Source organism: Equus caballus, chromosome 10, assembly GCF_041296265.1.
Source record: "Equus caballus isolate H_3958 breed thoroughbred chromosome 10, TB-T2T, whole genome shotgun sequence".
Taxonomy (NCBI): Eukaryota; Metazoa; Chordata; class Mammalia; order Perissodactyla; family Equidae; genus Equus; species Equus caballus.
Window position 1 is genome coordinate 74,349,588 of NC_091693.1, and position 101,754 is coordinate 74,451,341.

The 101,754-nt window shown below is 40.9% G+C and overlaps 2 protein-coding genes and 2 long non-coding RNA genes across 9 annotated transcripts in view; 2 read left to right on the forward strand and 2 right to left on the reverse strand.

Moving 5' to 3' along the window:
- LOC138916012 (uncharacterized) overlaps positions 1-2,462 on the reverse strand; it is a 23,764-nt gene extending 21,302 nt beyond the window's left edge. Inside the window, exon 1 of the long non-coding RNA XR_011422631.1 lies at positions 2,326-2,462. This is a non-coding gene — a long non-coding RNA (uncharacterized lncRNA). The remainder of the gene's footprint in view (positions 1-2,325) is intronic.
- A 3,335-nt stretch (positions 2,463-5,797) lies between these two features.
- Positions 5,798-21,392, forward strand: LOC111775356 (uncharacterized). Its single transcript, XR_002810979.2, has 5 exons — positions 5,798-5,916; positions 6,355-6,466; positions 7,387-9,074; positions 15,849-16,007; positions 21,128-21,392. It is a non-coding gene; the product is annotated as an uncharacterized lncRNA (long non-coding RNA).
- Positions 10,181-95,568, reverse strand: MCM9 (minichromosome maintenance 9 homologous recombination repair factor). Of its 6 annotated transcripts, none has more exons than XR_011422629.1 (13): positions 95,212-95,467; positions 92,255-92,573; positions 85,743-86,059; positions 78,520-78,601; positions 73,233-73,447; positions 69,345-69,470; positions 67,549-67,668; positions 39,452-39,626; positions 21,115-21,317; positions 20,299-20,502; positions 19,159-19,241; positions 18,321-18,466; positions 10,181-13,820 (listed from the first exon to the last, which is right to left on the reverse strand). XR_011422629.1 is itself a non-coding variant. In XM_023650980.2 (13 exons), the coding sequence occupies exons 2-13, from the start codon at positions 92,556-92,558 to the stop codon at positions 12,347-12,349; spliced, it is 3,435 nt and encodes a 1,144-aa protein (XP_023506748.2). In that variant the 5' UTR covers positions 92,559-92,573; positions 95,212-95,568; the 3' UTR covers positions 10,181-12,346. The 6 variants fall into 6 exon arrangements, 4 of the variants coding, with proteins under 4 accessions (XP_023506748.2, XP_070081568.1, XP_070081570.1 ...); XM_023650980.2 differs by having other exon boundaries at positions 73,247-73,447; positions 95,212-95,568; XM_070225467.1 differs by lacking the exon at positions 10,181-13,820 and adding an exon at positions 15,790-15,893 and having other exon boundaries at positions 73,247-73,447.
- On the forward strand, positions 50,612-64,810 carry ASF1A (anti-silencing function 1A histone chaperone). Its single transcript, XM_023650982.2, has 4 exons — positions 50,612-51,193; positions 57,220-57,335; positions 61,744-61,920; positions 63,084-64,810. The coding sequence occupies exons 1-4, from the start codon at positions 51,085-51,087 to the stop codon at positions 63,294-63,296; spliced, it is 615 nt and encodes a 204-aa protein (XP_023506750.1). The 5' UTR covers positions 50,612-51,084; the 3' UTR covers positions 63,297-64,810.
- Positions 95,569-101,754: the final 6,186 nt, after the last annotated feature.

The window sequence follows — 101,754 nt, forward strand, 5'->3', positions numbered from 1 at the left end:
GTTAGTGCCATGGTGGTAATCACATTGCAATACATAAATGTATCAAATCAACGCATTGTACACTTTAAACTTACACAATGTTACAAGTCAATTATATCTCAATTGAAAAAATAATGCAGGCTATTGCTTGTGTGAGATTCTGGGAATATTTTTAAACTTCCGATTAACAAAATCTCTCTGAGGACCTTGCAGAATTGGAATCTGACTGCTTGCCCCCTACCTCTGAAAGGAATCACATTATTAAGTGTATATTCTTTCAGATTATAGGTTTCTACAAAGCAGACTCTGACCTCATGACTCAGAGGGTTTCAAAGCCCTGTTGCAGCCTAGCTGTTCAGGCAGGCATTTTCAAAGTCTTTGGGAGATGGAGCAGTTTCTCATAATGATCAGATGGCATACCTCCTGGACGCCCCAGCCAGTCTCCTGGCTCACTCCTCAGCTGGCCAAATGAGAATGATTTTGGCAGAAATGTTTTCATCATGAGAGCTGAAGGCAGGCAAGCCTCCAGCTTTTGCTGGTCAATTTACGCATCTCAGCCCTTTTGGTTCCTGCATCAGAGTCACGTCATGCCCCCTAGTGGTGTGAGTGGCAGAAAGGCCCGGCTGACCTAGATTCCTTTCCGTGGCGACTATTCACTTGTTAGAGCACTCGTGGTCAAGGCAAGTAAACGCACGAAACAAACAAACAAAAACCCCTTCAGGAGGGTCATCTAGGGTCCAGCGACTGAAAACTTTTTAATGAGGAAAAGTTCTCCATGAAAAAAATATTTGCACCTATTTGGTGGGAAATAAAAAGGGAAGATTGGTGGGGCCGCCCCATACCATCCCCAGAGGTGGCATTCTCAGTGGGTTCATATGGATGGTACCTGCAGCCCCACACGACATGAATGTCCTGCAGGGCAACTGCATTTTCTCAGGTGCTGAACGGAGGCCAAGGCATCGAGGAGTCCCCCGCTTCGGACCACGGAGCGGCTGCTGAGGGCTGCCGGGCGAGGAAAGGAGGCCGGCCCTCAGGCACTGCTGCCCTGGCTTCGTGACCATCTGGAGAGAGCTGCCTCACACTTTTCTTCCGGAAGCACACGATGACCCAATGGGAGATGAGCCAAGACCCTTAGGACTTTGGCCTTGCCCTCACACAGTCACATTTCTTTTGGGAGAACTCTCCTGATAGAGTGGATGGAGCACTGGCTTTGAAATCATACTGTTCCTCCTCCACTGGAAGCCATTTGTTAGCTTTGTGACTTTGAAAAATTAGCTTAGCCCCTCCGATCATGTTTTCATCTGTAAACAAGGTTAATGATACATTTCTCACAGAATTGCTGTGAGAAATAAGTATCTATCTGTCTCATATATCTATCTCATATATATATATATATATCTCCAATATGAGTAAACACAAACATGTATAAGGCATCTAATAATGATGCCTAACACAGAGTAGGTGCTCGATACCGGTCATCCCCCATGTCTTCACAGTCATCGCCCTCCTCAGATCTCTGAGCTGGGTGGGTGGCAGTCTGCACACAACCTGAGGCAGGACCCCAGCACCACCCCCGCAGTCTTCATACATGGCTCTTGCTCCAGAGACAAGCAGGCTCAGTTCACCTGCTTCTGAGGTTTCTCAGGTCTAACTTTTTACTTGGAAGGTTTGTGTTTTGTTTTGAAATGATACTGAGACCTGATGCTTGGGATTCCTCCTGGACTCGAGCCTTGGCAGGATGCAAACAATGTCATCTTTCTAGAGTGAATGGGAGTTGCCTTTAACCACTGAGATTCTTATCTGGCCCAGAGACTCCCAAACTCTCTTTACTGGTTTAAAAAAAAAGTTACAATTGGTTGTGGGTGCAAAAAGGGTAGGGTGTGGTGACAACAGGCCTGCAGTAAGGAGGGGGCTTACTCGTGTCAGTGCTTGGCAGCTCTGGCCACATCCTCTTCCAGCATCATGTGCAAAGATGCTGCCAGCTAGCCCACACCCAGAAGGTGCTCCCTCCATGTACTGCCCTCAACCTTCGAGCTCCCAGCAGGATTCTCCCGTCTCACTGAGACAGACAGCTGGAGAGGGGGAGGGGAGCAGCCTGCTGACCATTACACTCCCCACTCTGCATCAAGGTCTTCTGTTCCGTCTTTGGTCTGCAATTCTAAATCCATTGATACCGGGTTGGGCGGCAGGGTAATTCTTTAGGATCAGCAGAGCAGTTCTAAAAGCTGTTTCTCATAATTATACAAGCTGACAACTAATAGCTGTGGTTAGTACAATGACACACACCACATAAATACCTTAAATTTGATGATGAAATCAATTAAGAAAATATTTTTAAACACACACCTCAAAACTGCCCTTTGTAATAAAATACATCCTGTTTTCGTCAGGTGCGTTCGCTAATCTGCATGGCTCCCTCCAAGTCTGCTGGCCCCAAGGTGAAGGCAGCCTCTTGTGTACAGTCAGCGTTAGTGGAGGAACACTAAACAGAAAAAGAAACGAGAGGGAGAAATGGGCAAATGTAGATAAATGGTCATTCTGCCCTCAAATGTCTTAAATGTCTCATTCAACAAATATTTATTGAGCATCTACTAGGTGCCAGGCACTCTTCTAAGTCTTGGGGGTACACTGCTGAGTAACACAGACAAACAGCCTGCCCTCGTGGAGCTTACAGTCTGGTGAGGGAAGACAGATGGTGCCCTGCTGGACCTGAGGCCATACTGGAGACCGAGGCAAAAGGAGGAATCAGTAACACTGATCCTACCTTTGTTTAAAAATTTGATATTTTGCCCATTATTGATTTTCTTTTTGCCCTTTGATTTTTAAAAATATTGCAACAAAATATTTATCTTGATTATTTACGTTTTTGGTGTCCTCTCAAATTTTGTGCTCAAGGCAAATCTCACTCCCCTCCTCCTAGTCCCAGCCATGAGAAGGATGCTGATAGATGCATGGTAGGGTCTGAAGTGTACCCCCCATATTTCCCTTCAAATGCATGTGCCCGTCTTCCCCACTGCTGAGAGTGCTCACAGCTCACAGCTCACAGCGGCATCTCCACTCCCAGAGATTGCCCTTGGCTGCCCAGAGCCCTAGCCCAAGGTCATGCCTTCTCCCCAGAGACAGCCGACATCCAATGATTGATCAATGTGGAGAGAGAAGATTCCAGAACAGCAGAGGCCAGATGACAATGCTTATCTGTCAGAAGCAAGGTGGGAGCAAATACTGCACTGAGCAGCAAGGTCAGAGCAGCAGGAGGGAGACTGAGGCACAGGGAGCTATGGAAGCGGCTGGAGTCCCTGGATGTAAGATCAATTTATACCAGTGGCTCTTGAAGTGTGGTCCCCTGACCAGCAGCATAAGCAGCACCCGGAAAATTGTTAGAAACACCCATTCTCAGGCCCCAGCCCAGACTTCCTCAACCAGAAACTCTAGGGGTGGGGCCCAGCAATCTGTGTTTGAACAAGGCCTCCAGGCGACTCTGATGCACTAATCTGTACTGTCAAAAGGAAGGATGATGAGGAGGCTAAGGGCAGCTGTGCCATTAAAAAGTCGGAATTCTTTGACCACTTCTGGACCTGAACCAAATTTCGGACTCAGAGCTCACTGACTGAAGGAAAGGCCAGATCCTCAGGAAGGAGTACCCTGCAACACCTTGGCAAGTCTCCATGACAATGATTTCCCCAATCCTTCCCCAAAGGGACTGACAGATACTTACCTGGGGAAAAGAAATAGCCCAATATTTTGAGATGTTGGACATAACATCTGAGTTAACAATGATACCCAGCAGGACACAAAACATGGTCCCTCTGGTAGAGTGGGTGTGTATGGGCTCCTGGCCCAAGTCCACTTCACCGTGGGTCTAGTTGGTCCAGGGACCAGCCCAGTGGTTATGTCCCCGGTCCTTGAATGCATAACTGAAATAGTCGATACTTGCAAGTTGGCAGAGTACCCATATGCTCACATTGGTTCCTTGGCCTGTGAATTAAAGCTATCATGTTGGGAAGGACAAGTGTGAGCCTCTGAAGCTGCCCCTACACCCCTCCTCTGGGCAAACTACACACATCCCGGGGCAAATAGCAGAAATTAATGCTACCCTTAAAGACCTAAAGGAAGGAGAGTGGTGATCCCCATCAAACCTCCATTTAATTCATCAGCCTGGCCCCCACAAAAACTGGACAGATCCTGGAAGATGTCAGCAGAGTGCTCCAAGCCCCATCAACTAGCAGAGGTAACTGCTGCTGTTGTGCCAGATGTGGTATTAGCCACAGCCCCCACCACAGCAGCTGATCTGGAGGCAGCAACTGATACTTACGGTTTCTCTCTTCTACTACTCATTCTATATTTCCCTCATTCTTAGTTAGTTCCGGTGACAGACAATAAAATAAAGGAGTAAATTTTATAGTACGTTGGATGATGAAAATGCTAGGGAAAAATTGGGTAAGGGGAAAAATGTTCTGCTATTTCGAATAGGTTAGGGTAGGCTTCTCTGACAGGCGACATTTGAGCAAAATCTTGAAGAAGGTGAGGGAGTGATCACCTTCAGAAGAAGAACACTTCATATGGATGGAACAGCAAGTGAAAAGGCCCTGAGGCGGGATCATGTCTGGAGACTTACAGGAACAGCCAGGTTGGTGTGCAATGTCAAAGAAGTAGCAGGTGGCCAGATGTGTAGGGCCTTAGGCAGCATTATTATAAGGACTTTGGCTTGTACCCAGAACGAGGTAAGGAGCCACTGGAGGGTTTGAGGTAAGAAGTAACATGATCTGACTTTATTTATTAACAGGATCACTCCGATTCCTGTGCTGAGAATAGCCCACAGAGAGGCAAGGAGGGCAACAAGGCAAGAGAGAACAATGGCTTGGCCCAGTGTGAGGGCACAAATGTGGTGAGCAGTGGCCAGATTCTGGGTATATGTTAAGTGGACATTCCACAGGATTTGCTAACAGATAGGATGTGGGATAGAAGAGAAAGTAAACTGTCAAGGCTAACTCTGAAGTTTTTGGCCTAAACAATTGGAAGGATGGAGTCTCCATTCAATTACCAAGATGGATGAATCTGGGAAAGGAGCAAGTTTGGGGGGAAAAGTCAGGAGTATAATTTGGAATACAGTGAGGGTTGAGATATCCTTTAGACACGCAAGGAGAGATATTGAACAGGAGTTGAATATTACAGTCTGGACTTCAGGAAAGGAATCATAGACTAATTGATGGGTTTTGAGAGTCCTAAGACTCAAAGAGAGTAACAGGGAGAGGGTGGGAATAGAAATGAACCCTTGGTCACTCGAACACTAAAGGTCCAGGGGAGGAGGAGAAACTAGGCAAGGAGCAGAAAAGCTGAGGAGGCCCTAAGAGGCAAGGAAGGAAAACCACAGGCAGCTGATCTCCTGGAGGTGAAGTCTGAAGGATTTCAGGGAGGGGAGAGTAGTCGACTGTCAAATCAAGTAAGGTAAGGACTGAGGACGAGCATGGAAGGTCATTGGTGACCTTGATAAGAGAACTTTAACACAGTGCCAAGGGCCAAAGCTGACCTGAAGTGGCCAGGAGAGGGGACAGGAATGGAGACTGGGGAATACACAACTCTTTAAAAAATTTTGCCAGAACAGAGAAATGGAGAGGGAGGTTGGGTAGAGAGCTGTTTTGTTATTGTTTTGTTTTGTCGTTGTTCTTTTAAGATGGGATAAATACCAGGCTGTCTGTAGGCTGGTGGAAAGGGTACAGTGGAGAGGGGTCAATGGATAAAGCAGCGAGGGGAGAACTGCTGGAGCCGGCAGGAGGGGATGGGATCCAGCACACAGAGGACGGCTTTTCTTCGATAGCAGCACAGATGGTCCATCTGCGGTATTGGCGAGAAGGCAGGACCCGCGGTGCAGGTCCTGGCAGAGCCTCACGTATGGTGGGAAGTGGACCAGGAGCTTGGCAAAGTGGGGAGTTTCTGGAGGTAATACTTTTCTCTCATTTTGTGAAGTAATATATTAAGGTAACTTCGGTCAAGTTATTTAGTTATCTCTAAGCTGCGGTTACCTAAATTTGTAAAATGAGGATAATACCACTATAGTATAGATTGTGGGGAGGATTAAATGAATTAACACTAGAAAATGCGTAAAGAATAATTAGCACATAGTAAGCAATCTAAGTAGATAACTTCTACCTTTTATTGATAGATATTACTTTTAATGGAGCACTAAAAAGTGAGGGAAGGATTTGGGAAGTATTTGTCCCAGAACCTAATCTTTTTTTTTGAGGAAGATTAGCCCTGAGCTAACAGCTGCTGCCAATCCTCCTCTTTTTGCTGAGTTAGACTGGCCCTGAGCTAACATCTGCGCCCATCTTCCTCTACTTTATATGTGGGATGCCTACCACACCATGGCTGGACCAGCGGTGCGTAGGTCCACACCCAGGATCAAAGTGAACCCCAGGCCGCCAAAGCAGAACGTGCGAATTAACCGCTGAGCCACTGGGCCGGCCCCCCTAAACTTCTTTCAAATAAGGTATGTTAAAGATTTTTAAAAACTCACTTAAATGTTTGAGCTTTTTCTTTATTTGTAAAATGGGGTATCACCTGAATTATGAACATTACTAGTTACGAAAATCATTGTCATGTATCAAATACATTTTGAAAACTAAGTACTAATATTATGATGATTGATATGTTGTAATTAAAATTTGGGCTTAATACGTGCTCAAAACCAATTTAGAAAAATCTCAATTGCCATGAACTTAACTTGGCTCAAAGTTTCTTTGAAACTCAGCTTACCGTTTTTGGAGAAAACTGTTATAATGTCCATATATCTAATTATAATGAAATTAACATTTCATTGCTTTTGTAACTGTCAGAACCCATATGATGATATTGGGAAGAAAACTGACTGGACAGTGTCTGGCAGGTACTTTCCCATTCAAGGATGGGTCATGTGAACAGATACTTGAATTTTCCACCTTTACTAGTTCTTCGGGGCAAGGATGCAGACGAGGAGCCTCTCCAGGGATTTACTGTGCCCCAGTCACTAGCGTCGCTCCCCATTCACTTTAGGTCCCCTCAAAGGCAGCAAACCAAGGTCTCTGATATGCTAGATTCAGCGAGGCAGCTTTGGGTTCCCCTTCTTAAAAAGCAGTTTAATTTCCCAACAATGATAAAGGTAAGATCACTAAAGATCAATCTTGCATTGCTCTTCAGTTCAAAATTATTCTGGACTATCATTTCTCGGTAATCCTAAAAAGGATTAAAGTAGGCCTAAGACACTTTGTATTGCCTCTCCTCACAGTGGGTCTAGTTCCTGCTTTGTTGGCAATTATAACATTGAAAATCTGGAGCAGGTTAAGATGTACCTTAACTGCAGAGATCATTCCCTATGGTATATTTCAGAATAATATCCTTTCTACTTTCTATCTACTTTGTCTTTCATCAAAGCATTTCTAAAAGCTATGATGGAGTTATGATGAGCAGTTGACACACAGGACAATGGGAGCTTGGCAACCACTCACACAACAAACAGCTCGCTCTGCGGCCTGCAGCTTAAGCTGTGCTTTCACCCTGCCAAAAGGGGCTTGCAATCTCTGAAAAACACCTCGTTGCTGTCAGGCTGGAATTCAATCTCAGTGCCTTTCGAGGCACGCTCTCTCAAGTTGGTAACCGTAACAGAAACAACAAAGGTGGTAGAATTATGGAACCTGTAACCAAGACCCTCTCAAGATCCAAGAGTGGCGGACTGGCCAATCACCGGCTCCCACCTCACACCCTCGGAGACTCTGTCTCCACCCACAGCTCTGGCTGTTGAGTTTGTACCACGTGGCCACTCACCCCACACACACCTCCTCTTGAACCAAGGTGAACACAGCCTGAAGCAGGAAGACGAAGAGGGGTGTATCACCAGGAAAGATCAGAGAAAGGCACTGCTGGAGCCGGGTCCCAAAGCAGAGCAAAGCTACAACGTACCTGGAGCAGAGAAGCCCTGAGTGAGCACAGACAGCGGGGCTGTGGAGGGGACAGTAAAACCGGATCACACTCACTGAGAGGCAGGGCCAGGGGCCTTGAGGACCCAGGAGAGGCTGAGAGAACTTTCCGGTTCCAGGGCCATGTAGCCTGGTGAGACTTTGCTTCCCGTCTTTAGTGAGACTCCCCGCCATATCCTTACAGCAAATCTACTTTTATTTCAGCTAGCCTCCGAGGCTTCCTTTCTTCTAACTCACCACCACCTGAGTCCGAAACCCTCATCCTCGGCTGCTATGGAAGAGATCACTGAGGACAGTGAGGTCACACTGCCGGCTGTGATCAGTCAGTTCTAGGACCCAGTTTGCCTGAGTCCCTATTTTGCTGTGCTACCTGCTCTCCTTTGTGTATCAGCGGGCCCTGAAAAAGTTAGATCGGAATATTAAGCAATATTTCAACACTGGCTTGGTTTATTATGAAAGCCTTAAGTTAAACCAAGTCTATCCCCACAGAAAGATGCACCCAGTACGAATGCTTGCTTTCTGGAGGTTCGACTTGGCCAAGGCTTAACATTCCAAAAAGAAGAGTGGCCGAAAAAACCATTTACATTTACAAGATAAATAACTTAGACCCCGCTTCTCGGTGAGATCAGGCCCAGCGTGTGCACCCGTTTCCCTTCTTGGACTCCGTCTTGCACCGGAGTGTTTACATAGACACATCAACAATTTAATTAAGCCAAATTTAACATTTCTGTCAAGTTGACTTTTACAAATATTACCTTTAGACATATCCTAAGCCTTTAAGAGGGAAGACAGTGGAAGTGATAAGAAAACAGAAGAATGTGTCATAGGGGGCAGTTCCACAGCTTCCTGTGTACGTCCTCTGCGTGACGGTGAAGGGGACGTGTGTGGGTGATGACTCCCCATATACCTGGGGGGCTCTGCCACCTGCAAGACGGGACGCAACAAAACCCCTCTTGTGAGCCAGGAGCCTTTTTAATCTTTCCTGAATGTTAACAATACGGAAAGCAGACACAGAAGATGTTTTGAACACTGAGGAACGTGCACTGGCCTGGCCTTCGGCGCTGTGAGCCTTAGATTTGAAGCTAGGCTGTTTGATCAGCTGCATCTGGGAGGTTAACCTGGTGCCAGATGACCTAGACCGTCAGGGTAGGTAGGTTCTGAACTCCCAAATGTTGTGGTTTGGCTAAAAGTGAGCTCTAGGGGTCTTCCTTGGGGTTGACCTGAGATTTTCTCTAGACTTGGTCTTCCAGTAATTCCACCAGCTGGGCAGCTTTAGCAGTTGGAGAAGGCACAGAAATGAAGTACAGTATACACATAAAGAATATGTAGGTTTGTTAAAATTTGTCAACCAAGAATAGATCTCTATTATTAAAGTTTTGGTAAACCTTCAGAAAAAGTTTAAAGTTTGGTTGAATTAAGCCAAAGAGTTAAAGATATCAGAATAATATGTTTGTTTTTTCCCTATTTCTAAGAAACACTAAAAATTACAACAATAAAATCTCTATTATAAATTTTAGGATACCACATATACACTGAAGAGTATATCTTTCACAGTGTCAGAAAACCCAACTCTTTTACATAGTTAGAACAGAATTAAAATTCTGGTTTGGTTCTCTCACAAACAAAATTAGGTATAGCATTTATTGTGTTTAAATAGTTTTACATTATTAAAATGTTTTCAAGGAGTCCAGTGGCCTGACATAAAAATGTTCTGACATGTTGCTTCACAATGAAATGTATTTATTACACTTTCATTTATTGACCAGAGTGTGATTTCTGAGACTGTACCTATTTCCCCCGTCTGTGCTTCCCTGGTACACACATTACAGACCAAATGGGGAAAGTCTTCGTCATCGTGAAAGCACACACTGTAAGAAAAGTAGGACACAGTAGGATAAATGTGACCTCAGGACAGTAAACATTTCCCAGCCCTGAAACTATGACAAGGGACCCAACGGCAGTGGTAGTGCTCCTGCCCAGTACTGACCCCCAGCATCCCTGAGACCCCGAGTTCAGTCTGGAATACCAGTGGCCTCTAAAGGAAGTTGAGTGCCTTAGGGGTAGCAGATTCTATGAGTGGGGCAGGAAGAAAAAATCATAATGGGTCTGAAAGATGCAGTTGTTTTCAGATAGTATGGATGCTTTTAGGAACGTCAGAGTCCTAAAAGTACATGGGTGTCAACATCAAGGCACTTCCTACTGACCAAGTTGTGACATTGTGAGCATCAAACATAAGCACAGCAAAGTAGTCATAACTCAAAAGTGGGCGGTGATAGAAGTTTAATTTTTTTAATAAGTAGGGGACCATTCATATTGAGTATTTTATTTCTTGTAATAATTATGTCTGTTTATAATATTTACATATATAGTTATTTCTATCTGGGTAAGCACTAAATAATATACACATGGAACTTGTAACTTGACCAAATGATCCTGGCAGAAGAAATTACTAAAATAAAAAATACGGTGGATTTATTAGCACAAATACTAGGATGTATGATGAGTACAATAATAAGCAGGTAGAAGGTAGCATAGGTGGTCATACACAGTAACCAAGGAAGAGAGACAACTCAACACCGCAATTTTAAAATATGAATTACTCAGTGTCCTGAAGAGACAAGTTAACTACATAAACTAAATTCCTCGTTACTAAGAAATGAAAGCTCTAGAATCAAGATTCCCAAAAAGGAATATAACCATTTTAAATGATAAAAACAACAGATCAAAATGCCCTAATGACAAGCGAGTAGGTTAGGTACCGTCAGCCATGCAAAGGTTAATATATCATTACGGCAAAAGATACCAAGTTTCAAAGACAAAAATTTATAAGAAAGGGACTTAGAAGTTTACCATAAAAAAAAACAGTCAGCTCAACACTGTGGCTCAGGTTTGAATGACCACAGTCTACACAATCAGATCATGTCCAGACCAAGAATCAACTGGTCAATGACCCAGATCCTTTCCTTTCCTCAGTTCTAGTAAGAACACTGAAACCCAGGAAAATAGCAACACTGAAAGATTAGGAATATATCACCTTAAGAATCATGCTACACTGGGAAGTTACTAAGTACAGAAATAATCAAATTACCCTATGTAAACCATACTCTTGATGTTTTAGAATGGGTTTAAGGGAATGTGCAGGAATAAATTTTATAATCCTTGCTTACGTATATCTTTTATCAGTTGTGTAAGATGTTTGAAGATTTCAAGACTCGCCCATACTAAATTTGTATCATAGTTTAAAATTTTTCAGAAAATTTAACTGGAAAATTCAATTTTGGAATTGATGTTTAAATGCTCAAGAAAAATTGTTTTTTTCTATATGAATTTAATGAAGTGATCATTAAACAGAGTACATATAGTTTTGAGTATTCTTCATGTCTAAAGGTCCCTCAATGAAAGAATCTATTAATTATTATTTTACACATTCACATTTTAGAAGAAAAAGTGTAATTATGGACTCCTAACAGCCCCTGCTAGAATCCAAAGGAAGAAGTGATTTTAAGAGGACTTAAGAAAGGCAAAGCTTGAGTCATCTATTCCTCCCAGACACAGTCCTCTGCTTGGTTTTAAAGACAAATGAATCATAACTTAGTAGGAATCACGTTTCCATACTAACCACATGGGTAGATGCCACGACACATGATTGAGACTACTGCACACTCTTCTTCCAACCACAGGACTGAGGTTGAAGTTGAAGGTTGAAGGTATGTGGCCAAAAGATAAAAAGAATTGGAAGCACAAAATGTTGGCTCAAGAAAGAAAGGACAACTCAAAAGGTCAATACTTCAGGAAGCTAGTACTTGACCAGCTGCCAGATCTTTAGGAATACCATGAAACTGTGAGGATGCCTCTCAAAGAAAAAAACTTTAGTCACATTTCATCTGACACGAGAATAAACACAAAAAAATTTTAGAAAAATCACATAATTTTTGGCAAATCATGATAAATGTTCACCATACTCAGCACATCTTGGGTGAAAAAAAAAATGCAGGAAAAAAAAAAAAGGAAAAGAGTTCACCTGCCTTGTTAGCTTTATGAGCGCCACCTTCCTGGCATCTGTCCCCGACTGAATGAAAGAAGGGATGTAGGGAAGACCTTCCCCCTTAAAAAAGAAACCAAGCCAAAACAAAACAAACAGAAACATCTTTGGGAATATAAGGACTCCGTTTGCCAAATTAAGCACAACGTCAATTAATTCGATTCAAGTGCTGGTATCACACTGACCTACATTGATTATACAACTTTTCAAGTCACGAAGATAAACTTGACATTATAAAACCTGTTGGAGGAGCTGGTACTCAGAATGGCACTCAATGTGGCCAAGGGTTCTGTGCACATACAAACACCACGATGATGCCCTGAAGGCGCTGTGTTGAGTTGGGGAGGGTAAAATTTGACCAGAAAGCTTTTCATGATTATGGCTTTTTTCTCATTTCTTCATCCCAATCAAAATCTAACGTGTCATCATCTAGTTCTGGTAAAGTGAAGAGAGAGTTTTTGGGAAGACACAATCTCGCCGTGGACCCCTCCAGCTGAAATGTTTTCCTTCTCCTGCCGAGCAGTGGAGCTGTGCTGGTAGGAGGGGGGCTTGGGCCTCGCCCCCCGCAGGTCCCCCTTTCAGGAGGAGGAGGGGACTTGGATTTGGATTCAGAGGGGGAAGTGAAGGAGAAGTCTGCCAATCTGGCGAGTGTGCAAGCATGAACCTTGCTGCTCCTATCACTGCACGAAACCTCCTCCTTTTTGTCTCTTTCACAAGTAGGATGAAAACGCCCCGTCTCATTCCCAAGCTCTAATTCAGGCTGAGTAACTCTCTTCTCCGGGGCAGGGTCCCTCTTCTCTCCTGACCCGTCTCTCTCTGGAGGCTGCCGTGCCACCTCCTTTGTCTTACCCTGCAGCCGATCCGAGCTTCTGCTTCCTGAGGTAGAGGCCAACTTTTCTGGACCCTTCACAGGCAGAGCCGCTCCTTTTCTGGTTTCGTGGTGGGGACTTTTAGGACTCTGAGGTGCTATTTTAGTTGTGCCAGGAGACACTCGGCTGTGGTCTTCAGGGGAGTGGGTCAGTCTGGACTTCCGTTTGAAAGTAAATTTTGCCAGTTTGGCCACTGGGGGACCCGGACTCTCAACACTTTCAAGTTCAGGCTCTTCGGCCTGAGCAACGGCCTTCTGTCTCCTTCTTTTGGGAGTTTCCCGCCTTCCTTCTGGGCAGCGTACAGCAAGCGGCTGCGGGTGAGAAGGGCTTGCGGGCTGTGAAGGCGCCCTGGCGGGATTTCTGCAGGAAGCCTGGGCCCTCTCCTGGCGCAGCCTGTGCAGTTTTCTGGGGACGTGATGAGTCAGTACTGAGTCTGCTTCCTCAGCAGATGCTGCTGCTTCAGAAACCATCGCTGCCTTTTTTGCCTTTTTACCCTCACCGTTGTCTGGCCTCAATGGAGCTTCTGTCTCCCTTGGTGCTGGAAGCTGTTCAGTTTCCAGTTTGCTCCCTTGGCCTGGCTCACTCTTTTCCTTACCCTGAGATTTACTGTTGGAGATTTTCAAAGCCATTTTTCCCCCAGTTGTTTTGGGACGAGGAGACACAGGAACAGTGTTTTGAGGTTCAATCTGATGAGTTGCCATGGAGTCAAACCAGTCCAAACTGTCGTCTCTGCTATTTTTGTGCTCAGCTGAATGTTTTCTACTTGCTGATCTATTGGGCCCCAGATGGGATGAGGGATCGAGAAGTGGGCTTCCCCAGGGACTGCCTCCCGCAGAGGGGGCGTGCGTGCCACAATGTATTTCCTGCTGTGTGGATGTTCTGAACTCGGGTTCTTCCCCTGGATCATTTCCCGAGGATCCTGGAGCAGTCTCTCCCTCCACTGCCAGTGGCTGGGATTGGCACGCACTCTGACTCTGTAACCTGCAGCAGAAACACAGAAGGAAAACACGTATTGAAGGGAAGAGCACTCGCTCCTTTCTTTAGTCTCTGAGATACCACCTAAAGGTTTATGTCCAACATAAGCCCAAGGTAACACCAAACACAGTTTCCCAGAGCAGCAGGGAGAAATTATCCTGTCATCAGTATAGGATTTAAGTGCTCTGATAATCACTCTCATTTAGCCCAATACTGTAGTAAAATAAAGAAAATGAGGCAGCAGGTTTGTTACATTTTTAGAGCTCTCTGAAAGTCTATTTAATTCATTTAAGATTGTTTGAAGGTCAGTGGAAGATGCTCAGTCTTCTTTCTCATATTAAACGTTCAGCTACAACACAGCCCAGTAGCTGTCTGCACTGTAGCTGACTGCTGATCGAGAAAGTGGCTCTGGTTGTCTGGTAGCCAGTGTGCAGACCAGAACCAAAGTGAAAAACTAGAAACTGTGATCTCTCACCTCTTTCCCTAACCGAGGCACCGAATTTTAGCGCATCTAAAAAGTCACCTTCCTCAGGAGTAGCAGACTGATTCCTCTGTACAGCAGCTCCCGCTGCCCCCTCCGCCATTCACGGGCGTGGCAGACCTATCGCGGGCAATTGTGACATCTTTCATGCAAAGCCCAGCCATGTTGCAACCTGTGTTCTGGGCAGACGCTCTTCATCAAAACCGATACCGAGTTGAAACCCACTGATCCTCCCAGATTGAAGGATCTGATCAGTGATATTCATTTCAAATCTTGGGCATATTGGCAAGTGAAATAATGCCAGAGGACCCGTTTCTACAGGGACTGTAGTTTCTCAGAAGGAGCTCCTCTAGAAAGCCCTTCCTAACAACCTAGAAACGCCTTTTCAATAGAAGGGCAACACGACCCTGCTTCCATCTATGCACTAATACGACCTGCACTAAATCTGAAAAGAACTGCACCAAAAAGCACATGAGTAAATCAGTCTAAAAATCATGTGAAATCATAGAAAAAAGGAATACAAGAAAATACATTAAATTTACATGAATTTTAAATGTAAACATTTAAATACATTAAAATGTTAATGGTAAATCTCTCTGGGAAATAAGATTGTATGTGATTTTTGTTTTCTTAATTCATTACTTTTATTTTTCAAAATACTCTATAAAGAATATGTATTACCTCATAATCAGGGAAAACAAAAAATTACTGTAAAAATATTGGGTTATATTCATTCACAGTGCACTTGGAAACATCAGCACAGTAAAATCCATGTTCAGTGTAGTCATAAGCAAACAAAAAACCCAAATACCTTTCAACATTACTACTATCAAGTATGTTTTCAGCATCAAGTTGAGGTCAGAGATACTCATAACTGTTAAAGCTCCTTAACAATGTGCTAAAAGATGGGGAATTTTAAGGGGTAGAATAAATTTAGTCCTAGTATTTTAGTCTAACTCTGACTTTGGGAATTAAATTGTCCCCTACATAAAATATCTAGTATTGGGGGGCTGGCCCACTGGCATAGTGGTTAAGTTTGTGTGCTCTGCTTCAGTGGCCCGGGGTTCACTGGTTCAGATCCTGGGCACAGACCTACACACGGCTCATCAACCTATGCTGTGGCAGCATCCCACATACAAAGTAGAGGAAGACTGGCACAGATGTTAGCGCTCAGCGACAATCTTCCTCAAGCAAAAAGAGGAAAATTGGCAACAGATGTTGGCTCAGGGCCAATCTTCCTCACCCCCCCCCCAAAAAAAGAGAAAGAAAGAAAAAAGAGAGTCTAGTTTTACTAGACCTTCCTAAAAGACAGCATCTTTGCACTCTGTTTCGAGGTGGGTAGACTAGCCACCACTTGAGGCAGGCTGTCACTAGTAAAGCACTTTCCAGAATAAAAGTGTGATAAAAATACAAATGGTTTTATTATTAATGTGTGATCTCCTTCAGGAATAGAGAACTCTTTCCTAAGGGGATAAACCCACAGGCTGCTGGGGTTTTCTCACTTGATGAGATTAGCTTTTCGTGCTGTTGAGGTAATTCACTTTCACTTGCAGGGCACTGGGTTTTGCTGCTTCGAGGATCAACACCAGAACATGGCCCTGCATGACAAAGAAATACCAGAAGAAAGGAATATTTTAAGGCACATCCTATCTTTTAGATCATTACCTACCTTTTTTCTCTTCTTTGCCTCCTGGAGGGTCACTTTGAATCCGGTAAGTCCTATTGCTGTTTCTCTATCACATAACACTGATCTTGAGCCTCACATTCCTTCCCCCTTCCTGATCCAGCATGTCAGTTTCTGGTAGTCAAAATGACCAGTTTCTGGTCAAAGTGAGCAGCCTCTCCAAAAGCCAAGCCTAGCCCAGGGCAGGTGTGAAAAGGACCAGCCACATCAAACACAAAAGAACCAAAGGAACAGCTCTGATCTTAACACCATGTGCTGGATCATTAAAAAGCCAGGAGACCAAAAGAAAAGGGGGTTGGTTTTACACCAAGTGCAAGTTTACTGCAGGCTGGCACCTGGGTATCAGCAGGACAGAGGCAGTCTCCACGCCTCCCCAGGGAGTGCTGAGGTTTTACAAATTCAAAAGAGGATGCTGCTGGAGGAAGAGAGTGAGCAAACAAGAGAGAAACACAGGAAAAGAATACTCAGGGCTTTATTTAATACAGTCACTATCCCGGTGTGGTCCCCAAATCCTCCTGCAGCTGCTCCACTTCCACGGGCACTTGGCTCACCAGACCCCAGCTCCGAGAGCAACACCAACAACCAGGTTCAGGTCAATCATTAAGCCACTCGCACTGATCATGAAGACACCCAACGGATACACTTGCCGTTCCTCATTCCTGTTTCACAGGGACAGACTCAAAGCTTAGCCTTTTAGAAGCTCATGTAGTTAGGGAGCACGAAACACTAAAGTTCAGGGAAAAATTCTTTAGGTAATACACGTGCCACGGTCCTTCCCGTGTGTCCACATTTTAACAAGTCATTAGAAAGTTGAGTTGTGGACACTGCTTTTGTCATTCCTGAGTTGTTACCCTGGAGGATGAAAAACAAATTTCCCTCTTTGACATAAAATACATCGTTCTCACCGGGGATTTTTTTTAGTCTGTTAAATATGTAAATTTTTAAAAGTCATGAACTCGGGCATGTAGAGAAGGAAGATCAGGATGCTGACGGGAGGCTCAGAGCTGCTGCTAAGGAGCCAGCAGGGCCTTACCCAGGGGAAAGCAAGGCCTGGTTACCTCTAACCAACCCCTAACTCCTCAGCTTACTAGCCTAGGCTGGCCAGAAAGCAGCCTGGGCCTGTCTTCTGCCTGTGATTTTCTGTCACCAGGGTCATATATAGACTACCGATCAATATTTATCAAGCTTGGAAGAAAGCTTTAAAAACAAGAAGAATAAAATTAAAATATTAATAAACACAACAATTCTTTATGTACACTCCCTTGTACATATCCTCTCCTGGTGAGGAAAAATGATAAAGCCAAGTTATCAAAATGTTTTGTGTCCAGGTCTGGCCTGGGGTAGGTCACTCTCCTGGTGTCCAACTTCCTCTTTCGTAGCAGCCGTCCCAGCCACCTCTCTGAATAGCACTGCCCTGCTTCTCACACCGAGCCAAAGAAAGAGAAGAGGAAGAAGTGGTGGTAGTAGACAGAATAAAGCCCATTCACTCCGGTTTCTTGATGCCACGGAAACCGTGCATCTTGGGTGTGAACTGGGGTGGCTGACCTTGGTGCTTCTTATGTAATCGGGACCCAGTGATACCAACTTACTAGATAGTGAATTTATATACAGCTTACTATATAGAGAGAAGGACCAGTCAGTCCGACTTCTCCACGAGGCTCACCAAACCAGCAAGCCAAGGAAACGCAGCTGTGGAAAGCAGTCTCCAGAGATGGCAGCCATCAATTCCCCTATCCTGGTAGGTCTATGCCACTCCTCCCGTCAACAGGTGGTGTCTAGTTCCCTTTATGTTGCATGTGGGCTGGCCCTCTTACTTGCTCTGACCTCCAAAATGTGGCAGAAGTGATGCTGCACTAGTTCAGGCCCAGCCTGTAAGGGCCCTGGCAGCCTCTACTTTTGCTCTGTTGGAGCCCTAAGCTACCATGTCAAAGCTGTGACTACCCTACAGAGAGAGGGCCCAGCCAACCCCCAGCCATTTAAGCCACTCCAGCTAAGGCACTACACATGTGACAGAAGCCATCTTGGATGCTTCAATCCCATATGAGCTCCCAGCTAAACGCTGGTGTATGAGCGGCCCCAGCTGACGCCATGTGGAGCAGAGACAAGTATCCCCACAGAGCCCCCCTGAATTTCTCCCAGAAGAGCGAGCACTAAAATGGTGGTCGTGTTTTTTTTTAAGCTGTCGAGCTCTGGGGTAGTTGATTACACGGCAAGAGATAACTGAAACAATCCCCTACAGAGAGTACAGACAGATTTTCCATTTCAGTTACACTTTCTGTGTTTCACTAAATGCCAAGGAAGGATTTTCCATTATATGCCTTTCTTGGTTTTCTTTTCTCACCTTTCGAGTCTTCTTAGCTCTTCACTCAAGAGGCTGTGCAGCTCCAGCTTTTCCAGAATAAGTTCACACTGCCTCTGGTACTGCTCCAGGGGGTTTTCAGGAAAGGAAGTGTGGAGTGCATTCACACCTCCCAGCAGCGCACCTCCCTGAAGGGGTGAGAAAATGGAGAATACCAGACCCGCCTGCAGAGAGGAAGGACACACTGGGGACCCCTGACCCGGATGGCTAAGACTAGCCCTCTACCCCTCTTGGGTATCGGAATCACCTGGGAGCCTTTTTCAAATTTCAATAGTCCTCTCCCCCAATTCTTGGTGGCAAGCATTGCTCTAGGAAGCCATGTTGTCACTAGTGGGACCATGAGCATCCTTCAGGTGTGTTGAGGAGAAAATGGATTGAGACCCACTACTTCACACCAATGGGCAAAATCAATGCTACTAACGTAGAGAATGTTTCCATGATGATTTTTTCCCTTTTTAAAAATGGTCTCCTTGGGGCCGGCCCCATGGCCGAGTGGTTAAGTTCGCGCACTCCGCTGCAGGTGGCCCAGTGTTTCGTTGGTTCGAATCCTGGGCACGGACATGGCACTGCTCACCGAGCCACATTGAGGCAGCATCCCAAATGCCACAACTAGAAGGACCCACAACTAAGAATATACAACTATGTACTGGGGGGGCTTTGGGGAGAAAAAGGAGAAAAAAAAAAAAGGTTTCCTTTAGATATTTCCAGGAATTATTAGCTCTAGAATATGATCATTTTTATTACTTCCGATATGCTATAAATCATCTTTTTTTCGATGCTTATAAGTAGGGTTCAAATATGAGGTTCAGAATATCCTTACCTGCATCGAGGACTCCATTACTGACACCACTGTAATAGCATCTTCCAGAGTCACAGTGTCACGAAACATTAGGCGAGCATGAGCTAAGAAAGTAAGACACATTTGAAATTTTGAAGATAGGAGTTTTTTAATGAGTATTTGAGGTGATAAATGTAATACCTGATCCTGTCCAAACTGTATTTTATAAATGAGCTACTAATAACAAACTAATTTTACTAGAACAAGCACAGAAGTCGAAGTTCAACTGCCTTTAGGGTTGTTTCTCTAATAATTGGCCTAATCCTTTTGCATAGCCCACGGCAATTCTGTGTACATAGTTTTATATGAAAAAAGTACTCTGAACCACTGAAAAGAAAGGGGCTATATAAACGTATATTTAATATTCAACAGCTTTTAATCCTCATTTTCTAGTCTATTATAGAAATACACAAAACTAAAACTCATTTCTCATCTCTGGCACTTCTCTTTATCTGTGAGCTTTTCAAAACTACCAAACTTGCAAACCTGAATTTTCAGTATTTCCTGTCCTAATATTAGCTATAAATCCTTGAAAAATTGAAGTGCATTTGTTTTAAAGAACTCTTTATTAAGCATATGTCATGATATGATACAGTCAGTTCATATGAATTTTTTTTTTAGAATTATTTAAACAAGGGCTAAATGTAAAAGCCAATGTTAAAAAAAAAAACTCTTGAGAGGCACGTGAATTCTGTGTCTCTACGTAAGTCTCATGCCTTGGGGATGGGATAGGGCATGGCATTATTTCGGTGTTGTTACCTTAGCAGCAGGTTGCTATACAGGGAACAATTCCAAACAGGGAAGCATCCCACCCAAAATGCTGATAGACTGCCCTTGAGAAACAGAACATCACTAAGACTTCCAAAATGAATGTTTTAAGTTATAGGAGGTCTTGAGATATCACGAAGATTCCTCTTTCTTAATGACACTACATTTCACTTGACACCCATAATCCGTCCCCAGAAGATGGGGTTTCGTAGCTCAGAGCCTTTACTTTTCAAGCGACTGCGAGCACCTTAGGGTAGGGATTATCCTTCTCATCTCTGAATTCACGGTGCCAGGCCCTAGGCCCTGCACTTATTGGGCCCCCAATGAAAATATTATTTGTTGGATGAAATGAACCTTCTGCTAATCGGATCAAGCTTTCTAGCAGGCGGATGGTTGTCCGGGCAGCGTTCCGGGAATCACTCTGCCTCTGCATCTGGTAGTACCGGAGAAGAACTTGATTACCCACGTCAGACAGCGTGGGCTGCAGGTTCCTGATGAGGCAGAAGTAGGTTTTCATTTTTTCCATGCTCCAGAGTTTCTCTGATTTGCTTGGGTAACCTGTAGAAATCAGGTGTGGGGTCAGTAATTTCTAAGAACAGGTAAACATTTCATTTTAAGGGTTTTGATAAAGCTCTTGTACTAATTTTTAAAAAGGTAACCTTCAGGTTTTGTGGTCATTGAAAGCGTAGCATATAGTTTGAGAATAAGCAGTCTTAGGATCTAAACTTAATAAAGGTAAGCTTCCTATAGGGCTTAGAATTATTCAGAAAAATTCTGGTCTGCCCTATTGTAATAAAATAGTACTTGGGCAAACCTAATTCAATTGAAAGAGAAGCACACATTTAGAGATTTCTGTTTCATAATTCAGTCCAGTTTTCCTTGCATGCAAGAGGTGAGTGGTAATTATATATCGTAAGGTTGCCCCGTTTCATCACAAAGGATGTATTTACCAACTACAATCTCACCCATGGCAGGTAGAGAAAGGCCCTTCTCCTTCTGCTCATTGTTCTGGGCCCACTACCTGCCTCCTCTCACTGCTCCCTGTCTAGGCATCTCTCCAGTGCTCATCTGGTAGGGTACCTTTGGTATTTACATAATCTTCTTCAAGGAGAATTTCATTTGGTTATGTCTATTCTTTCTTTGTCCGTTTGAATGATTGTCTCCACATACCTTTGTTTTCTAGGATAAAGGAGGAAATTATACGATCCCAGTCTTCATTCTTGGTATCAAGCAAAACCAGGATAAGGTCAAATCGACTTAAGAGTGGGCTGCCAAGGGCGATATTCACAGATACGGACTCGCGGGGGTCGTACTGGCCTTTGGGGTTGGTTGCTGCCAGGATGGTGGTCCTTGTGTTCAGCTTGCAGACGAGGCTACCAGAAGAGAGGATACAATTCACTGACCATTGAGATTCAAATAAAAAGCAAGATGAAACTTGTTAATCAAAAGGGGCTGTTCTTTCACCTTGAAAATCTGGAGAAACTCGTGTGAAAGAGAATGTGGAATGATACAAGGAGGTGTCACAAACACCAACTTCGACAAAGTACATTTACACTAGACTTTCCTGAGGAGAAATAAGTGTTCAATACACACTTCTTACACCCCTATGAGAAGACTCCTCTCCCGAGTGCTAAGAGGCATACAAAATTACACCAAACACGGACACTGCTCTTAATGAGCTTGCAATCCACTAGCAACAATGGTAAAACAAGGCGGAATATGATAAGTCCTAGAAGTACGAAGTTCCCAGGGGAAGTAAAGATGATGTGTATTCATCTATGTGGATGGAGGAGATGATCAGAGAAACATTACGCAGTGGCTTTTGAACTGGCCCTTCATGACATCTGCACTTTTTGAAGTGGCGAGAAAGACGTCTTTGCGGAGGAGGTGAAGGTGGGACTGAGGGTGACTTTGGGGAATGGGGAGTGGTTGAAGCCAAAAATTTCTGTGTTCACTTATTTTGATGTTTCATTGTGAAAGAAACGAGAGAGAGAGAGAGAGAGAGGAGGAAAAGAGGGAGAGAGGGAAAGGAAATGAGGAAAAATAAGGATTGATTAGCATTACGTTTGTGAGGAGGTACAGTGAAGGGAAGGCTGAAGGGGTCTGGGCACTAGATGAGGATGGACCGAGGACGGGACACATGGGGAAGCTGAGGGCAACGGTCCAGGGAGAGGCAGGAGAGTCCCAAACAGGGCAGTGGCAGGGTACATGTGGATGTGACAGAACCTAGATACTGTCTTTAAACTTATTAATGATGGGCAAGTCCTCAAAATAATACAGCATATTCATTGACAATAACCAATGTAAAGTTTTTTTCTCTGTAAATTTGTATGCTTTCCACTCGACAACTGTTTTCAGTAATAGTGGCATGTCTGCCTCTCAGCAGTCACAGCCCTGTGACATCAGCAAACATGTGCCACCTTCGTTAATCCCTGATCTATTTCCAGTTGGCTCTAGCAATTACCTCATGCCCTGAAACTAAAGAAGTTTAAGAATCTTTATTTGTGCTCAATGGCACAAGATGACAATCATTCAAGAAGAGAAAGACAAACAAGCCACTTTTACTGAAAACGAAATCTCCTTTTAAAAAAATTACTGAAAGAGAAAAATTCTGACAGGCCACATCTTATAATTTATGTGCCAAAATAGCTTTGTAAAGGTAGTTGTTTAGAACTCAGAATCCAGTTTGCCATAAAAACAATGTAATAAATCGTTCCTAACTAATTTCACAAAAGCATATTTAATCCATACTGAAGTGAGGCTGTTTGCATTTATCATAAAAAAGGAATATTGCTGCAATACTGGCAATGAAACAAAATACAACTGCATATGAAATAATTTTTAAAAAATTATTTTCAATGTGAGGTAAAATTGTTTTACCTCTCTCTGATTAGCAAATATTTATAAGCCATTTCCTGTGTGCAAAGAACCGTACTGAGAATTCAGAAAGGTATATGGCTGGTCCCTGCCTTCAATTCGTTTACAAAAGATCTGCTGGAGGATGGGGGGCCCAACACAGCGCCTTCCAGACAGCACGGGTGCAGCGGATGAGGGCATCAGTATCAGCATTAGTATCAGCAAAGAGAAACTCCTGTGGAGACTCCTGGACCCTATAAGGTACATAATCTTCAGGCTATCCACAGTATGAGAAGGGAAATGAACAAGCAAAGACAGAAAGAAGGTGGTGAATTATTCCTGACGTAACTGGAAAAAAATGAAAACAATCAGCTTAAGGAATGGGGCTAAGGAAGATTTATACGTGAAGAAAAAAGGCTGCCTGAGGGTCAGTTCGTGGAAATGTGAGCAGTGAACAACAGAGGAGCAGGGGAAGAGGAGACTGTGAGGGACAGTGCGTCAGGCAGCTCCCGGCAGCAGAAGAGGAGGATGGACGGTGCCAGGAGGGACAGAGCGGTCTCTGGTCATTTGAAAGAGGATATTCTCACAATCCATTATATAGTTTTTCGTAAACTTAAATATTAGGTACACACTCCCTCTCTCACTTTTCAAGGTTGATAAAGTCAACAAATTATCTTTCACATCTAGATTGACTCAATGAGCAGTAATGCGATATACAAGCAGTGGGTATAGGAAAGAGGAAGGGGCGAAAGTATTGGTCATATATATTATCTAGAAAGAACAGAAAACTCTCTAAGTGCCCGCTGTGAACTCACGCTTTCACATCCTGGTGGCAAGCTTGGATGCCTCTAAGGAACACCTGTCAACCTGTTCCACAGCCCTTCAGGCCCGTAGTGGTCAGAGCCCTCTCAGTGGGGTTGGGTGGAAGGACTTGGTGCCTCCTTTCCCTGCCTCCCCCTCTAACCTGGGGCGAGTCTGTGTAGGGTGCCATCAGAGACGCAGCTTCACAAGATCCTGGGAGGAGGAGGCGAGCAGGGTGTGGAGCAATCTGACCCTGGAGCAGCGGTTCCTCAGCCTGGCTTGGCAAGGAGGACTGAGGTGACCTTTAATGATGCAGACTCCCAGCCTACCTCAGAGATCCTGATCGGCAGGCCTGGTGTGGGCTAGAAATCTGAATACCAGTGGAGTGGGGATCTATGGCTGTTAGAATCGCAGTGTACAGTAAATGTTTACCTGTCTGTCTCGCTACTGGGTTGTGAGCCTCTTGAGAACGAAGGCCTTGTCTTTTCATCTTTGTGGTGTTAGTAGCCAGCAGAGAGCATGACGTTGCTTACTGCTACTGAGCAAAACAATAAATTGCCATCTTGCTGTTTTTAAATCTTAGACTGTACTTCCTACCTAGGCATCTGAGTGTAATTTAGTAGCACCAAATATATAATTGCAATGTCAAATTTTCTCCTAAAAAGTGTCCTCAGTAAATAGCAAAGGTATCCTCTATTATTTAAGAATCTATGATACCCTGTCCTTGATGAGATGCTATCCTTGTTAAGTTTGAAAAGAACCTTGGAAATAATGAAACATTATCTTTCCCAAATCATTAGTTTAGCATTCCACAGCCTTTAAGATCATCATCAGTGAAAGCTCTCTTACATGACCACCCTGTTGTGTGGCACTGCGCAGCCATTCACCAGGCACATGGAGTGATTCACACAATTTAACAAGGTAGGTAAACTCAAATTTTGTGTGTGAGGAAGACTTGCCCTGAGCGAACATCTGTTGTCAATTGCCAATCTTTTTTTTTTGGCTTGAGGAAGATTAGCCCTGAGCTAACATCCGTGCCAATCCTCCTCTATTCTTGTATGTGGGATGCCTTCACAGCATGGCTGATGAGTGGAGCAGGTCCGTACCCAGGATCTGAACCTGTGAACCTGGGCCACCGAAGTGGAGCATGTGGAACTTTAACCACTCGGCCACAGGGGCGGCCCCTAAATTCAAATGGTTTTTAAGCTCATAGTGCATCATTTGCTTCTTGGTTTCCTCCTCTATTTCATTAAGCAGCCAAGACAAAATGTAAGGTATTAAACTCCCAAACTGTAAAAATGTGTTCAGATTTAAGTAACATAAGCAAAGGTCAACAAAATTATTGGTCATCTCAAACCTATACTGATTCAATAAGACCTATATTTTGGTTACGACACCCTAAGTTACATTTTAGTAGACTCTAGGCATCCTGAGTGTTTTAGCATTTTTTTCTGACTACCCATAACAAGCTTTTATATTGCAGAAATCATACTGACTTGTTCCCTCCCAGCCACGTATGTATCTGAATGGTGGGTGTGTGGCTTACGACATGCCTTTGCAGGCGCTGTTCTTATTTTTTAAAAGAATTCTCTCTCAACAATTATATAAAGCGACACATTGAAAAAAATCTCTGAGAAATTCCCTGCAGCATTCAAGACCAGCCAGATATTCTGATCCAGTGGTTCACACTAAATCCTTACGGAGATTATAATTCAAATCAAAACTCCTCCACAAATCAATCAGACTTTAGTTACTTGAGACATGAAAGAGAGAAAGTAAAAGCAGACATATTCAAGAGTTCCTGAAAACGATGGTATCAAGCATCTCAAAGAAAAACCTGAAGTGGTTCTAGAGAAAGGACTCTGGAAAATCTGGACGATGATGGCTCAGTGAAAGACTCCTATTCTAGGGTATACAGTCATGTGCCACATAACGATGTTTCCGTCAACGACAGACTGTGTATACTATGGTGGTCTTATAAGATTAGTACCACAGAGCCTAAGTGGGTAGTTAGCTATACCATCTAGGTTTGTGTAAGTATACTGGATGATGTTCGCACAATGACGAAATTGCCTAATGATGCATTTCTCAGAATGTATCCCCCCTGTTGACACGTGACTGTAGAAGCCTTTGTCTTGTTGGCCAAAAGAAAAGTCTTTGAACTGGGGAGTGAGGAGTAGGTAAGGTGTTTTCAGGGTAAAATTCAGTGTCTTTATTTTATTTTGGTAGAATACATGATTAAGTATTCCTTTTTCACACTTAACCCTTCTTATCTGCTATTAATTAACGTCTTGATATGCTTTATGTCTCTAGTGACATTTCCTCAAAAGTCCTGTGTTGGCAATTAACTGCATACTTTGCATCAGGAAGATTAACAGGCTTCTAATTAAGGAGAATGAACTTAAGATTATGACAACTGTTAGTCAAAAAATTGGATGAGGGGCTGGTCCAGTGGCACAGTGGTTAAGTTCGCATGTTCTGCTTCGGCGGCCCGGGGTTCGCTGGTTCGGATCCCAGGTACAGACCTACGCACCGCTTGTCAAGCCATGCTGTAGCAGGCATCCCACATACAAAGTAGAGGAAGAAGGGCACGGATGTTAGCTCAGGGCCAGTCTTCCTCAGAAAAAGAGGAGGATTGGCGGCAGATGTTAGCTCAGGGCTAACCTTCTTCTTAAAAAAAATGGATGAGCTATTGTCAGAGGCAGATCCAACTTTTTCTAAATTGTCAAGTGACACTCAGAGTAAGTGCTATGAAAAACAAACACATGAGCTAAAGTGGAACTTAAAGAGTGTTTCCATTGGTTCCCACCAAATGCAGATGACAGATCTAACTGTTAATTGCAGACACACTTAACTGCTGGCCCAAGATCAAAACCAACGTACTATTCTCGCATTCTTGCACTTTTCTGTTAGTGATATTATGTCAAAATAAAAGATAAAAAATAAAAAAAAATTAAGAGGACAATTTGGATGGAGGAAAAAAGATCACATAATTGATGGTAAATATGGCCTGGAGAGAAATTGTAAAAATTACTACAGAGCTTGACTAAGAGTCTATAGCTTATGCGTGAGTAAGTACTGTCTTTAAAAACCCTGCCATCCTTTTTGTCTGTCTCTTTGAAACCCACTGAGCTAAAGATTTTTCTCATAAAGAGCTACCTCCTATTTAGGCTGATTCACCATGCCCTTCCGTTTGTCTAAACTACTGTTTCTCACCACTGACAAATCTACCAGCAGCGACAACCACTGTATGACTTGTTCTTTGGTATATTCCTTAAGTGATTCTTTTGTCCTCATTATAGTCCTGGACAGGTCAACCACTGGAACCTACCACACACATAACCCCACGATCCCTTCTATATAAACTGCCATACAGGAACAGCTGACAGGACCAGAGATTGGAACATGACCCAAGAGCAGTTGATCCATAAACTGGCCAGAGGCCTCTGAGCTGGTCTCGCATAAATCTTCTCATAGGAACGATACTATCTAACTGGGCCTCTCTTGAGAGTGTTTGAAATGGACACAAGAGGGAGAGCTGAATGAGTCTAAAAGACCCACAAACACACAAAAAAAATCAGTGACACAGAAAGTATCTGCATCACAACAATGGAAGAGCAAGTTTGAAGATGAATGCACTTCTGATGCTGAAGTGGGAATGAGACAATATAGCTTCTATTTTATATCTACTTTGAACAAACTCCCATCCCCCAAATTATGTTTCAGTCACCAAACGATGCAGCTTTTGTGATCCTGCGTACTCAAGCAGACATGGCTTAAGGCCTACTTCGGGAAACTTGAGCTAGTCTCATCCTAACATTAAAAAGCCTCTACACTTATTCCCCCTGTAGCATTCACTACTTCATCCTGGAGCAGAATCGTGTTTGGGCTGACTGCTCAAGGTTCCTAGGATGCAGGAGCCTGATGATGATGATGATGATGATGATGATGATAATGGGCCATAGTCACTTCTCACAATTTCAAAATCTAAAAAGCTCTGAAAAAGCAAGTTTTTCATAGTTAATTTGGCAGCAAAATCTGACCTAAATCGATGTGAGTCTTTATCCCATCTAGTGTGAAGTTTCCTAAGTTGCACCACAAAATAATTAAAGTGTTTGATTACAGGGTGCTGCCTCAGACACTGCCAGGAGGTTTCATAACCAGCCAACAGCTGAAATTGTTCGTCAGGGCTGAGTTTGTGGGCCAGCCCAGGGGCACCTTAAAGCTTATTCATTTACTCATTGGATGCTAGAATTCCTTACATACACATTTTCTAGTCTAAACCTGAAGATCTCAGTGACCCTGTAGGCAGCCTACTTGATCTCAAGGCAGCTCTAATCACTGAGAAGTCTTCCCAATGCTGATTCTAAACATGCTTCCCTGGACCTTCCAGCCATTGGATTCTAAAGGACACAGCACAAGTCTAATTCCATTTCTGTATCCGAGCCCTTCAAAATAATTGTAGAAAATTATCTCTCCAATTACTTTTTCTAGAAATGGTTCAAGGAAAACATGGGTAATGTTTTTAAAACACACAGCAAAAGTTGGTATTATGAGTTAAAAAGAAAGAGGTTTCCATAGGATAATGACAGCTGCTTGTAGCCAAACCTCTCAATGTATCCTCCAGACACTTTGTGGATAAACAAGGAGAGCAAATAAACCCATAAAACAAACTAAAAGATAATTGAGAGTGAGAGAGAATCCTACGAAATTCAGTTTACATGTAAGTAGATAGACAAAGCGAATCTAGAGCCCAGACAGGAATGGAAAGATCAGTAGAGCCTCAGTGAAAAGGAGGAGAGAGCTGTGGGTCCCTTATGATGTTGGAATATAGACAAAGTCACCCCTGGAAGGAGAGAGTCCCACACGGACTGGGGAAATACTGAGACCCCATAAATCAAGGCAGTGACTTCTGGGGAATAGAAAGAGGGACCTGAAAGTTCCTGGGACCCCAGGCAGCAGTCTTGGGTAGGGTCCTGGAGTAGACGGAGGTGACCGACAAGGGCAGGAGTCCCTTGGAGTCCTGGTGATCAGGGGAAGGAGACAAGCAGTGGACATTAAAGATCCTATGAAACAACTGAGAAATACAAAATCAAAAGACACATCAACCATCCCCCTTAAACCTTAGAAAAAACACTATCTATTAAGTAAAATGCACTCAGCTGAGATTACTCTGAACTAAAAGCTGGTAGACCACCCAAACTTCTGACTATCACCTTACTAGAATAACTATTATTAATGATTCAGAAAAAGATAAGACACTTCAAAATGAATGGAAATAACATCCACATAAAACTACTACAAGAATGAAAATACCTGATGAAACTCCTATCCCACTTCCTCCCCCCAAAAACCCCATAAAGCGGAAGAAATCTGTATATAATATCCTCACTTGAATTAAATATCCTTAAATATTTGCATATGTGAAAAACCACTCCAAATCAGAAATTCAAAAACTCAGAACAGAAAAGTATGAAAAAGAGGAACACGTAAATCCAGAGATGATTCAGGGAAGAAAACGGGGAGAGGGAGGGAGACAAAATAATTTCAGAAACGAACATTCAAATCTGAGGTGCCAAAGAGAGAACAGAAAGGAGTGAAAGTACAATAAAGGGAGCTAAGCAGAGGAACAAAAATGCCAAAAGTATAAAAGAAAAAAAATGGTTGCTAGAGAATCTAAGCAAGGAAGACCTAACATACATGTAATTAGAATTTCTGAAAAATAAAAACAAAGAACAGAATATATAATGCAAGAAAAATTTCCAGAAAGAAAAGAAGACTTCTACATTTCAAAGGGCTCTCTAACATCTAGAAAAACTGACCAAGGATAATCAACTGAGACATAGCCTAATAAGAATATTATACTTAAAACACAAAGAAAAAAATCCTTTTGGGCCTTCAGGCAAGAAGACTAAATTACCTACAAGGCGAAGGGCATCAGAATGGCATCAGATTTGTCAACGGCAATGTACAAGGCAAGACTGAAAGAAAGTGTAAAGCTAATGCTTTATAAAACCAGCCAAGCTGTCCATCAAGCATCAAAGCGATGAAAAATAGTTTGAAACACGCACAAATTCAGTACAGTGTTTAGGAGCCCTTCCCAAGCACTTCCCAAGGAATCTGTTAGAGGATGAGCTTCATTCAACTAAGAGATGAAGGCGCCGCTCTGGCAAGAGGACTGATGGTGAGCACTGAACACACTTAACTTCAGATCTAAGACCAAAACAAAGGAAAGGATAAAAGTGGGAGAAGAGCATGTAAGCGCTATTTGTCCTGACAAAGTATACATAATACAACCACTAATAGTAAAGAGAAGGGAGAAAGGGGAAAGTAGAACAAGCCATTGATTACCACACGGGTAACAGACCAGAGTCAAACAGCATTATTTAAATCTCCCAAGTGAAGATGAAGGGGGCTGCCGGCACTATAAAAGGTATTTTTAAAGGTAAGTCCTAGAGCAGGTGTTGTGAAACTACAGGTAGCCCTCAGGTGACATCCAGCTCACCACCTGTTTTTGTAAATAGTTTCATTGGAACACAGCCACGCCCGCTCATTTACATATTGTCTATGGCTTCTTTTGTTCTGTCCTCATCACAGACACACTGATGCAATCATATTGTCTATATCGGCAGAGGTGAGTAGTTGCAATGGAGACTGTACGGCCCACAAAGCCTAAAATACTTACTCTCTGGACCTTTATAGAAAAAGTTTGCCAACCCCTAATGTATAACAAAAATGTAAACCTTCCTAAATGCCAAACACATAGAAAAAGAAACATAGTAAATTTTTAATAATGAGACAGTTGACACGAAGCATATTGGTAATACCAACAAACGTAAATGTGCTTAACTCATATATGAAATGAAAAAGATTTTCAGGTTATTTGTAAAGCAAAGTAAAATAAAATAAAACGGTGTCTATGCTGTATACAAGAGAACAAACTGAAATAAAAAGGCTAAACATAAAGGAAAGAGAAAAGATATATTAGGAAATGCAAATAATATGAAATCAGGAGCTGTGATCTTGAGAACAGGCAAGGTAAAATTCAGGCCACAAAGCATTGAGAGAAAGAGGCGCAAATGCCAACAACGCCACAGCAACCACCTTCATAAAGCAGAAACTACGAGAAATGAGAAGGGAAACCAACAGATACACAACTTTAACACACCACTCTCAGTCTAAGACACATCAAACATGCAAAAGGTAAGTAAAGATACAGAAGACCTAAACAATATTATTGATAAGGTACAGTTTATGAGTGTGTGTTTATGTGTGTGTGTGTGTTACATTCTGATTATAGAGAATATAAGTTTTCAAGCATTCACGGGCCAGTCATGAAATTGTCCTTATATTAGTCCACAAAGAAAAAACCTCATGAAGTTCCTTAAAGTAGAAATAATACAAACAAAATTCTCTGACCACAACGCAATAAAACTAGAAATTAGTAACCATGTCAAAAAACAAATAAATAAAAAAGGTCCTTCTACCTGATGATTTTGGGGGCCAGACTGGTGGCGTAGCAGTTAAGTTTGTGCACTCGGCTTCAGTGGCCCAGGGTTTGCAGGTTTGGATCCCAGGCACGGACCTACACACCGCTCATTAAGCCATGTTGTGGCAGCTGTGCCACATATAAAATAGAGGAAGATGGCTATGGTTGTTAGCTCAGGGCAATCTTTCTCAGTGAAAAGATGATTAGCAGCACATGTCAGCTCAGGGCTAATCTTCCTCAAAAAAAAAAACTAGTCTTTAAAACAACTCTTGGGAGAAAGGAGATGTACAAACCAAAATTGCAGAATTTCTAAAAAATATATGAAGAAATGATAATGAGAACACTACATATAATAATTATGGGATAACACTGAAGTAGTGTCAAAGAGCATATACACTATGCTATGTTTTGCCTAAGAAAGAGGGGAGATGCATACACGTGTACACACACACACCCCACCCCCTCTGTGTGTTTCTGCTTATTTTTGCAAAAAAAGAAACATAGGAAGGATAAATCAGAAACCAATGAAAAAGGTATCTGTAAGGGATAGGAGGCAACAGAAGGGAAGGAGTAGAGATACGAGTGTGATTTCTTTGGTGTATCTTTTTACATAGTTATGACTTTTGAAACGTTTTACAAATTCAGAAAATAAAATTAAATCAAAAAGATTGAAAAAAGCAAACTCTAAAACTGAACACAAATGTAAGTTTAAAAACTTTTTTCCTAACCGTATACCAAATCAATAATAAGACCACAAAAAGAAAATAATTAGTTCAAATAACCTTTTGGAGTTTAGGTCAGCACTCTGACCATATATAACCTGAGTGGAATATATTCTAAACATAAAAAGAACTGCAAAGGAGGCTTGAATACTACTCAGTTTTTTTTGTGGTTGTTGTTACTAGCAATGCTGTGGGTCTCATAATTTTGAAATTATTCTGGAGACTCAAATGAGTTCAGAAACACAAGGAGTCCTGTGAATACCTTCATATACATGTGAAATAAAATACTTTTGGACAGTCATAAGTATCTTCTCACCCTGGCCTAAGAGGATATGGACTAGAAAACACAGTCTTAAAAAAAGTACATAAATAGTTGCATAACAATGTGAATGTACTTAACACTATTGAACCGTATGCTTAAAAACGGTTAAGACGGTAAGTTTCATGTTATGTTCATTTCACCATATGGCAAGCACTGAGCCAGGACATTGACATATATCAGTTCTAAGTTGAGAACCTCCCTGGAAGAAGGATATTGTTATCTTCATTACACAGATGAGTGAACTGAGGCTCCGAGATGACAATTATCTCACACAAGATCAGAAAGTAGTAACAGAGGCTAGAAGTGATTCTGGGTCTCTCTGACCCCAAAGCTTATTCTCTTCCCATCATAACCACACTGACTTTTCAACAATTTAGCAGTTTACAATTAACTGTACTAACTGTTAATGGATATTAACAATTTAGTTTTGCTTTATTTTATTTTTACACTAGTAAATGTACATTTAATTAATTTTTTTTTATTGAGGTAGCAGTGGTTTATAATGGAAATAGAACAAAGAATCTTAAAATTTATATGGAACAACAGACTGAATAGCTAAAGCAATCCTGAGGGAAAAAAAGCTGTAGTAATCAAAACAGCATGCTTTATTTTAAAAGAAGGAATATTCACTGCTTTTGATATTATTGGATATTTGCTGTTACTAATTAGTGATGGTCTCAGTTGTAAGTAATTTTACCGAGATTTCACAAAGAAGAAAATAATTTCGGAGGAAAAGTGTTTGGTCTCTTGGACAGCAACATGCCCTTCCTGCGGGTTCTTGTTTCAGGCCACATCCTGGGTGTGGAAAACACGGAGCTAACCACTCAAGGTAGAAGAGATTCAAATCCAAGTTGTATGCCTGCTGTTTATAAATAAAATTAAAATTTTTGAAGTGTGTAAGAAATGTGAAGTTTGGCTGAAATACATTTTCAGCCCAGCATGCATTAGAAACGTTATGTTCAGAAGCAAAAGCACCTACGACTAGATGCTTATCAGCATGTGGTGGCCTTGTCACCCTCGGAATAGGCTGGAAGTCGACTGTTAACGTAAGTTCAGAGACCACAGAGACCAAGCTCTGTCGTTACAAGGTACTTAAAAAACATCTTCACAAAATTGACCAAGAAACCCTTTCAAGATGGAGAAATAAAAGGAGCAAATCACTGGATAACATTACATAATAATACAGTTATGCAATGTTTAGGAACTGTGTCTTTAAAAATGCATGATAAAAATAAATGGTATAAATGTCTTTATGAATCCAGAAATAGTTATCTTGGGGAGGGGGAAAAATCGGAATGCCACTAACATCCACACCTTACAGTCAATGGACAAGACCTAGTTTAATGATAATACCTAGAGGGGCACAAAGATCCTATAATTCCTGGAATGCAGTAAATTACAGTATTTTTTTAAATGAAATATATATGCTAAAATGTTTTGCAAAGTAAAAACTCTTACATAAATATAAAGGAGCTGGAAGGCTAATATACTGGTTGTGATCCATGCCACAGTTCAAAGAAACATCAAACCCTGGATAGCGGCCAAGACAAATGAGAAATATTTGAAAAATTTTATCTTGAAAAGATAATTATACAAATGTCTACCATAATAATAACCATGATATCAATGCCTGCTATGGTGCAATGGTCTAAAAAGCAAGCCCTTGAGAAAAGTCCATTAAATCAAAGCATTCAAAGTGCTTCTCAGGCAAAACTCCTTTCCATACATATTATACATTTGATGAATGGTTTAAATGAGAAACAATGAAAAACTGACTGTTACTATGAGAAGCAAAATAAAGTTCAAATCTCTGGTCTCCTAGCACTACTTTCTCCTTTCTCAATAGACAAAAAATCCAATCTGAAAATTATTCTTTAAAATTATTTCCTTTGGAAGATGTCACTCCAATTTAAAAAAGGGTTTCACTGACAATAAACGTATCCTCTCCCCAGGCACTGTGACCCTTTCCAGCCCCTTCCCATCTATCCTTAGCTGGTGTCTTACTAGGTAAGTCCACCACCAGGGGCAAAGCTTGGGCTGTGAACCTGTACCTGTTTAGACATTGTTACCAGTCAGGGAGGAGATAAGTACAGAAAGAGTTAAGTGTTTACAAACTTCAATAGCAATTTGACAGAATAATTTCATGTCTTTTGCACCTAAAAATAAAGTATATGGGTTTATCAATTTTTTTAATTAAGGATTATTGTGGTATAATTTATGTACAGTAAAATTTAACATTTTTAGGTGCCCCTCTGCAGTCAATTCCCTCCCCTGACCCCAAACCCCTGGCAACCACTGATCTGATTTCTCTGCTTATAATTTTGCCTTTTTTAGAATTTCATGTAAATGGAATCATAAACTATGTAGTCTTTTGTGCCTGGTATCTTTCATTTCACATAGTGCTTTGAAGATTCAGTCGTGTTGTTGCATGTATCAATAGTTTGTTCCTTTATATTGCTAGTAGTATTCCATTGCATGAACGTATCAAAATGTATTTATCCACTCACCAGTTGATGGATTTCTGGGTTGCTTTCAACTTGGGTGATTATGAATAGAGTTGCTATAAGCATTTATGTAGAGGTCATTTTTTGTAAATGGATATCCAAGTGTTCTACCACCATTTTTTGAAACGAGTATCCTTTCTCCATTGAATTACCTTGGCACCATTCTGAAAAATCCATTAACTTTCTATCTGTGGGTCTATTTCTGGACCTGTATTCTCTTCCATTGACCTATATCTATCCTTACACCAATGCTACACTGTCTCGATTACTGTAGCTTTATAGTAAATTATGAAGTAAATTAAGTCTTCTAAATTTTTCTTTTTCAAAGTCATCTTGGCTTTTCTATTTCCTGTGCTTTTCTATATAAAATTTAAAATCAGCTTGTCAATTTCTGCCAAAAAGTCTGTTGGGCTGTTGATTGGAATTGCACTGATTCTATAGATCACTTTGGAGAGAAGTTACATCTTAATATTAAGTCTTCTGATCAATGAAACTTGGTAGCTCTCCATTTATTTAGGTCCTTTAGTTTCATCAATATTTTGCAATTTTTATCATAAAATCTAGAACATTTTGCTAGATTTATCCCCAAATATTTTATGTGTTTGGATACTATTATAAGCGATATATTTTACTTCAATGTCAGCTGTTCACTGCTAGCAAACAGAAATACAATTGGTGTTAATACAGTGACCTTGTATCCTACGACTTCTTAGTTTACTAGCTTATTAGCTCTAACACCTTTTCAGTGATTCTGAGATTTTCTATGTAGACGATCATGTAGACAGTTTTAACTTCTTCCTTCTCAAACTGAATGTTTTTTCTTTCTTTCTCTTGCCTTACTAAACTGATCAGGACTTCCTGTACAACACTGATTAGAAGTGGTAAGCCTGGACATCCCTGACTTGCTCCCAATCTTAAATGGAAACTATTCGATCTTTCACCATTAAACAGAAGATGTTTCTTGTGCATTTTTCACAGATGCCATTTAAACAGGCGGAAGGACTTCTCTTCTGGTTTGCCGAGAATTTTTACCATTAATGGGTGTTTATCTTTGTCTGATAATTTTCCCGCATCTATTGGGATATGTTTTTTCTTTTTATTCTGTTAACATTGTGAATTACAATGATTGATTTCAAATGTTACACCAACTTTGTATTCCTGGGATGAGCCCCACTTGGTTATAATGTATATCCTTTTAATATACTGCTGGATTTAACTCACTAAATTATTGTTAAGAATTTTCGTGTCTCTGTTCATGGGGGATGTCAGTTCGTAGTTTTACTTTCCTGTGATATCTTGCTCAGGTTTTGGCGTCTCCAAGGAATATTTTCCCTTCCTTTTATTTTTAACTTACCTGTGTGTTTAATTTAGTCAGTTTCTTGAGGGCAGCATTTAGCTGGGTCTTGCTTTTGTATCTAGTCTTACAATTTCTTTTAATTGTTTACATGGTTTATTATTAATATAATTATTGATATGCTTGAATTTAAATCTCTCATTTTGCCAATTGCATTCTATTTGTCCTGTCTATTCTTTGCTCCCTTTTCTCCTTTTCCTGCCTTCTTTTAGATTTTTTTTAATGATTCCATTTTATCTCTATAACTGGCTTTTTAATCGGGCCACTTTTACTTTCTAGTAGTTGTTTCAGAGTTTATTAACTTATCATAGTCAACCGTCAAATATTACACCCCCTCATGTAGAGTGTAAGGCCATCACAGGCGATCCAGGTATTAGCAGTGGTTCACCTTTAGCCTCAGTGCCCCACTTCAAATTCTTTCAGTGTCGAGCTGCCCCTTGTGCCTAGTGTGGGGTTGTAGCGCGGGGCTGGAAGATGATTCTCAGCATTTCTGTTCTGCTTCAGCAGTCACTCACACCTGCACCACAGAGGGGCTCTCTTTCACACTCCTGCGCCTCTCCCAGTGGCAGTGCTGTTGCCTGCTATTCAGTGGCTTATTTGGGGGCCAGGTTGGTTCTTGGTCTCCTGGTCTTAGGCAGGGTCTGTGTGCCCACTCTTGGAGGGACGGGCTGGAGAGTCGTAAGCCTTTCTATCCCTCCCACTTGTGTCAGCTAGACCCTGCCAGGTATCTGTGGTGGTTCTCACGTGGGAGGGGTTTTTCTGTCCCTTTCCAGTGGTACAGACCTCTGCTTTGTGATGGCTCAGGGTCCGGGACCTAAGGGCATTTCTCACCCTCCCTTGGGGGGAAGACGGCTTTTGCTAATACCCTTCTCCTTCTCCGGATGCAGCACTCTGCCTGGCTCCTGCAGAGGGAAGGAAGATTCCTCGACCTTCTCCTGACGCAGAAGGGCGTGTTTGCCTCTACCCATCCCCCAGAGACCCTGGGGATGAGAGCACTATTGCCCTGTCCCCAGGGATTTAAGGCTTCTGCTTCAGAGGAGAACTGTGTCTGGGGAGGCAGCAGTGTTTCTCACCTGTTCCCCAGCAGCAATCACTTCTCAGGCCTACGTGAGAGATGCGGGCAGGGGAGGGTCTCTCCAGTCTTTTGCCCTGCCCAACTTCTCTTGTGACAACCTGGTGGAGGTCCGTGGAGAAGGGTTTGCAAGTGAGAACTCCCCTGGTGTGGAGCTCCCAGTTATTCTAAATTGATATGTGAGCCCACACTTGGACTTCAGGGAATTTAAAAAAATTTCGTTCTTTCTTCTGATTTGCTTCTATGGCAGCCATGTCTTCCTCTCATCTCTGTCAAAGGTGAACAGTTTGTGTGCCTCATCTCTCCTTGCAAGGGCTTGTCACACTTTGGAATTAAGTTCCCTTGATTTTCCTGTAAACTTAGCTCTCTGATAAGTTTAAGGAAAGTTATGATTTTTGTGAGCAATCTGGATTTTTCTTGTTAGGATGGGAGTGACATGCTCTTACAGCTTTCTACCTCCCAAGTAGAAGACAAACATAGGCTTATGTTTTGTATGTCTTTGCTTTTTAATTTCATTTTTTAAATAATTCTTATTATATTTTATAAAAATATTGATCTGTGACAGATTGGAAAAAAGCATTGTAAAGTAGTTATAGTTCTGACAAGACTGTCTAACCTGCGGGTGCCACAAGAACATTTCTTTTGGAACTTACGGCTACTTGCGGATAGCACAAAAGGTTCACACTGATTCACACTTAGCAGAGGGTAAGGCAGTAGGGGTGGTTAATAAAATATTTTCACTTCCAAAGGTTTATTAGTAGCCATGTATGATATAGTGCAGCTGACTTTCTCCCTTTCTTAAAGAGATTCACAGCATTTGTCCCAATTCTCCCTGATGTAAGGGTTAATTATTTAGGAATCTTTCAAAATGTCCCAGATTTCCTCTGGAAAAGGCTTATCAAAAGAAACCACAGATTTTACCAACCAGCAAAGGTGCTAACTAAATGGAGACATAATGAGAAGAGAAAGCAGCCTTGAAGCCACTTAGCAAACTATATCTCTAATTTTCCCTGATAAAGAGTTTAGAAGCAATAGTTATTTTAAAGTATGTTTCCGCATTAACACTCTTATTATGGACTTACCACTTTGTTGCTCTTTTGTCTATCTTTCTCAACAAAACAGTGAACACCTAAGGATGGTGTTGTATTCATCTCTGTACTTCTCAGTGTTTAGCACAGTGCCTGCCATATAGCAGCTTGGAATGAACATATATCGAATGAATACACACTGAATGAAACGAATAGACTGCACAATGGTTCTGCCTAGTATTTTCTTAGTATGTTTTTCCTCTGGGCTATATCTTGCTCTTACCTCCCTCTGCCTTCCTTTTTGGTGAGTGTGTATCAATAGATCTCACGTAATCTATATGCACCAGTGTCTGCCTGGCTCCTAAGTACCCGCTACTGTTTGAAGACTCTGCTAGCAGCCCTACCTACCTGATCAGCTGGCCTTGCACCTGTACAGAATCAGGGCTGAGACAGTTCGGCTCTGTCCGTTGTTTGGATGACCTGGCTGGCCTGGTGGTCAGCCTGTGCAGCCAGATAACTTCCCATATCCATCTCAGGGCCTGGGGTGAATGATTTCTATCTGAACCTGCCTATTTTTCCTCTTTATTGATCATGCGTACAGGGACTCATATACCTCAATCCCTGAGCCTCTTTGAGTCACAAAAGTACTTCATCTTATGCTATTATATGTTTTTTAAGTTTTCACATGCTGTGATCACCCTTCCATTATGATATATAAGGAGAATGCCAACGAAAGCAGAAATTATGTTTTTCCGTTTTGAATCTTTAAAAATTCCTAACATAGTATTATGCCTAGAGTAGACACACAATTACTGATCGAGACAATGAGCTGAACCCTGTATTGAAAGCCCTTCATAAGTCCCTTCCATGAATTAAGTCAACTGACATCTATACATTAATTTTCCTAACCACTCATTTCTATTTTCTCACATACCTCCATGGGAAAACTAATGTATGTCTCAAAGGGTGAAAATTTAATACCTAAGAGGACCAAACATACTTCGCAGTTCAATAAGGTTTACATTTTTCCATAATCATATACTAACTAATCTTACTAGTCCCACATATTTTATTTTTTTTAATTTTTTAATTTTTTAATTTTTTTTTTTAAAGATTTTTTTTTCCTTTTTCTCCCCAAAGCCCCCCAGTACATAGTTGTATATTCTTCGTTGTGGGTCCTTCTAGTTGTGGCATTTGGGATGCTGCCTCAGCGTGGTCTGATGAGCAGTGCCATGTCTGCGCCCAGGATTCGAACCAACGAGAAACACTGGGCTGCCTGCAGCGGAGCGCGCGAACTTAACCATTTGGCCATGGGGCCAGTCCCGAGTCCCATATATTTTAAAGAAGAGAAACTCTTACCCAGCCTTAGCAACACTTATGGTTTGTTGCTCCATTGCTTCATGGATACTGGTTCTGTCATGCTCTTTGAGGCTATTAAACTCATCAATACAGCAAAGGCCTGCATCTGCGAGGACTAATGCCCCAGCCTCCAAATTCCATTCTCCGGAGTCTTTTACAGCAGTCACTGTCAGACCTAAGGAAACAAGTGAGCTATGTCAGCGTTTATTTTCAAAAGCATGTCTTATACCTATGAAGGGAAATAAACACCTCTATTTTAAAGGGAAGGACATAGAGTCAGGGTTTTATTTCTAGTCTACAAAGAACGGATAGCATCAGGACAACTACTTCAGGTATCCAGTCACTGGAAGGTCAGGAGATCCTCTGTTCCAAAAATCGAATATGTGTTACAGAGCATTTTGTGGCAATCAGAATTTCCCAAATTTTCTGTCTCTCCTTGGTAGGTTACCTTCACTGAGTGGTCTACACTTTTAGAAGAAGCAAACAGATCTTCAGAGATCTTATGAGAAGTGCTTCTGTACTATATGCTATTTACAGAGAAGGGGCCAAAGACAGAGAAAAGTGATACTATAATCCAGTGATGAAAATGAAAATTTTGCTCCCCATCACAGTGTGAGGGAGAGGAATTCCTTCACATTTCTTATCTGGTTTTGATTCATCCTTTATACCAGTCAATAGCGCAGTGTGATCAAAAGCAAAGGCTCTAGAGTCACCTAGACTTGGATTTGAATCCTGGATCTGTCACTCTGGCAGCCATATTGTAGGCAAGTTTCCTAATATACCCAGGTCTCAGTTTAATCACCTATAAAAGGGGATAACAATGGAAAATATTTCATAGATTCTTGGATATTCAAATAGAATATAAATAAAGCTCTTTAAAAGGTATATGACACATAATGATTATTTATATTGTTGATAAAAATTGATAAACCTCTGGCTAGACTGATCAAGGGAAAAAAAAGAGGAGACACAAGTTACAAATATCAGAAATGAAAAAGGGGACATTACTACAGACCTATAGACATTGAACTAATAATACAGAAATACAATGAACAACTCTATGTCCTAAGTTTGATAACTTAGACAAAATGGTCAAATTCTTTGAAATATGTAAACTGCCAAAGTTTATCTAAATAGGCATAGATAACCTGCACAATCCTATATCTACTTTGAAAATTGACTCTATAGTTAAAAACCTTTCAACACAGAAATTTACAGGTTGGGATGACTTCATGGTGAATTCTACCAAACATTTATTGAACAAATAATACAATTCTAGACAAAATTTTCAAAAATATAGGAAAACAAGGAACACTTCCCAACTCATTTAATGAAGCCAGCATTATGATACTAAAAAGCAGATAAAGATATATTAAAAGAAAACTACAGATCATAAACACAGTTGCAAAAAATAAAAGCAAATCAAACAATACATAAAATGATAACAACATAACTAAGTGGGGTTTAATTTGAAATATAAGGCTAATTGAACATTCAAAACTTAATCAATACAATTCACTATATCAACAAACGAAGGAAGAAAAAGCAAATGACCAACTCAATAGATACAGAAAAAACATTTGACAAAACTCAACAATCATTCATGATAAAAACAACTCTCAGAAAACTAGTAATAGAAGGAACTTCTTCAATCTGTTAAAGGATATTTATAAAAATCCTACAGTAAATATACTTAATGACAAAAGACTGAATGTTTACCCCCATTGCCACCCTCACCCCCAAGATCAGAATAAGGCAAGGAGAGCTGCTCTCACTACTCTTATTCAAAATCATCCTGGAGATTCTAGCTAATGGAATAAGGCAAAAAAAAAAAAAAAAAAAAAAAAGAACAACATACAGATTGAAAAGGAAAAACCAAAATTCTTTATATTTTCAGACAATATGATTATGTAGGAAATTCCAAATAATTTACAGAAAAAGTTACCAGACACAACTAATTAGCAAGTGTAGCAATACTGCACGATACAAGTCAATATGCAAAAATCAATCATATTTCTATATATTAGAAAAAACAACTACAAATTGCAATTTAAAAACAATACATTTATAATAGCACCCCAAAATATGAAATACTTGCATATAAAGATTAAAGATGTGAAAGATCTGTATGCAAAAACTACAAAACATTGATGAAGGAAATCAAAGATGACCTAATCAAATTGAGAGATATTCTATGTTCATGGAATGAACTGAAAAACTCAATATTTTTAAGATGTTTCCCCAAACTACTCTATAATTCTCCCAAAACTGTTCTACAGATCCAATGCAATTCCAAACAGAATCCTAGCAGGATTTGTCTTTTTATAGAAATTGACAGGGTGATTCTAACATTTATATGCAGAAGAGGGCCGGCCCAGTGGCACAGTGCTTAAGTTTGCAAGTTCCACTTTGGCAGCCTGGGGTTCGTGGGTTCAGACCCTGGGCACAGACCTACACACTGCTTATCAAGCCACGCTGTGGCAGCATCCCACATACAAAATAGAGGAAAATTGGGACAGATTTTAGCTTAGGGACAATCTTCCTCACAAAAAAATAATAATAATCTATGTGCAGAAGCAAAGAAAATAGAAGAGTCAAACCAAAAAACAAAGTAGGAGGTCTCACATGACCCGATTTCCAGATTTACAACAATGCCACAGTAATCAATTCAGTGTGGTATGGGAGAAAGGACATAGACAGAACAATGGAATAGAACAGAGTCCAAAAACAGGCTCACACATATATGGTCAAGTAAATTTTGATAAAAATGCAAAAGCAATTCAATGGAGAAAGGATAATCTATTCCATAAATGGTGCTGGAATAACTGGATATCCTTATATCCAGAAAAAAAATCAATCTTGATTCATATCTCGCATCTGATACAAAAATTGACTCATAATGAATTAAAGACCTAAATGAAAAATGTAAAACCTATAGAAGAAAACATAGGAGAAAAAGCTATGTAAGTTCTTCTGGTTTCTGGTCCAGCATTTAAGGAGCTTGGAAGTTGCTGCTCTATCCTAACAACAAGTAAAAACCTGAACAAACTGAAAAATCAACAATACTTCTAAGATCTATCAGAGAAATGAGGTCACAGAACAAACCACTGCCCTCAACATTCGAAAGACAGAAAAGGCAGAGAAGCACAACTTACCAGAGCAGAAACCTTCATGGGAACCAGTACTGGGATAGGAAAACCTGAACTGTAATTGACAAACTGCTGGAGACTCTGAAACTCTGAAAATTAAAAACTCCACAGGAACCCAGCCACAGGAGGGTCCCCACACTTTTGTGAGTTTTACTTCCAGGAGCTCTACTAGGTTCTCACATTGAATATAAACAATTTTTCTCTGACAATGTAAGAAGAGAGATGGAAAGTTTAAGGAAGAATTAAAAAGAAATTCTAGAGACCAAAAACACTGAGAAAGAAATGAATGCCTTTTATGGGCTTATTAGTAGACTGGACATGGCTGAGGAAAGAATGTTTGAGAGCAAGAACAGTCAATAGAAACTTCCAAAACTGAAAAGCAAAGGAAAAAAAGGATGGAAAATAACAGAATAGAATATGTATCCAAGAACTATGGAAGAACCAGAAAAGGTGTAACTACATGTAATGTATGTAATGAGAATACCAGAAGAAGAAAGAGAGAAGGAACAGAGCAATATTTGAAACAATAATGACTGGGCAATTTCCTAAATTAATGTGAGACAACAAACCACAGATCCAGAAAACTCAGAGAACACAGAGAAGGAAAAATGCTAAAAAAACTACACCTAGACATATCATATTTAAACTTCAGAAAATCAAAGATAAAGAAAAAATCTTGAAAGAAGCCAGAGGAATAAAATACCCTACCTATAGGGGAGCAAAGATAAGAATCATATCCAACTTGCCCCAGAATATTTAAATGCAATCTTAAAAATACGTTAATGCAGGGCCGGCCCAGGGGCCGAGTGGTTAAGTTCATGTGCTCTGCTTCGGTGGCCCAGGTTTTTGCCAGTTTGGATCCTGGGTGCGGACATGGCACCACTCATCAGGCCATGCTGGGGCGGCGTCTGGCATGCCGCAACTAGAAGGACCTACACCTAAAAATACACAACTATGTACAAGGGGGCTTTGGGAAGAAAAACAAAAAATAAAAAAATCTTTAAAAAAAATACGTTAATGCAAGAATAGCATTCACAAGTGAAGATATAATCATTCTAGGTTCTGCACTGGTTAGATAACTTACAGAGCAGGAGTCAGCAAACTGTAATCTGTGGGCAAAATCTGGCCTGGCCACCTGTTTTATAAAAACAGTTTTTTTGGAACACAGTCATGCTCATCATTTACATATTGTCTATGGCTGTTTTCACACTACAATGGTAGAGTTAAGTAGTTGTGACAGACACTGAATGGCCCTCAATGACTGAAATATTTATATCTGGCCCTTTACAGAAAAAGGCTGCTGACTCCTGATCTACAGTATTAATGTATACTACAAGATATCAAATTTTAAAAGAAATACTAATTTAAAAAAAGAGTAAACAGGTAGTGAAGAACATGGACATAATGCCATTTAAAGGAGAGTTTATAGAATGGGGTATGATTAGCCTGAAGGAAAGATTTGGAGAAGAGAAAGTAATTTTTATGTATTTAGAGAACTATCCTATGGAAGAGGAATCAGACCAATTTGGGGCAGCTCCAAAAGAAATAACTGAGACCAACATGTAGAATTTTACAAGGAACTGATGAATACCTTGAGGTGCTTAAAAAGCAATGGGCTACCTTAAAAAGTAGTGAACTTTTCATCAAAGTAACTAGTTGAGCAAAAGTGGAATGTCTATTTGAAGAGAGAGTGTAAAAAACATTCATGCCATGAACAGGTCACTGGACAAAAGAGAAATTCGAAAACACTGAGATGAAAGAAGAGGCACATACCACAACTTACAGGAGGCAGCTAAAGCAGTGCTTAGAGAGGAACATAGCAATAAATGCCTACATCAAAAAAGAAGAAATATGTCAAATCAGTAATCTATGCTTCCACCTTAAAACACTGGGAAAAAAGGGAGAGCAAATTAAACTCAGCTCAAGCAGAAGGAAGGAAGGAAACATTAGAGCAGAAATTATTGAAATAGAGAATATAAAAACAATAGAGAAAACAAATGAAATCAAACATGGACAAACTTTTAGCTAGACTGACCAAGCCAAAGAGAGAGAAGAATCAAATTACTAGAATCAGGAATCAAAGATGAGGCATTATTATTGACTTTATAGAAATTAACAGGATTATAAGAGAACACAAAGAATAACTGTATGTCAACTAATCACATAACTTAGATGAAACTGATAAATTTCTAAAGACAATATCAAAACTGAATCAAGGAGAAGAAAACCTGAACAGACCTATAAGAAGTAAAGCGATTGAATCAGTAATTTAAAATCTAGCCACAAAGAAAAACACACACACACATAGCTTCACTGGTGAATTCTACCAAACATTAAAGAATCAAATACCAATTCTTCAAAACTCTTCGTTAGAGGTAGAAGAGGAGGGAACACTTTCTAACTCATTCTATGAGAAGAGTATTACCCACATTCTAAAAATCAGACAAAGACATCACAAGAATACTAAAGACTAGTATGTCTTATGACTACAGATACAAAAATCTTCAATATATTAATAAACCAAACCCTGGTAGTTCTTCACAAGGAGTTACCATACGACCCAGCAACTCCACTCTTAAGCATATACCCAGAGAAATGAAAATATATGTCCCCCACAAAAAGTTGTACACAAATGTTCACAGCAGCATAGCTGTTATTAAAAAAAAAATCACTGTGTAATCATATCGGGGGTACTCGGAGATGGATTCTTTGTATGCTGGATTCAAGGCCTTAGCAGGCACAAATTGTACCAACCTAAAATCTAACAATGAATTACCTATTAGTGCATTTGTGAAACTTTTCCCCTTCCACTCCTTTCTAGTTTTTGACCTTTTCTAAATGACCCTGCATATAAGGCGTCCAATCTCATGAAGCTTACTTGCCTAGCTTCTGTCAAGCGTGACTCCATCTAATGTCATTTATCTCTACAGTAACCAACTAAAAAAGGTGCTACGCTTAGCAGTGGTTTTGTGCAAGCAGTGGTCTAGGCTAGAGATGTTTTAAAGATTTGAGTTCTCTCTCTACCTATCACCACGTTTCTCCTGGTATCAGGAAAAGGAGAGAGCCTCTAATGAATGGGAGCAGTGGAGGGTCAGAGAGAAAAAGACGGAATGAAAACATGAAGGAGGGGCTGGCCCCACAGCCCAGTGGTTAAGTTTGTGCACTCTGCTTTGGCAGCCCAGGGTTTAGATCCTGGGTGCGGACCTAGCACCGCTCATCAAGCCATGCTGAGGCGGCGTCCCACACAGCAGAACTAGAAGGACCTACAACTGGAATATACAACTATGTACTGGGGGGCTTTGGGGAGAAGAAGAAGAACAACAAAACCCCCAAAAAAACCACGAAGGGAGATGGACTACAAGTGGAGACCGAGTTCAAGAGGAAAGGAGTTTAGAAGGAGCTTCATTTACAATAGGACTAAGAACACGTGGTACAAAACTAGATACAAGAAACAGAAAATAATTATTAAGCATTTCCATTCATATTCTTCTGGTGAGAAACAACATAATGACATTAATGTCAACAAATTGTCAACAACAAATGTAATTATGGTGCTTCAGAAAGCTGACTGATATCAGTGATAGCTCTCCAGAGGGTGTTTCACAGGATACCAGCCACGGATAAGAGATCAGACACAGCTTGTATCTTCAACAAATGTGTAACCTAATGGTGGGCAGCAACAAACAAAACAGTGAAACTGTTATTAATGAGGTAGAGCATAGAATGGAGGAGGAGGACACATTTCATGTAACAAATATGGTAACCTTATAAAAAGTAGAAGGATGCATGCCATGATGTGTAGTGTCTTCCTCCCCCACCTCCCAGTCATCTCTTCCGCAACAAGAAACTTGACATCTGTAGTGCCTCGATGGGGCTTTGCCTTGGCTGGGGCCTCCTCTAACTCCCAGTATAAACCTGGGCCAACCTCATCCATGGGGCTTTGTTCCTCAAGAGCTCATTATCAAGGCATTACTGCAGTGTCTGTCAGCCTACGGGTTCTTCCAAGAAATGATACCTATTGCTTTTCTACACACCAAGTCCACTATAACTATTATCTGACATAGTGAAGAGAAAGTAGAGAAGCACTAAGTCAGCAAATAAAGGAGTGGGTTTCTGAGCACCAGGGTCCTCATTTGTCATAAGGGGAAGATAAAACCTCTCACCTCTCACCATGTTGCAAAACTCAAAAATAGGTTATGTAAAAGTTCTTTACCAATAGTAAAGAAAACATCATAGTATATATATATATATATACACACACACACACACCATATATATATGCATATATAAATACACACACACACACACACACACACAGAGTCTTTATTGTGGTACCATATTTTGCCTCCCACATAACTTTAATCATAACTAGTTAAAGCTGCATCTAACACTTTCTATTCTGTATCATACTAACTTGATTACAGAGTTTTCTTTCCTACTAGACCATAAGGTTGCTGAGGATAATATCTATGTATGTTTGTCTTGGAATATTCCACAGAGCCTAGCACAATAATTTCACATAATAAATGCTTTTTCTCTACATATAATGAGTTATTACTAAAATCATTACTATAGGATTATTCCTTTTAGAAATGTCTGTAAACTCCAGCATATCTCTACATTCTACATTGATACAGAAAATCTTACTCAAAACTATCATTAAATTTCGACATCCTATAACTAATAATAGGGAGCCCTTTAACAAAAAATCATATTACAACAAGCCTTAAGTGAGAATTTTTTTAAAGATGATGAAAATAATGCAAATGATTCTTCAAAAAGAATTCAACACAGTGATAATGTACCTACAGCAGGTGGAATCCAGGATTGAACAGAGGCAAGAGGTTGACACTGCCATTCCTATGAAAACTTCTGCAGCAGGCAGGGCCTGGGACTCGATTTAATTCTTAGTTCTAACACATTTTAATTCAGTGTATTTTAATTTAGTCCAATTTAACTCTAGTACACTTTAATTCACTCTTTCATCATGTTTTGTGTGTGACCTCAAATTAACTTCAACTGCAAGATTCTTAGAAGTCCTCTGTAGAGGAGCTTTGGGGATCACAGAAGCAAGCTGCGTCTCGTCTCTTCAGAGACTAAGATGTGCGCCCAACAGTGGGTACTTCCTCTGAAGAACAGCTACAGGACACTGGCAGAGCTCCATGACCACCTCATTTCACACCACAGAAAGCACTCAATAAATGTCCGATAATGGATTAAATAAACTTAGATTACCAAATAAGCTTAATTCTGAGGGAAAACAATTACAGCTGTATTAGTTTGCTAGGGCTGCCGTAACAAAACACCAGACTAGGGGGCTTAAACAACAGAAACGTCTTTTCTCTCGGTTTGTGGGGGCTAGAAGTACAAGATCAAGGTGTCAGCAGGGTGGGTTTCTTTTGAGGTTTCGCTCCTTGGCTTGCAAATGGCTGCCTTCTTGCTGTGTCCTCACATGGTCTTTCCTCTGTGCATGTGTGCCCTTGGTGTCTCTTCGTATGTCCAAATTTCCTCCTCATGTTAGGATACCAGCTAGATTATGTTAGGGCCCACCCTAAGGGGCTCATTTCAATTTAACCACTTCTTTAATGGCCCTGTCACCCAATACAGTCACATTCTGAGGTACTGAGGGTTAGTGCTCCAACATATGCATGGGGGGCGGCTACAATTCAGCCCATTAACAATAGCTAACTAGGTTCATGTATCTTTGTCCCAGGCACTAATTTAGGCTTTGCTCATCTTAGAGCCAAACAACCTCTTTCAGCTGTCCTTCTCCTCAGTAATCTGAACAGAGAGAAGCCTTTTGGGACCACTCTCCATGTAGCCCTCTAAGCATCATGTGGGCCCCCCGGGCACTCAATACATGAAGACAGTCATGGTGACCTATCTGTTGCAATATGGTTAGCTGTTTGAGTCACCAAAAAGTTGTTCAACAACAGACCCTACAGATTGCCTCTGAAACCAGAACGATGCTTTTACAATTTTCTCCCCCTATAGCCTGCTGGTTAATTCAGAAACATGCCAGGGCACATCTTGGAACCCCTTTGGTCTTTCCTGTAAAGTAGTGTCAGTGGTGAGGAAACTACTGGAGAGAGCGCTCAAAGGCTCTTCAATATTCTCAAGGAGCAGTAACTAAAGAACTAGGAGAGGCAATATGACAGGCCTGGAGCCAATTCTTGTACTTTCCAGCGAAATATTAGGGAGGGTTTTTCTCCTCTTAAATACTGTTGCATATGACAGTTAAACAAAAGATGTCAAAGAAAATAAGCCAAACTGGTGGTATCTAGGTAGATCTTCTCTGTTCTTGATGCCTCATATTTACCAGAAGTGAGTTTTAGGTAAGACGCACCTTATTACGACACACCTATGGTCAGAATGCAAAGCGCACTTCATTTTACCAAGCTTATACTGCCATTTTTATAAAGCAAGAGAATTAGCATCTCCTCTTAAGAGTGCCTGCAATAATCAGAGAACTGCATAAATCATTCTCAAGGGAGTCATGTTTTAATCTTTAAATGGTCATTTATCTTATATATTCAGTGTGTCTTACAGCATACAGCAATTTACACTTCCTCTTAGCTAGTGTTAGGACCAGCACTAATAAGAGTGAACAGAGAACACAGTTTACCGGTGATAGTAATCTGTGTCTATCACCACAATATGACTCCTGTACTCTAATGCATGCAAACAACAGGGCTTGAGGAAACCTTTCCTGGTAGGTTCTACTGACTGTTCAATCCACTGACAATAAAATGGAACCTCCACTCCAAGTAGTTTTCCTAAATGCGGGGAGGCCTGGTATTAGCTGTCCCATATGAACTTTCAAAAGACCATCAGATGAAAAAGTTACATCAAAAGCAACCTACTTAAGTACGAACAATGCCCAAAGAATGCCAACTCAAAATTCTGGGCACCATACTCAGAGAAAACTCTTCCAGCACAGATGATGCTTAAGAAGTATTTTCTCTCTGAAATTAGTTAGCCAAGTTGTGGTTCCTTTCACAACACTGAAGGAAAAAATGACGGTTTACGAATACCAGGTAATAAAACAAACCTTTATACCACCCTTACTTAGTAAACAGAAACAGCTCAACCACCTCACACATGTGTTAACAAGCTCTCCCTCTCCCCACAATGCTAGTCAAGCAGCATACGTGAATCGGTATTGAATGTTGGTGAATCAAGGAATGGCTCTTCCGAACTTGCTGTGGTGCCCTAAATTTGTACTTACTAACGGTTTAGGTCATGAATTTTTTGAAAATCACATGTTGATTAGCCTTTGTTTGCTCTACTCTCCTTTTCCTTTCTCTATTGTATCCGTCGCCCTTTGGTCTCCTGACACTTTCATTTTCTTTTTTTCCGTTTCTGCTATGCCTACCAAACGGCAGAAGCCTGGGGTGTAACTGATCAGATCTCTAATAATCTTTTCCTTATTCTAGGACTTTCCAGATGGGAATGGGAGGAAGAAGACCCAGGTGCAGCCAAATATTACCTATTCGGATTTTCCAAGCAAAGTGGGTGTGGAAAAGCGTCTCCTCACCCTTCATTTTCTATGTTTAACTAACGGCGTTGTCGTGCCCAAACGCAGACGTTGGCCAAGAACTAGATTTCCAAAATGGCTTTGCTCCTTTCGAGCTGGCATCGGTCTATAAAACGCAATTTATTTCCACTGCAACCAACCCTTCTCTCTACACCAAAATATTACCCAATGCATAGATAGCTGGACCCAACCTAGTGTAGACAACTGAATCACATCTGCTAAATTCAGTAGAGAGGCGCCATAGCCGTTGGACCGATGTAAAAAGAGCGCTAAAAAAAAAAAAAAAAACCACACGAAGCAAACGAGAGGCGGCTGTCGCCCGAGATCACGCCCTCCCGCCGCCGGGCCCGCCGCGAGCACGCCTCCAGCAGCGGCCACGCCCCACGCCGCCTCGGCCGCGGCCACGCCCCCTCCGCCCCCCGCCCCGCCCAGCCGCGGCCACGCCCGACGTGAGGCGCGGGAGCCGCCGGCCCAGGGGCGGGGCCTGTGCCGCCCCTCCCCCCGCCGGCGGCGGCGGCGGCGGCCTCCGCGCGGGCCTCCCAGCCCGTATTCCACTCACTTTGTTCTCCGCCTTTGTCCTAATCCACACCAGCAGGTGGAGCCGCAGTTAAAGTTTCCGAGTCCATTCCGGGAGCAGGAGCCCATCTTGCTCGCCGCCGAGGCCCTCGCTGGAGGAGGAGGGTCAGAGCTCGGGTGCAGCCAATCGCGGGCAACGCTGCTAGTTATCAGAGCAGAATGGGCTGTAGTTTAGTGAAATAGGAAAGCTGCAAAACACTGTGGAGTGTTCCCGTGTAAATAAAAAGAGGAAAAAAAAGTTTCTCAAGTCGCCGCTGCACGACGTCGGGCCGGCGCCGGGGCGGGGGTCTGCGCTCTCCCGAGCGGCCGCGCGCTGGACTTTATTGTGCCGCAACAAGCCCCGTCCCCATTGTTTGTGTTTTTTTCAAAATATGGCAAAGGTTCAGGTGAACAATGTAGTGGTGCTGGATAACCCTTCTCCGTTCTACAACCCGTTCCAGTTCGAGATCACCTTCGAGTGCATCGAGGACCTGTCTGAAGGTGAGTCGGAAGCCAGCCCGCCGCCCGCTGTCAGTTGCGGGCTGCAGACGTTAAAGTTTCCCGGGCCCGGCCTCGCGGGCGGGCGGGCGGGCGGCCGGGACTCAGCGCCGGGCGGCGGGCTCGGCTCGGCGGAGGGAAACTTGAAGTTGATGGACGCCGGCCGCGAGGCGCGCGCGGGTCGGCCGCAGCCGGGGCGCCACCGCAGCTCAACTTGCGAGGAACTTGTGCGAGCGGAGGTAGCCATGTTGTCAGCTTTGTCTGGCGGGCGGGCGGGTCGCGGGACCCGCACTCGCGCCCGCGGCGCCTGCAGGGGATCGCGCCCGGCTGGCCCCGCGCCGCGAACGGCCTCGGCGGCCCCGGCGCGGAGACCGGGAAGGGAGAGGCTCGCGTGTGGTCGCGCCGGCGAGGTAGCAGCGGAGCCATCTTACCCGGAGGAGAGAACTGGGCCACCGACCCGGCGTCACGCCGCCTCCTCTCGGCGGGTGACGAGCGCGGCGCTCCGCCTGCCCACCTTCCTGCCCCCGAGCGCCAGGCAAATCCATTTTTAGAGCTGACGCCGAGCGCAGTCCTCTCCCGGTGGCCGAGCCCGGCCGCGCCGGCGAGCTGTCCTCGCGCTGATTTCTGGCTCCCTCGACCAACCAGCGGGGGAGGCGGGCGCAGGCTCGGCCCCTCGGCGCCGCGGGCCGGGCGCCGACGCTGCCGGGGGCCGCGGGGGCTCGCGGGCCGGTGCTGCTCGGCCGGCGCCCGGGATGCTCGGGGCGCCCGCGGATGCTGGCGCGCAGGCTCGCCCCGACCTGCGTGGACTCCTTTTCCGTAATGACTGAAATCTTCTCTCTTCTCTCTCAGGAAGAAAAATATTGCTAAGCTAGAAAGTTACATTTAACCCAAGAGCAGAAATAACTAAAATACTTAAGTATAATCACTGACTTCTAAGTAGTCTGAAAGAAGACTTTCTTCAAGAACGTGTTGAAATCTAATTAAAATAACTCCACATCCAAACACCCTGAACATAAAACACAAAAGTGGGCTAGGAAACAAAAGGTAAAGTCCTCATGGCAATGCAAAAATTTTTACTATTTTTTCTAACTTCATTTTAAGGTCTTCACAAAGATAAATTTTTTAATACGTGCAGTAATAAATATTTAGAAAGCTCAAACTTGCCAAGGTCTTATCTTTGCTTCTCTTAGATTTTATTAAAATACTCCAGTGCTTCATTTTTAAAATTTGAGGGGAAAAACGATTAACTTCATCAAAGGTAATTTTACAGTTAAATATGAAACATACTTCTTTGGACTTACAAGTATATTTAACAAAGTGCATTTAAAATTATTCTAATGGCATGTAAAGCATTTTCACTTTAAAAATTAGTTTTTAATCTCTATAAAATGTATTTTATGTAGGGTAGCTTCTTAAGTTATAAAAGCTATACATGCTCATTGTAATAAAGTTTTTAGAAGTTGTACAGACATATATAAAGTAACAGTTCTCTGTACTCAATGCCTTCACCCATCTCACTCCTGTATGTAACCATAATTAATACTTTGTGCTCTTCTCAGTTTTAATACATATGTAAAGCATATATGCACATATATGTGGGGCACATTTTGAAAGAGGATTCACTTATTAAACTAATTTCTAAATAGGCCATTGATAATAAAATTGAACGGGATTTTTCTTAGCACTCTGAAACCGTTTCATTACTTTCCCATAGTACTACTATAAGAATTTCAGCTACCAGGCCCATTTTTCATACCGAACAGTCAGTAACTTTTCCTTTTGATTGCCAATTGCATATAAAAATGGGTGACTGCAACAGAAACCACTGAATGAAACCAGTCCATTCTAACTTATACTATAGTGTTTTAGGTACTGGAAGTTCTTCAAATGACAGATGTTTCTCAAGTGATGCCTTCCATTTTAGGGGCTAGTTCTGAACAAGGATGACATGATTCAGGATGTTACAGGACGTCAACATTGGATGGTTGAAACCCGCCATTCATGGAAGCAGAACTGTGTTCCATTTTTAACGGGGACCTATTCAGAACTCAGCTGAATCACATGAGAGTTTTTACAGTACTAATGTCAAGAATATACCTAGTTCTACTTGTACACCTCACTTTCCAGGGCATTTATACTGGTCATTTATTTAGTATTTTTGGAAGAGTTTAAGCTGAGTCATACCGAAGCTGCAAAGGAATCTTCCAAAAAGGTGCTGTGCTTGTGTACTCCACCTAGAGGCTGTGTGGATTAAGGAAGTTGAGTTTACTTAGCAAAGGCTTCTTATAGGTTCCATACTTTTATACTGCAGTTCATTTAAAAAATCTGTTCTTGAGATGAAACTACAGAACATTATGAAGAGAAATTCTCACTCGATAATTTTGTCTCAAGTCCCAAACCAGAGGTTGGCCACTATTTTTCATACTTGTCAAAAGCCCCCCAATATTTCACTTTCCTTTAAAAGTGGTGTAGATTTGCTTCAGAAAAAGCCTTGAGGAGTATTTGCTCTTCAGGTAATTTAGTTTTTTCTAATATAAGGCTTATATCAGTGGCTTGTTGTCCTATCTACTGATTTAAGGAGAGGCTTTCCTGTCGTCTGGGAGATAGGAGACCCTGGATGTGCTGGATGTGATGGTCACCAACCCTGTACAAGCTCTGACTGACCTTCCTGCTACCTTTGTTATACCTTCTGTTGATTGCTGCTTCTCTGCTGAAAGGAGCCGGTTTTTGTTTTTTAAATTGATCAGTATCAATAATTATCGCTCCTGTCAGTTGAATACTTACAATGTACCAGAATGGAGTGTGCTGCTTCATATTTTCAAACTTCAGGCTTGTTCTAATCCTCAAAGATTACATACTTTCCACCAGACCACAGGTCTTCCCAAGTCGTATAATTAGTTTACAATTCCCTTGGTGACTTCCCTCACTCCCACCACAAATGGAGATACTTGCAGGCTGGGATTACCATGATTAAATGAAACAATTAGTTAACTTTTTAAATAAATGAAGAAACTCCTTCAACTGATAAACTGTGTAAAGCACCTGACCCTACCCCTTCCTCCTTCAAATACATGGGGGCAGGAGAATGAAAGCTGGGTTTGAAAAAAAAAAAAGTTAAGAAAACAACTGATGCTAATTTATAAATAAGGACTGAGGATTTTTAACTTGGTAGCTAAAGCAAGCATGCCATTAGCATAAAAATTAAGGTACAGGTGCCCCCTGAGTTACAACTTGTGCATCATCTCGCCATGGCTTCTGCACTCTCACCAGTATCCCCCCTGCAATGAAGCTCCTTTATTCCACTGTTCATTTGAGCACTGGAAAGGGAAGAATTAACCCTCCTAGTTATGGTTTTGCAAAGCGCCTAGGCTTAGGAATTGCAGAGGCGTAGCCTGCATTCTGACTCAGATTTATCAGCTGTGTCAATTTGGGTTGATTAGGCTCTCAGAGCCTCAACTTCCTTATTTGCGTAATAGGTATAATTAAATCCATCTGATAAAGCTGTTGAGGTTTAAATAGCAGGTGTGAAGTGGCAAGACCAATGCCCAGCACATAGCAGGTATTTCATAAAAGTAGGTTTACAAATCCTGACTGTTCCCATGCCAGACCACAAATGCCAACTTAACTTACACCGATTAGGAGGCCAAAAGCACTATACATAGCGGTACAAATACATATAAAATGACCAAGATATTACGCAAACCTCCATGTGCCAATTCCCAGTCTTGTCCTCACTTGGCTAGTTTAGTAGTTTCCATTCTCCTTTCTTAAAACAGTTTCTCCACTTGGCTTTTGGGTTACCTCCCTCACTGGCCACTAGTTGTATAACCTAGTTTTATTGATTCTTCCTCATTTTCCTAACCTCTTCACTTTGGAGAGCCCCAAGGCTCATTCCCTAGGACTCTCCCCTATTTTTAAAGCTTTACGTATTGACAGTTTCCAAGTTTTTACCAGACCTATTCGTTATCTCAAGATTTCTAGTAGATATCTCAAATTTAACATGTCCAAAACTAACTCCTGATTGTTTCTATCCCCCAACCCCTGCGAAAAAAATGACTCTTGCTGCGTTTGTCTTCAGGATTTATCTGCTTCTCACCCCCATGGCTCCACATGGTCCAAGCCACCATAATTTTTTGCCTCAATTGTTGAAATATCCTGTTTCTTCCTCCCTCTTAGTCTATACTGAACACAGCAGCCAAAATGATCCTTCTAAAGTGAAAGTCAGATCATGTCACTCCTCCACTTGAACCAGCCAGTGGCTTCCCATGCCACTCAGTGTAAAAGCCAAAAGTCTTTATGAGAGCCTTCAGAGCCTTGCATAATCTGGCCGTGCCCCCCCAGCCCCCCCAATCTCACAGTTGGTTATTTTCCCCTTTGCTTAGTCTGCACCAGCCCTGGCTTCTTTGGTTTTTCTTGAGCGTGCCAAGCATGGTCCTACCTCCGGGCCTTTGAATTTGCTGTTCCTTCTGACTAGGTATTCAAACTGCTTGTTTCCTCTCAGTCTTCATCAACAAACAGATGATATTGTGAGATGTCAGATCCAGGACCCTACATCTGGAAATGTGCTGGAAGCTGGAAATATAAGTGGTCTAGGTCTAGGACAGAGCCATGACATACATAATGGATCCTCAGAAAATGACTACGGACTTAAAAAGAGAAAGTATAGGGGCTGGCCCGGTGGCGCAGCAGTTAAGTGTGCACGTTCCGCCCTGGTGGCCCGGGGTTCGCCGGTTCGGATCCCGGGTGCAGACATGGCACTGCTTGGCACGCCATGCTGTGGTAGGCCTCCCACACATAAAGTAGAGGAAGATGGACACGGATGTTAGCTCAGGGCCAGTCTTCTGCAGCAAAAAGAGGATTGGCAGTGGATGTTAGCTCAGGACTAATTTTCCTCAAAAAAAAAAAAAGCATAAACCTTAAGGATCTCTTAGTTCAATAAACTGCAGTTTAGAATGCAGTATGAATAAGTAGTGTCTGTACTATTTCTGTTACCTATTTATAGAACAGAAATATCTACACAGTTACACAAAAACAGGCAACACATGGTGGCACTAGCTACCCAGAAACACCCCTCTGGAAGTGCGGGTGTTGTCTTGGGAGTGAATCCAAGAGGCAGACCGCACAATGCTCAACAGCCCAAGGGGACCCGGAGGTCTCAGAGATGATCTGTATTTGTAGAGTTGTCTTCCTGCCCTACTAAAAAGGAGGCTCCTTCACAAGAGCAGTCGTTTTACTCATCTCTGGTTCTTTTCAAAGAGCACAATGTAAAAGGTGCTCAATAAAATCTGAATTTCACAGAATGCCCAAATTACACAGTGTGTCTTGTGTTGCACTTTAGAGTGTCTTGTTCCTCCTTGTGCCTGTTCCCACTGTTTAAACTCTATTGTGTCAAGTGGTATAAGGATCCTTGGTTTCCTCTTCCTGATTTAAAGATTGTACAACATGAAGTGGTACCATGAGGAAAAAACCCAACTGTGGTCCTTTAACAGTGGATGAGCTGAAGCCCCTCTGAGCCATGAGGGAAGTTTGCTAAAAATGATTTTTCCATGTTGGAGCTCTTTGATGATATGGATCTGTGTAACATAGCATGGGGCAGCCCTTCCAAAGTGTGTGTTTAGTAGGTTGTTAAGACATGACATATGAAAAAAGGGGGGAGGGATTGTACAGCCAAATAAATTTGGGAAATACTGGATTAACGTTACTGGTGTTCTTTACTGAAGGATGTCTCAGAACACTTACTTCGCCAGTGTGCTTTCTGAATCCTTAAGACAAGGCATTTCCCAAGTTTTTGGTTTCTTTGTGAGGAGACCTGCCCAGGGACCAGTTTTTGACAGAAGAGCACTTTGAGAAACTTCAGTATGAAATCTAAAAATTTTTAAGGAGCAGTTTAGTGCCTTTTTGGATTTTCTGCTAGGAGAAGCCAATTTTAGCAGCCAGTAAATGGTTAAGTGGACATTAAAAGGGTCTTTGATGTCATCTCATAATGAAATTACTGAATATGAAATAATGTTTTGGTTTCTAACCCCTAGACTTGGAATGGAAAATTATCTATGTGGGCTCTGCAGAAAGTGAAGAATACGATCAAGTTTTAGACTCTGTTTTAGTGGGCCCTGTTCCTGCAGGAAGGCATATGTTTGTATTTCAGGTAAGATTATTCTTGGTAAATATGTATGCCAAATGTGTTTCTAAATCTATCATGGTCTGAATCCCCTTCCTTTTGGGTTAAGTCACTCCTGTTCTGCTGCATTCGCTTTTTATCTGCTTCTATTATGTTTGAGGAAGTCTTCCTGTCATAAAGGAGCACCACCTCTTGATTTGTGTGCTGAGAGATGTTAATGTGATGTTTACTACAGGGTTTGCACGGTGTGCAGTAAACCTTATACTGGGTCATGGCATACATGGTGGTTAATTTGGGGATCTTCCTGTGAATAGTCCCTTAGTATCAGACTTTCGGGGTGGCTGTGCAGCAGCGCAAAACATGGATTCAAAATGCATACTACTAACTGATATAGTTAGTAATATGCACCTTCAGTTTATCGTTTCAGCCGCTAGAAGTGATGATGGTATAACAAACAACAGCAGCATAATCAGTAATTAAACCTAGGTTAAAGTTTATATGTATAGATAGAGATTTACTGCATGATCTCGGGTGATTGGAATTGAAGTCCAGTGGTTTACTAAAGTATCTAATCCATACATTTTATAGAAGATTACTGTTACAAATCTACTACTGTATTATTTGTGAGGGGGAATTCTAATATAAATTATGTGCTTGGATACTACAGACAGCATTTGGGTCTGTGCCAAGGCTTCAGACATCGTCTTCTGTATTCAAAAGTGTTAACTTCTTTTAATCCATATTACATTTTGTATAAAACTATTGTCACTTCCCAATTATCCATGCTTATTAGAAGGAAATATAATAGTCCAAAGAGTAACTAGCCGTTGGTTTTTAAAAACCTATTATTAATTTCGTTACAAGTCTTTCTAGACAGATTCCTATCAGTTAAGTAGAATTCACTGGAAGGACTCCCTCCAGAAAGAAAAACTATTCCTATCCCTGCTCTCCCTTTTTCTTATATCACCCATGGGACCAATTTAAATGAATCCTGTTGGTCAGATAATCCCATCAGATACGGGCCAAGAACCCCTCACATGTGCTATCTCTAGAGCTGCTACTGTCCCTCCCCTCTCCTGAATAGAGAATTCAGAGTCTTGGTCTCCTAGCCTTAGTGCTTTTTACTAAAGAGTAACAAATAATTTACTCTGTCTAAACAAATGGTTAAGGAGAGCTCAAATACATTAATTAGTAAAGTGCTGTTAACCTGAGTTGTGTGCGTGCATAACCTTGGTGAGAAAGGTGGATACCAGAGACTGCACAGGTAGAACTGGTTCAAATTCTCCACTGCTTACTAGGCACACGTGACATTGGACAAGCTCCTTAACCTCCCTCAGTCACTCAGTCATCTGTAAAATGTGGATAATGTCCTACCTCGTAAGAATGTTTGAGGAACAGAGCAGTTAAGTACAATTCACTGACAAACAGTGCCCTATTTCTATAATTAGAACTTAATTAGAACTTAATTTTTATTCTCTTAGCTTCTTGAAATTCTTTTATAAAGAAGCAGTTTTTGCGTTGTCCTACAAGCCTGGAGAACTTCACTGATGATAATTCATGATGTAGTAAGAAACTTGGTTTAACATGTAGTAGTGATGTACCTTTTTATGCTACTATAAAAACTTTAACCTAAATCTCATTTTTGAAACAAATCTTAAAAGTTTTGTATGTGTTTGTGTTATTAAGAACACTCCTTATGTTGTAGAAAAAAATTTTATTCAAGAGTATTTCCCTCTAGTGATTTTCCAGTGGTTTTACCTTGGTATCAGTGCACGTTGCCAAAGAGCGCAGAGGAAGCACAGGGCGATTTAGATCATATGGTCAGCCTGTGCAGTTCACAAAGTCCACCGCTATCAGCAGAGAGGGACTAAAATACAGTTCTGTCTTGTGCTTTAAACAAACTGCTGTAGTATTCTCCTGGCCTGCATGATTTTGCCTCCGAATAAACATGGCTTTCTCATGGGTATGTCAAAGGCTAGCAGGAAGATGTCCAGACATCTGCCTGGTATTGCTGGTTGGAGTCAGATCTCTGCCTATCACTTCTTCATCCTGAATGATCTGAGAGGCCTGCAGGTTTTTCTGCTTGAATTTGCTCAAGCCAAATCCTTTGGCAAACAAATTTTAAAACACAAACATGCCTAGAATCAATTTGCTGAGGGGATGGGAAGCAATATGGGGGAAAAGTTCCCACAGCAGTACTGATTACCTCTTTCCCTTCTCCACCCACTTCTGGGTACATTAGAATCTCTTTGGGTGCCCTGGAAGTAACCTAACCCCCCTGGGGAGGGGTGCACAGGATCTCTAAGACAGCAGCATATTCTCAGGGCAGGCCCTGTGTCCCCATTCTGGTATCTCTCCAGAGAGATTGTAAACCACTCCAGGACAGGAACTAAGTTATGAATGAATTTCAAAATACTAAGTATATACTGTGTGCCCAGAGCTGTGCCAGACTGAAATTAGAAACTGGATGGGACTCCTGCCCTGGATGAGGCTTAGAACTGCAGGGAAGACTGAAGGATAAACATTTACTTAGATTGTTGGACATACATCAGCAGAGGATTGGTGTCAAGTAATATGAATGCATAAAAAAGTGCTATTAATTCTCCTTTCTGAATTAGAAAGGGCGTCTAAGGAGGATACATTTGATGCAAACCTCAAAAGATGGATTTTTGAGCATGTTAGGGAAGGACCTTTCAGGAGAAGGGAACAGTATGTGTAAGGCAGAGGTAGGAAAGATTATCACTGCATTTTAAAGAACCTGTGTAGGGGCCGGCCCCGTGGCCGAGTGGTTAAGTTCACATGCTCTGCTTTGGCGGCCCAGGGTTTTGCCAGTTTGGATCCTGGGTGCGGACATGGCACCACTCATCAAGCCATGCTGAGGTGGCATCCCACATGCCACAACTAAAATATACAACTATGTACCGGGGGGCTTTGGGGAGAAAAAGGAAAAAATAAAATCTTAAAAGAACCTGTGTAATTGTAGAACAAGAGTAAGAGGTGTGGAATTAAAGGGAGTGAATGGAGATGTTTGGTTAGAAACAAATTGTGAAGGGCCTTGTAAATAAGTTAAAGAACTGAGATTTTTATCCCTTAGAAATGGAGTAATCATCTGAAGTTTTAAACCTGGGGAAGGGGAAGGGATGGATCTGTACTTAGATAGCTTATGCTGACAGCAGTGCAAGTAATAGGCTAGAGCTGGGGGAGACCAGTTAGGAAGTTTTAGCAATATTCCAGATAAGAGATGAAGAGACAAATTCAGGCTTCAGAGATGAGAAATGCTGAGACTGACTAGATGTGGGAGGTAGGGAAGCTGAGGGGGACTGAGGTTTTTAGCCTAGGTGACTAGGTAGATATTTTATGCCGTTTCATGTCATCTACATGTGGTAGGTCTACAGTATTCATTAGTCTTTGATGATAATGGCCTCATTGAGAATGCCAGCCAGGGGTATTCCCAAGCTAAGGCACTGGCTGAAGTGTTCCTCCAGGCTCGGGGATGTTCCTTAGTGTCTGGGAAGGAGTAATCTGATCCGCTAAGACTTCATGCACTTACAACTCAGAAAGGCTGCCTCAGGTCACACTCAGATGCCTCACCATCACCGCCCATCCCCTCAGTCTATGCCTCCTTCCAACCCTCCTCCTCACCGTCCTGAACCCGGCCATGGACAGGTCCCTGCCCTTCACTCATGCTCTTAGCCACCTCTAGGTCACTTAATTCACCTTCTGCATTTCTCAAGGTTCAGCTTAACAGTAGCTTGATTCAAAACAGTGTCATTGATTACATCTGCCTAACACAATCTTTACCTTCATTGACTTTCCATAGTATGTATGGTGTAAACAGCTAATGCTATATTTTAGTGCCCAGCAAAGTCATTATTCACAATAGGGGGATTACTATTTTTTTGAAAACATATAGCTATTTCCATTCCACTTTTCGTTTTCTATTTACTCTTGGAGTATCTGTGAGGGGTGGGTGAGTAGGTGTGAGAAAGGCCATCCTGGGCAGAAGAGGGGAACTGGGATAGTAAACATTTGCTGCCACTAGGCTGCATGGAACAACTGAATATTTACTAATTTAGGTCTGAAAATTGTGACTGGAAAAAGAACCAATAAGACTATTGATCTGTTTGCTTTATTTTATAAAAGGTTTTGTAAGTGAATAGTGCATACCCATGAACAACCACATGCTGTGGGCAGATCTGTTTTCCTCTAGAAGCAGGGATGCTTTCAAGTGCCCAGGGCACTGAGGTATACTGTGGAGAAAGACAGGAACTGTATTTTCTGCCTGTAAGTCAATCTCAAAAATAAGCATTGTATGATTTCCAAATTTTTGTTGCTCTGCCCTTAACTGATGATGTTCAATGTAGTCAAAACTCCAGTTGCACTTGCAGTTAACAGCCTTTTGTGATGTGTTTCTTTTCTTTCTAAATTATTCTAGGCTGATGCACCTAATCCAGGACTCATTCCAGATGCAGATGCCGTAGGTGTAACAGTTGTGCTAATTACATGCACCTATCGAGGTCAAGAATTTATTAGAGTTGGCTATTATGTAAATAATGAATATACCGAGACAGAATTAAGGGAAAATCCGCCAGTAAAACCAGACTTTTCTAAGGTAATCTTCTGACTGTTCCTTTTTCATTACTTTTACTATACAATTTTTTGAGCAATTGCCATTTCATGGTATACCATCAAAATGGCTTTCAGACAAAATAAATTTGAGGTCCTTGTGCCAACTGGGCAAACGAATCACTGTTCCATCACTATGGATGACCTCAAACCTCACCTCCAGGTGAGTCCTTAGTAATTAATGTTGGTCAGGCACCTTCAGAATCTGGTGATTTAGAAAACTGAAAGGGCCTCTGGTAAGAAACAGGACTTGCTTTATGGCTGTCTGTATGGCACTTCCCAGACATCATGATTCTCTTCATTTCAACCGTTAGGACTAGGTTAAACTAAAGGTCTGAAATATTTCTGGTGATGGAAAACAGCTTAGCTTCTGAATGAGAAGCTGAAATCCATGATTCAGTATTCTGAAAAATACTTAGTAGTTTATGATTTTCCGTTGAGAACTGTAACAGTTTAGTTACTAGTGATTTTTGTGAGATTGAACACAGTGATCTATCTGCCAGACCATCCATGCAAGAAAAATTACATGGGAGTAGAATGGAATGTTCTCCTTTGTGATAATAAGACTGGAATGTTTCTTATCCTGGTGTGGGACTTTCTCTTGATCCAATTTATCAGTTACCTGTATGGTACCTTATATAGTAAAAAGAGAAGAAACTAGAATACTCTTAAGAATGAGTCATAAAAAAAGGTAGGAAACCACTAATAATAAGAGGTTATACTGGGGGAAATTTTTCATTTTGCTTGAAAATATTACTGAAGAGATACCACATCAATCTAAAGAGCATATTGGTTTGTCAGATAAAGCATCCTCAGAAGCCTTTGCCTTCAAAAAAGAAGATTCTCTCCCTTGTAGGAAACAGAAATATAGAGGAGTTAGATATTTTGTTGGTTACTAAAAGATCTGGTTGAATTGCCTCAGATTCTTCATATCTTGTTTCCATTAGGCTAAAATAATTTCTTTGCTGCAGCCCTAGTCCTTGTTTATTAGTTATGTTCAAGATACTTTATTTGACTTATACCTTTGTATATGAACTTAGCCCTTTAGGAGTACTAATATAAAGAATCCTTCTGTGAAGCTCCTATTTCTATATGGTGATCTAACTTTCTTAGTGATTACCATTTATATATTTTTCCTTCTTCCTTTAGCTTCAAAGGAACATTTTGGCATCTAATCCCAGAGTCACAAGATTCCACATTAATTGGGAAGATAACACAGAAAAACTGGAAGATGCAGAGAGCAGTAATCCAAATCTACAATCACTTCTTTCAACAGATGCATTACCTTCAGCATCGAAGGGATGGTCCACATCAGAAAACTCACTAAATGTCATGTTAGAATCCCACATGGACTGCATGTGACCACCTGCCATCCCTTTAGTAAAAATTAAGCTATAAAAACACACAGAACTATTTCCCTGAAATTCCGTAAGTACATAGTCAAGACACAATGTGAAGAATTTGTTTAAAAAACATCCTGTAGAAAGTTTATAAGAAAACCAGTATTTGAGCAAATTGTGGAATATAAATACAACTATTTTTAAGTAATTTTTTTCTCTAATGTGTTATTTTATTTGTTCAAAACTAATCTGATTAAAACATATATATTATTTTCTTCTCCTCTATATGTAATTAAAGCACTTATAAAGAAAAATACGAATCATTAGGCCAGGTTGTAAAGATGTCTTAGCCTCTTGGACAGTAATCTTTGGACCACTATTTAAACGGGCCTTTGAAAGAATAACGTTCACTTCAACTAACATGTTTCTTCCTGTTACAGCATATATTTTGGTCTAATTTAAGGGGCAAATTTCCATTCTTTTTTGGCATGTCCTTAGAGAAGGGATTTGAAGTCGAGTGTATGCTACCAAGAACTTTGGGATCTGATTTTCCAGGCCACCTTGAAGCCTCTTAGGGCTGCTGTTACAGTTCATGTAATGTTAGCATTCAGTGTGGTTTCTAAGATAATAACAAATGTGGTTAACTGTTTATAAGGTCCTCTGGCTATGGTTTTTTGTTTTTATAACAGTTTAGGACCTCGGAACACTCCCTGAATCATACATCATTATTACCCACTGAATTCAACAGGTCAAAAGCAGATCTGAACTCCTTAAGTTTAAGAATAGGGGGTTATAATGACTTAGATCTGTTCATTAGATTTATAAAAACACTTATGAACTTTTTAAAATTCTTTCGACAGATCATCTGTTGTTGGCAGCATTTAAATAAAAACAGTGGATTTGGAAAGGTATATTTAGTTTATCATAATAGATAAGTTACTATTTTGGAAATATATGTATTTTCACACATATAGTACTTTTCCCCATATCCCCTGACACTCATGCAGAATAATATTAAGCATATTTGTGGTTGACATATTCTAGATAGCCTTTCCAGATAAGTTTTTTAAAAGCAATCTTGGAAAGGAATGCATTAAATAAATGGGCCAAAAGGTTCTTTTTCTTTGATGAGAGCTAGGTCCTTCCTCAAAAAGTTTCTTATGCTCCATTAAATTAAGTGTAGAATATTCTCATTACTCTTGCTGCTAAGCAAGACATCAGCCATATGATGCAGAGTTATGCAGTGCCTTCATATCTAAAACTTTTATACTGCACTTTTTAAAGCTTTTATTTTGAGGAAGGGAAAAGGGCATTTGTCTGAATGTGGATTCTAAGTTGTATATATTTCCTGTCATTCTAGAAAAGTGAATTTGTGAAGCAAAATTTTGCTAAATGTTAAACTCTTAAATTTAATATACCAAGATTATTAAAATACTGTCCACTAACTAGTCCATAGACTTTAAAAGTAAAATACATCCGACTGTTAAAACTATATGAAGAAAATTTCATTTTTGTCAAATTGCAATTAAAAGAAAATGTTAAAATATGAAAATAAAAGTAAAACTTTCCAACAAAGAGCTCAGTGATTAATATAATAGGAACAAGGTATGTGCTTATTAGAAATAAAGCATATATAAGCCAAATTACCAAATAAAGCAATTCACTGCTGAGTTTTTATTCGGATTAATTATGATTGGTTTGTATTGACATCAAAGGGTTAGGTTTTTACATCAATTTATAAATGGACAGTCAATTTTCACATAAGTTTGAGATTTAAAAACTTACCTCATTTAAAATTTTTATGGTACTATAATTTTTAAAAAGTTAAAATTAAAATAGAAAGGTTTAGAGTTCAAACATCAGGAACTAAGAAACTGTAGCACCTCGGTTTTTTTCCCTGTTTATCCTCATTAACAGACACGATCTGGATTATAGCTAGAAGGTTTAAAATTTTTTTTCCCCCTTTTTGACCAAGTAAATAGCTGTGTCCTGAGAAGTAAACCTGAACAAATTACTTAGGCCATGGAAGAGACAAGCAGGTAAGCGAGGGAGTGAGGATATCACTGGAGCTGACAACAGATGCAGGAAGTCTGAGAGGCGTTCGCGCTTTTGTTCACTTAAAACCTTATGTAACCCTAGGCTTCCATGTGCTCTTACCCTCTGGTTTTAAGATTTGGGGTTTCTGGTTTTACCAGGAAAGTCTATAGCAGCAGTTTTCAAAAGTTTTTACTGTAATCCATAGTAAAAAATTTTACTTGAAAGAAGTTAAGTATGAGCCCGTAACACAAGTATGTGTTTACATTAACAATTTTCATGAAAATGCACCTTATAGTGCGGCTTTACTGTGTGTACTATATTCTGATATCTTTTATTGTATTTCATTTGAAAGTGCTGGTTTTGACTCACTGAATTGACGTTTATGACTCGAATGGGTTGTAATACACAGTTTGAAGAAAGGCTCTAGTCTGGCCTTTTGGGTAGATGAGAAGTAGCAGTAAGTTTTCTACAGTTATAAAATTTATATTCCCTTGATCTGTCTTTTCTCTCATATCTGGATTATTGTCTGGGCATTAAAAAAAGAGGAGAAAGTGCTAATAACAGTGAATCAGCAGCCATTCACTTTAAAACTGTCCCAGTACTCTGAAATTACTAGTAGCCCACAAGTTAGCTAGGACTCATTTCTTGGCATTCCATATAATTAATTTAGGAAACATTTCACATAATTACTTGGGAAACACCTTTATTTGTTGTTGATATCATTTTATACAGAACTCTAATAGTGGGTCATAAGAACTTTAAAGTGCACGTCAAGTGTTCTTTATAAATTCTTGTCTGCTTCCCTTCCAGTATCCTAAAGCTGTCCACTCCTCTCAATCCACAAACCCCTTCTTGTCAGTGCTTGATGTATTGTTTAGTTATATTTCAAAACCTGCGAGCCCCTTAGAACGGGGCTTCTCATCATGTAGGACCATTAATGGAGCATTTGCTGCTTTCTGCTAAGTTTTCAGGTGTAAGCTTCTCATAAGAAATCTGAGCACAGGCCATGGACATTAGGTATCCCTAAGAAGTAGCAAATAGCATTTGTAGAATGTGTGAAACCAAGGGCCTATTACAGAAGAGTAAGGGAACTATTTCCCCAATAAAATGGTATAAAAATACAAAATGGCATCAAAACAGGTTTTTTAACTAATTTTTTCCTAAAATCACTTTTTAATCAAATCTTGACATTCTATCTGCAAAGGCTGTTTTATTAAGGAAGATTAGCCCTGAGCTAAGATCCGTGCCCATCTTCCTCTACTATTTTTATTTTTATATGTGGGACACCTACCACAGCATGGCTTGCCAAGCAGTGCCATGTCCACACCCAGAATTCGAACTGGTGAACCCTGGGCCACAGAAGTGGAACGTGCAAACTTAACCACTCCACCACTGGGCCAGCCCCTGCAAAGGCTTTTACAGTTACTTATTGAAGAATCATTACAATGTATGAATGAAGCTCCACAATGATGAAAGTATGCTTTCCACATACTGAGATGAATTTTCAGTAGAGCTACTGTTGCCCACCAGATCTATAAGCATGGAAATGCCTTAAGCTCTACACCTTCTATCTACTTCTTTTTTTAAAGATTGGCACCTGAGCTAACAACTGTTGCCAATCTTTTTTTTTTTTTTTCTGCTTTTATCTCCCCAAATCCCCCAGTACATAGTTGTATATCTTAGTTGCAGTCCCTCTAGTTGTGGCATGTGGGACGCTGCCTCAACGTGGCCTGACAAGTGTTGCCATGTCAGCACCCAGGATCTGAACCGGCGAAACCCTGGGCGGCCCCAGTGGAGCGTGCAAACTTAACCACTCGGCCACAGGGCTGGCCCCTTCTATCTACTGTTGTAAAGTGAGATTTCCCCCTATTTAATTTCTTTCAGTGCTCTGTTTGCTGTGTCTTCATTCAAATGCCAGATGATACATACTTTTTCTGGCATAAGTATGTATGATGTTGATCACTGGAGAATGGGAAAATTGAATAGTATTCAAAACTAAGATGCAAAAGATAATATGGGATAAGTTTTTGGAAAATAACTTTAACTGAAGGTGGAGCTTTTAAAATATTTTTGTAGAGCTACAAAAGTAATGCTACATATTCCCTTCAATTTTTGGCAGTAACTCAAAAATCAGCTTGAAATTTATCCTATTACAGGTACTGATTTTCATAAGGAAAAAAACATTGTGTTAGCTTCTGTAGTCACCTTTAATTAATTGTAATTGTCATGTAAAATACCTGCACTAGTAGATCCAATTCCTGTGGTGAGCACAGATCTCGGTGTAATCTTTGCTGCATATTTGAGGAATTGAGATTTCCCTGTGCCAGGATCCCCAACCAATAAAAGATGAGATTCACCTAGAAAAAAGTAAATAATGTAAAGTTTTACATTTCTATGAAAAGACTCATGAGTAAGTATAATTAATCAAAAAGAAAATGGTCCACTTGGAATGCCACCACAATTTATATTTTATATAATGCTTTTGTTTAAGGTCATTTGAGGAAGGCTTTAACTAGAATATCTTTAGAAAGGTTAACTGTCATCATAAATAACAATCTTTAATTGATTTCTGAATATGACACTTAAAATCTAAATTCTTTTAATAGATTTCTGTGCCATTTCCAGATGTTTGGGCCTATGTTTAACATTTTTAAAAATTCTGGCTTATAATATTACTGATTTTATTTAATCTATTTTTAAATACCAAACTGCTGTGATTAAATCTTTCCATACTAGCCATATAAATATTTTATTGTTTTTACTTAGGCACTTTTTTAAGTGTTCGAAACTTTGTAAGGGCTTTATAAATATCAAATCACTTATGACTCCAACAGTTAAGTGAAAACCTTTTCCTTTTATGAAAATTTTGGTAGTTTAATGAAATATCTATCCAAGTACTATTATTTTTCCTTTTTTTTTTAAAGATTTTATTTTTCCTTTTTCTCCCCAAAGCCCCCTGGTACATAGTTGTCTATTTTTTCAGTTGTGGGTCCTTCTAGCTGTGACACGTGGGATGCCGCCCCAGCATGGCTTGACCAGCGGCGCCGTGTCCACGCCCAGGACCCGAACCAGTGAAACCCTGGGCCACCAAAGCAGAGCAGGGGAACTTAACCACTCGGCCATGGGGCCAGCCCCTTACTCTTATTTTTCAAATCTAACATAAAGTATCTATTATCTCACTGATCAAATTTATTCAGTAATATTTGAGTATTTTCTAAATATATTAATAAACGCCCATTTAAGCTCAACATTTAGCAGCGTGCCTTGCAAGCAGCAGGTGATCAAAACATACAATATACAAATACACATAAACTTTATTATATTTACTATTCTATACTCTACTCTATGGTTTTAGAGTCCCTACTAATAGCCTGATTTACAATAATGTCCCTTTAGTCTTTTGGTTTAGACTTTGGTTATTATAGGCCACATGAGGGCCACAATAAACATACTCTATGCCAGATTCAGGTCAGTTAAGTGTGTTAGCCGCAAAAAAGCTTTCTGCCAGCTGGACATAATTACACACTTAGAGTGATCTTTGCTTGAACGCATGACCTTGAGCAGCACCTCAGGGCAGATGGCATATGTGCTACCTACCCACAGAAGGGGAACCAGCAGGCAGATGACTGAGAGCGGCAGTCTGAGAGAAACACACTGACACTCACAGATGGAGAGACGCTGACTTGGAGACACTAAAAAGCACTCTTTCTAATCTTTTCCTCTTGAAGAGAGACAGGGGACCCAATGAAAAATATAGACAGTAATAGAAACATAAAGATTTTATTTTGTGGCACCCTTATAGGCTGGTGCAAAAACACACACTCATTGAAAAACTTAGGACTTCTTTTTGGAAAGACAAAACTAGAAAGTAGCTCCTGATGCTGGACTAAGTATTAGTCAGACAGCTTTCAGCTTTAAAAGATAACATTTGGAAAATAAAGCTCAACAAGAAATTTTTATTCAGGAAAGAAGAATTCTGGCTTCTCTCCTTGTATGTGTTAATATTTCTCAAAATTTTTAAATAGGTACTAACCTCTGACTCGTGTTCCTGTAGCATCGGTCCTTTGAATCCCACCAGCCAGCACCATGGCCACAGCAAGCTTTACTAGATACATCCCAAAAACTTGAGGGCACAAGCTGGCCAATATTTCATTCCTTCCTAGGAAAGGCAGAAAGGTCAGAAATTACCAATAATTTTCAAGAAATCCTAACTGAAATGTCCCTTCCTATCCTATCTTCCTAGAGACACACTCCCATCTAAAATGATCAAGAGGACTATTTCCAAATGACTAAAAGGAGTGAATATATTTGTTTTGCTCCTAAAAGTCCTTTTCTTATTAATGCCCTGGGATGAAATGTCTGCTTTTTATTCCTGGGTGCTACCTGCTTAAGTTTCTATAAGTTTATAATACTTTAGAAGGGACAGAAAGGAATCTCTTTTTCTACCTGAATAGGCCAACATTATCCCTCAAAAACAGTACCAGCTGCAATTTTTGTGCAGTAATTTCAGTAAAATTACTCCACTGCCTAAATAAAAGGAAGGTGCTCGATCTCAGAATAAGTCAGTAACCTTTAAATACAAGAGGTACTTGGAGCTCATGGAGCTTCTCCAGAGGTAGAAGAGAAGTAAAATAAACCCACCCTGCAAAGCCATTCAGCATTTGCTCTGAGCTGTTTGGTAAATTCTGTTTTATTAGAATAAGTTACTAGGATATCAGAGTATTAAGATCATTATAAACTACAACTCCAGCAGTCCAAACTGGAGGTCTTAGATCCTTCTGATCGTGTGCTTTAAATAAGAGAATATCCCTGTTTTAGATTCTGTTTTCACAAATGTCAAAACACCAGATCTGAGAATCTGCCTATCCCATCCATGACTAAGGTAGGTGTTTCACTCGGTCACTGGCCTAATCAACCAAGAGAGGCTCTTAGAACCCAGGAGGTTCCAACAAGCCTTTCCTGAGTCTGTCTTAACTTATATGGAGTTCACTACTCTGATGGCACTCTGTATGTCTACATTCATGTTACCAGAAATTAGTATCCACATGCTGGTAATGAAGTTGCATGATTCAGGACGTTTATTTTTATCTCTGAGTTGGTATTCATGTTTCAGTGATAGCTCTTTCCAGGAGGAAGATAATTGTACAGGTACTACTTTAGCTGATGATTTTATTTCCAGAAGCTTTTCTGGTAAACCATCAAAGGCTTGAAAGGAAAGGGCCTTCCTCCACAATTCACAGCCCTATACACAAAGGCTACTTTTTGTAATGAATCAAAATTGACTCAGTGGCAACTAAGCCATGGTCATGTGACCTGGGATGGCAGAAATGGTGAAGAAAGCAAGCCTTTTACTAAAAAGGACCATAAAAAAGAATAAGTAAATCCTGAATGGAAGTTCACTAACTGCTGGAGGGAATCCCTCCCTTTCCTGAGGTAAAAAGCCAGAGAAAAAAGATGAAGAAAGTTCTGGGATCTAAGCAGCTAAGAAGACCTGCCAGCAGGTAGGTAAATTCTGATCAGAATCGAGAGATTACACATGAAAAGAAGGAAGGAATAGGCTCAACAAGCAAGTTTACCAGTAGGCCAACTGACCTGGGACATGTCCAAGCCAAAACTGTTAAAGAGCCGGCTTCCCTGAGTAAAGGTGGATTCAGTGACTAACGTGCTGACAGGAAGCATATCTCAGTGGTAAAAAGCACAGGCTCTGTCAGATGCCTGGATTCAAATCCCAGTGCTACTACTTACTAGCTGTCTGACTGGGGCCAGGTTTCTTAACCTCTCTGCCTCCATTTCCTTATCTGGAAAATGGACATAATAATGGTATTGCATGGAATTGTTGAGGATCAAGGAGTTAATCGTACAGCATATAGAACATACAATACCTGGTACACAGTAGGAGCTACTTAACTGTTAACTATTATATTACCCATATTACTTGTGCTTATTTCTGATCTTGGTTTCCTTACATTGTAGTCAATACAAAAGATACTATGAAGGCAGGTCTAAGGTACCAGAGAAAAGCAAAGGGAGAAGGGCCATTACCCTAAATTTGTTGTCTAATTTTGAGAAACTCAATTCCTTGGATTGTGGCAAGAGAAGTTCCCATGGCTACTTCGGGGAAGAGACTGCATTAGACTGACTACTACCCCTACCCCTCCTTCCCAAATTTCTGGTTCTAGACCATGTTAAAAGTGTGGCTACGGCCTAGTCACCCACTCTTGTGGCATGGCCCTCAGTTACCCCAATGAAGAGAGCTTTTCAGATCTAAGATAACTGAGTCACTCCAGAGTGGGTTCAGAAGGCCCAACAGACCCCAAGCCCTATGTTTGGGTTTCTATCCAGCATCTAAGTGCCAGGGTCAAGGGATCCCTGAGGTCAATGTAGATCAGAATAAAACCTTTGGCTCCTCCTAGTCAATAACCACAGTATCAGGTCTTAATGAAGCAGGTCAACCTCCAAGAGCAAAGCAGTGAAGTAATCTCTGTCTTTAGCAAAATGAAGACGCCCTGTTGGATCCAGTTCCCCACCTTCACCTACCTCACCCCATCCCCAACACACACACACGCTTTGAAATGGTGAAGCGAGTGTGCTGATACTGGTACTTAAGAAACTAAGAAAGCAGAATCCCTTCACACTAAAACAAAAAATGTTGTCTCATTTTCTCCTTGTCTTCCTACTTAGATTTCTCACAAGGGTATTATATTTATTTCTTCCTTTTATCCAGTAAATGAGCTGGGCAGCTATAGCCTTCTAATTAAAACGAGATGGACTCTTTAGTCACCAGCACAGAGCACTTCTGATGGTCTGGTTAGAGCACTGGATGATGACCGTCCTTCACTGTTACTAGATGGAGCTGAGCTGTGGCACTGCAATTAATAAGGAATGACCATGGTCCAAGGAAGAGTTGCAGATTTTGTAAGGACCTGATCGTATGAGACAATTTTAAGTAAAAAAATTCATTTAAAAATACATATGATTTTCAAAGGGCTTGCTTAATAAAGTCACAGTGGAGAAACCTTTGGTTCTCTCTGTATAGATCAGATAAATGAATGATCAGGAACCACTACATATGTGCTACACACACAAGCAAAAACAAAATCAACCCACGAAATAAAAGCAAACTGCCTATATTTAGGCAAATGAAAGCCTTATTCTGTGAAATGGTATCTGTCCAGTTCTGCATGTAATTTAAGAATAATCACTATGTATTTGAGGTAAAGTTTATTAGAAATAGTCTATTACTGGCTTCGGTTTATTATTCTCAGAAGATGCCTCCAAGAAAGAATGAAAACAGACATTTGAAGATTTAATTGGTGTTTTATACGTTTGGGATTTTTAAATAAACAATAGTCTATGAACCCAAAGGCTGTAATGTTTTCATCTGTGTAATTACCTCTTAGGGTCACTGTCAAAAATTTCTGCTGCTATGACAAAGCTTATTTTTTGCATCTTTCTAACTCTCATCTCTTTCCTACTTATTCCATATTTTTAAATCTTCAGGTGATAATTGAAAATAGTGTGAAGCTGTCTTTATTATCTAAGGTACACCAGAAAAGGAAAACGGCTTTAACAGGATGAGATTTCATAATAGAATGAGTTTTGCTTATATAAGGAGGAACTGTATATTTGACTGGTAAAGAAGGTAGAAAACTCTGAAATTATTTTGGCAGTATTAAAGACGTTAAAATAATAGTTAGAAATGGAAAATCTCTTGGAATTCAGCCTAATTTCCTAGTAAGATCTCTAAATAGAAAAGAGTGTGCCAGAAAAGGGCCTGAAAGGGAGACTGGCTAGAGGTCCTAATGCTACTACTCTTCTAACTCAATCATTGAGTTATGCAGCATGTAAGCTGCCCCCAATCCCAGATGTCATATTTAACTGTTATTGAACAAAATGCCATTAATAATTATCAGTTTTATACCTTTAATCACAAACCTGCAAAAGGATCAGTCTTATGGTATTCCCAAAAATCTTCAAATTCCTTTCGGACCTCCTCATCCATGATGATCCCTGCAGACTGCTCATTATTTACTTGGACATAATTAGCTTTCAGGACTATCTCCACTTCACAGCGCACATCTTGCTGGAAGGGCTTCCACCGTTGCATTACGACCCCATAAATAGTGAGGTCATCGCCTGGGAAAAAGCACCAAGTGAGTCCAGCAGTAGCATCCTGCCTCTAGGCACAGACTCGCATGACAAAGGACCAGAAGTGAGAAATAAACCACTCTCCCACCAGGGCTGAGTGGTGTATACTCATCCGGAAAGCAATTTGGGGGCAAAAGAACATCACATATTCCTGATTTTTTTTTTCTTTACAGGCACTTGTATCTGCACAGCTAAAAGCTAAAGTCAGCATTTTTATTTTTCTTAATCTGCCATATGATAATCACATCAAATTATTACTCTTCCTTGGGAAAACAGTTTACTTAATGGTTTATTCATTGTTATTATATTGGGTGAAATGCTTGTCCTCTCAGAATCTCTAACCGTATAGTTCTCATTTAAATAAGAGGTGGGGGGGGCCAGCCCTGTAGCTGAGTGGTTAAGTTTGCGCGCTCTGCTTTGGCGGCCCAGGGTTTCACTGGTTTGGATCCTGGGCGCAGACATGGCACTGCTCATCAGGCCACGCTGAGGCGGCGTCCCACATGCCACAACTGCAAGGACCCGCAACTAAAAATACACAACTATGTGCTGGCGGGGATTTAGGGAGATAAAAGCAGGGAAAATAATAATAATAAATAAATAAATAAGAGGTGGGAATTGCAGCCAGAAGGTTAAACTATAATCAATTTGGTGTCAGGAAAGGAGAAAATCTTGTGCTAACACCGATACTAGTTTTAGTTTCTTACACATTAATTTTTACTTACATTTCTTAACATTTTACTCACTGCCTTTTTTTAATGAACAAAAGAATGAATAAACTAAGAAATCAATGAATACGTGTTCTACTTCAAAGCTTGTTCCATAACCTATGAAAGCACAAGACACAACTCTGCTTGTTCCTTCTTGGTTTGTTCCTTCCCACCCAAGGAAACTCTCCCATTCCTGGTGTGCAGAATATTAAACTTTTACAGATTTTCCTAAGAGGCCGAGGGTAGTTTATAGGCACATTCTCCAAACATTGCTATCTCTGCTTATTATTATATACAGTTTAATGCATCAATTAACAAGCATATATGGGTGCTTGGCATTCAATATTTTGGCACGGAAGAAAAGGGGGCCAAAAGAAAAAAGACATAATCCTAGTCCCCAAAGATTTCACTCTTGTTGAACATAGGATGTTGGACATACCCTAAACCCAATCCTGGTATTTATATTTTGCACAACAAATATTGTCTCTGAACTAAACATGCAAATCTTCATTTCCAAACCTGTGTCAAAATATATGATATTTGCTGATGCAAAATGCTTTTTACTCTCTAAATTTCCATGTGTAATGTGTAATGTGCAGAGCTTTTGATTTTCAAGAAGAGAGTTCTGTAAATGCTAAATGCATGGCACTGGTGGCAGCAATTCACAATAGAAAGCATATTTCTAGCACAAGGCGACTTCATCATAAATGGTGACAAACACCTTAAATAAGTGCTTTACACATGTTTTCAAGATCCTTCCTAAGCCATTGCTTGGATGGTTTTCAAACCCAATCAAGAATAATGAGCATTTACTATACTGTCTGCCTCTGGTTTTTTAGATAAAAAGGACTGGGGCAACTCTCTAAGAGCTCTTGGAACAGTCCTCTACCATGGCGATTTTAATGGGGAACTTAACTTTTAGATATAGCACCCACTAGTAAGAATCTGACTTTAATAAGCAGTGATAATTGGAAAATGTAGAGGACTAAAGAAGGGCCAAGAGCACTGACTCGTCAGATTTGGATTCAAATCCCACCTCCCCCACTCACTGGCTATGTGACCTTGGCCAAGTTACCGAACTGTACTGGGCCTATGTCTTGACCTACAAAATGGGAATAATTATACTTACATCGTAGGACTATAGTGAGAATTAAGTCAGATAACGTTTGTAAATTACTTAATACAGTACCTACAATTTAATAAGTGCTCAATAAATATTAAGCTGTATTATTACACTACACCTACATTTGTAGAGCAACTAATATCTTTATAAAGCTTTTAATATATACACGTTTTTATTTATTCAAATATTTATTGAATGGCAGATTCATGTGGTCATCAGAATAATCGTGAGGTATATGATAGTCCAAGCGAAAAGATAGTCATTTAAAGATTTCTGTAGTAAAAGTGATTAAAGACAACGTTATTTTCGGGAAGCTAAAATCCTTACTTTTATACAGTCCAATCTCTTTGTGCTGCTCTATCTTCTGAAGCATATTTAAAGCTGCAGCCATTCCCAGTCAGACCCATCGCCGAGCTCCTGCTGCACTGACAGTTATCAGCACACAACCTCCAACTTTATTACTCTGCAGTGTCAGACTGGGGTTCCTAACTCAACTGTAAATTCCTGAAGGGCAAGGATTATGCCATTTATGTCCTTTGATTCCCAAAGAGATTCCTAGCTATGGATAAATGAAAAAATAGCTCTTGACAGACTGCGTCCATCCATTCTTCATTACTAGTGACACGTAAAAGAAAAATAGCTTAAGATTTTTTTCAGTGCTGAAAACCTTCAGTTTGGATGAACTGCATGAAAACACCTTATTCTTTATCAAAGGATATTTTCATGTTCAGGCTAAGCTCATATAAGCACTGCTTTGCTGATCCAGGTATGATAGATTTTGGTAAAAATCCAGAGTCCTATATGAACAAGGTACTCTGACACAGCCTTGTCCTTTTGGCAGCAATCTATGATCAGAGCTGTTACTTCCTAGGGTACTGTTTAGACAACTATAAACTATTAGTATATTTGACATAAATTTCAAAATACGGGTTGGTGATTCTTGGGTGGATGAGGGGACTTCTTTGATAAAGAATTATTCTTGACTCTAGATACTGAACTCTTTTATTTCCAGAGTGTTTGCCTCATCTTTTTAATGAAATGTCAGCTCAGTAAATATTTTATAAATGAGGCATTTGGAGAATTTTAGGGTTAAGAAAAGGGAAATGACAGAATTTGGAGAAATAAAGTACTTTTGATCTGCCCAGGAGGGGACAACTGGGATGTGGAATAGCAGAGTGGACATACCTGTTCCTGCCCGGTGGACACACTTGTGCTGTTTGTTTTATAGAGATTAAGGGTGTTTGAGTGAGAATGGGAAATATTTAAAGCAGGGAATGCTGACGTGACTGAAACGCAATTGTTGACAAATTCAGCTAAGGTTTAACAATCACTTCCATTTTCTGACCCATCTTCAGTTTAACTTAAATGTTGAATAGCAAGTTGAAATTGTTAGGCAAATGGTAAAAGCAAGAGTTTTAAAGTTATTCGGAATAAGAAAAAGAAAGAGAATGGATAAGCTCTTATATCCTCCTCACAGACAAAGGTCTGGTCAAGGCTTGGGAATGTGTGTTGGGGGCAGAAGATGCTGTCTTTACGAAAACAAGTTTCCATTCGCCTTTTCTTGGGCTGGAAATAGTAGCCTAAGAGATGCTGATGAAAGCTTTGCAGCTCTGAGGATAACTGTGCTTTGGATTGAAAGTCTCTAAACCCAAAAGACTGTTAAGCTCTACACTATGAAAGCAGTATGCTTCTGTCTGACATCTTCACCCTGAGCTGACCAGTGCATGTAAATGTTACAGCCCTACCCTCTACCAACAGCTGAAGAAAGCACCCTTTATTCTCTCAGTCTCTCATTTTGCATTATATATGCAAACGTCACCAACACATCCATTTAAAAAACCTATCAAATTTTATTAAGAATCTCTCTTATCTTTAAATGTGGTTACTGCAGAAGAGAGAATAGTATTTAACCTCTTGGGCTACACTGCTGATTTACAAAATCTCCTAATATCTTAATTTTTCAAACAAAATATTTCCTTACTGTTTTCTCTGTAAAAACAATGATTTTAAAATTCAGTGGAGGGGCCAGCCCCGTGGCTGAGTGGTTAAGTTCCCGTGCTCGCTTCAGCAGCCCAGGCTTTCGCCAGTTCGAATCCTGGGCGTGGACATGGCACCGCTCATCAGGTCATGCTGAGGTGGCATCCCACATGCCATAACTAGAAGGACCCACAGCTAAAAATACACAGCTATGTACCGGAGGGCTTTGGGGAGAAAAAGGACAAATAAAATCTATAAAAAAACCAAAAGAATTCAGTGTAGAACACTTCTATTCTACAGATGTGGCTGATACTAATCCTCAGCCTTCCACAAATACTTCTAAGTTTGATTTCTTCCCTGGCTCCCCAATGAGGAATAAAAGGGACAAGGTGAGTTGAGAGGGGCAGAGGAAAGCTTAGGAGGTGCCTGGTTGGCCTAAATATCAAAGTATAACTCAGAATGACATCGCAATGACTGGGCTTCTGGAGCCCTTGGATTTCCAGAACAGCTCGGAGGCTCAGCTCTGAAGGCTGAAACATTGTAGATCATCCAGATCAACTGCCATCATGAGGCCTACATCACGAACAAGATGCTGTACATCCTCTGCTTGACTGTCTCTAAGAAAAGAAACTCACCAGCATCCAAGGCCCATGTTGGACACCTCTGATTATTAGAACTGAGTCAAAATCTACCTTCCTGTAGCTTCAACCCACTGAAACCCAACAATATCTTCTGTAATTTCAATTCTATTTCTATATGACAATCTTCCAACTAACGTAAGTTGGCTGTCATGTCCTTCCTGAGGCTTCTCCATGCTAAACACTACAGTTCTTCATTCAGTATGGTTTTGAGTTCCCTCCCAATTCAGGCAATTGGTCAATGGAAACACTGCAAAATTAATGTAACTCCTGCAGTGGTGTCACCTGCACAGAGCAGAAACAATCACCTCCTTTCTCTAGACACCAATAAGAGTGCCAGTAGCAACTGATGGAGTCACATCCTGTGATGCATTTTATATAACTGCCCACTAAATCCACTACATTTTTTTAAGTTGCTGCTATTAAGCTATGGTGCACTGAAGAGAGTCCTGGACTAGCAGTCAGTAGATCTGGGTTCATGTTCCAGTTCTGCCACTTAACTCTCCAAGTGACCTTGGGCAAGTCAGGATCTTCATCTATAAAACAAGCAAAAGTGGCTTCTCCTAATCAATACTTTAGGACCTGCTACATGAGCTAACGAAAGTTAATTCTTACCAGATTTGCAACTGTCTACTAAGTCATCTTCCAGGATAACCTTCATAGATCGTGGAATACTTCCAAGAGAGAGCCTTTGAACCTAGCAAGAAAAGAAAACAGATACTGAGTATGCTGAAATACATGCTAAGTATTCAGAAGTCTAGCAGTTTTTGAAATTACTGTTTCCATTTCTCTGGTATTATCATACAATTTAATCATGATGGGAATTTATGAAATTGTCTTAAAAACTGTGCCTACTATCAATTTAAGGATACACTAAAAATATAGAAAAATAAAAAGACCAATAGGAAAATATCCCCAAATATAATCTACCTTGTGGATGGTCAAAATAAACACATGCTCCAAATACTAAACATAATAACAAAATTACTTACCTAGAAAATAGAGGCAGTTCCTTCCTGATCTCTAGTCATAAGACCCAGAACAAATTACTCAGTTTCTCTGATATTCCTTAGTAATAGAACCCTGGTTTTATTCCATGTGGACATGTGCCCAGTAAAAAGACGCTCTCTCCCAGACTCCCTTGCAGCTAGGTGTGGTCATATGACTAAGTTCTGGCCAATGAGATATAAGCAGATATGCTGTAGGAGACTTCAAGGGAGATTACTTAAATGGAGACTTGGTTTAGATGGCATTCCTTCCTCCTGTTCTCTGACTAGGATACAGATGTGACGGAGTTGGAGTCACCTTCTTGGACCATAGACAACCATAAGAATAGAAACCATGGGTTAAGAATGGTACAGAGGGGGGAGTGGGTGGAGCAAAATGGCGGGGTGAGCTGACCTGGGATTCTCTCCCCTCCAAAATACAACAAGAGATTGGAAGAACTGAATTTCAGAGAATAAACATAATGCCAGCTCGTTAGAGACCTACAATACCAAGAAGGTGGAGAACATAAACCTAGCTTTACACCTTCGGAGGCGCTGAAACGGTAGAGAGAACATCACTCCCTCCCCTAGAGTCTGCGATCGGTGCGGCGCGGGTTGGGAAGGAGCGGGGGAGGGGCCGCACGACGGGGGGATCATCCAGGACTCCTGGTGCTGATTCAGTGGAGACTCGCTGACGGGGGAAAGCTTCTGTCCGCGGGGACCCTATAAATCAAAGGCCTTGGGCGACCAGAGAACAGAACTGATCTGAACCCAGACCGGCGCGTGTGAGTAACAGCCCCTCCCCCCTAACAAAGCCAGTGGGCGCAGCCATCTTGCCCCAAGGCGGAGAGCTCATAACACGCTGCTCTCGACCCCCATCTAGTGGTGACAGGCTGTAACTGCAACTGAATTCTACCACCATGAGAAAAAACCGCTCCTCTACCATCCAGCAATTTATAAAAGCCTCAGACCAGAAGGAAAACAATAAAAACACAGAATTAAGTCCTGAGGACTTGGAATTAGGTAAACTAAGTGATAATGAATTCAGAGCAGCTATAATCAAAAAACTCAATGAGGTAGAGAGAAAGATAGAGAAACAAGCCGAGTTCTGGAGTTACTTCACAAAAGAGATTGAAATCATAAAGAAGAATCAAACAGAATTACTTGAGATGAAAAACACAATGGACCAGATAAAACAGAATACGGATTCCCTGAATGCCCATGTAGACAACATAGAGGAGCAAATCAGCATAATCGAGGACAGACAGGCTGAATGGCGCCAGACAGAGGAAGAAAGAGAACTAAGAATTAAAAAAAATGAGGAAAATCTCCGAGAGATAATGGATTCAATGAGGAGTAAGAACATAAGGATCATAGGAATTCCCGAGAATATGGAAAAGGGAAATGGAGCAGAAAGTGTGCTTAACGAAATTATTGAAGAGAACTTCCCAAATCTAGGGATCAACGGACAAATGTGTGTAGAGGAGGGTTTTAGATCTCCTAGATTTGTTAATGTAAAAAGACCCACTGCAAGGCACATAATAGTAAAGTTGGCAAATAGGAATGATAAGGAAAGAATACTCAGGGAAGTAAGAAAAAAAAGAGAATAACCTATAAAGGAGCCCCTATCAGACTGTCAGCGGATTTCTCTACAGAAACCCTACAAGCTAGGAGAGAATGGAGTGATATATTCAAAGCTTTAAAGGATAAAAACCTTCAGCCAAGAATACTCTATCCAGCAAGAATTTCCTTCAGATATGAGGGACAAATTAAATCTTTTCCAGACAAACAAAAGTTAAGGGAATTTGTAACTAAAAGCCCTCCATTACAAGAAATCCTCAAGAAGGCTCTCATACTTGAAAAAAGAAAAAAGGGAGAAAGGGGACACAATCCACAGACTAGGGAGGCCGATGGATAGAACCAGAACAGGATAGCAAATATTCAACTATAGCATTAGGGTAAAAATAAGGAAACTACCAAAACAAGGACGATCTTAGCACTCTAACTACAAATTAATAAGACGAGTTGGAATAAAAAATGAAAATAATTATTTAGGAGGGGAAGAGCAAAGGGTCTAAATCAGTATTGGTCAAGTAAGTAAGAGACCACCAGAGAATAGACTATATTATACACGAGATTCTAAATACAAACTTCAAAGTAGACACTAAAATAAAGTACAGAACAGAGTCACAAATCATAGATAAGGAAAAATCTAAGAAACCCAGCATAAGAAATTGCAGTATTAAATGGGTAGTCTAAAGCACACAGGAAAAGAAACACAGGAAAACAAGATAATGAGCGACAGATTGACAGCATTAAGTCCACATGCATCAATAATCACTCTCAAAGTGAACGGATTGAACTCTCCAATAAAAAGACACAGAGTGGCAAAATGGATTAAAGAACAAGATCCAACAATTTGTTGCCTCCAGGAAACACACCTCAGCCCCAAGGACAAACACAGAATCAGGGTGAAGGGCTGGAGGACAATACTTCAAGCAAATAGCAAGGAAAAAAGGCAGGTATTGCAATTCTCATATCAGACCAAGTGGATTTCAAAATAAGACAGGTAAAGAGAGACACAGAGGGACAATATATACTGATCAAAGGGACACTTCATCAAGAAGAAATAACACTTATAAATATCTATGCACCCAACACAGGAGCACCAAGATTCATAAAGCAACTATTAGCAGACCTAAAGGAAGATGTTAAAAACAACACAATAATAGTAGGGGACCTCAACACCCCACTCACATCAATTGACAGATCATCCAGACAGAAAATCAACAAGGAAATAGTGGAGCTGAATGAAAAACTAAAACAAATGGACTTAATAGACATATAGAGATCACTCCACCCTGAAGGCGCTGAATACACATTCTTCTCAAGTGCACATGGAACATTCTCTAGGATAGACCATATGTTGGGAAACATGGCAAGCCCCTACAAATTTAAAAAAATTGAAATAATAACAAGCATCTTCTCAGATCATAGTGCTATAAGGCTAGAAATTAATTACAAGAAAAAAGCTGAGAAAGGCACAAAGATGTGGAGACTAAACAACACACTACTGAACAAGCAATGGATCATTGAAGAAATTAAAGAAGAAATCAAAAAATACCTGGAAACAAATGAAAATGATAGCATGCCATACCAACTCATATGGGATACAGCAAAAGCTGTATTAAGAGGAAAATTCATTGCAATACAGGCACATCTTAACAAACAAGAAAAATCCCAAATAAGCAACCTTAAAGCACACCTAACTGAACTAGAGAAAAAAGAACAAATGAAGCCCAAAGTCAGCAGAAGGAGAGAAATAATAAAAATCAGAGCAGAAATAAATACTATTGAAACGAAAAAGGCAGTAGAAAGGATCAATGAAACAAAGAGCTGGTTTTTTGAGAAGATAAATAAAATTGACAAACCACTAGCCAGACTTACAAAGAAAAAAAGGGAGAAAGCTCAAATAAACAAAATCAGAAATGAAAGAGGAGAAATAACAACAGACTCTGCAGAAATACAACAGATTATAAGAGAATACTACAAAAAACTATATGCCAACAGAATGGATAACCTAGAGGAAATGGATAAATTCCTGGACTCCTACAATCTCCCAAAGCTCACTCAAGAAGAGGCAGACAATTTGAACAGACCAATCACAAGGAAAGAGATTGAAACAGCAATCAAAAACATCACAAAGAATAAAACCCCACGACCAGATGGCTTTCCTGGGGAATTCTACCAAACTTTCAGAGAGGATTTAATACCTATCCTTTTCAAGCTATTCCAAAAAATTAGGGAAGATGGAATACTTCCTAACACATTCTATGAGGCCAACATCACGCTGATACCAAAACCTGACAAGGACACCACGAAAAAAGAGAACTACAGGCCAATATCACTGATGAACATAGATGCAAAAATTCTAAACAAAATTTTGGCAACCAGAATTCAGCAATTTCATCAAAAGGCTCATACATCAGGATCAGGTGGGATTCATACCAGGGACACAGGGATGGTTCAACATCCGCAAATCAATCAACGTGATATACCACATCAACAAACTGAGGAATAAAAACCACATGATCATCTCAATAGATGCAGAGAAGGCATTTGACAAGATCCAACAGCCATTTATGATAAAAACTCTGAACAAAATGGGCATAGAAGGAAACTACCTCAACATAATAAAGGCCATATACGACAAACCCATAGCCAACATCATACTCAATGGGCAAAAACTGAACCCCATCCCCCTGAAAACAGGAACGAGACAAGGATGCCCTCTATCACCACTCTTATTTAACATAGTACTGGAGGTCCTGGCCAGAGCAATCAGGCAAGAAAAAGGAATAAAAGGAATCCAAATAGGGAGGGAAGAAGTGAAACTCTCGCTGTTTGCAGATGACATGATCTTATACATAGAAAACCCCAAAGAATCCATTGAAAACTGTTAGAAGTAATCAACAACTACAGCAAAGTTGCAGGGTATAAAATCAATTTGCATAAATCAGTAGCATTTCTATACTCCAGTAATGAACCAACAGAAAAAGAACTCAAGAATACAATACCATTCACAATCGCAACAAAAAGAATAAAATACCTTGGGGTAAATTTAACTAAGGAAGTGAAGGACCTATATAATGAAAATTACAAGGCCTTTCTGAGAGAATTGGATGACGACATAAGGAGATGGAAAGACATTCCATGTACATGGATTGGAAGAATAAACATAGTTAAAGTGTCCGTTCTACCTAAAGCAATCTACAGATTCAACGCCATCCCAATCAGAATCCCAATGACATTCTTTACAGAATTAGAACAAAGAATCCTAAAATTCAGATGGGGCAACAAAAGACCCCGAATTGCTAAAGCAATCCTGAGAAAAAAGAACAAAACGGGAGGCATCACAATCCCTGACTTCAAAACATACTACAAAGCTACAGTAATCAAAACAGCATGGTACTGGTACAAAAACAGGTGCACAGATCAATGGAACAGAATTGAAAGCCCAGAAATAAAACCACACATCTATGGACAGCTTATCTTCAACAAAGGAGCTGACAGCATACAATGGAGAAAAGAAAGTCTGTTCAACAAATGGTGCTGGGAAAACTGGAAAGCCACATGTAAAAGAATGAAAATTGACCATTCTTTTTCACCATTCACCAAAATAAACTCAAAATGGATTAAAGACCTAAAGGTGAGACCTGAAACCATAAGGCTTCTGGAAGAAAACGCAGGCAGTACACTCTTTGACATCAGTATTAAAAGGATCTTTTCGGACACCATGCCTTCTCAGAGAAGGGAAACGATAGAAAGAATAAACAAATGGGACTTCATCAGACTAAAGAGCTTCTTCAAGGCAAATGAAAACAGGATTGAAACAAAAAAACAACCCACTAACTGGGAAAAAATATTTGCAAGTCATATATCTGACAAAGGCTTAATATCCTTAATATATAAAGAACTCTCGCAACTCAACCACAAAACATGAAACAACCCAATCAAAAAATGGGCTGGAGACATGAACAGACATTTCTCCAAAGAAGATACACTGATGGCCAATAGGCACATGAAAAGATGCTCATCATCGCTGATCATCAGGGAAACACAAATCAAAACTACACTAAGATATCACCTTACACCCGTTAGAATGACAAAAATATCTAAAACTAATAGCAACAAATGTTGGAGAGGTTGCGGAGAAAAAGGAACCCTCATACACTGCTGGTGGGAATGCAAACTGGTGCAGCCACTATGGAAAACAGTATGGAGATTCCTCAAAAAACTAAAAATAGAACTACCATACGATCCAGCCATCCCACTACTGGGTATTTATCCAAAGAGCCTGAAGTCAGCAATCCCAAAAGTCCTGTGCACCCCAATGTTTATTGCAGCACTGTTTACAATAGCCAAGACGTGGAAGCAACCTAAGTGCCCATCAACAGACGAATGGCTAAAGAAGATGTGGTACATATATACAATGGAATACTACTCAGCTGCAAAACAGAACAAAATCATTCCATTTGCAATAACATGGATGGACCTTGAGAGAATTATGTTAAGTGAAATAAGCCAGCGAGAGAAAGATAATCTGTGTATGACTCCACTCATATGAGGAATTTAAAACTATGGACCAAGAACAGTTTAGTGGATACCAGGGGAAAGGTGGGGTGGGGGGTGGGCACAAAGGGTGAAGTGGTGCACCTACAACATGACTGACAAACATTAATGTACAATTGAAATTTCACAAGATTGTAACCTATCAATAACTCAATAAAAAAAAAAAAGAATGGTACAGAGACAGAAGGAGTCTGAGTCCTCAACACTGAGGAACCTACATGCTAGCCTTGGACTGCCTATCTCCTACTTATTTTAGATGAGAGAATAAACCTTTGTGTTCAAACTGCAAGTAAAGGCAATCAACCTCACTCTCATTTGTTGAAGAGTGTTTACAAATACTTGATTTGGCACAGCAAATAAAATTGGGCCAAAACCCCAAATTCTGCCCACTCCAATGTTTGACAACCAGTTAAACCCATTTAATTTTCTCCTAACCATTAGTTAAGAACAGCTAGTTTGAACTACTTAAATACTCATTTCTTTAATTTTAACATAATTATTAATTTATTCCACAACCCTCTTGCCTATGCTCTAGCTAAAAAGATGATTATTTCATGGTCTCTAAAAACTATATTGACGTATGTGCAAGTTTCATGCTTGATCTTTCACAAAATGATGACACCAGTTCCATTTGTAATCTGTTGTGTTCCCTAGTCCTAAGCAGTTTGCCCACAGCTGAAAAACACTTCTTCAAATTTGTTATTTTCCTCATTTACTTACCTGTTCCTGAATTTTGATTTCCTGATAATCTCTACAGCTGGTTGGAGATGAAGACAAGCCTGAGAGGCAAGTGAATTTTGAAGAATCACAGCCCTCCACGCTGGGGCACGAGGACGGCCGGCAGAAAGTATAGTACTGCTCGAAGTCAGCCTTGACCACAAATACGTGCTTGCATTTGTTACACATGTAATCCCGCTCAAACTCCAGCACCTTCACCGGACTTGTTCGAATCACTGTCCCAGTGACAGATAAAAAGTGTCCCACATCCTTGGTTTTAGGGATGTGCTCCCTCACCAGCTCAGGACAGACAGGCAAACCTGATGAAGAAAAAACAAAAAAAAAACCCACATCGACTTATACTTTGGAATTTGATTCCATGCAATATATTCTTGTATTTCCTGAATGAGAAAGTATAATTTCAGAAAAAAATCTTTGTGTTTTACTTTAGAAAAAATCTGATCAACTCAATTAAGAAAACAGAAGAGAATTATTTCAAATAATTATCAATGGACTCATTTTTGAAAGTACATATCTAGATGGTATAATAACCAGGGTTAAAAGAAGGACTGATTCTCATTTGAGGTCGATCTCAGTGGGATCTAAATACAGTATACAACTATAACCACATTCAATGAAGAATATACTGCCACATGCCGCACATAAACTGATGTGTGATGACTTTCTGAATAAACCACAAAGCTGAGTGATAAAGAGATGGTAGCATAATGACCACAGAGTCCACCAGTGCTAGAAGGCTACTGCCTTTTTTTAGTTAGGTTCAGAATTTATTAATACATAAATCTGACAGTGGAGCATCACTTGATCCTTTAAAACCCTTGTGTTTTTCACAATTAATAAACATGTGCAAAATGCCAAGGAAAATTTTTATGCGGAAATATCCTCTTTCTCATGTTTGGCTACACTGCACCATTGAGTAGAGAGATACTGGCTGTGCTGGTCAAAGGCTGCCTCCTAACAGTTTTATAGAGGTAGCATTTGTTGCTGGTTCCTGTCCCATAATCTATTGTCTTGTCTTCAGAATTTCGTAGCTCCAAAACCTGATAAGCGTGCACACTGAAGACAGATCTATCACATTTGCCAAGCTCATGAGAAATAACCACAACAGGTATGATTATACTTTAACTTTCTTCTCCTGGATCTTGCATTCTCTTTCTGACAGGGTGGCCTCCATCCTAGGCTTCAGTTCCCATGTGTATAGCAACAAGCGCCAGGTCTATTTTTTTTTTTTAAGCCAGAATCTGTCTCTTAAGTTCTGTATCCAAATATCCTCTTGTCTACCAACTGTCTCAAACTAGATATCATCTTGCAAACTCAGTATATCAAAAAGTGTAATCATGGGCTCGGCCTGGTGGTGTAGTGGTTAAGTTTACATGCTCTGCTTTGGCGGCCCAGGATTCACTGGTTCAGATCCCGGGAGCCGACTTACACACTGCTCATCAAGCCATGCTGTAGTGGTGTCCCACATACAACACAGAAGAAGATTGACACAGATACTAGCTCAGCGACAATCTTCCTCAAGCAAAAAGAGGAAGACTGGCAACAGATGTTAGCTCAGGGATTCTTCCTCAACAACAACAACAACAACAACAAAAGTGTAGTCATGATTTCCCTCCACTCTCTGTGCCCCCCTCTATCCAAAAATGGTATTTCCTTATTTATTCTTTCAACTGATATTTACTGATTGACTACCATGTGCCTTGCAGAACTGACTCAGTTAATGGCTTACCCATCTCCCTATCTTGGACACTTTTCCATCCTCACTGACCTCAGGATGCAGGTTAATGTCTCATCTAAATCAAGGTTCTTGTTTAGAAGCCTTGGCTGGACTTTAGGAAAGCCCTGAACCTCTCGAAATTCAGGCAAAAATTTATGTATATACACATATCTGCATTTTCTGCATGCTATAACTTTCTCAACATATAACCTAGAAAAACCACTTATTTAATCCTCAATCCCATAGTTCTATTAATGTGTATACATCATTACCCCAAGAATAGAAAGGACTTACATTTCGGGAACAGTCACCAAACTTCCCATCCCCTCCTCTAATTTTATAGAAATGCCCTAACCTCTCTTATCACTGACTCAGGCTTCTGGTCTTAGATCACACCCTACAAGACCCTCTCCAATGCTATGGCAACATGACAGGGACATTCGTAATCACTTTCTGCCTGTGCCACTCATTCAGGGCCTTAGTCACATACTGCTTTGCATTGCTGCTTAACCATTTTATACCTGCAGGGAAGGGTCACTTCTTGAAATCCTTCTCATGCCCTTCTATGCCCAGCCCAGTGCTTTATTGAGCACTTTGAGATAAGGAAAATATTAGCCAATAAAGGAGACGGGGGAATGGGCTTTCCCTCTCTCTCTTGCCTTACCTTTACTGTATCTGGCCTCCAATCTCCCAGTCCAGAGCAAAATGCTTTAATTTTTCTGTGTATATCATGGGGTTCCTCACCTCTGTACCTTTCCTTAGACACTCTTTCTACTTTGACTGGAGAACTCTCCCCAGTTCACTCAGCCAGGAAAAGTGTACTCAAGTTTTCCCTGCTGCAAGAAAAATTCCCTAAGTCCAGGCTAGCACCCACATACATACACACATGGAATAGTCAAGCAAAACGGTCAACTGAATGCACCATTGCCTAAATGACGTCTTTTATGTCAGAGGAATCTTCTGCCAGGAAGAGTAAAAAGGAAGGTACTCCTTGGTTCCAGGGAGTTCTTTTCCTTGCAAATGATGACCGAGGCCTATGCATGCTGGGTCATGACAAGTCTACACAAAACTGGCTTTATTTCAGTCTGCATAAGGTGATGTGCTGGGGAGAGATTATAAACTTGGGAGGAAGGCACGTGGGAGGGGGAGGGAGGCACGGCTCAGTTTCAAGGGTCCCTCACCTGCTCACCAACTCTGTGTTCCTCCATAAGTCTGGCCAGGATGAGTGAAGCCCTTGCTGCTCAACCCCAGCAAGGGTCCTGTGTCTAACATACTTACAACCAATTTTCCTAAGAAAATTAGCTTTTAATTATCTTGTATACTTTTATGGTACAGGGCAATATGTCATCCTTAATGTTCTCAAATTAGAAACAAAAGAGCAGTTTACATCTTACTGAGTCATGTATCTGGTACCTTTTAGGATAAATTTTTTTTTTTTAGCATTGAGCAAATTAGTCTAAAATGTGACAGATTAACTGGTTGTTTTGTATAGTAAATAACTATTATTTTAAGAAAAGAGTAATAGAGGTGAGTATATTTCTTGGTCTTCAGATTCTTTTCTTTCATTTCATATTATTATGATTTTTAAATAAACTTAAAAGGACAAAGATAAAGGCAACATAATGTTAAGCAAAACTGACCATATACAACTGAAATCCTAGCACTAAAAAAGGCTAAGAGAAAGGGTTTTGACAGAAATGTCAATTTATCTTAATCTTTCCATCTTACTATAGATATTACTAGTGTGCTCTTCAACTATCCTGGTGAAGCTCGGAATACATCAGACACTAAGCCACCATTAGTGCTGAACAAAAAACCTTTATCATTCTCTGACTCATTCACGGATAAAACAAAGAAATTTTGAAATGGACAGAGATATGTCCATATCTGTGCTAGAGGTATGCCCATATCAATTACTTCAGGTCCGTGGTTTTCAGCATGTAGTCCCGGGACCTGCAGTAGCAGCAGCAGCGGGAGCTGTTAGAAATGCAAATTCTTGGGCCCCACACCAGCCCTCTTCAATTAGAGACTCCATGGGTGAGCCCAGCAATCATTGCTCTCAGGAGCCCTAAAGGTGATTCTGATCCCCATTAACGTTTGAGAACCACTACTTGAAATAACACAGGAATGTTATTTTTTTCTTTCTCATTTACTTTGATGCTAACTGTGTATTTGAACACCTTTCATCAAAACCATTGGGGAGGGGGCTGACCCCGTGGCCGAGTGGTTAAGTTCGCGTGCTCCACTGCAGGCGGCCCAGTGTTTCGTTGGTTCGAATCCTGGGCACGGACATGGCACTGCTCATCAAACCATGCTGAGGCGGCGTCCCACATGCCACAATTAGAAGGACCCACAACGAAGAATATCCAACTATGTACTGGGGGGCTTTGGGGAAAAAAAGGAAAAAAAAAAAAAACCATTGGGAATAGTAAGTAAACTATAGGCTAATCAAAATCCCAGGAGACAAAGAACAATTCATATCCAGGAAAAACAAACTGGAAAATGTCTTACATTCCAAAGGAGGCTGAACCACAGAGGCATCCTGGGCTTTAATAACTAAATGCCTTGCCTGGAGTCCAAGATGGAGGTGCAATATACTAAAAACTAGACTATTTCCATCACTGGTTCAGTCTGTTTGGGACACCCCCACCTCTCCCTAGCCTTACCTTCTCCTCTTGAAACCTCCAGTGAACTCCCTAGGAGAATTCACTCCCTGTTCTGTGAGCTAACATAGCTTGCACGTATCTTGAGTGAGGCATGCATCACAGAACACAAAAGCTGCCATTAAGCAACTTTACCATTATGTGGTGGGTTTGTTTTTTTTGTGAGGAAGAGTGGCCATGAGCTAACATCTGTGCCCATCTTCCTCTATGTTGTATATGGGATGCTGCCACAGCATGGCTTGATGCATGGTGTGTAGGTCTGTGCCCGGGATCCAAACCCATGAACCCCAGGCCACTGAAGCAAAGGGAGCAAACCTAACCACTATGTGACTGGGCCAGCCCCTACAATTATGTTTAATATGCACATATACACATATCTCTGGACACACATACCCCAACTGCTAAGTATTTGACTATACAGCTATCTCCCCTACAGCCGTGAGTTACTTTAGATGAGGGACTATATATACCATATTCTTTTTGGTTTCCCGAGAGTCTAGGAATGGCCTACACACAATATGTTTGTGGAATGAATGATACCATAGTAGTAACATAATTTGCAATTTACCATTTCAGAGAAGAACTGAAAAAATAGGCTAAATTCACTGAAACCAAGAGAGTCACCTAGACAGACAAAATTTTAGTATTTACACTGAGCATGGAAAAGTACCTAAACATAAGGACAACCTAAAACCATTTTCTAAATACCATTTCAACAACATTAACTAGAGCCCTTTTAACAATCCTTTTGCAACTTTATTAAAAGGGAACATTTCTTCTTGATCCTTGCTAGAGAGTATCTAGTGTCCTCATGCATAAAGATTTATAATCTTCATAATTTTATTCCAGTAAGTGTAATTGCAGATACTATTTTTTAATTAAATCAAATGCCTGGTCTTTTTCGGAATCTTAATCTGTCTCTAAGGAGTTCTACTATAGCGACTCCTAACTTTTTTGGAATTGAGGGGAAGCAGAATATGTGATCCCAAGATATGCTGCTTTGGCAAGTGGATCACTTTGAGCTGAAGGCAATCAAGACCCAGTAGAGTCAAGAGAAACTTTTACCTTCCTCTTAAATACCTAAAACAATTTAGATAGGGGGCCTGGCCCAGAAAGAGAGTTGTTATCAGAGAAAACTTTCTATCTGAATGATCTATCTGTACAGCAGGACAAACACCTAATTACCAAACACCTGCTCTTCCTATTGTTCTATGAATTACTCTCCTCCCCGTGGAAGCTCGAGGCCCCTATCCCACTCCGTAGCTCAGGATGCATACAAGTCTCAATTGCTCAACTTGTCCTTGAGTCTCATTTTCTTACGGGGTTCCTGTATGTATGTAATTAAATTTGTTTTACTCCTGTTAATTTGTCTCATGTCAACTTAATTATTAGGCCAATCAAAGAACGAAGAAGGGTAAAGGAAAATTTTTTCCTTGCCCACAGAATCACAGTGTTTTGTTAATTATAAACCCCCACCTTTCTGAAATGTACTACAAGATAAATACTTATTTTTAAACAAAATGGAACATGTGTTCTCCAACTTAATTATAAACTGCAGGAATTCAAAGACACAGCTTTGCCACCACAAGTTGATTGCTCCACTGCAGTTTCTTAAAAATTAAGATGCTTAATCTGTCATTCATTCAACAAAAAGTTACTGGGTGCCTAACAGGTGGCCAACACAATGCTAAATTTGATACATAAAAATAATGAATTTCCCATAATAGTTCTGAAGATCACTGGCTATCATCTACCACTTTTCTAGATCTTTGTATTATCAATTATTTTATTGTTACCAATAACAAAAGCTCACAAAGCTGCTTTAATTACAATTTTATACCCCCATGTGGGTATACGTGCACATAAATATACTGTTGTCTCCACATATTCTCCCTCCTCTCAGCTGGCATGGCTAGTACCCCAGCTTTCCAAATGTCCAGAGAAAACAGTATAAAATCACTATTTGGCTCTAAAAGTGACTATCAACTACACAATGGATATATTTTTAAGTGTAAATATCAATTATTTCTTAGTACTCTGAATTCAATAAGTATTAGGATTTCGCAAAATCTTCCTAGAGAATAACATGGCAGTAAAATCCTTAAGTGATTCACCTGATATCCTGGCATGAAGATTCTGCTTCATAGAGACACCTTCAGGCTGAGAAAGGGACTGGAGGATTGTCAAGGCTGATCTTTGCAGAGCGCTGTCAAAAATAGTTAGTACTTCATTGGGGAACACGTTGAAATACTCTCCAATTTCCATGTTGGTCTCAAAAAGTGTCATTGCATTAACCACAACTGGGTAATGAGCGTCTTCATCTCTTTCCTTCAAGATTAGTAGAATATCATTCTTGTGGTACTCCGAAACATACGATTCAAACACTTGACCAACCAGTGTAACTTGATCAATATTCATCTTGAATCCAGGTAACTAAAGAAAGAGAAAAGATCATATTATACTTTGATATTGTAGACTTAGACACAAGTTAACAAAAAAGATTATCTGGTTGCAAATCATCCTGACGTTGGGTCACCATAATCTCAAAATATTATCTGAATTCAAATTTTTATTAGATCTGAATTAGCTGTTATAGTCACTTAGTAAATTTTTTTTTTTTTAAAAGATTGGCCCTGAGCTATCATCTGTTGCCGACCTTTTCTTTCTTCTTCCCTCCAAAGCCCCCCAGTATATAGCTATATATTCTAGCTGTAGGTCCTTCTAGTTCTACTATGTGGGATGCTGCCTCAGCATGGCTTCATGAGCGGTGCTAGGTCTGCTCCCAGGATCCCAACCAGTGAAACCCTGGGCCGCTGAAGCGGAGTACATGAACTTAACCACTCAGCCAAGGGGCCGGCCCCAGTAAATGTATTTTTCAAGTGAGTGAAGTTAAATCTCAAAGAATTATGTTGGTACTGACTAATGAAATCCAAAACAGTCCAATGCCTTTCCCACATCTTTTCCCAAAACTTCGTCCTCATTAACCCTATAACATATATAAAAGGCCCTTGCCTTTTCTATAACCACATTCCACATACACATACACTCTCAAGTATAAAATCTTAAACGCCAGTCCTGGATAAAGTTACTCCTGTTAGGGTTCTTTGAAAGTGTCATGGTTCTAGGTTTGATTCACATAAAGAACATACCTTTCTCTCTATTCATTCTCTTTCTTGTTACACGCACACATATTCACGTGCATTCTGCTACATAAATGGAATACACACTACTATTCAGATTGCTAGCCAGGTTCGACTTGATTAGTTGAAAGACTGGCTTCATAAATTTACATTTGGCGGTGAATTTGTTTCCTATTTTCTCCTCCTAACCTAGGAAAACTATTGGCTTCTGCAAAAACAGCTGTCAACAGTGTGAAGAAACCAGACAAACTGAGAGGAGGAAAGGAAAATTGGTCTTGAAATGATAAATAACTAGGATTGAAAATAAATACAGTATATTACATTACTTCACTTATCTCATTCCCTTGGCAATATATTTTTTTTAAATTGTATCAACAGATTAAAAGGGCCTACCCCATTCTACTTTCACGTATATACGCAGATATCTATCACATAGAAGGCATGATGCTGGGAAATGAAAAGCACAATAAAAGGTCCTTTATGCCCCCAGAGAACCAAGGGACAGATCAAATGAAACAGTGCTCCAACAGTGGTAAAATGCAATACAAATAGGAGCACAAAGGAGAGAAGGATTAAATTTAAATGGGGTGACAATCCCAAAGATGGCAATGGGCAGTTACAATAAACTGTCTAAATCAATCATCTAAGAAACTCTTATTTGGTTTGGAAACAGAGAGGGCACCGGAGGACAAGTGTACTTTAATCTGATTTATTTCATTCAACCAACATTTATTGTACTAGGCTCAACAACTAGAAAGATGATTAAAGAAGACTGTTATGAAGGTCACAGTTAGCATCCTAAATATGTCACACTATTTATTTAGCAATATTTTGCCTTCTCCAGGAATGACTATTCTGGAAGATTTGAAAGGAGTATGGAAAGCATACCACACTGAGGCCAAGAATCCTAACTACAGGAGGCCAGTGTGAGATTAAGAGGTGAGTATCTCTATATCCAGGAGAATGAGTGTACGTCGATTATGGCCTCTACATTAATAAGTAATTTGTTTTGGTTAGGTAAGACAAATTCAGCCAAGTGTAAAGCAGAAAAAGCACTTAGGAGGGAACTAATCAAAAGATATTTCCAGGATACGACCTTTGACAAAAACAAACAAACCAACCTGCACTTCCAAGAGTGGCTACAAGAGAATCTCTAAGACTCTATAGATGCATATTGAATTTGGGCAGGAAGGGGGCAGCTGCAGAATTCATGGTTCAAATTAGGGTCAGATTAAATTTCACCTCGTCTTTTTTGAAACAGCATCTTCTGAAAAACAGCATTCACTTTCAGTATCTGAGCAAAACTGATCAAAATGTTTCTGAGCAGTTTGCTAACCCTATAAACATGCCCACAATTACTGTTTTACGACTTACAAGTTCTTTCTTTTTCTTATTGAATATTTGAGGTCAAAATAAAGTCATGTTGTGCTACTTTACCCTCTTGACCAAAGGGAAAGGCCCACAAGAAATGCTAGGCGGACGGATAAGCGGCGACTTGCAGATGGCTGAGCGGAGACTTCCAGCTGGATCGCCGGGAATCGCCGCCCGCCCCTCCGCCGCCGCACCTGCCCGGAGCCCCGCCCCCTCCTGGCGGCCCCGGGGCGCCGCGTCCCAGCCCCGCCCCGCCCTCGCCCGCGGCCTCTCCGCGCCCCTCCCGCCCGCCCACCAGCCGGCTGTCCCCGGGCGCTGGAACACAAGGGGACAGACGTGCTCAGAGGACTGCTTTCCAAACTCCCGACTCCGGACGCAGCCCGGCCCCCACGCCTCGCAGGGCTCTGACCATGCCCGGCCTCGGCTCCCGGGCAGCACGGCGCCGGGCCGGCCCCGGAGTTGAACAGTTTTGGAACTCACCAGATGTGGGCGAGACTTGGGACGAATGGCGGGAGAAAAAAAAAAAAGAGCGGGGAAACGAGGCAGCGGCTGTCACTTACCGGCGGAGGCGCAGGGTCAAGTCCCCGGGGGCGCACTGCTCCCGAGGTCGGGGGGCGCGGAGAACTCTGGTCGCGCGGCGGCCCCAGGGGCGCGAGGAGGCCCGTGGGGGCGGGGCGGGGCGCGTGCGCGGGGCCGCCCGAGGCGCCGTCGGCCGCGGGGGCGCGCAGACTCCGGCGGGCCCGCCTCGCGCCAGGGCGAAATAGGCGCCACACGGGCGGCTCAGCCCGGCGCGGGCTCCCGACGGACGCCGGGCCGCGCACTGCCTCAACTTGGCGGGCGGCTCGGGCGGCTCTTCCGGGTGGAGAAGCGGGCGGGCGCGCGCCCAGCCAGGCTCGGCGCGACGCGAGGGGCGGGGCCGGGGTGAGGAGGGGCGGGGCGAGGTTGAGGAGGGGCGGGGCCGGGGCGAGAAGGGGCGGGGCCGGGGTGAGGCGGGGCCGGGGCGGGGACAGACCGGAGCGGGCGGCTCCAGGTGGAATGGAAAGAGCGGACTTCTGTGGCGGCTCAGGGCGCTTGTATGGATCGTGCTTTTGGTCTAAGAACTCTGCCAAACCCAAGACCACAAAGATGTTCTCCTATGTTTCCTTCTAGACGTTTTAGAACGAAGATTTTATATTTAGGCCTTTGATCCATTTTGAGCTAATTTTTGTATATGGTGCAGTGTGGATCTTGAAACTTTTTTTGCGTATGGATATCTAGCACCGCTTGTTGAAAGAGCTATTCTTTTTCCACTGAATAGCCTTTACACTTATGTCAAAAATCAGTTGTCCTTGTATGTGTAGGTCTAAGACTTTCTATTCTGTTGCCAGATCTGTCTATCTTTATGACAATACTACAGTATCTTGATTATTGTAGCTTTTTAATGTCTTGAAATCAGACAGTGTTTGGCGTCCAGTTTTTTCTTTCTCAAAGTTGTTTGGGCTCTTGTGTTTCCACATGAAGTTTAAAGTCAGTTTAAACTTAGAGCCAGCTGGAGGTGGAGATTTCCTTTCCCCCAGGTCGATTAGGCCCTGATAAAACTCCAGCAGGTTAGACTCTGGTTAAATAGTTTCACCTGAGGGTAGACCATGTTAAGAAGAGCAGAATGCCCTGGTGTATTTCAAAATGGTTCCACTTCCCTAACATCTGCCAGAAGCACAAAGGAATTTTTCTCTAATATTCACCGTGAGGACCTGGTGAGACTCACAAAAGTGTGAGTGGTCCCTCTGGAGTTCATCTTTTCAGACGTGCCCACACTGAGTCTTCAGTAATTTGTCATTACAGTTCAGGTTTCCCTGCCCCGGCACCAGTTCCTGTGGGGGTTTTCAGCTCGTGAGTTTCTTCTCTGGTAAGTTGTGATTCTCAGTATGACCCTTGTCTCCAGTTTGTGGGGTAGTAGTTGGCCCTGTAACCTCACTTCTCTTATGGATCTAAGAAGAGTTTTTGATTTTTCAGGGTTTCAGTTTTTTACTTGTTCTTATGATGGAGTAGTGACTTTCAAGCTTCTTACATGCAGGACCAGAAAAGTCTCAATTATCTTTTAAAGAGGTTTAAATAACAAGAAAATAATCATACATGTTTATTCATGTAGTTACAATTTCCAGTGCTCTTCCATGCACATTTTCTCTTTACCACTGGGTTGAACAGTTTATGATTCGCCTTGATGTATTTCTCTACATATTTTGTGTGCTTTGGATTTGTTCAGTTTCTTGGATCTGTGGGTTTCTAGTTTTCATCAAATTTGGAAAATATTTTGGCTTTCATTTTTTCTGCTTCCCTCACCCCTGTCCTTTGAGGACTCCAACTATACATATATTATGCTACTTGACATTGCCCTCCAGAACTCACTGATACTCTGTTGAATTTTTTAGACTCTTCTCCCTGTTTCATTTTGGATAGTTTTTATTGCTATGTCCACAAATTCACTCACCTTTTTCTGCAGTGTCTGATCTGCTGTCAATCCTATTCAATGTATGTTACATCTCAGCCACTGTAGTTTTCATCTCTAGAAGTTAGATTTGAGTCTTTTACAAAATATTTTCTATCATGTCTCTACTTAACATGTTCCTCTACCACTTAATCTTTCATATTGTTAATTATGTAGATTCAAATCTTTTATCTTGTTTTATTTCTGTAAATGTTTAGTTGTGTAGTTTAAAATTATTGTAAATAATTTAATATTTCCATATATTTAAAATAATTCTTAATTTTTAGGTTTGTTCTATTTTGTATTCTCTTCTTTTATTCCATTTTATCTCACAATTTACATTCTGCTAAAACACGAGCAGGAATATTTTTTGGTTTTGAAACCCATAAAACAATGCCTTCTATACAGTAGATGCTGAATACTGTTTGTTGAGTGGAATTTTTGTCATATCACTAAAATTTTTGTTTTTATGATTTTGTTTTAGTCTTTAAGCATCTTTTTAAACTTTTAATACTTTCATCCATTTATTGCATATCCCACTTCTCTCTTCCTCTGCTCGCTCCAATGCAGCAGCAGTGCTGTTCCTCAGACAGTCCTGGTTCTCTTTGGCCATAGCACTTTGCACTGGCTGTCACTCCTGCCTGGAATGCTCATCCCCCAGTTATCTATCTGGGTCACTCCCCTCATAGCTGCTCCACACCTATTCCCTGCCTTGTACCCCTTGTCTTCCCTCCCCTTTCTCTGTTGTGTTTATCACTATCACCATCTGACAATATACATGTGTTTTTAACTTATTTTTATCTATCATATATATACGTGTGTGTGTGTGTATATATCTTCCCACAAGAATATGAGCTCCACAGAGCACACAGCTCAGGGATTTTTGTGGGGTTTTTTTCCCACTAGTATATCTCTAGTCCTAAAACAGTCATTGACACACTGTAGGTATGCAATAAATGTTGGAAATGTTAGTCTTTACATGACTTTAATTTTTAAAAAATTCAATTCACCCTTTGACTTTTTATTTTTACATTTTTTTATTGTGAGACTAGTTGGCAAGGTTCACAGACCTCTTTTCAATGTTTCCTGCTCTGTGAACTCAAACCATGCTACCTAATAGATTCTAGGTCCCTCCTCAGAAAAGGATGGACCCCTTTTAAACTGAGGGAGTGTTCAGAGGACCATACTGAACTCACAGACCCTTTCTGTCTAGATTTGGCTTCCTAACAAGGATATTTAATATGCCTAATGTTTATATCCTTCCTTCCAGAGAGCACATTTATTGTTTTGAGGCCTGCTCTCAATTCAACAAATGAAATATGTCTTTTTCTCTTGATGATCTCAGTGCCAGGGCATGGTGTTGCTACATCCTTCATAAAGAGAATATGCTTTGGAAGAATTTTTTCCCATGGATCGCTCTTCAGTGAAGCAAAGAGAAAATTTTGGACTCCAATAATTTATAATCTCTTATTTGGAAGAGCAAGTTATAGGAAAAGTCCTAGGGAAACTTTTATTTGTACTCTGAGGCAGCAGTGTTCAACCTCAGGGGGTGTGCAAGATGAACTCTCTGTGATGCAGAGACATTTATTAGAATTGCTCTTTATATTCTATTTTTGAGTCTAAAGATAAGACATTTAAGGATTTATTATAAAAATTGCCACTAGATCCTTATTATATCTATGTCAGACAGACGCTTGACAAGTACAGTTCTTTTCTTTCTTTTTTTTTTTTTTGCTGAGGAAGATTCTCCCTGAGCTAACATCTGTGCCAGTCTTCCTCTATTTTATATGTGGGATGCCTCCACAGCATGGCTTGATGAACAGTGTGATGAGCGGTGTGTAGTTCCATGTCTGGGATCCAAACCTGCGAACCCTGGGCCACCGAAGTGGAGTGCACAAATTCAACCACTATGCTGCTGGGCTGGCCCCCAGCCCCTCAATCTTAACTTTCAACTTAAGAATTCCTGAGCCCATTGGTAACTATATTGGTGAAATTAAGGTATTATAAAAAACTAAAATGAAGGCAGCTGCCTGAAGATCTTTTTGAACACTCCCAATTTCCCATGAAAAAGTTTCCCTCTTCATCTCCTACTAAAAAGTTGTCGACAGAAAGAAATCAATCTGTTTGTCATATTCTTGTACAAATGGGAATATCACATTGTTTCAGCTTCTAGGTTACCTAAAACTCCTGGGAAGTGAAAAGACACCTGGCTAAAGTCAGCAAGACAATATGCAAAACTGAGTGTGATGGAAACTATTCATGAATGTAAGTTTAAATCTTAATACAAACTTAGCTTCAGCATAACGAGTAAAATAAATGCCATTACGAGGGTACGGTTTTGGCTGGATTAATAAAGATAAATCTGTGGATATTATTTCCCAGTGTACGTGTTTTTAAGGAGTTCTTGATTGCAAGTAACAGAAACTAACTCAAAATAGCTTAAGCAACATTACTATAAGGATGCTGAGCATCTTATGGAGCCAAAACAGGAGGAACACAGCCAATCCTCAGGGAAGAGCTTAACCGAGGAACTGAAAGCCATCGGGGATCTCTGTGTCTTTGGTCTCTTCTTTCATACTTATTTGCTCCATAGTTTTCTTTCTGTGGGTTGCTGTCTCTACTCCTCGGTTAAGTTGGACTCGGTGGCCTTGCAGCTCCAGGGTTACATTTTGCAGGTGCAGCTATATGATGAAACTAACTCAACTTTCTTTGGACCCAATTCCAAATTCTTTTTTTTTTTTTTTTTTTTGGAGGAAGATTAGCCCTGAGCTAACTACTGCCAGCCCTCCTCTTTTTGCTGAGGAAGCCTGGCCCTGAGCTAACATCCATGCCCATCTTCCTCTACTTTATACGTGGGACGCCTACCACAGCATGGCGTGCCAAGCGGTGCCATGTCCACACCTAGGATCTGAACCGGCGAACCCCGGGCTGCGGAGGAGCGGAACCGGCGAACTTAACCACTGCGCCACCAGGCCGGCCCCCTAATTCCAAATTCTTGATGAGAGGATCAGATTTGCCCAGTTAGAGCTCTGTGCTGATCTCCAGTCCACTTAGCTGTAGTCAGGTCATATAGTTCAACATGAGCTCCAGGGGCCAGCCCAGCGGATCAAGGGGTGTTTGTAGGGGGAGTTTTTAGACGAAACAAAAGTGTTGCTGATTCATTCCCTGGGCACAGATCCCTGTTAGTTCTCAGGAGCCCCCAAATGCCTATAATTTTGTGGGGCCTATATACCCACCCAATTCTGGGGCCTAGAACTCCTCTTGCCATAACTCATTTTATTAAACATCTAACTTGAGTAAATTACAGAGTAAAGATCTTTTATTACCAGAGCACTTTAAAGCCTGTTCTGATTGCTAGATTATCTTTGTGGATGGATATCAACCTGATGCATGCCTAGCTGTCATAGTCAATAGAAGGACAGACTTCCCCTATTGATGATAATGTTTTGTTTTGTTTTTTTAAGATTTTATTTTTTCCCTTTTCTCCCCAAAGCCCCCCGGTACATAGTTGTATATTCTTCGTGTGCATCCTTCTAGTTGTGGCATGTGGGACGCTGCCTCAGCGTGGTTTGATGAGCAGTGCCATGTCTGCGCCCAGGATTCGAACCAACGAAACACTGGGCCGCCTGCAGCGGAGCGCGCGAACTTAACCACTCGGCTGCGGGGCCAGCCCCAATGATAACGTTTTTTTAAGAAACATGAATTGTGGTCCTATTTTAAAATCATTAGTAGAAAAAAGTGGCTTCACATAACTACAAATATATTTTGAACAGTAACTGGCACATAGTGGTTATTCAATGACTGAATATTCAGTGACTTTTCTACAATATGTAATTGGTTTATAACATTGCTACACAGAAAATTTTCGTTTTCTGGAAGGACATTTTGCAGTTAAATCATACACGAGGTGGTCATGTAGCTCTAAAGAGGTGCTTCAGGGATGCATGACTGTGGTTATTCTTTGGCCATTGTGGGTGATAGCAACAGCTGCTTTGAAAGTGTTCCAGCCAAAATTACTTCAGCTATGCTTTATGACATGGAACTCTGGAATCCTAGTAAAGAATGATTTTAAAAGTTAAAATAGATTCAATTAAAAGCAGCTTTCTGAGGAAATTTTTCATTTTTTTCTTTTTCTTTTTTTTTTGAGGAAGATTAGCCCTGAGTTAACATCTGCTGCCAATCCTCCTCTTTTTGCTGGGGAAGACTGGCCTTGAGCTCACATCCGTGCCCATCTTCCTCTACTTTATATGTGGGACACCTACCACAGCATGGCTTGCCAAGTGGTGCCATGTCCACACCTGGGATCTGAACTGGTACCCAGGGCCGCTGAAGCAGAACGTGTCAACTTAACCACTGCGCCACCAGGCTGGCCCTGGAAATTTTTCATTTTGCTTGAAATGAAATGGTCAGAGGAGATGACCATAACATAGGTTATCTCAGATTTCATAATTTGATGTCAGTTTGTTACCAAAACCACAGTGGGTTCCCTCCTGGCGAGTTAAATCAGACTGTCCACCAGAAGTGGTTGTCTCACAAAGTAAAGTATATTTGCAGCAAATAGGAGACCATGAGGAATCATTTCCAGAGTCATGGCATCCTGGAACAAAGGGAAGCAGGGACATTTATTTTGGATGGGGAA

Excerpts from the sequence above, each read along its gene's own strand:
- ASF1A (XM_023650982.2), top strand. The coding sequence starts at position 51,085 with ATGGCAAAGGTTCAGGTGAACAATGTAGTGGTGCTGGATAACCCTTCT. Across the intron at positions 51,194-57,219 it reads CATCGAGGACCTGTCTGAAG|ACTTGGAATGGAAAATTATC; the intron begins GTGAGTCGGAAG and ends TCTAACCCCTAG. Across the intron at positions 57,336-61,743 it reads GGCATATGTTTGTATTTCAG|GCTGATGCACCTAATCCAGG; the intron begins GTAAGATTATTC and ends AAATTATTCTAG.
- MCM9 (XM_023650980.2), bottom strand. The coding sequence starts at position 92,558 with ATGAATATTGATCAAGTTACACTGGTTGGTCAAGTGTTTGAATCGTAT. Across the intron at positions 86,060-92,254 it reads TCTTCATGCCAGGATATCAG|GTTTGCCTGTCTGTCCTGAG; the intron begins GTGAATCACTTA and ends TTTCTTCATCAG. Across the intron at positions 18,467-19,158 it reads TAATGGAGTCCTCGATGCAG|GGAGGTGCGCTGCTGGGAGG; the intron begins GTAAGGATATTC and ends TCACCCCTTCAG.